Below are 121,896 nucleotides of genomic sequence, written 5' to 3' on the forward strand. Positions count from 1 at the left end.
TTGCAGTTAAACAGACACAGTCATGTATTTCTGTTGATGCTGAAACTGATCCTTGAGAAGGATGACACGTTTGTGACCCGGATGTCCCTAGGTCATATCAAGTGAAGGGGGTCTGGAGTCAATGTAGTCACAAAATATACCACCGATGAGCAGTAAACGCTGATTTCAAGACAAGGTTGTGTAGTGAAAAGAGCATTCAAGTCCAGCAAATCTGGGTACTGCTAGTTTTATCACTTTCCAGATGTGTGGCCTTACTTCCTCCATCCTTAAAATGGGATATATATGTATATGTCACACACACCATTCAGAGATACCTATTAGAGTCATTGTGGATATGAGAAATCATGAATGTAACATGTCTGGAACACAGCAGGCTGTCAATAAATAGCGGTTATTATTTCTCCAGCTCAGTCCCCCGCCTTCTATTAAGGTGAGCTTTTCCTAGAGGCCAATCCGGCCATCAGGTGTCGACACCTGGAGGAAGCACGCCCTCTGGGCCTCCAGGCATGTCAGAGACGTAGGATGAACAAAATTAAGGCCTGTCCCCTGCACCTCTTCTCTACATACCAAGAGCCAAAAAATAAATCATTCTTATTAATTCCATTCCTGGGAATGTACCCAAGGGAACTTACTGGGGGAAAAAATGGAAAGACCATGTGCATAGTTGCTTCTCATAATATTATTTAAAATACACAACAGAAATGTTTCCTACAAGACCAGGGAAATGACTTGTTGGTGCCATGCAATACTGCACATTTAAAATGACCAAGGTGATATCTATGTAGAAAGCCGAAAATGTATAAATGAAACAATATCAAGTTTTAAGAACTTGGTCCCAAATTGCATATACACCAGGATAATAACTCTTCAGCTCACAGCCGAAGAGTGGAAGGGGCAGTGGAGAAAAGCAAATGGGTTACGCGATGGAGGGACGGCATTATGGGTGTGATTTTTTTTTTTATGTCATTAGGCTACTTAATAACAAATATTCTTTTTAATGATCTTTTTTAATGATGCAGTTGAGTAGATGATTTCTAAGACTTCTTTCCTCTCTAGCATTCTATGGTCCCATGATTGGGTAAGTTTCACATCTTTACTCCAACTTACATATCCTTGTCTGTAAAACCACATAGTAGTTTTCTAGTCGCAAGCCCTTAGACTTCTCTGCATTAGTTATCTATTGCTGCATAACAAATACTCCCAAATTTAGCAGCTCAAAACAGTAAGTATTTATTGCCTCACTCAGTTTCTGAGGGTCAGAATCCAGAAGAGGCTTAGCTGGGTGGTTCTGGCCCAGGTTCTGCCATGAGGTTGCAGTCAAGCTGTTAGTCAGGACTTTGGTCATTTGAAGGCTCAGCTGGGGCTGGAGAGTCCATCTCCAGGGTCACTCGCATGTTGCTGGCAAAAGGCTTCACTGTGGGGCCGGCCCCATGGCATAGTGGTTAAGTTCACGCACTCTGCTTCGTCAGTCCAAGGTTCGTCAGTTGAGATCCCGGGCATGGATCTACATACCACTCAACAGGCCATGCTGTGGCAGCATCCCACATGGACAAACTAGAAGGACAATAACTAAGATACACAACTATGTACTGGGGCTTTGGGGAGGAAAAAAAAGGGGAAGATTGGCAACAGATGTTAGCTCAGGGCCAATCTTCCTCAAAATAAAATAAAATAAAATGGTTTAAAAAAAGGTCTCAGTGCCTCCCCTTACAAGCCTCTCCACCAGACTGCTCACAACATGGCAGCTGGCTTCCCTCAGAAAGAATGATTCAAGACAGAGCGCCCCAGACTGAAGCTGCAAGGTCTTCTCTAGCCTAATCTCGGAAGTGACGTACCATCACTTCCGCCACGTGCTATTGGTCACTCAGAACAGCTCTGAGACAGTGTGGGAGGGAACTACACAAAGGTGGGACATCAGGAGATGGGGTTCGTTGGGGCCACGTTGAGGGCTGGGTACCCCGTCATACAATGAAGTTGAACTCTGTCCTGCACACTCTGCTGGTTTGTCCCTCCACGCCTCCCATATATGGGTGGCCTGTTGGACATCGTGTTACCCAGCACATGGTACTAGTAGGTGCCCAAGAAATCCTTGATGACTAAGTGAGCAAATGCTTTTCTGCATTCACTAAAGGTGTGTGAGGATTAGAGACAGTGCATACAAAGTGTCTGGCCCTCCAAATGCATGCCTTGACGAGGCAGCTCCCATTGCCATCCCCACTTCATACAAATGAAGTTGGAGCTCAAGGTTACAAGCTGGTAGGTAGCAGAGCTTGGGTCCAAACCCAGGCAGACCTATCTGACTCTTAAACCCATGCTGTTTCCACAATTTGGTGCTGAATCTACAAACCACAAGGATCTTTCTTGCAGGCCTGGGTTACAATTCATTTTCACTTGGCTCAGAACTTTCAAAACCCCCTGCACACATTGGAAGCTACCTGTGAGGTCTTTCTCTGTGCCTTCCCGCCACCCTCACCGACTGCCCGCTAGCAATGAGCTGATAAATACTCAACCACCAGCTCTGTGGGAAGAAAGATGTCCTGGTTTGTAGCAACTGCTGATGGCCATGGTGAAACTATTTCCATCACGGCCGCTTTCAAGCTCCCAACCCAATGTCACTGACTGCAGAGTTGGGAAGAGAGGCATACAATCCACGTTGTAAGCCTGAACAAGCCACCTCGAGCACGCCGTGCCGCCCTCCCCAAGTATACGAAGGTTCCAGAAAGAACATGGGATGGTCCCCAACCTCATTTTGAATCTGTTAAAATGTTTCTGCCTTTCTGGTCGTTCCTGCTCTGCCTCCTCCTGTGTGAGCCGCCCGGTCTATGGATGTGCGTGCGGAATTTGGAGCCTATTGTTGACCTGGCTCTGGATGTGCCTCCCTCTGAGCCTGGTCCATCCCACAGCACTGACCCAGGGCTTTCGTATGTGCAGGCTGGAGGCACAGACCTATTCCTCAGCCCCTTTCATAGCAGGTTTTGCACAAGACCTCTGATGTCCCTGCTACCCCCCAACCTCTCATATTGCCAGCTGCCTCAGGCTCACAGGAGAGGCTGGGGTCCTCCCAAGAACGCCAGCACCAGAACTTCCTTTGTGGGAGATTGAGGGGGCATTCACTGTTAAACATCCTAGTGTCAGGGCAGTCAGGAGCACACACAAACACACACACACACACGGTCCAGAAGAATGTACGAAGCTCACAGAGCTTCACACTGGCTTTGAGTCATATCTTCTAACCCATAATATCCATGACAGCAGGAGTGGAGGGTCAGGAGTAGCTCTTTCACCCTTTCCAGCTGGCCTGACCCCAGCTCCTAATGCACACAAGTCTCTCCATGTCACTGTGAGGACAACTCCACCAGGCCACCCCATGGCAGACGCTAGAGAACTAAGAACCGTCTCTCTTCTCTTTATCCCTTCTGCCCACTCCCCTGGGTCCTGTCTGTTTGAATCACAGGTCAGTCTCAGCGCCATCTGGTTCCAGTTTCAAGGGAGAGAAACCTCCAGGAGCTGCTGGTGGAGCATCTGAATGAAACGCAAACTTTGGGTGATCCCAGCGTGTGTCTGTGAGTGCCATGTGTTCTTTGACTGATGGAGTCCCTGTCAGTCCTCCCTGAGGTCACATTACCAAGTGTCCCAGCTCAGGCACACAGCAGGTCTCAGGAAGAGGGTGTCGGGGGTGGGAATCCAGCCTGGCACACATCCCACGCTGCTCACAACGCGGACCCAGCCTTCCGGTTTCCCGGCACCTCCCAAGAATATTTGTCTCCTTCTGAGACTCAACAAAGGGATTATGAAGCTCAGCTGGAGGACGTGGTCTAGTTTCCACTTAAGGAAAAACCCTGAGTCATTTTGCGCCTTGAGTTCCTATTTTCACACATGATCACACGAAACGATACTTATGCTTTGTTATTGAGTGCGAAGGGCAGGTTCAGGGTCTAAAATTTCACACAATCCCATTTAAATTTATACACACACATATACACACCCCGCCCCAATATCTGGGTCCTGCCACTTGTTTTTCCTCTGGGCTTCACACGAAGGATTTGTCTTGGAGAAATTCTTAAAAGGAAGCAGAAGATTTTGATTTCAAGACAAAGCCTCATGGGGCCCTTCAACATTTTAATTTAGGGAATCCTGCACAGTCTGCTGTTCCAGACATCTGACAACTCGGTTGTGGGGACGACTTCTGTGGGACCTTGGAGGAAGTCAGCTTCCTGAAGGGCAAATGTTTCCTCTGCAATTGAAATCGGCTTTTTTGCTCCTTCCAGATAATGTAGTCCACTCACGCCCTTATTGCCTTGAAGAGGATTGCAATTGTTCTCCTTATCTGAGGTTTCCGATAAACTCTCAGAGGTGGGAAGTGAGTACTAACACGGTAAGCATCCCAGGGCCCCCAGAAGCAGTGTTTTGGAAACAGAACAAATTTAGCTCAAAGCATCATAGCCTAGACTTTGCAGCCTTAGGGGAATTGACTGGCCCGAACTGCGACTAGACAGACCAGCAGAGGAAGACGGATGTCCTGGGATGGGTGGAACAGGCAGAGGGCCGAGGAGGAAAAAGGAGATGGGCGGACCACACACCCCAGCCAGAGTCCAGCGGTCTCCTCATTACTTTAAAATGTATGCAGGATTTTATTTAATCAGGTATGGTAAGATGCCTCTCTGGGAAGAAGGGCTTATTGCTTACACTTCCGGGGAGCAAGGGGCGTGCCGCGCCATGTGGGGCCACAGGGGAAGCACCCGGGCAGGCGGGAGGCAGACGGAGGGAGGGAAAGCGTGAGCCAGAGCCTTCACTGTGGTTTTCACGGGACAGAGTGGGTGAGGCACGCCAGGTATGCTTAGTAAGCTAGGATGGGATAGTTCGGATAATTTGGGCAGGCTTTGGGCTGTAGGTGTGGTCCCTGGTGTCCAGCGCCTGGCCCTGGGGTGATTGAGGGCAGGGCAAATTTGGGCTTGGCGCGTGAGAGTTCGATAAGGGAGGTGATTGGGGTGTGGGCCCTGGACTCACAGGCAAGTTGTTTGCCAGCTGGAGGAATGAGCCAGCCCTGAGGGGCCATCCCTCTCCGGGTCCACAGGGCCCCAAGATATCAAAGCATCATAAAATATGGAAAACAAAAAACATGATTGATACACTCATCCTGGCAGATTCCTCCATCCGAGGCCTCTGGGGTTGAAAGTCAGGCAGACTGGGGCTCAGACACACTGGTTGGTGTGGCCACAGGAAGCTGCTCAAAGGCTCTGAGGGTCAGCTTTTGGACTGTGGCATGGAGGTGATAACATCGTCCTGCGGTGGGTGAGCCCCTGGCAGAGCTCTGACGCACAGGGGCCACTATGGTGGGGCGTGGGAGTGGCCTGATATGGAAGGTTTGTACTTAACTCTGTTCCATCTCCCCTTGTTAACAATCCCAGCAGTGATTGTAAGGGCAAAACACTGGAAACAAACTCAGCGCCCATCAATAGGGATCAATTAGTAAATGATGCAACCATTCACACAATGGAAGGTTATAGGGTAAAATTAAATGAGGAAATGTGATCGCATGGAGCAATTCTTATGCTTTGTTACGGAGCACAAAGGGCAGGCTACAGATCTAAAATTTCACACAATCCCACCTAAATTTACACACACACACACCTCTGAAAGAATGTATAACAAATTCTCTGAGAAGTGATGAATGACCGAGGGGAAGAAAAAAACATCTTTTTTTAATATCTTTCTGTTTGAATTTTTACAAACAAAATACAATCTTCATATAAAATAATCAAGTTATCTCCATTTGGGAGAATAAAAGTCACTTTCTTAGAAAGAGCCCCCATAGCTGGGTTCCTGGTTGAAGAGGGAGATTTCTGCCACCTGATGTCACCAGGGGTTCCGGCTGCCACTGGCCTCCGGGGCTGACGGGACCCACTGGTAGAGCAGTGGCTGGGGGCAGGCTGGGGAGCCCTCACTCCTCCCGGCCTCCAGCCTCCCTGCCAGGCTAGGTCGCATCACCTCTGATGTTGGGAGAGGAGGAGATTCTGGCTCAGGGGTGGTCCTCACAGAGTGGAGAAAATGATGGCTTCTCCCATCCCTCCTGGGAAATTTGATGCATCTGAAGGCTCAGCCCCTGGGGATGGAGGTCAGGGGGCTCTGGAGCCTGTGAGCAGTGATGTGGCCCTCAGTGGTGAGGGACAGAGTTCACAGGGACGTAGGTGGAATAATCCCAAACTAGAAGTAGAGGAGGTCAGAGGAGGGCGAGTTCACCCACTCCCGCAGGCTGGGGGGATGGTGGGGTGGGGGAGGAAGGATGTGAGTTTGCATTAAAAATTCACTTGTTTTCAGCTAAAAACAAATAAGGGACCCCAAGAAGCCACAGGCTTCATTTTCACATCCCTCCCACACTGTCCATTCTTTACTCCTCACTGTCTGCAGCAGCTCGGGCAAGCTTCTTTGCCTGGATGAGCCTCCATCTCTTCATCTGTAGAATGGGGGTGATAATGTCTATTTCCAAGATTATCAAGGAATTAAACAAGATCAAAGAAATTATATAAACAAATGATATATATAACCAGTCCTGAGCACGGTCCAAGTATAACTTTCCAAAAGTTTAATACATGATTCTCGTAAAAATATAGAATGAAAAAAGTATATAGAATGGACACACGTGAAATATTTATTCAACTCATTAATGTGGGAACTAGTCAAGTAATAGAGCTGGTGCAAGGAGCATTTGAGGAACTGGATATTTAAAAATGTATATTTTTTAAAGTTAGGAGAATCAGACTGCTGGTCTAGATAATATGTGGTCAATGTCCATAAAGGCATAATCTTCGGGGTTATCTTTTCTACTGAACCAAAAAACATGGACTTTTTGCCAGACAAAAATCTACAAACCAGCGTGTGACTTCACACGCGGTGCACGGTAGCAGCATCTATCACAGGGACAGTCTTCTTGGGCGAGGCTATTATATAAGGTCCCAGGAAACTGTTGCAAAGATAGGCCGAGCCCCCACAACTTGCCTTACTTTCAAGTTTGGGGTGACTTTTCTCAAGAGCACGGAGTAGGTTCCTACAACTGCAGAGTCTCTCTCCCGCACGAACCCTGTCTCCCGCCTGCTCTTGGACTCTGTCTGGGGGAGAACTGCTTCCCTGAGGCTGTATCACGCTTGGTGCTTCCAAAGCGCTAAAATAGTCTTCGTCTCATTTCATCCCACAACAACCACGTGAAGCTGGTGTGGCAGATCTTATTTTCAAGTGGGGAAACTGAGGCACAGGGACTTGATGGCTTCTGCTCCCGCCAGAAGCAGAATTTTCTTGCCTTCCATGAAAAATGGTCCAGGAAGGCATGGTCACTGGGGCAGAGCTCTAATGTCCAACCAGAAGATGCTGCAGCACTGTAGGGGCCACCTCGTCCCCAGCACAGCTTCAGGTACTGCTGGATCCAGGTCACAACAGGGCACTGCTGTGGCTGGCATTGGAAGAGGTCCAGGGGTCTTCTCCTTGTTTTTCTAGGAGAGTCTAGAGCAGTGGTCTTCAAACTGGGCTACATGTGCCCCTCATGGCACAAAAAGACTCCCAAGAGGATATTCAGGCATGCCTGGTTTAAGGGAATAAATTTCCAGATTCTCAACTTCCAGTTGACTTTTTCCTAAAGCCGATCTACCCCAAAACCTGGCCTGTAGCCCAAGGGGCAGGTGGCTTCTGTGCTCTCTTCTGCCGCCTCCCACCTCACAAAGGGAAGGCAGTGCCGTCACCCTCTGATGGTGGTGACTTGCCTCAGGGTGTAAACACCTCAGAGTGCCCAACAAAGGGACAGTTAGAAGTACCCATGGCTAATTGCCCTTTTCTTAGTCAAATGGTTTCTAATTCTTCCAACTAAATTGAAGAAGGACCTAATTGTGCTGATAGAGTATTAAAAATCACTTTTGACAAAAGGTAACTGTGCGACTTTTGGCACATAGCTTAGAAGATGGCCAAAGAATTGAGTGACTTCTGAAGCCGAACTTCTTCCATTCCTGTTGACTTATTTATGTGAGAACGGCTCCTCAGGACTTCCATCTATAAAAATGGAAAACAGAATGGAACCGATGCTGGCCCCCGACCCATTCTTGCAATAATGAATATGCATCCACAGACACATGGACAAAGGGAGGGAGAAAGCCCTATCCACCCAGTAGGAGATGCATTTCCAATAACATTTCACTTCTTTTGTTTAATAATTAACATAATTTGTAATATAGTCTGTTGCTTAATCAACTGTGAACTAGGAATAATCGTAATGGTAACTCAATTCAGAAGACTTTTTTTAACACTTAGAGCCTATGTTCAGAGAGAATTATGGTTGTCTGCATTTCTATTTACATCCACAATTTCATGGCAGGCAAAGACATATTTATTACATTGAGAAAGATCTGGGGGAGGGAAGTGGAGTGGAAATATGAGTTCAAAGAGAAAAGGGAACAATATAGAATTATAACTTTTAAAAATGAATTGTTTATGTATTTATATAAATGTTGGATGGGTATTAAAGGAAACCAGACTATGTCACCCCAAAATATGCCTCTGTTACATAAGCGTTATTTTGAGCTGAAGACAATATAGAAGCAGCAAAAGTAGGAAAAGTTCTCAACTCTCTCTCTTCCCACCTAAAAGCAGGGTATAAATTTCCTTTACGGGAGACAAGTCCAGACTCTTATCAGCCCAGAGAAGGTTCCAGAGGAATCCGCAAACAAACTTCACTGCATTAGGTTCCCACCGTGTAATTTTTCTTCCCAGAGTCCGCCACCCTTGGAAGCTTAAAACCTCTTCCCTTTGTCCTGTCCTTTCCCTACAAACATATTGTTCTTCGTTGAAGATGCGAGATAAGCCCAAATTTTAGTCACCCCTTTGAATTACTCATCCCTGAGTTTCTGCCACGCATAAATGAGATATACGTGTACCTAAATTTCTGTCTGTTTTTCTCTTGTTAATCTTTCTTTTGTTACAGAGCCCCAGGCAGAACCTAGAAGGTAGAAGGAAAAAAGATTTTTTCCTTCCCTACGTTGTATCGAAGTGCTATGGCATTTAGATTCCACAGGATACTTTTAGGAGAGAGATGTAACCGTTTTATTTTTTAAATATCAATATTTACATTATTTTGGAAACTAGAGGCTTTGTAACTATCTCAACTTAAGATGAGTTTTAGCTGTCAACCTAAGTATGTATAAAGGGATAATTTTCAAAGTACTTTAAAGAGCCACCAGCAGAAAAAAAAAGAAAAAATGTGAAGATCTCTGCCTGGGGAGTGGTTCTCAATGATGGCTAGACATCAGAATCACTTGGGGAGCTTTGGGAAGACCCCAGTGCCCAGGTTGGGACCTGGAGGTGTGTGACAGCTGACTTTTAGTGCCATGTGAAAGCCGATTACAAAATTTTCACAAGTTTTGCTGGATATTAGCAAACAATAAATTGTATAAACTTATAGTTAAGTAAAGTATATCTAAATCAATGGCGGAAAACACTCAAAAGTCATCGTTTCTTAATTATTTGACTGCATTTTACTATTGTCTATGTCTTTGAGGTCATTCAGGTCTATTGCATGGGTATGGTGCTAATTCTGTACAACGAGGAGCTACGGCACCCCTGCTCCACAGGCTACATTCGTTGATGTCACATCAGTAGCTTGACATCGGCCCCAAGGGAATTTACACCACAGGAACAGGCAAATGCCCACCGGGGCTTGATTTGTTATTTTGTGGACTATCGACACTTGAGAAGTTGATGGAGAAAATGTTAGTAATGCAGATCAAACTTCAAAGAGTGCCATGTTTGTAGCTGTTATGTAGTGAACTGTGCCAAAAAAAAAAAGAAAGAGAGAGAAAATATTCTTCCAGTATTCAAAAACCGTTATCCAATCCAGCAACGAAGTCACTCGTGTCATGGATAGATGAGTGAAGCTCTGATTCTTCGTTGTTTCACTTGCATCTTACTTATCAACATAAATGAAAATATCAACCATTATTCGTGGCAGAACTGTATTCCTTTGTCATTCACAACCATAGGTTGACTATGGTTCAGCAAAAGCTTTCTATAAGAATCAATTGCTGTTATGGAATTGACAAGAAAGAGTATTGCTTATTTTTAACTATTTGTGAGTTGTGTCCTGCACATCCCTTATACCAGTAAAACGTATAATAAACATATGTGCATGTATAAAGATGCATACTCTTTTTGAGAGCTGATTGTTAAATATTTGCCAGCACACCACTGCTCAAGCCCCACTCCTGGTTATACTGGTCAGCCTGGGTGCTGGTATTTTGAGAGTCGACCAGCTGAGACAAAGATGCAGAGGGGTTGAGAACCACTACACAAGAAGGAGGTGGAGACGGAGGGAGGCTGCCAGCACCTGGCCCGATGGGCACTTCCCTCCTCCAACAGCTGCAGCGCAGGGTCTGAGCACTTGGGGTGAGAGGGCATAGCAGGCTTTACGGACCGCCCCCGCCCATCAGAGAAATCTGGCCTGGCCCTGACCCGTGTCCTTTGCATCTGTGGACAGAATTCTTCTTGCTCTAGCACAATCGATCACAACATCTCCCCCCCTAGACTGGGAGCTTCTTAAGGGCAGGACCGAGTCTTATTTATCCCTAGGAGGCCTGGCATGCGATCAATGCTTACTGGACATTTGACAAATGACTTAGTAAATGGTATTAAGATATGGTTATTCCAAACATCCAACAATAATATTTTGGATAAATAAATTAGGAGACAATTATTCAGTGACACACTCTGCAACCGTTAAAAATGATTGCAGAGGGGCTGGCCCCGTGGCTGGAGTGGTTAAGTTCGCGCGCTCCGCTGCAGGCGGCCCAGTGTTTCGTTGGTTCGAATCCTGGGCGCGGACATAGCACTGCTCATCAAACCACGCTGAGGCAGCGTCCCACATGCCACAACTAGAAGGACCCACAACGAAGAATATACAACTATGTACCAGAGGGGCTTTGGGGAGAAAAAGGAAAAGAAATAAAATCTTTAAAAAAAAAAAAAATGATTGCAGAGAGAACTACTGAATGATGTAAGAAAATGCTTGTGATATGTTGTAATTGTAAGGAGAAAGCTCCAAAATAACATATAACTAATGGACAATTTTGTTTAGAAAAACATACAAAATAGATTCCATAGCTTGACAGGGGATCAATCAAATCCAGATGGAAGCAAGAACGTCGTGCCTCTGGATTTTTGCTGAAGGCTCAAGGAAAGAATTTGGCTCAGGATTATTTTCATAGCCCTGGCGCAGACTAGGAAGCAGGTTTATTATGCGGGGATTAGGAGCAATGCTTTGTCACAGGGGAGTAGAAAACACCAGCCCCCCCACACGTTGATGCCTGCCCTGCCACACATCCAGGTGAGACCTCTGCCAATTTAGACATTTAGACACGACATCCCCATGGAGATGGGGAACATCCCCATGGCGGATCAGAACATGAAGAACGATGATTCTCATACAGAATAGATTAGGAGTCACCCGTGATTAGCCTTAAAATTTTAATCTATGGAGTTTTCCAATTTAATTTTGAAAATTTCCATAACATTGATCAATCACCCACAGCCATAAGGTTGAGAGGCACAGTGATAATCACCCAAGGGCCAGGAATACTGAGGGGAAAGATTAAACAGCACCTTGAAAAACCATGTGAACGAGGTGAAATTCTTCCTGGGCGTTTCCAGAAACCACTGGTTGGGACTGAAAAGAGAGGACAGCTATTTAATATGCTTAGCAACCCTTGGAAACTCAAATACACGTTACCAAATAAATCATTCACTATTGTTTGAGGCCTGCAGCTCCCCCGGACACTGCAGAACAAACACTTCTGTGTGCATGTGCCAGGAGTGAGAAAACACACGCCAGCCAGTTCCCTCTGGGGCAATGCATTCATGGGCGGTATGTGAGATCCGCCTTGGCCCATCCCTCAGCCCCTTCCCAGCCCAGTCACTCAGTGTGTGAGGGGGGAAGTGCTTAATACACAGGGCAGAGCCAGCTTCCAAAACAGGGATAAAAACTGCTGGGCCCCTCCACCCCGCATCCTGTAGTGTACAACCACAGGAACTCAACAAAGGCAGAATGCCAACAAGCAGTCAGAGATGCAAGGAAGGGGTAAGTCTGACCTCACATTTCCCCTGGCATGCAGCGGCACGAACAAACACATTAGACATATCTGAACAAACAGATTCTGATAGAGTGCTTGCCCTTCTGGTTGACTCCAGCATTGGGGGGCCCTTTATAATGTTGAGATAGAAGTGAGTGTCCATGTTTCAGTTTCAGGGTCTGGTTCATCTCATTTTGCATTTTAAAGGACGTTGACTGAGGGCTTACCGTGGTCCAGGTGCATGATAGATGTGTGGGACACAGAAACCAGACACAGTTTCCTTCTTCCAGGAGGTTATAGTGCAGAAGGCGAGACAGGTAAAAATTAATCAAGTAATCACGGTCATGGTCAGCCCATCATCATCACAGCTGCCGGCATCAATCTAGCGTCTATTCCATGCCAGTGCTACAGTACCTTGCATGTATCAACTCGTTTAATTCCCATGACAACTTACGAGGAAGTTCCCATTATTAACTCCACTTCACAGATGAGAAAACAGGCACTTGGAAAGGTTAAGTAACTGGCCCAATATCTTAAATCTAACATGTGGCAAACTCAGGATACACACTCGAGTCTGTCTCCAGAGCCTCTCTTTACTTCCATCATGTTATACTGAAATAGGATGTGAGCAAACGCTCATGGGGCAGTGGTGGGTGGGGGTGGGGGGAAGCGACTCTGAGAAGGAAATCAAGGAAGGCTTTATGGAGGAGGAGGCATTGAAGTAGGGTTTTGAATGACGAGCTCAGTTCCAAAAGGTGAAGGACAGGAGAGATGGCATCCTACACCGAAGGAGCTGCCTGAGCAAGCGCCCCAGGGCTGGAGCCTGGAGGCCCTACAAGAGAAACTGAAAAGTTTGGCAATGCCAGAGTAAATCAACTTTACTTAACTGTCGACGGCCACTTAATTATTGGTCTTCAAAGAGGCCTCTCCTGTATCCACTCACGTATTCTGTAACTCCTGTCGCTTATCCAAACATCATCTCAAATTCCTCTTCAGAAACTGGAAAGAAGCCTGTGTGCGACGTGATATCACGGTGTTACATTGCTTCCCTTCACTGCCTATGTCAATTTGAGAAATAGCCAGAAACCAAAGACTGACACTTTAGGAGCTGAAGATTGCCAGACAATAAGTGACACTCTTAAGTCGCTGTCCCACATGGGGCACTTTCAAAGTGTTAACACAGTTGAAGTTCTGGAGATCACTGGAGTGTGGCTTGTCATGCTTGAGGAAGGGCTGGGAGAATGAACCCCCTTCCCTGACGTCCCCATCCTCCACCACGTGTGCACTCATCAGCAGTGAGGTCCTCCGTGGACGCCTTGGTCACACTCTTGACAGGTGAGGCTGGATTAGCAGGCACGGCTGGATCCTGGAGGCCTGGAAAGCCATGCTGTGGAGTTTGGCTTTGCCCTGCATGTGCTGGGTCTCCCTGCCAGTTTTTGAAGAGAAGGGTAGCGTGATTTAAAACGTGTTTTGGGAAGGGAACTCTGGCTATATTCTAAAGAAGGCTTAATATCCCTCCCTTAACAACTGATAAAATAACTGGACACAAAGTTTGGTAGGACTTAGACAACCCGAACAACACTATTAACAATTGCACAATCCATCTTTACTTCAACTGCGCATGGTATGTTTACCGAAACGGACCTGCTGCTGGGTCATAAACTAAGTCTCAATAAATTTACAATGAATCAAATCATGAAAAGTGGAAGTAAATGGAATTAAATTAGAAATCAATGATAAAAATATATCTAGAGAATCAGCAAACATTTGGACATTAAACCACGAACTTCTAACTAATCCATGGGTCAAAGAAGAAATCACAAAGGAAATTAGAAAGTATTTAAAACAGGAAGAAAATTTGTGCAATGCAGCTAAGACAGCACTTAGGAGAAAGTTTATAGCTTTAAGTGCTTATATCAGAAAAGAAAAATGGCCTAAAATCAATATTCTAAGCTTCTGCAATAAGAAAATAGAAAAAAGAGCAAAGGAAAACAAAAATAAACAGGAGGAAGATGGCAATAAAGATAAAAGCAGAAACTAGTAAAATAGAAGCAGATATACAATAGAGAAAATGAACAAATCCAAAAATTGGTCCTTAGAAAAGATAAAAGAAAAAACGATAAACACCTAGTTAGGCTGGTCAAGAAAAAAAAGACTAAATATAAACTATTAATATTAAGAAGGAAAGAAGGATTATTTTGCGGACATAACCAGCCAGTATAACCCTAAAACCAAAACAGTACGTAAAAAGAAATTACAGATAAATATCTCTCATGAATATAAAAACAAAAATCTTAACAAAATATTATCATACCAAATCCAGTGCTATATAAAAAGGATACTACCTCATGACTAACTGGGTTTTATGGCAGGAATGCAAGATTGGCTTAACCTTTGAAAATCAAACAATGTAAATTGTCATGTTAACAAGACAAAATAGGGAAGACACAAGGCAATTTTAATAGATTAAAAAAAAGGCATTTGACAAAATTCAATCCCATTCATAGGAAAAAGAAAAGTAGGACTAGAGGGAAAAGAGCACTTATGAAAAACTACAGCAGTATTATATTTAATAGTGAAATATCTAATGCTTTTGCCTTAAGACAAGGAGCAAGGCAAGGACACACGCTCTTATCCCTTCTATTCAATATTGTACTGGAGGTTCTACCATGTAATCGGCAAGTAAAGAAAATCAAAGGCATGAAGGTAGCAAAGAAAGAAATAAAACTCTTGCAGACAACATGATTGTACAGAAAATGCTAAGAAAGCTACACAACAACTCTTAGAATTAATGAGTGAATTTTGTGAGGTCCCAAAATACATGGTTAACATACAAAAATCCATCATAATTTTATATATCAGAGCAAACAATTTGAAATTTAAAACTAAAAAGCAATAGCATTTACAATATCAAAAAACAGTTAAATACTTAGACATAAATGTAAAAAGACGTTTTTTAAGATGTGCAAGTTCTATATACTGAAAACTAAAAAGCATTGCTGAGAGGGATGAAAAAAGATCTAAATAAACAGAGCTATACTATGTTCATGGACTTGAAGACTCAGTGTGTTATAGATGTCAATTCTCTCTAAATTGTATATGGATTTAATGCAATTCCAATCAAATTAGTTCCTAGCAAGATTTTTTCTCTCCTCAAAACTGACAATGCACTTCTGAACAAGAACCTACCATATTCAAAGCAATTTTGAAAAGAAAGGACAAAGTTGGAGGACTTACCCTCTCTGACTTCAGACATCAAGACTTACCATAAAGCTACATTCACCAAGAGAGTGTGGTACAGACATAAACACCAAGACATAGATCGATGGAATAGAACATAGAGCCCAGAAACAAACCCACATTTATGTAGGTTATTTGATTTTTATAACGTACCAAAGCAATCCAACGGAGAAAGAAAAGCCTTCTCATCAATTACTTGTGGAACAACTGGATAACGACATTGGAAAAAAATGAACCTAGATCCCCACTTCACATCATTAAGCAAAATTAATTTAAGGTGAATTTAATGCCTAAACAAAAAGGTTAAAATTAAAATTCTAAAAGTAAACTTAGGAAACGATCTTCATGACTTAAGGTAGGTACAAGTTTCCTACACAGGAGAGAAAAACAATAAGCATAAAAGAAAAAAATTATAAAATTAGACTTGACCTAAAGTAAAGACTTCTGGTCATCAAAAGTCATTGTTTTTTAAAAAATGAATCCACAAGCCAAAGACTGGGAGAAAATATTTACAAAACATACATCTGAGGAAGGGCTGGTATCCAGGATGTATTGTAAAACTCTTACAACTTAGTAATGAAACGACAAACAATAGAATAAAAATTGGGCAAAAGATTTAAAGAGACATTTCACAAAAGAAGATACACAGCTGGCCAATAAGCACATGAGAAAGTCTTCAATATTATTAGACATTAGGGAAATGGAAATTAAACCACAATGAGATACAACTTCATATCACTTGAAGAGCTAAAAGTTTAAAAATCTAATAACACCAGATGTTGGTGAACATGTGAAGCAACCAGAACTCTCACACACTCATACAGTATACACTTATACTTCTTTATACACTCACACAGCATAAACTACTACTGTATACACTCATACGCCTTCCTATAAAGTTTAACATATCCTTACCGTATGACCAGACACTCTGCTCCTAGATATTTACCCAGGCAAAAAATGAAAGTATATGTCCATAAAAACTCCCACACAGATTGTTTACAGTGTGTTTACTTAAAATATCCCCAGACTGGAAACAACCTTAATGTCTGTCAACAGGTGAGTGGATAAAAAAGCTGTAGTCTGCCCTTACAGCGGAATGCAGTTCAGCAACAGAAGACATCACCAATATACACAACAATGTGTAGAATTCAGGTAGACATTATACCGAAAAAATAAGCCACACATACAAGACTGCACGTGATTCCTTTTCTATGACGTTGGAGAACAGGGCAAACCATCGTGTTCTATGGCGACATCAATAAGAACGGTGGTCGCCTTTGGGAGGTGGAGGTTGACTAGGCGGGAAGAGAACTTCTTGTGGAAAGGGACATATTTACTTCCTTTATTGGGAGTTAATTCCATGGATATACATATTTGTTAAAACCCATCAGATCCAACGTTTAAGATCTGTGTTCTTCACTGTATGTAAATTTTACCTCAGTTGGAAAGGAATTGCATCAATAGTGTGCCTAAACAATATAAAAATGAGAAAGAAATTTGTATATAGAATAAAAGAATTAAATGGTTAAAAAAAAAAGAGAGAGAGAGAGAGAAAGGACAGAGCTTCTTCCAGGCAGATGGGCCCATGCAGAGGACATCACTTGGGGAAGAGAAAGCAAGCTGGATCTTAGCTCCGCCCACCCCTTGACTAGACAGTCTCTGGCCGGGTACCACCTGGTCGATTCCTATACAGGAGCTGTAGCCAGTAAGAGGAAGGACAGGGATGCAAAACCAGAATAGTAAAGCCCGTTTCCTAAGCTGGTTAGAGTAATGATCGGAATGTGGGGACCGGGGCTTTCACGACTGTGCCGTAATCCAATTGTGACCCTATCACCTCTAAATAAGCTACCTCCTGCATGCAGGGGGGCTGTAGCTAGAGGAGGAACAGGGGCTGCCGTTCTAGGTCGTTGACTCTTAGCGTGTCCTTGGGGAGCAGCATTGAAGCCCAAGAGTCCTCCTTTTGGATGAGCATCCCAGCCCCTAACGCAGGTGCTACAGGAATTACACTTGCAGAGCCCCAGGTTGCCTTCCTCTGTCCCATACTCTGATTTCATCCTCTGCTAAACGTAAAGGAACATCTTTGCGAGCGGTCCACGTGTTGATGAGAATGCAGCCCTGGCGGCGGGCCTAATGTGCATTTAGAGATCCCCAAAGACCAACCCCTGTCGGGGCTAATGGTAGCAGAGACATAATTACATTAGCACGGGGAAGGCAGCTGCAAAACCCAAACTGTTGTGTGCCTGATCACTTAGGGGACCTGTGCTTCCTGGATCGTAGCTGGCAGTGGCCCAGGATGTGGGGTCAGATAGCTGAGAGCGATGTCAAGGTTCATTAGCCGGAAAACCTCCCTACTAGGAACGCTCAACTGTGCAAGGCATGGAACCCGGAAACCGGGGAAGCCGGCCCCCCGCAGCACACCACAACCAGGTTCCCGGTGGACACTAGCTGGTACGGGAAGAAACAGCCCGATTACGGGTTGTATTAGCACATCGAGTAGCAGCCTCGGGGAAATCAGGAGTCTGATGGGAAAAGACAGCCTCTTCGCCTGTCCATTGAAACGTCTGATGTTCTGTAAACCACTGGCGCTGTCTTGATCACCAGTCTCCTGGGGTCGTATGGAGGCTTGGGAAAAAATTACGCGTTGAAACATGGAATTGTTGAGAAATAATTTGAAGTCCCAAACCAAAGAGTGAAATGAATGGTGATGCTGAGAACGAGCAGGCTGTCTGGTCCGTGGAAGGAGGGTTATAGGTGACAGGTGCAAAGGCCAATTACAGGGTTTGGAGAAAACTGGCTTCTGCTGGGATTTGATATGGGACTCGACTCAAGAAGAGCTGAATTTGTGTCTCTGCAAATCCAAAGCCCAGCCAGGAATGAGGATGAGCAGAGTCGAGAGAGCTCAAGGAAGGGGTCTATGGTGAACCCGAGGTTGACTCCCCACGATCCATTCCAGTGCTATGATTAATTTAACCAATCAGTGCATCGCATTGCCCTGGCGACTATTATCTGACAAAGAGTAGGCATATATCCTACGTTGGCCTGCTCACACTGAAGGAACAGATTCATAAGGTTGGGAAACAGTTTCTCCTGGGGGTTGTGAATAAGGAAGCATATTGCCCCAATCGTCACTGGCCGCCATCTTGCAATCATGAGAGGGACCAACTTCAAGGTGACATTAGCGCTGAGTAGAGAGACTGGAAAGATTCACCTGGGTCCCATTGATTGAACTGTGCCTGAAGCCCACCCTCCCTCTGGACTATGAGTTATATGAGACATAAATTCCTTACTTGCTTAAGTCTTTTTGCATCAAATGTCTTTTGCTTGCTGCCCAAAGCCCACTGACGGGCACAGCATCCTATAGAAGAGGTTTCATACAGAAATGTGAGCAGGAGCCTAGTGGAGAACTGCAATGAGTGAAGCAGGTCAGGGCAGAGGAACCTACAATGCTTGTGTCAAACTTGCACAAAATGTCTATTTTAGTGGCATTCTTTCCACAAAGAGAGACTTGATTTGCCTTTTAAGTGTTAGGAATATTCTTCAATTACACCAAGAAAAATATTCTCTGTTTTATGAAACTCAAAAGCCCTCTCAGTCTGTCCTTCATCTCTCACTTTTGAAAGAAGTATAAGAAATATCTCACCCTTCTCATTAAGAAAAACGATCAGCATAGGTGCAATGGCAAATGGCTACTGCCACATGGCCTCCATGTGAAGGAGACAATAGAGAGCAGTGGAGACTGGGGTAAAAGGGGGAGATCCTACCCCAGTCAAAGGGCTTCAGCAGATGGTGACATGCAGGAATATGGGCCTAGGGTCACGTAATCTTCTGACTCTTCAAAAGAAGCTATAAAATAGAATTTGTTTGTGAATTCTCTATTAAAATAAAAAAGCAGATCAGCACTGTGTGAGCCAAACAAAACACATCTGTGGCTGTATACTCGTAGCCGAGGCTCAGCCTGGCAGAGCCCAAGCTGTGTAGTGGGCCCTGCCTCTCCAAGTAAACAACCAACGACATATGAAGCTGTGTCATCAGTGTTATTTATCGCACTGAAAATGTGAAAACAACCTTAACTTCTGATAAACGAGATCAGTTCAGTAAACCACGGGAAATCTACCCGGTAGAAGATTATGCAACTGTTTAAAAGAGATATTTACAAAAGTAACTCCAGACAAATGCTTATGATATAATGTAAATTGGGGTAAAAAGAGGCTTCAGAATTGTTTGCATAACTGATTACAAATCTGGCAAAGAATACAAACAGAGCAGTGCATTAGTAATTAACTCTAAAAGCGAACAAATCAAAGATTAACAGGAACTGTCTCTGGGTGGAGAGAGTACAGCAATTCCCCCTTAACTGCAGGGGATACGTTCCAAGACCCCCCGTGGATGCCTGAAACCATGGATAGTACCAAACCCTGTATATGCACATGACTGTACAGTCACGCACCAGTTAATGACAGGGACACACTCCGAGAAATGTGTCTTTAGGTGATTTCACCATTGTGTGAACATCATTGGGTGTACTCACATGAATCCAGACGGTGCAGTCTACTGCACACCTGGGCTGTATGGTACTGCACCGTCGTATACACAGTCTGTCATTGACCTCAACGTCATCGTGCGGCGCATGTCATACATACCTATGACAAAGGTTAATTCATAAATTAGGCACAGTGTGAGATTAACAACAATAACTCATAATAAAGTAGAATTATAACAATCTACTGTAATCAAAGTCATGTGAATGTGGTCTCTCTCTTTCTCAAAATATCCTATTGGACTGTACTCATCCTTCTTGTGACGATGGGGAAAATACCATGCCTACGCGATGGGACGGAGTAGGTGAACGATGGAGGCAATGCTATCGCCCTCCTGACAATCAGTCAGAAGGAGAAGCGTGGGGCCATGACGGTGGTGACGGCTGGATGTCAGAAGCAGACCACGTCTGCAGTTGACCACAGGTGACTAAAACCACGGAAAGCAAAATGTGGATAAAGGAGACTACTATATGGCTTATTCTTCTTCTCCTGATACTGTTCTGAACTTTACAAATTGTCTATAGTTTTATAATCATGAAAAAATAAACTTTGTTGGCAGGTATCTAAGTCACCAGGGCAATGACTTCCCTGAGCTTCACTTCACCGTCCTCTGCTCCGTCCACCTCAGCAGACCCAGTTCAGTTGGGGTCATGTCTACCAACAGTCCCAGAGCCACTCCAGGCCAGACATGGACGATGGCGCTGAATTAGTCCTGCGGTGGAGGAGCCCACAGACCAATCGGTGCCAACCAGACAATGTTAAAACAACGCAATGAGAAGATGACCAGCGCAGGGCGCCACAGGAGTCCAGAGGATGAACGCCGGCCCAGCCTGCACACAAGGGAAGTGTTTCCGGAGGAGACAATGTCTTAGCCGACCTGTAGGGCTTGGAAGAGCTCTCTGGCTGAATAAAGGCGGCAACGGGCTCCAGCAGAGGATCCGAACAGTGCAAAGCCACAGAGGCAGAGAACAACACGGCAGATGTGGGGGAGCCAGGTCATTTGGGCCATGATGAAGGTCATGCCTCCTGCACTGGCTCACACTGCTCAGATCCGTCTGTCCTGGCCATTGATGGGGTGGGTCAGGTAGCATGAGTCTCTCTCACTAGGATTCGGGTCAGTGGTCCACTTGAGAGCTGAGTCACCTTTGGGACACCCAGGCTCAAGGACAGAGGCTCTGGGCTGGTCAGTTCAGTGGCTTCCTTACATCTAAGGTGTGGGCCTAAGCACAAAATTGGAAGCTTTTGTTCCCAATGCTCCTGAGTGTCCCCTGAGATGGACGCCGCACGGGCTGTTTTGGGGGAGCCTTGTTCTGGAGAGCATCAGACCACTAGGGTAGTTGTCCCAGCCATTGCCCCAGCCATGATCACTGCCAGATGGGAAGGAGGCAAGGAAAGAAATAAACATTTTTGAGCACTACCATGGGCCTGGCACTACCCTAATTGCTTTCAGATATAGTACCTGGCTTAATCCTAACCACACAGTGAGGCAGCTATGATTGTCTTTGCTTCAAAGCTGGAAAGCCAAGACTCAGAGAGGTCAGGTAACTTGCCTGAAGTCACACAGCTACTGAGTGGTGGAACCAGGCTGCCTGCCTCCCCAGTCCACACTTTGCCCACTACTTCACATTGCCTCAAGGACAGTGACCATGTTTATAGGCCTTTGAGGCTGTCATAGCACATAACAGTAGTTTTCTTTGCACACAGTAGGTGCTCCATAATTGCTCACCTAGGATCCTTTGGCAGGCATTTTGGTACCAGAACTGCTACGAACGTTGCTTCTCTTTCTGGACTTTCAAGTCATTTCTACTTTTAATTGCTCCTCCCAGGCCCTGTCTTCTGCGGAGGGAAAGAATGTGTCAACATGATGAGAATTTCCCCAGAGCCAACGCCAGTCCTGCAACCCCTGGGATGCCATCTCTCAGACACCAAGATTCCAGAACTCTCCATCTCTAGAAATCCTCTCTGTTCTTTCCTATGGTTTAGAGGCAACCTTCACTTGTTAGCAAAGCAACATCCAGCCCTTCTAAAGGACAAATGATGGGAACAAGCACTGTGGGAGGCAGCCAGGTGCAACGAACGGGTAAACCTCGGGGCCACGTGGTGGGAGGCCTTTAAATGGCCTGTGATGCTGGGCAAATCGTGGCCTCTCTGGGCCTTAAGGCCTAGGGCTGAATTGGGGCAGAACCTTTCAGACCTAAGGGGCAAGAAGTCATCTGTGGCTCTTGTTAAACACGCAGAGTCCCCGGCTCTCTCCAGAATGCGCGGCTTAAACACTACACAGGTGATTCTCATAAAGGATGGCTCACAAAGAATCCCGGTGTCTAGCTCTCAGCATCCCCCGGGCTCCTGACCTGCACCTCCGTCTGCCTGCCGGAGCCCTCTGCTCTTCTTTTCCTTCGGCATCTCCAGTTAGACATGGTCCACCCTCCACTCCCATCCAGCCTCTGTCCCACGGGCTTCCCCGGGTCTCTCTTGGTTCCTCTCTTTCCTGCATAAACCATATCCAGTCCATCAGCAAACTTCACTGCTTTTCTCTGCAGAGTATCGAGACTCCACCACTTCACCCACCTTCCCTGCCCCCTACCCTGGTTTCAGTCACCAGGACAATAACCTCTAACTCGGTTTCCCAGATTCCATTTTGTCCCCTAAAAATCCACCCTTCACACAGCAGCCCTGCTCATCCTTTCAGAGGCTCCACCAGACCAAATCGCCGCCCTGCTTAAGTCCTGCGCCCTCACACCCTGGTGCTTTCTCAGGGGTGCCGGTATGAGTTCAGTGGCTAGGTGACTCTGGGCCCTTTGTTACTATGATGATGTTAGTCTTTTTCTCATGGTCACAAAAAGCCTGCTTCATCCAGGCAGGAAGTGCTTGGGATCTGTGCTTTCCAGCTTCCACTGGTCTCTGTGCCCTGAGTCATGCCCCAGAGGCACCTCTGTGATTTGCCTGAGCCCAGAGAGTGGCAGGACCACCCTTCCAGCTCCCTAATGAGGCTGAGCACCAACGGTGGGCAGCAACTCTGCCAGGCACTTGACACTAGCAGTGGCCTCAGAGTCTCAGCCCCTGGTTGTTTGGTCAAACCATGCCAGCTACTGCTGTGAAGGGTCTTTGCAGAGGCTATCCCTGGGGGGGTGGGGGGGGGGGGCCTGGCCTGATCAGGTGAGCCCTTTAAACGCATAGAGTTTTCTCCAGTTAGAGGCAAAAGAAGAAGTCAGAGATGTCAGAAGCACAAGAAGGATTCCAGGCACCATGGCTATCTTTGGAGATGGAGGGGGGGCACATGCCAAGGGATATGGTGGCCTCTAGAAGCTGAGAGTGGCCCCCGGCTCACAGCCAACAAGAAAATAGGGACCTTGGTCCCACAGCTGCAAGGAACCGGGTTCACCCAAAAATGAGGATGATTTTTGGATCAAATTATTCCCCAGAGTCTGTAGATAAGAACCCAGCCAGGCCAACACCTCGGTTCCGGTCTTACGAGAACTGAAGCGGAGTGCCCAGCTGGCCTGCCTGGACTTCTGAGCTAAGGGACTGGGAGATAACAAATAGGTTTTATTTTAAGTAGCTAAGTTTGGGGGGATTTCTTATGCAGCAATAGAAAGCTACTGCACTCATTTAATTCTTAGTCCTTATTCTACCAACCCTGGCAGGTGGACATACTCCTCTCCTGTTACAGGCAAGGCTCCCAGCCTCACCCGCAGCATCTTTGGAGCATTCCTTGAGGGCTGGCCCAAGGCTGGGCGCTCCAGACCCAGCAGTCTTTGGCCCTGAGGTGCTCACGGATTGGTGGAGGAGAATTACCAATGAGATGGAAACAAGGAAGGAATTAGCTGAAGGGAACCCCTGAAGTCAGCCACAGCTCTCGCAGTGTGGTCTGTGAGCCAATATCCTCGGTTTCAGGCCAGAAAGAGGAGTTGGCAAAAAAGCTGGGCTAGAGCCCAGCTCTCCGGACCCCTGTGTTCCTCCTTCTGTTTAGGGGACAACGGTGGGCTCTTTTGTCCCTTGGGAAATAAGGAAGGAATGAAATGAGGACCAGTTGCCACATGGCTGATTCCAGCTCTTCCAATCTCCACCCCATCCTTGGGGAAACATGGAGGGGACACTCATGTGCATCCTCGAGGCCAGGAGGGACAGAGGAAATGGAGGCCAGAGGCAACATCCACCTGCCTCCTCTCCTCTCCCTCTTGGCACCTTCTCCCTACCCCTGGCCCCAGATGCCAGGACAATTGGGAGCAGGCAGGGGTGTGTGCTGAGTGACAAGGATGAGGACCAATTAATTCATTTCTCTGCCTGCGAGGACCCAAGGGCAGACTCCCAGGGTTTCCATGCTCCCTCCCCGACCCTGCTTATGACCCATTGCCAGTCCTGAGGAAGCTAGAAGGAGAAGAAAGCCCAAACCACAGGCCTTCTAGAGAATGCTCTCTGACCGCACAGTTCCTTTAACACCACATCGTGCCACAATAAAATTGCTCTAAACCCCTGACCACAGAGGCGGCCAGACAGATCTCTTTGCACCCTGGATTGCCTGCTGGGGGCAGGAAGAATCCACAAGCTTAAACTTGGGACGAACACCCTCGTGGTCAATGACGGGAAGTGAATGGCACAAAGAAATGCTGGCCCATCACTTCCCTTCAAGGCTGAGACAGAGCGAGGACACAAAGTTGGCCCAGCCCTCTGCCCAGGAAAGGAGGCGACACACTGGTTCTACGCAGCCTGAGTGACAGAACAAGGATGGAGGGGAGCCTGGTTGGCGCTCACGATAGGAACAGAGGAATCCCAGAGCAGGAGAACAGCTATGCGCAAGTGTCTCGCTTCTGTAGGGGAAAGAGCGTGCTCTGGGAAACGTCCTGTTGTCCTGCTAAGCCCGAGTGGGTTTGGGCGGGTAAATGCAGGCTGCGGGGAGGGGGGTTGCGCTGTGGAACAGACGGATAGAACACGGAATTTGGGGACCAGCAGGGAGGTGGGGTGAAGAGAGTGAGTGGAGGGACCAAGAGAGAGTCACACACATGTAGGACGGCTGCAAGCTGGGTCTCGGGGAAGCAGCCAGGGACAGTCGTCCCGGTGAGGGTGGCCAATGGGCTTACAGGAGGACGTCAGTGATGCGCGCCCCGCCCCTTCTCCCAGACCCTCACTGGAGGCTTCTATGCATGCTCATGCTCCTGCACACCCTTTGTGTGAGCTTTGTCTCATTTGTTCCACTTGCAGAAACAGAGAGAGAGTCGGGGTCCATGTTGGGTTCAACACACACAGGTGGGATGGGGGGTGGGGAGATAAGCCGTGAATTGTATTCAGTAGAATTTGGTGGAACCAGGGGCTTGCGGCCAGAGGCATCTGTGGGAGCTTAAATCCCCCAGAAATATTGGAAAGTCTTTGGATTTCCTTAGGATGAGAAGCGGGGGCTCCAGAAGATCTTACCTCGATGGTACGAGTCAAGGAAGTCTCTGCTGACCTCAGGCCCACAGAGCGAAGGCCTTTCAGTCACTCATTCCCACCTGCCCGGCAGGCGAGAGCCCACAGTGCCTGGTGGGAGCCCCTTCCATGAGCGTCTGCTCAACTGTCTCACCTGCACGACCCCACTGTGGCACCATCACACTGTATCATCATCACCTGCCCATGGCCTTCCTCCTTCTCTAGACTCTGGGATCCTCAAGGCAGGGACTGCATTTGCTTGTCTTAGACCCCCCAGACTTCGCTCAAGGCTCAGCAAAGGCTGGTGGGGGGTGGAAGAGAACGGGATGGACATTTCTGGAGTCTTCCAGGCTCTGAGGATGCAAATCGAATAAAACCGGCGAGCTGTTCCCAGCATCCTCTCAGTCTTAGGGTGGTGGGCATCCTGGGGGAGGCAAGGTCCCCGTCTCTGGAGGTGTTGAGGTAGAGCCTGAGCAACAGCTTGGCAGAGAACAACAAGGGCGCTCAAACTCTGATGGGCGGTGGCCTCGATAGCTTCCGATGCCTCTTGTGGCCCTCGTATCCCCTGACCCCCGGAGAGGATGTCCCACAGGACATTGGTGCCCAGATTTCTGCTGCCCACAGTCTTTCAGTTTCCAGCAAGCGGTCTGTGAGTGGAGGGGGCTCAACGAGAGCTGAGTCACCTTTTGGAACGCCTGTGGAAAAGTCACCTCCCTTCTTAATAACCATTATAAACACATTAGCGGTCAGCTCTGTTGGCTGGCTGCGTGGAGTTTATGTTGCTGCACGAAATGCAATATCAGGGATGAGCCCACAAACAACCGACCACCCGTATTTAGTCATCTTTGTGTCTGGTCTACGCGTCATTCCACATTCAGCGTGCCTATGCTGGACAGGAAGAGGAGGTGTGTGGGCAGCAGCCTCCCACCCCACGGCCAGCTCACCCCTCAGGAGCCTCGCTGGCCCCACCACTGGCTCAGGGGCGTCCTCATCCCATGGGAAGCTGAGGGGCCCTTTGGGCTGGGATCTGGGCTACAGCTCTCAGCGCCCTTCTTGTGCCGGCTTCTCTAACCTCTGCTTTAAATCCCCAGCAAGGCTGGCCGCCTCTATCCTATCACTCCAGAAACAAACCTGTAAGTTATTGGGAACCCAAAGCTTGTATCGGATACCTTATAAAATGGCCACGCTGTTTCCAGTCTTGAGAAATTTGGCTTTAAAATCCCATTTCACAGATGGGGATCCAGAGGGTGAGCAGGATAAGAGATTTTTCCCAGGGCCCACTCGGCCACAGGCTGGCCTGGCTCTGGGTGGCAGGCTCTTTTCCTGCCATGCTGACCCTTTCAAACCTGTTCCCAATCATAGCTCATGGCATCAATCTCCACCTGGGTCTTCAAGTTTCCAAACTCACTTCCAACATTGCCTTCATCAAACTGTGTCTCTTAAGATTGTCTTGAGCTGTATGTGTCAAACCCGACTACAGTGGCTTAACCAAAGAGGCATCTGTTTGTGTTGTGTAACATGAAATCTGGAGGCAGGAAGTCTGAGGCTGGTGCATCTGCTTGAGGAAATCATCAAGAACCCAGACTCTTCATAGCCTCCTGTTCCACCATCCCTACCTTGAAGTTCCCATCCTCATGGTCACAAGAAGGCTGCTCTACCTCCAAGCATTGCAGGTACATTTCAAGCAGGAAGAAAGGGGAAGATGCAGGGCAAAGGGGCATGTCACGTGAGTTTGTTCCTTTTTATGTGGGAATCAACAGCTTTGTCTGGTAGATTTCTGTTTACGTTCCGTTGGCACAGCTGGGTTACACAACGAGGTGCCTTGTACCTTTCACCACAAGACACCTGGGGAGGTGAGCAGTCACTAGGCACATTGCTGCCCTGAGTTTCTGCCAACAAGAAGGAGGAGCATAGATCTTGGCTAAGCAATCAGTGGCCTCCCACACGGCTCCCACATTCAACCAGCCCCTGAGTCCCTTATGGTCTAGCTTCTCAGTTTCCTCAAACCCACCTCTCTGCCCCTTGCCAGGATTTCTACCCCATTTTAGGCCCATGGCAGCTTCACTCGCACTGCTGTCCACTCTGCATGCTGCCACAAGTCTTTCTAAAGCACAGAACACATTGCTTCTCTGTCCTCAAACCTCCAATTCCTCTCCACTGCTGAAAAAAGGAAGTCCAGCTTCCTCACGCGGACACTACAGGCCTTTTACAATCCTGCCCCGATCGACTTCTTCCCTTAGCTCCCAAAACTCCTGATGCTCCAGCCACGCACCATCTCCTGACCCCCAAGCAGCCCGTCCACTGCCACGCCTCTGTACCTGTACCTCATGCCATCCCTGTCTAGGATGACTTTCTTTCCTGCCTGTCCAACTTGCTGGAAATGCTCCTTTAAGACTCAGTCCCAAGCCCACCTTTCTGGGAACTGCTTGCTGAACTGGAGGCAATCTTTCCCTCCCTGACACACCTCTTGGATAGCGTTTTGTACAGTTTGGCCTGAGTCCAGCTGGTTGTCACAGACTCTCTTTGATGACCGTGGAAGCCCAGTGCTCCCTTCTCCCCTTCCAGTAATAGCCTCTTGGGGATCCACCCTTCCCCATCCTGGTCCCGGAGGTCCTGAGGTTCTGGTGACATTCTGTGAGCCTCAGTAAAGCAGCTCCCGAACTCCCTGGACTCTTCAGTTACGTTAGACTTTAAAATTCCTTCTCACTTGAATCTGTTACTTGCGCTCAAATGAGTCTGCCCCTCGAAAGAGTTGGGCACCCCTCCCTGGCTGGGCTAAACACTTCGATGAGCAAAGTCTGCAGTTGATCCCACTTTGTTCCTCTTGCCTAGCACACAGCTCCATCCCTGTAGCAGGGAGCAGTGACCTAAGATGCTGGTGACATGTAGGGTGCCTACCCCGCTTCATCCTGGAGCCTCGCGTCACTGCCTGGTTCCTGACACCTCTGTTCTGCTGAACCGCATGAGCCCCGTGTGTCGTTGGCCATTCTCTGACCCCTGGATCTGCTTAGTAAAGTTACTCTCAATAACATGTATGAAATGAGGTCTCCCTGCCAGCAGCTCTGGTTCCGAGCCTTGTTCTAGTCAAGCCGGCAGTGCCTGCCTCATAGGAGACATTTAATAACTGTTAGTTGTCTCTATTGCCAGATTCTTCGGGCAAGCTGGTGCGTAAAGCCATGATCAGTGCCCGGTAGACAGCTACCTCCTCAGCTGTGCTACGATGTTGGCAGGTAATATTGGCTGACCCGACCCTTGATTATAGCAGTCAATCCGCGTGGCTCTGGTGAGCTTCCACCTCAAGCCACCACCATCTTCCCCATGAATTGTTGCAAAACGCTCCTCACAGTTCTCTGCCATTCGCCCTGGCCTCCCCCGTCTATTACGAACACAGCAGGCAGAGTGATCGGTTGAGAGGCTAAGTCAGGTCTGTTTCTTGGCTCAGAACCCTGCAGGGGTCCCCTCCCATCCCACCTAGAATAAGAGACAAAGAGAATCACTTCACAAGCTACAGTGCCCTCCATGACCTCTCCATCTCCATAAGATCGCTCAGCTCTGTGAGGAAAGCGAGGGTGGGAGACCCGTCAGGTGCTCCGCAGGGGCCAGAGGCGAGCTGATGGTGACAGGTCCCGATGGTGCAATGAGGTGCTGAGAGGTGGAGGTGGAGCCACCAGGAGTAACCAGTGGTTTGGAAGTGAGGCCTGAGGAAGAGAGGAATCAAGGGTAACCTCTGGGTTTCTGGCTGAGCCCCAAGGCAAGCAGTGACGCCATTTCCTGTCTTGGGGCAGACTGGAGAAGGAGCGGACTTAGAGGTGGTGGTGAGAGCCAACAGTTCTACTTTGTCCCGTTAGGTCTGAGGTGTCTGTTCTTCACGTAGGTGGAGATGGCCAGTTGGCAGGGAGAGAGGACGAGTCTGGAGCTCAGAGGAGAAGTCTGGGTTGGAGAAGGAAACATTAGAGTCAACACGTGATGGTACTTGAAGGCAGGGGCTGCAGGAGCTCACCTGGAGAGTGTGAGCAGAGCGGGGAGGAAGGCTGTAGGCTGGCCCGGGAGCACTCCAACACAGAGAGGGCCAGGGGAGGAGGAGGACCCAGCAGAGGCAGCAGCCTGTGAGGTGGGAAGCCTACAGAGAGGAGAGTTGCAGAAGGATGACATGGCCAGTCAAATCAAATGACACCAGCAAGTCAAGGGAGATGAGGACAGGGCTGAACATTAGCTTTGGCACAATGGAAGGCATTGGTTGCCTACAAGCAGCTCCTGGAGAATCGTAGGGACAAGAGCCCAGTTGGAAAGGCCAGGGGAGAAGGAAGAAAGTGAAGCTCACAAGTCAAGACAACTCTCTGCGGTGCTGGTAAGGAAGCAGAAAAGTGGGGTGGTGGAGGGGGGAGGATGTGGGGTCATGGGAGGGTCAAAGGGTGCCATTTGGGCACATTTGGGCAGTCCAGCAGAAAGGGTATAACTGGTGATGGGAGAAAGAGAGGGGAGAATTACAGAGGCAAAGTCCTTGAGAGGGTGAGAGGGAACGAAATCCTGAGCCAAGTAGGTTGAAACAGAGACATGTCTTCCATTGAGGAACATGTGGTGACCAGCTGGGAGGCTGGGACTCAGCGATGGGACGTTCTCATCTAAATACATCAACTGACTCTATAAAATGGGAGAGAGAGAAGACCATCAGCCAAGAGGAAGGGAAGAAAGCAACGTGGAAGATGTAGAGAAGGAAGAAGTGGTAAACGAGGAAAGCGGATGTGTATGTCTCTAGGAAGTGTAGCTGGATTCATGGAAGGTTCTCCTTGCCCCTCTAGAGACCCGTCCTCCCAAATCTGAAATGAGAACAGCCAGCTCAGTTGTATGATTTTTTTTCTGGCTATAATCAGCCTACAGATGCAGGCAGAGGGTGAGCAGATGGTGAGAGCAGAGAAGTTTTGGAAGGAAGTGAGCTCGAAGAATAAGAGATGGTGGTCAGAAAGTGGGTAGCTTGAAATCAAGATTGTGAATGGGTGGCTAAGACAAGTGGCAGAAAAGATGGCTGGCTGTCCTTTGAGATCAGACAACTAGGAGGTTACTTGGGGTGGGACGGTAGAGTGGCTGCTGCCCAGTTTCCAGGAGGCCAGGCTTCCTGCACTCTGCAGACCTCAGTCAATGGCAGACCCATGGCAGGTACAAAGGCTGCCTCCTGGAGATGGAACTAATTCTTTGGTGCAGCTAATGCTCCAGAACTCCCCATGGGATCGGGCAGAAGCCGGTCTCCAGCAGAGACCACTTTACTACTTAGCTTTTTCCACCTGCCCTGTCTTTCTCCCCTCTCTCCCCTTTTCCTGGGAGTATTCTCCAATAAATCATTTACACAGGAATCCAGTCTCAGGTTCTGCTTCTAAGACAGATGGATATTCATGTACCAAGAATGATGAAGAGCACACTGGTGGAGAAAGAGTCAGTGAATCAGTACTAATGTGACTGGTGACTAAGGGGGGTGATGAGGAGTCAGGAAATGGCAGCCACAAGAAGGAGTGAGGGTCACGAAGTCAGACAATGAACTTCAAAGGAATTAGGGGCTTTGAAGAGGAAGGAGAGAGTTTGCAAGTGGAGTGAAGAGCAACGAGTTGAGTCTACTGCTCCCAGATCCTGAGATTGTGGAGCGTGACAGCAAAAACCAACCTCTTGAGAAGACTGTGAGGGAAGCAGTGTTTTCAGCAGATGGCCAGGTCTGGGTTAGTACAAGATGAAATGATCAGAACTCAGGATAAACCCTGAATTCTGCAGGACGCAGAGGAAGGGGTGGGTGGGAGAGGAGGGTAGGGCATGGGGTCAGATCAGGAATGTTCAGAGCATCTGTAGGAAGTGGGTCGTCCTGGGTGATCCAGCAGGCCTGGATTCTGCCAGAGGCTAAGGGGATCAGGCATTTAAGGCTTGGCAGGACTGCTTCCAGAACTCAGAGCTTGAATGGACAGGAGCCCCAGGGCACTGGGTGCAGCCAAGGGAGCTACACCAGTGTGGATGGGAAGGGGAAAATTCTCAGGCTGTTGGGCCAGGTTCATAAAAACCTCAACTCATGTATACAAACAAAACCTAAGGGTCAGCTGGGCCTCCTGGTGCCTCAGGGATTTGGAGAAATTTCACCCAAACTCCCAGTGTATGGGCTCCGAGTCCCCAGAGGGTCCTTCCCCTCTGAACCCCAAGCTCCCACCCCCAAAGTGATTTTCATGACTTCTCGACAGCCTGCTTCCTCTCCAGCTCTGCGCTTCTGTATCCTGGAGAGCTGGCTTGATACTGGCCTCTTATTCTACACGTGAAGCCCAAGATTGTTTCAGCTACATTTTGTGAGTTTAGCAATTTAAGGCATGGGGCCAGAGGAAAGGGTCGCATTTTGGGTCCGCCAACTTCTGCCCAGGTTCGGGCTCTTCCCTTCTTCTCTCTGCCTCTCCTCCTCCTCTCAGCACATACACACATCACACCAACCAGCATCCTTCCCCTGGTCTCGAGCAGGATGTTTCTGCCCTCACGCGGGTCCCTGGGGCTCAGCTTCTCTCCCAAGTGGGCTAGTCCTGGAGTTTCTTTCCAAGACATAGAATGCTCTCCTTGAAAGGAATTTGAGGCACACAGTTTTCCTCCCTCTGCACAAAGAGTGTGTGCAGTGGTTAGAGACACGGGCTCTAGGTTCATATCCAGCAGGAAGCCGGGCCTGTCTGAACCTCAGTTTTCTTATCCTGACACGGGGGCAATAACGGTGTAGCTAAGATATTTCCAGCACTTTCCTTGTGCCTGGGCACTAGGCTAAGCACTTGACAACCATCATCTTATTTAATCCCAACATTAGCCTCATGGACTAGGAACGACCCCACTGTTCAAAGGACGAAACTAAGGTTCCATGATTTTAAATACTGTCCACTGTCTTGGGACTTTTAGTTGGCCGAGCTGGGATTCCACGGAGGGTCTTTGTTACTGGGAAGACCTTGTTCTTACACTAGCTACGCTGACATGAAGTCAGGAGTCCTGGGTTGCCCCCCCAGTTCTGCCACTAGCCTGACCCTCCTCCCCCCTGGGCCTCAGTTTCCCCATCTGCAAAATGGAAGGTCCGTTCTGCCTCTGCCATAGCTGAATCTTTGAAAATGACAGCGACAGGCTTCAAAGAGTTAACGCAGTTGCCTATAAATTCAAATGTCCTTTCTTACCAGGATCTGTCTCAAGTTTCCAAAATAGCTTTGAAGATAAAAAGCACACCATGGCTTAAACTTGCTTTCAGGGAGGGCTTGGGAGGCGGCAACAAGAGCCTGAGCAGTTCTTCTGGGAGGTCCCTAAATTATCCCAAAATATTGTTTTTCTCAAGTGTTATATTTTATCCATCCTAGACTTCCCCCGTGGGATCCTGGCACTAGAAATCAACTCAGAGACCATCCGGCCTTCACGGGGGCGGGGGGGAGGCGGCGGAGCAGACATCCTTCTGTGCCGGACATCTTCATGTACGTGAGCATCCTGTTTTTACCGATGTGAAACTGAGGCTCTGAGAGAGCCATGCAGAGCCGGGACCTGGGCAGATCTTTGAGTCCAGGGCATCCTCCCTTCCATGGCACCCCCGAGAGTCTCAGGGTGCAGCTGTGCCTGGACACTGGAGCCTGGCTCTCCTGGCCCCTGAGCGGAGCTTGACCCTCCTCAACTTTGTTTTTCCAGGATTTCTCAGACAACCCTGGGGGCTGAGGCGGGCTGCCCAGTGACCAAGACCTGGGCCCCACCTGGCTTCTACCTGAGCAACTTTGCTTCCACAAATGTAAGGTTTTGTTTGAAAAAAGTCTCCGCTGGGGGCTGGCACGGTGGCACAGCGGTTAAGTGCGCACGTTCTGCTTCGGCAGCCCGGGGTTTGGCAGTTCAGATCCCAGGTACGGACATGGCACTGATTGGCACGCCATGCTGTGGCAGGAGTCCCACATATAAAGTACAGGAAGATGGGCAGGGATGTTAGCTCAGGGCCAGTCTTCCTCAGCAAAAAGAAGATTGGTAGTGGATGTTAGCTCAGGGCTAATCTTCCTCAAAAAAAAAAAACAAAAACAAAAAGAAAAGAAAAGAAAACCATACACATGAAAAAAGTCTCCATTGTTCACAAAATTAAAAAAAATTTGGAAATGCAGCTATTGTTTCCACACACAATTTTTTTTCTTGCTCCAAAATTGGTTTCAGCAAAAATGTAATGCTCTCCAACATCAAGAATGCAGAAAAGAGAATAATAAAGGCAGCTCCACATTTGGGGCAGGGGTTCGACTATACTGTGAAGAAATGAGTGTGTGTGTGTGGGTGTGTGTGACGGGTGTGTGCACTTGTGTGTGTGCGTGTGCACCACACCCACTCACAGAAAGTCTGGGCGGACAGGTCTGGCAGCGACCCCCTAACTCACCGCTAAGAGGTAACCACAGCTGGCAAACATGGCCTTGTTTATGCTCCCTGGGTTCTAAGATGCACAAATGACAAACCCAAACAACATACTTGCCTGCAGAGTTTCTGGCCTGCTCCAAAGTCACATCTGGAGGGACCCACGGGCTCTAGGGCCAACTGCGCAGGCAGAGCCCTTGGGAGCGCTTGACAACGGCGTGGCACGAACAAACCAGCCGCCAAGCCATCTGGCGGCTAAGAAATGAGCTTCTAAAAAGAGCCCTGGGTTGGGCACAGGTCTGGTCTCAGATCAGATCTTTGTCTCCAGGCTCCTGGCATGCCCTGGGCTTCAGCAGCTTTCTCCCGGGTCTCCCCGAGCCCCCACCTCAGCGTTCATCCAGCTCCAACCAGCATTCACAGCCATGGGCTTCAGAAACCAAGGCTGACAGCCCAAGGTCCCTGCTTCAGGGCTCCCCAGTGCCAACAGGAAACCGACTGTGGCATGGTACGCAAGGCCCTTTATGATCTGGGGTCCACCTGGCAGAAACTCACTAAATCCATTCATGGCTTTATTCCTGAATTCTTTGATGCACGAATGGGTGATCAACCCAAGGAGTCCTGGGTCTCTGTCCTGTCTGTCGCCTCCAGGGCCCCCCAGCAGGACCTGGTGGAAGGAGGGGGAAACAGAGCTTACTGAGTGAATAAATGAAAAGGAAATGAAATATGCAAGAGGACTTTGAAATATAAATAACCGGAATCATATATGTGAGAACTTACTTCTACTAGGAAGAATGCGGTTGTCAAGTGCCCCACTGGGCAACTTTTTTGTTCTTGTGATGTTTTTATGGAAATAAATCAGTTAAGAAAAATGAATAATTTTAAAAAGCAGTGTCAATTGTTTTCTCATTGTAGAAAATATTGAAAATATAAGGAAAAGATTAAATATGTGCAGTCCAAGCAACCAGATATAACCCAGGGACACTTGGGTGTAAGTTCTTCCAGTCTCTTTTCTATGGGAAGAGGTGAGAGCGTGTGTGTGTGTGTGTGTGTGTAAGTAAGTAGCGTAAGTGGGATCAACCTACACACTGCTTTATAGTCTGCTGTTTTCAGTTAACATTTTCTCATGAGTACTTTGCTGTGTTTTGACATCTGAGCTCAGGTTCCAGAACTCCGACTTCCAAGTGCAGTGATGGTGGGCGATTTGTTCCACCTCACTCGAACCCCTGTTTGCTCATCTCTGAAATAATCTACCTGGGACCGATGCAGCTGGTATCCACCAATATCAACATTCACCTCTTAGCAGACATGTTGTCAAACTCTATTTCCCAGCCTCTTTGCAGCTAGATGAGGCCACGTGACCATATTCTCGCCAATGGGATGTGGGAGGAAGTGGTGGCTGCCATGTGCATGCCTGGCCCCTGTCTTCTCTTTCTTCTGACCCCCCAGCCTGAGGCTCACCAGGCTGACTGGATGAAGCAAGTGATCATGAAACAACAAGAAAGCAGAGTCGCAGACGGAACACACCTGGGTCCCCAAGTCTGAGCTTGGAGAAGGATAATTGGCCTTGGAGAAAGATCCAATTGGTAATGTGGACAAGAAATAAATCTTCATTGCTTAAGCCACTGATGCATCAGGATTTACTTGTTTCTGCAGCCTAGCCGAATCTGACAGCTACCTACCTCATAAGGCATTCTGTGCCTTTAAATAAAACACTGAAATAAACTGCTCGTAAAAGCCACTCAACAAATATGAGCCTTTAAAAATTAAAGAATAATAAATAAATGAACAAGCTGTTTGCTAAGGTTTGTGGGACTAAAAATCACTGTGGACACGGGTAAGCAGTAAGAGGAGGTGTTGATGGGGAATCTGCTAGAATGTGTGTGACTTGGATCCTGGAGAGGCACCAGAAGGGTCTTCTGGGCAGAAGATGACTCATTCAATCAAGGTGGGTTTGTTGACCACCCCGAGGCCGGAAGAGCAGTGAGGGAGATTCTATATAATTACTGGGCAGGTGGGAAAGACCAGGGCAGGAAGCCATGCTCGGCTGCCAGGACCAGCCTCCAGCAGACTGCAAAGGCCTTCTCTGCAGGGCCTCCTCCCACCCTGATCCCATTCTACTCTGGACCCCCAAGATTGTCCTGGAAGGAACGCCACCTGTCAGCAGTGGTGGAGGTGGCCTGGTTTGCCGAAGTCCCCAAGAAGCCACAGAGTCAAAGCATCCGAAGGACCTAGCTCAGGTAGGGATGCAGAGGAGAGGGGTATTAAAAATAATCTGAATTCTGTTTTCCTAAAGGCCCAGGAGGGTATGCGGCTTATGTCTGGACACATAATACAGCACTTTAGTGTCGGAGGCAGAGCAAGAATGTAAACCAAGTGATGTCACTTTCCTTTTAACTTTCCATTAGCCTCCCATCCCACCCGGAATAAAACCCAGACTCCTGTGATCCACAAGGCCCTACATGGGCTGCTCCCTCCAGTTACCCTTTCTGGTGCTGAGAAAGAACCCGGCTAGTTTTCACCAAACCTCTTTCCCAGCTTCACCCCCTTACATCTAGGAGAGACCAGGGACCCGAGTTCCAACCAATGAAATGTGGGCATGAGTCAAGCATGCCCCTTCCAAGCGCGTCCCTAAAACTACTGCACATCCCAGGATCTCTCTCTTCCCTGCCACCGGCTGGATGCAGAGATCCAACGGGGGGCTCCCAGGGGGAAGGCAGGGCAACATGACATCAGGAGCCTGGGTTCCTCAAAGACTGAGGGAGCAGGGCATCCCCTCCACCCACACGGAGCTAGCAAGTGAGCTAGAAACAGACCTTATTGTGTCAAGCCGGAGCTCTGGGAGTTATTTGTTACTGCAGCCAGGGTTAACTCCCCTGGCTAATGCAAACCTCCTCTCCTCCCACATTCAGCTGGCTGCACGCACCTCCTTTCACACCCACCCTCCACACCATTCTCCCACCGCAGGAGCTTTCTGGATGCTTCTCATCACGGGCCAGGCTCGCTCTGCCTCAGGCCTTTGCCCTCGCTCTTGCCCCCGCCTGCAGGGCTCTCATCCCTGGCCTCACGGTTGGTTCCTTCTCATCATTCTGTTCTCAGCTTCAATGTCGTCTTCTCAGAGAGATTTTCCTGATCGTTCTATCCCAAAGGAGCTCCCTCTCATCACACCCTCTTCCTCACTCTTCCATCATGCTCCTGGCATTTATTTCTATCTGGAACTATCTCGCCTATCTATCTGTTTGCTTGTTTAGTTTAGTCTCCTCCCTCTAGAATATAAGCTTCATGCGGCCAGGAACGTGGCCTGTTCTGCTCACTGAAACATCCCAGCCCAGAGAGCATCGTCAGTGCTCAAAGCACATTTGTTAAATGAGTGAGTCATGAATAAGGGTATGAGCAAACTCGAGTCCCGTGACATCCCGGCTAAAACCCGCTCATCACACTGCATGCTCCTCCCAGTCCCCAAACATTTCAGAGCAGAGGGTTCTTTCCATCAATTCATCTGAGAGGGTGGGCCTGATCTAAGGGTCAAGATAGATTTGTCTATTTAGCCAATTAAAGGTCTCAGCTATCTTAGTAGCCTCCTCTGAGCAAAGAGAGGTTTGCAGGCCGTGATCCTGAAGGGCCCATGGCTGCTGGCTGCTGCCGGGTCTGGTCCATGGGTCTATAATAAGTCAGAAGTATTTTCCCATTTTACTGGGAAAAGCCGGTAAATCTGCCCCTCACTGTGGGAGGCTGGGGAGGCAAGAGAAAAGCCCAGAGCAGCAGTTTGGGTTATTTACAGCCAACCCTGCACAGCCTGGCCAGGACTTGGGGAGACTGGGCCCCCACATTTTCTCCAGCCAGGTCTGCCTTCCTTCAGGGAGATGAACAGCTCAGGGCGAGTGGCTCTGCTCATGGCCTCCCAGGGGGCCAGCCTGGTCCTGCCCACCCTGCAGAGGCCGGGAGGGCCTCACCAGCTCCACCTCTAACTTGCAGAGAAGGCGTGCAACCTCTCACTTGTTTGATCCCAGCTTTCCATTAGTCAAATGGAGAGCTGATACATTTCACCCTTCACCCCAACCCACGGGATAGACACTAACAGAGTCACCCCCTTCCTTCCAGATAAGGAAACTGAGGCACAAGAGTTTAGAGAAACACCCACGTAGGGGACAGAACTTGGATTCAGACCTGGCAGTCTGTGCCCTCGACCCGTCTTGCTACTCACAGGTTGATCATGGTCTCCCTGGAGCCGGCCTCATGGGGACCTCGGGGATCAAACAGGGTGACGGATGGGGTAGGGGCTGTAAGCCACAGGGTGCCATGCAAACATGAAGCCACCTTAGAAGAGGAGGAGGCAGTCCTGGTGGGGAAGGAGAGATCTGGATTCATTAGGGTTTTCCAGAGACACAGACGAATAGGATACATAAAGGGAAAGATTTATTTCAAGGAATTGGCTCACGCCGTTCTGGAGGCTGGCAATCCAACATCTGCAGGTCTCTCCTGGGTCCCCGGCCTGCTGGCCCACCCTGCAGGTTTGGGACTTGCCGGCCTCCATAATCCCACAAACCAGTTCCTTAAAATAAATCTGTTTCTCTACGGATGCACATCTTATTGGTACACACACACACACACTCTCTCACACACATTAAACCTTCTAGTGGCTTCCCTTGACCCCTAGGATGAAGTTCAAACCCCCTTCCATGGCTTATGAGGCCCTTCTCCATCTCTCCGTTTCCTCCACCCCCAGACTCAGCTCTTTCACCCCCTCAGCTCCCCCCAGCACACACCAGGCTCCAGTCGGGCTCAACTTCTTTCAGTTTCTCACAAAAAGCCTTCTTCAGTCCTACCAATGAGCCCCACTCTCCAAGCCTCAGGGTCTTTGCACATGCTGTTCCCACCACCTGGGACCTTATCCTGCCCGCTCTGCCTGCGAACCCTGCCTTCTTCTGGCAGCAGCTTAAATGTCACTTCCACAGGTTCTGGTTCCCTGTCACTTAGCACAATCATTTGTAAAATTGCATGTTTAATATCTGTCTTCCCTAAAAGTCTGGGTCCACTAACAAGGAACAGTCGGAAGCTGCTTTGTTCTCACGGAGTCTCCAAAGCCTGGGACTGGCACATCACAGGTCAGCATACAATTTAAAAGGCTGACATAGGAATATCTATTATGATGCACATACGTATTTCCAATTGGGTTTTTTTTCTCATCCCTGATCACATATCGTTTGCCTGGATGACAAAGGCTCACACTCAGATATTTTCCATCGTTGCACAATCCATGATCACACACTGATTAATTAAAGCATGCTGCTTACTGCGGCAGCCGCACCCGAGACCCCTCACCCACATTGGACCATCCCCGCTGCAGCCGCTCCCAGCTTTTCCCTTTCCCCCCCAGATCATCGGCTGAACGTTCCTCACCTCAGTTGCTGAAACCCCCAGGTCTCACCCCAGCTTCCACCTTTCCTTTCTAATGGGACAACCTAATGGCAAATTCAGATTCGAGATCCAGCTCAGCTAGTAATTCTCTGTGTAACCTGGGGAAGTAACTCAACCTCTCTGGCCAGGTCCTTCCTCTGTAAAGCCAGAAGCTGCATTGGAGGATTGCTGCGGGCCCCTCAGCCCTGACTCTGTGCCATCCACTGTTGTCTAGTTCCTTCTGTATCTCAGCCCGACTGTTCCTCTCGCTGCCGGGACTTCTTTCCCCGGGAGCAACATCCACTCCTCACCTTTCCATCCTAAATTACTCTTAAGCCAACAGGCCGCACCACACCAGCCACGCCAGCCTGGAGGTAAAATCGGGACCCATAGAACGTGGGATTTTCCCCCTCTTTCCATACCTCTAACTGTGGAAGCCAAGTCAGCTCTCCTCAATGGGTCTTACACACTCACACATGCACAACTCTCACACAGTCACATACACACATACATATACACTCACACACTGGCTGTGACACACATGCAGAGTCACACACACACATACTCACACTCACATCACGTTTCCTTTGTTCTAGGTGGGATTTTTTGGTTATAATCCGCAGAAACCGATTCTGGCATATGTAAGAAGGAGAGAGGGAGAATGAAGATGAGGCAAAGAAATTGCAAAGTCTCCCAGAATTACCAAAGTTGGACAGGCGGGTCTTGGGAAGGACACGATGCATCCAGGACAGACATCCAGAGCCAGGAACGAGCACGGGGTCTCTTCAGTATCCCGCAAGCAGCAGATCAGCCCACCACCACTTCCTGATTTGCATTACCTGAATTACCTCTGCACAAAAGATCACATTCATTCACAATATATGTGAATCAAACCATCATGCTGTGTGCCTTAACTCGTACAGTGATGGATGTCAATTATTTCTCAATAAAACTGGAAAAAACATTACACTCATAACATATCAGTATAGCGTCAAGAATATAATAACAAACTGGTCCCCACGTACCCACCAGCCAGGTTAAGAAACAGAACGTCCACAAGTTAGAAGGCCCCACGTGTCCTTCTGGACCTCCACGCCCTGATCCTGGTCCGTCCTCACATCCATCCGCTCAAAGGTCAGGGTCCTAGAGGAGCCTCTGTTGGGCCCCACTCAGTCACATGTCCACCACCTGGCAAAGTCTCCATGAAACTGCATGCAATGGGGACCAAGCGGGCATCCAAAGGCCATCAGAGGGGCTCTCAGAAGCCGTGAGCTTGAGTGCTGGCCACACAGCAAGACTGCCCCGTGGAGGACTCACCCCAAAGGATGCTTCCCTCTCCTGCACTTGAGGAGGATTCTTTTGGTTTTGACTCTTTTCTTTGCACCTCCTCTCTGACTTAGGCGTCTGTCCGCAGGGCTGAGCCAGAACGATGGCTTTATGACAGACAGCTGGCTGTGCTCGGAATCGCTCCTCCCCATATCTTGGCCATTTTTGCGTTGACTGAGTGAGAACAGATTCTTCCCTTAGGGTGAATTATTTCCCACAAAGATCCTGCGCCCTTCATACAAAGAGACAACTGGTGGCACTGGCCCACAGCTAGAACCCCGAGCTCCCCATCTCAATAAAGAAGGCAGGGGTGGGGTTGGGGCCAGAGCAATAGCTTCTCCTGTTGTCCCGTGTGACTAAGATTGCTAGTGTGGACCTGGATCTATTCGCATTATTTCTCAGTAATGGATGTGTAGCTAGGCACAAGATGCCTGCTTAGACTCCATTCCCCCGCTGTCACAGACGTGATATACGCTATTTTGAGGTCTAGAATTTAAGCCACAAGGAGTGCTTCCATCACATTCTCTTTCCTTTTCCCGTAAGATGGAGCCCAAACATGGCGGTAACCCAGCTCCAACCACACAAATGAGAAATACGACCTGATAATGGAGTGACAAATGGTAGGAACCCAGGTGCCTGAATGACCACGAGGAGTCCAGCCACCCTGGATGGCTCACTTCCAGACTGTTACATGAGAGCACAGGAGACAGACTGCATTTATCCACTCTCAGTGAGCGACGGAGCTCGCGGCTGCAGCAGCTCAGTTCTCACTCTAACTAACCCACCTACCAATAGAAAGGTCTTCGTCTCAGTGCCCAGCAGAGAAACATCCCTGATGGGCATGATGCAGGACTAGGAAAAGCTCACTGGTCAACGGGTCTCAACCCAACCCACCTGCCATGTGCTGTAGGCTCTTGGGCCTTAGGTAAAAACGATGTCACCCCAGGAGAATTACCTATAAAGTACACATGAATCCTGAATGGAGGAGCACGTGTCTCTAGTATTTTCTAGCCAAGATTAGGAGATCTGAGGGAATGATACCCTTAACTGGGGGGAGGAGAGTAAAGACAGATCTCTGAGACTAAATTATAGTCTGATGATGAGGATGAGCGTTGGTGCTACTGCAGGGGACACCAGAGATTAACTCCTAAGAACTTCAAGGGGAAAAGAGAAGGATACAGAAGGAGACAGCGAGATGCATAAACGAAACACCAGATGTGAAATCAGCTTGAAAGGGAGATCTCAGATTCACAGGCAGAGGAAGAGGGACTGAGAGGCTGGGGGCAGGGATCATGATTCACCACCTCAAAGCGTTGGGTCTCCATCTGCTCCCTGGCGTCCTGAGTCCCATCACCAATAGGATGAAAACCATCTGGCCGTCCACACGCTACCCTCCGACCCCGGTGTTTTTCCAGCTGCCCTGCCATGTGGGGAATTTCATGCATGAGTCAGAGGTGAGATGTCAGTGGGGGCCTCGATCATCTCTCCCACTGGCTTCTTTCTCAGACAGGACAGCTGGGCTCAGAGACTGTGACCTGCCAGGGCCTCTTTCCAGAGGGTAACCCTAGACACTTGTGCAGCATTCGAATTTGACAAAATGCTTCCACAACACAGTCTATTTGGTCTTCACAAGCTGGTGATGTGGCCTGGGTGAAAAGGGACAATGGCTCAAAGCAGGGACGCACCATACCTAAAGTGATATGGCCAAGAGAAGACAGACTTCAGGTGCCCCTCCAGGGCCCTGCCACCAGCAAGACACCAGCTCTAACATGGCATCCCACTCACCCAGCTGCGCAGATGGTGGTGGGCATGAGACCTCATCACTGACTGCTGCTGACCTGGGGGCAAAGAGGTCTTGCCTGGCCAGGTTAGTGGGCAGGGCAGGAGGAGCCAGATGGGCAGACAGCTCTGGTGCCTTCAAACCCTATCCCGCTGGGACCAGCCAGCAGCAAGCCTTGCCAAGCCCTGGGGCAAAGCTTGGCTCACCTCAGCCCCATCAAAGAAGTCAGGAGGGTGACCTGTTACCCTCCTCATCTCTGGCTCCAGCTCCCTGGGTCACCATATTAGTTCCCTTGCCTTTTCCAGCTTCTAGAGGCTGCCTGCATCCCTTGGCTTATGGCCCCTTCCTCCATCTTCAAAGCCAGCAGTGGCTGGTTCTCACATTGCATCCTTCTGACACTGACTCTTCCGTGTCCCTCTTCCATAGACAAAGAGCTTTAGGATTACATTGGGCCCAGATAATCCAGAATAATTATTTTATGATCAGCTAACGAGCAAACTTAATTCTATGTGCAAGTCGATTTCCCTTGCCATATAACATGACATAGGACATGGACAGCTTTCTGGAGCCATTATTCTGCCTACCACAGTCACCCTCTGAGGGTGATGGGCCCAGTTGTGGGAGCACCTGCAGGTTTGGCTCACCTCAAGCCTCACAGCAGACAACAAGAGACGCCCCTCTCTCTTTCTCTTCTAGGATCAGAGAAGGGTGGGAGAGCGGACTGAGCAGACAGCTTCCTAACATGAGTGGGTACTGATCACCTGTGCCCACAGGACACATTTTCTGAGCCCGTCACTCGTCTGGTTTCTTATAGCACCAGCTGCCCAGAGCTGCTGTCGGAGACCAGGGCATCCTTCCAGGCTAAGGGCAGGCCAGGGGCACGAGGAGCCCGTGTGGGCACTCAGATACCAGACCAGGGGTCAAATTCTGGCCCCTCCACCTCTTAGTTGTGTGACCTGAGGCAAGTTACTGCTCCTCTTTGAGCCTCAGTTTCCCCACATGTAAAATGGGACTAATCGTAGCTACTTCACAGGTGTGTTTTGAGTACTAAATAAAATAACAATTATAGAAAGCCTTAAGTGTGCATCAGTCGAATAGGAGATGCTGAATAATAGCTTGTAATCACGTGTTATTATTGGGGGTGAGGGCGAGTAAAAGCTTCCCAGCCGCTCACTTGATGGTTCTTCAAGGCACATCCCCAGGCTGCACCTTCAGGTGGGTCCTGGTCCCCGTGGAGGTCCCCCAGAGGAGGTGCTCAAAGCCCCAAGCTGTGCATGAGCTCCCACGACCTCGTACCTCAGAGAAGGAAAGGTCTTGAGCTGTCCTGATGCGGGAAATGAGAATGTAATTAAATAAGCATAATATTGGAGAAACGTGACGGGGTCCCAGCGCGACCTCGGGAAGCAGGGCAGGGAAGAAAGCACACGCCACTCCCACCCCCCCCACCCCCCCTCGCCCCCCCCGCAGCGACTGGGCCTGGCCTCTGCACAGGTATGTCGCTGCCTCCACTCGTGCCTTTACCGCACTGACTCATGTCTGTTGCTTTACCCCCCATGGATGGTTGCAAGAAGGCAGTTCCAGAAGCTTCCCGCTGCTCTTCGATCAGGGAGCGTTTAACCCTGGACCCAGGATAACAGGGGTTGAGAGAAACGTGCGGGGCACCGTGCATGCGCTGCCCGTGAAATCCTTAGACCAGCCCATCAGCCCGGTGCTGTTTCTATCTGCATCTGCGGACGAGGAAGCAGCGACCCGCAAGCTGAGGGCCTGGCTGCAGACACACAGCAGAGCCAGGGTGCGGAGCAGGCACCCTCCCTCCCGGGCTGCACGCCCGCCACGCGGGGTCCACGGCCTCTTTTCGAGGTCTGCAGAGGGGCCGAGCGCCAGCGCCCCGAGTCCGGAGATGGACCCCCAGGTAGAGAGCCCACTACCAGTTCAGTCGACTCCTGCTGGGGGTCACGCTGGCTTCTGGGCTGGAGGGGGCGGGGGCGCTCTGGCGCCTCTGCGGCTCCATTCAAACCCTGATCTTAGCACCTCTGCGGCTGAGGGTGGAGACGAGAAATCCATGCGCCCTGAGGGGCAGCCGCCCAACCTCTGCGAGCCTCCGTTTGCAATTTGAGACTTATTTCTGTGCTGGGAATGGACCACTCTGTCTTTTGTAAGAGAATGTGGGGCAGCGGGGAGCAGAGTGGTGAAGTGTGGTGGGGAGGGGGCCGCCCAGAGACCCCATCCAAGGAGACAGAAAGGCAGCAGGAGGCAGCCCACAGCCCCTCGGCAACGATCTGCTGAGCACCCACCACGTGCCCATTCTGAGGGCTGCGGTCTGCTGGTGAGCAAGACAGGCTAGGCCCTGATGTCCAGGAGCCTAGGTTCTAGAAGGAGCAGGCTTACAGTAAGCGAGGAACCAACGGATGCGCAATAGAATGAGAGAGTGAGAGAGCTAAAAGAAGCTAAGGGGAAAGGGGGGCTGTGTGTGTGCACACGTGTGTTTGTGTATGTGTGTTGCATGTGTGTGCGTATGTGTTTGCATATTTGTGTGGCATTTGTGTGTGTTGTGTGTGCATGTGTGTTTGTGGTGTGTGCATGTGTGTGGCGTGTGTGTTTATGTGTGTGTACATGTGCATGTGTGTTTGTGTATCTGTGTGTGTGGTGTGTGTTGGAGTATGTGTTTGACAGGTATTTGTGTATGTGTGTCTGTGTCTGTGTGTGGTGTGTGTGCATGTGTTTGTGTGGTGTGTTTATGTGTGGTATGTGTTTGTGAGTGCGTGTCGGTGTATGTGTGTTGGTGTGACGTGTACGCCGTGTGCACTGGGGTAGGTGTGTGTGCGTGCTGGGGCTACTTTAGATGGGGGGCCAGGCAGGCCTCTTGGAGAGGTGACATTTGAGCCTGAATGACCAGAAGAGCTGGCCACAGAAGACGAGACACTCCAGGGGACCATCTGAACGGGCCGCCCGCAGGCTCGGGAGGCCCACAGCTCTGGTGTGTGGTGCCCTGTTGCTGGGGTCACCACTGAGGAAGGACGTGAGGGGTGTTGTCCCCTTCAAAGGTCCACAGAGGAGGGTGGGGGGCACCCCTGAACCTCGTAGAACTAGTACTACTGGCTGAGCTTCCACAGAGCCGGGAGACCCCGGCCCCAGGGCCCTTTCCTTAAACCAGTCACTGTCCTAGACCGCCTCCTGCAGGGACCGGTCCCAGCTGTCCTCCCCTTTCTCAGAGCCCTGTGCCCTGAGGGACCTTCCCTTTGGGTTCTGCCCGAGGATCGCCCACACGGCCCTGGAGACCAGACTCTATTTTGCACCATAAAACTGCCCCACAAAAATGTAAGTCCCACACCTGCTGGGCTATGAGCTCCCTTTCATCTATCAGAGCGTAAAACAAAGCGAGCTTGTTGATATGGCCTGATGTAGGTCAACTGGGTAAAAATCCACTCATGGAAGGATGGGTGCCTTCATCCGCCATTTCTCAAGCACCCACCACACTGGATGCTGATCTGTAAAAGATGAGTCCGTTGCCTCCAGGACCCGCTGGGAGGGGAACAAAGACACATATGCAAATAACCACTGAGCCCCTGTGCACCTCCAGGTGCCACAGGAAGGGAAGACGCTCTCTCCTGGCAGACGCAGTCTAAGACAGGGAGGCACAGGGGCTGGAGATGCTCCAGGCGGGGCACACGGCCCTGCGGTCTGGGCTTACAGGGAAGGCTCTCGGGGGGGCTGGACGGCTAAGCTGAGGCCTGCAGGGTGAGCGACGTCACTAGGTGGTGGGAGGGTTCCAGGGCTGGCAGAGTGAATATTCCGCCAGTACGCACTGGTTATTAAAATACAGACATACTTCCAGAAGCCTTCATAAATAGGTTCTTTCCCACATGCCCACCCCCTGCACTCTGGTCATCCCAGGCCCTGCTTCTAGAACCCTCCAATCTCCCTCTTGTGGATTAACTTGTGTCCCCAAAAAAGATTTGTTAATCCCAGTGGCTGTTAATGGGAATTAGGAAGTAGGGTCTTTGCAGATAATCAACTTAAGATGAAGTCACTGGGGGGCCAGTCCAGTGGTGTAGTGGTTAAGTTAGCGTGCTTGGCTTCAGTGGCCTGGGGTTCGCCAGTTCGGCTCCTGGGCACAGCCCTACACACGGCTTATCAAGCCATGCTGTGGTGGCATCCCACAAAGAAGAACTAGAATGACTTACAACTAGGATATACAGCTGTGTACTGGGGCTTTGGGGAGAAGAAAAAAAGGAAGGTCGGCATTAGATATTAGCTCAGAGCCAACCTTCCTCACCAAAAAAAAAAAAAAAAAAAAAAAAAGATGAGGTCATTAAGGTCATTAGCTCCCATCCAATATGACTGTGTCCTTATCAAAGGGGGAAATGTGGACAAGGACATGCACACCGAGAGAAGGACCTGTGAGGATGGGAGTTAAGCTGTCATAGCCAAGAAGCCGGGAGAGAGGCCTGGGACGGATCCTCCAGCACCACATCTCAGCCTTCCAGCCCCCAGCACTGTGAGGTGGTGACTTCTGCTGTTTTGGTCCTCCAGCTTGTGGCATTTCGTTACGGCAGCCCAAGGAGCTAATCAGTTCCCAGCGGCGCAAACATTAAAGAGATAACTCCTGGGAGAGCAGGAGGCCTCTGCTGTCTCACAGTGCCCTCGGTAATATTTTAATATCCCCTGGAGAAAAGCAAACATAAAATGCTCCTTCTGGGACTGACAGAGAACTCGAGTGGAGAGCAGAGCGGGGGGAGTTGGGCAGGATGACGTCAGAGGGGATGGCAGCGGGCCAAGGACCACAGGGTTTGGTCTTTATTCTAGGAAGGGTGTGAAGTGGTAGATGCTGATTCGTGTTTTTGGAGGGGCGCTTGGACTGCTGGGAGAGACGGGATGGAAGAGGAGAACTGGAGACAGCATCCAGGCGGGGAAGACGGTGGTGAGCCTGGGGTGGTGGGCCGGGGAGCCCTCATCCTCTGACTTTGGTTTTCCCTGTGAGGTGGCAGGAGGGCCATTTGCTTGGGCTGAGAGGGAAGAGGGGGCTTTGGCAGTCTGAGGGAAAGCAGAGGGACCAGCGGAAGGGAGCCATGGGAAGCTCTGGGCAGGGTTTGGGGCCCCACGGGGGCCGCGATTCTGAGTTGACAGCGGTGTCAGGGTGTTGGACATTGTCAGCCTCATAGGCTTGGTAGAGAGGGCACAGAAGGCAGTGAGGGGCAGGGGTACAGGGAGGGGCGATGGGCAACGTCCCAGTGAGAATGAGAAACACTCAGAGAGAGAAGTCGAATAAGTCATACGGAAAGAAGGGAGGTGATTGGCAGAAAGCAAAAGACCGATATTGTTTAAAAGTGGCAGTTCACCCTCCATGGGTCTCCTCCTTTTCCCTAAAATCCCTTTAAAATGCTAGTTCATACAAAAAAAGGTATTAGTTTACAAAAACATGGAGGCAGGAGAGGCTGCAATAGCAGCTGAGAGTTGAGGAATTTTCAGTTGACCGAAAGCAACAGAAGGACCTGGCAGAGTGGAGATGGTTTCTGCCTAAGGGGATGGAGAGGGGACCTCATAAAAACATGCCACCTAAGCACAGAACTCACGGGGGCCCCAGGATTTGGGGGCACCAGGTCCCGTGAAAGGAGGGTGTTGGATTCAGGATGAAAAGGGGGAGAGATTGGATGAGAGTTTCTCTGCAAAATGATTGGGTCCCCAGCCCCCTGTCTGACGCCAGCATTATCTTCTGCTTTCTTCCCATGTCACCTCCAGCCCCAACACATGAGGTTTATTCTTCAAAAAAATCAAATAAGAGAGGGAAGAAGTGAGGCATGAAGCTGAACAGCAAAAGATTCATTGAAATCTGCACATTGAGCTCTGGCATACCCATACTTTCCCCATCCTGTCCCCAGAAGGCCAGTGGCCAGGCTCTGGCCTCCCCAGGCAGGGGACCGGAGAGTTTTTCTCTGGGAAATAGAGTGGCTCTAGAGGAAACACTGACGCATTGACATTTGGAGGTTCCCCAACAGCATTCCCGGCTTGCTGCTGGATTGTTCCTCCATGAGACACACTTGTCACCAAGGCCAGCCCAGGTATCAGAACCTAGGGCCAGCTCATGCTTCAATATAAACAGACAGCCAAGGGCACTGGCCTTTTAAGGAAACCGCAAACCTAAAAGGAAAAAGGAAATGAGGCCAAGGATAAGCAGTGCAGAAAATAGAAGAAATTTTAAAAATTATAATTAATAGCCTTACAGGGATAAAATGATGCATTCATTACACAAGAACAAGATGCTGTAAAAACAAATGGGGATAAGCAGAGATCTTGTACATTAAAAATGTCATAACTAAGACTAGAAGAAAAATCTCTGCAAAGTATATGTCTATCTGATAAAGGACTTGTATCCAGAACGTATAAAGAGCTCTCAAAACCCAGCAATAAGGACACCAACAACCCAATTAAAAAGTGGACAAAAGATACACAAAAATTAACTCAAGATGGATCACAGACTTGAAGGTAAGACCTGAAACCATAAAACTTCTGGAAGAAAATATAGGCAGTACACTCTTTGGCATCAATCTTAAAAGGATCTTTTCAAATTCCGTGTCTATTCGGACAAGGGAAACAAAAGAAAAGATAAATAAGTGGGAGTTCATCAGACTACAGAGTTTCTGCAACACAAAGGAAAGCAGGGACAAAACAAAAAGACAACACAGCAATTGGGAGAAAATATTTGTAAATCATATATCTGAGAAGAGGTTAATCCCCATAATATATAAAGAACTCACACAACTGAACCATAAAAAAACAAACAGCCCGATCAAAAACTGGGCAGAGGATATGAATGGACATTTCTCCAAAGAAGATATACAAATGGCCAAGAAACACATGAAAAGATGTTTAACACCACTGATCATCAGGTAAATGCAAATCAAAACTACACTAAGATACCACCTTATACCAGCTAGAATGGCTATAATCACCAAGACTAAAAATAACAAATGTTGAGAGGGTGTGGAGAGATGGGAACCCTCATACACTGCTGGTGGGAATGCACACTGGTGCAGCCACTAAGGCAAACAGTACGGAGATTTCTCGAAAAATTAAAAATACAAATACCATATGATCCAGCCATCCCACTACTGGGTATCTATCCAAAGAACTTGAAATCAACAATTCAAAGAGACTTATGCACCCCTATGTTCATTGCAGCATTATTCACAATAGCCAGGTTAGGGAAGCAACCCAAGTGCCCAGTGACTGATGATTGGATAAAGAAGATGTGGCATATATATATACTGGAATACTACTCAGCCACAAAAAAGACAAAATCATCCCATTTGCAACAACATGGATGGACCTTGAGGGTATTATGTTATGTGATATAAGCCAGCCAGAGAAAGACAAACACCATATGATTTCACTCATATGTGGAGGATAAACAAACACATGGACAAAAGAGAACAGTTCAGCGGTTACCAGAGGTATGGGGGTTGGGGGTAGACACAAATGGTGAAAGGGTGCACTTATATGGTGACTGACAAATAATAAAGGTATAACTGAAATTTCACAATGTTGTAAACTATTATGACCTCAACAACAACAACAAAAAGCGGACAAAAGATTTGAACAGACACTTCACCAAAAAAGATATATGATGGCAAATAAGGAGATGGAAAGACACTCAACGTCATTAGTCATCAGTGAGATGCAAATTAAACTACAGTGAGATGCCGCTACACCTATTAAAAATGGCTAAAATTAAAAAGACCAATCTTACCAAGTGCTGGTAAAACCATGGGCCAACCAGGACTGTTGTGGTTGCTCGTGGGAATGTAAAATGATAAGGGCCGTTTGGAAAACAGTTTGGTAGTTTCTTAAAAAGTTAAACACATACTTACCAAATGATGCAGCCATTCGGCTCCTAGGTATTTGCCCAAGAGAAAAGGAAATACATGTCCACACAGACTTCTCCATGACGGTTCACAGTGGCTTTGGTTGTAATAACCCAAAACCAGAAACAACCCAGCTGTCCATCAACAGACGAATGGATAGGCAAATTGTGGTGTATCCATCTACACAAGAATAAAACAGTAATGAACTGATCTACCCAACAACATGGGTGAATTTTGAAATAATTATGTTGAGTAGAAGAAGCCAGACATGCTACACGTTTCCATTTTTATAAAACTCTGAATAATATAAACTAATCTATAGTGATAGAAAGCGAAGAGAGTGGAGGTAAAGGGCTTTGAGGGAGGGACTCCTAAGGGAAAGGGTCCCCTGGGGTGACGGATGTGTTTGTTATTTTGACTGTGGTAATCGTTTCAAAAGTGCATCCGTACGTAAAAACTTATCAAACTGTGCACTCTGAACATGCACAGTTTATTACATGTCAATTATACTGCAAGAGAGCTGTTTAAAAATAAGATAACTGAAATATAAATGTTCAAAAGAAGTTCCCCAAACATGAAGAACAACAACAAAAAAATAATAACAGGGGTTAAAAAATTCTATGAGTTAGAGACTCAATCCAGGTGGTTCAAGACCTGAGAAATAGAAGTTCCAGAAAAAAAAAAAAAAAACAGAAGCAAACCAAAGGCAGGAACTTGTCAAAGAAATGATCAATGAGACTTTATTTGGAAAAATATTTATTTGCAGACGCGATTAAGATGAAGAGATTATTCTGGGTTGTCCAAGTGGGCCCTAAATACCATCGCAAGTGTCCCTATGAGAGGGAGGGACACTCAGAGAGGAGAAGGCCACGCGAGAGGCAGAGAAGGGAGTGATGTGGCCATAAGCCAAGGGTTGCTGGCGGCCACCAGAAGCTGGAGGAGGGAGCACAGCCCCGCTGACACCTTGAGTTCAGACTTCTGGCCTCCAGAACCGTGACAGCACACGTTCTGTTGGTTTAAGCCACCAAGGTTAGGGTAATTTGTTTCAGCAGCCACAGGAAACCAATAAAACCTAACCACACCACAGCTCTTGGCTCCCCAGCAGCAAGAGAACCACATCACATTCCGCATCACACAGGCATAACGACATGAAAACTGATGATTGATACAACCAAATTTTTTATATAATCATATTGGGAGGATGGGGAGGGGAAGCAAGAGCAAAAAAATGTATGTATATATTAAGAGAAGGAAATCCTTCCCCATATGGGAAGTCGATCGAAAGTCTGAAGTTAATAAATCAATACATAGCAGCAGAAGTATTCTGTGCAGAACACTGAGGGAGGGGCCGGAACAAACAGTTTCAAGTTGCCGGCAGTTGCCGGTGGGAAGCAGGTGAACGGAACGAGGAGTGGGGTGCCAGCACTCTGCGAAGCCTGCAGCACGCGCGTTTTGTTTTCATTTTAAATCTGTGATCGTCATTTGACTTTTTAAATATATGACTCTATGCATGATTTTGATAAACATGGAAATTCATTTAGAGGAAGGAAACTAGGCTGTCTGAATCACTGTCTTGTGGCGAGTCTGGGTCTAGTGGAGACAGCCATGTGCCCCTGGGAAGGGACAGTTGAAGCGAGGTGGCGGGGCGGGTCGCAGGAGTGAGGGGCGCCAAGTCCCGTCCCTGGGGAGAGCTGTGTTTCAGGAAGAGCAGAGGAGGGCCTGGAAGAGCGTTTGCCAGACCTTGAGTCGGGGTCTGAAGGGCACAATGGAAAGGCAAGTGAGGAAAGGGAGAGTGGGTCTAGACTGGGACAGGCCACCCAGAACAGTGGCCCCGCCACAGGGACAGGAGGCCTGCCGGGTCTTGCCAGAGAGTCATGGGGCCTCACTGAACCGAGCTTTGGCCCAGCAGGGTGAGGTGAAACTTCCTCTCTTCCTGTCTTCCTGGCAGTGGTGTGGACAAGCGGCTTGGAGGGCCAGCTCTGGGGAGGTCACTGCAGCGGGCAGTGGCCGGAGAGTGAGCAAAGGTTTGCCGAACTGGCGCCTGGGGGTGGGCAGAGACCCTACACCTGTCAGCTCTGAGACTGTGCCCCAAGGGTGACATAGAGCTGGGAGAATTTGGAGGACAGAAAGATTCCTTCCAGCTGTGGAACTCCAAGAAGGCTGCCTGGAGGAGGTAGCATCGGCACTGAGACTTTCTAGGAGGTGGCATTGGTAATTCACAAGGATGGGGAGAGGTGCAGAGTAGAATGTCATGCCAAGCACAGAGAACAGCACAGCAAAGGCTCAGAGGCATGGCAACTCAAGCTACAGTTTGGCCTAAGAATGGGATGTCCGCAGGGGAGTCTCACAAACATGTTATTCTTGTTGGTCTCCCTGCATCTCTGAACACCCTTGCTGAGTGTGGGGGGCTCCCCACCCAATGAGTCTTGGAGGATGGCAAACGCTTTCCCCGCCTCTCTTGCAACTAGGGTGCAGGCATGTGACCAGGATTCCCAGTCGGATGTTCCCACACGGGCCTTTGACTGAGAAGCCAGCGAGCATCTAGGAAGCCATCCCAGGAGGGTGGTGGCAGCTGCACCCAGCTCCCCGATGCACCAGGGGCAGCGTGGCCTCCAGTGCCAGGCCTGGGAGCATCAGCAGTGGCAGCGGCCGGGTCTTTGCCCAGTGAGGCAGCAGCAGTGTCTGCACAGAAGCAGCCCCAAGGTGGCTTTTGGGCACCATTCCTGTCTGCATGGTCCCCACCCTCACACCCAGAGCCTGGAGCCACTCCATCCCTGCCTTTGGCACACACACCTGCCTCTGTTCCTATTGTCTGTCTCCAAGTGCTCTGGGCACACAGGGGCCCGGGAGGGAATGCATTTGTTTATTCAATCAGCAACTGTTTATTACACATTTCCCTGGGCCGAGCATCATGTCAAACTCCATAGTTTGACGTAATCCACTTTGGCTTCCATCAGATTGCTAAAATACCCTCAAATGAACCCTGGCATCAAACATGTGACCCTCAGAGAAGGAAAAAGTCATCTCTCTTTCTGAATCACTCCTGGCTGGAAGGGAGCACAGCTCGGAGGCGGAAGGGCGGCCAGCCCCCACCCACGCGGTGTCTGCCTATTTCTGGCAGCAGGGAACTCCGCATCCTGCTCCAACCTCGCTGTCTTCAGGTTCGTGACAAGGTGGTACTTAAGAAGGTGGCGCCCACTCGTGGGGTCGGAACTACAGGAGATGCTTGCTCACTGTCACCCTGATGTCAGCCCCAGAGCAGCCCTCCCCCACATCTCAGGATGCTTTTGTGACCTACCAAGAAAACACAGGGCCCCGCTCCTCCCTGATGGGGGTGGGAAGGCAAAAGTCAGCCACAAGGACCCTGGTTTTCCCACAGGGCACCGAGGGGACCTCCAGCTCTGAGGTGCTCCTCCCCTGCCCCGTGGTCTCTCATGAATCCCCCAGGCTCCAGGCTCCCACTGCCCACCCTAGGGCTCAATGCAAGGGACCGTCCTCTTGCCCCATCTCCTGCCTCCCCCGAACGGCCTTTCTCAGAGAGTGCTATGGGCTCTATGAGGACAGGGGCGCCCTGTCCTGTCTTCAGCTCCTCCTCCCCCTGGGCAAGTCATTTTCCCTTCCATTGCTAATTCTAGTGTCACTCACCTCACAGGGATGCAGGGAGGCAGCCACGTGAGGAAATGGGTGGGAGAGTTCCCTCCCATCTCTGAAGCATGTGGGGCGGGGATGAGAAACAGGGAGCAGCCTTTCCCAGCTTCTGTGAGCCCTGGGCTGGCACACGGGGACAAAGCTGGCCTCAGTGGGCGTTTGATGGATGGACAGATGGACTGATGAGTGAGAATTCTGGGGAGGCCACAAGGCATCGTGGAAAAGGTGCAGACTGGGAGTCAGAAACTGGGTTCGCAGCCATCTGCCACCCTCCTTCATCTCTCCAGTGAGCGCGTCCTGAGCCCTGGGGTGTGCCTGCCTGTGGGCTGGTGGATAGTGTGGACATGGCCCCTACGGGTCACGGAGGACACAGGCCACGCACAACCAAACCAACACACACACCGTTGCGCACTGTGGGCGCCCCTGGAAGAGCCCGCAGGTGACACAGGGTAACAGGCAGGTGGCATCTAAGGGATGGCATCTAAGCCAGGATGCGCAGAAGGCCCCCTGAGGAGGAGGGACCACTGAGGCTGCCACGTGGGAAGGAGAGGAGTTGGCCTTGGGAGCAAAGGGACAACATTCCTGGGGGAGGGAGCCAGAGTCCTGGGCAGGGAAGCCTGGGCGGTGAGGAGGCCTGGAGCGGAGCTTTATTTCAGAGGCAGTAGAAGCCAGAGGCAGGGGCTTACCTTCTTAAAAATCCCTCTGGACAGCAATCAGATCGGCAGCTGCTGGAGAGTAGGGATGGGGGTGGGAGGGTGGGGAGGTGGTCTGACCCCCAAGGGGCCGCACGAGGCCCTGTGGGGGCGCCTGAAGTGTTCTGTGAGGCAGGGGGGTGGTGGATACATGATTCTGCATTTGTCCGAACCCGCAGCACCGGACACCACGACCAGCAAACTCCACTGTGTGCAAATTTTCTTTTAAGTTTTTAAATTCAGATAAGACCCCTCCAGCAGCTGCGAGGAAGAAGGGTGGGAGGGGCCAGAGAGGAAGTGGGAAACGAGCTGGGGCCTCTGCAATGACCAGGGAGAGAGGCTGGGTCCAGGCGGGTAGTCCCGACGGGGATATGCATGTGAGCTCATGGGAGCTTCAGTTTCCTCACTGGGGACGTGCGCAATGACTCCCACCTGGGAGCTGTCCATGCCCATTGGAAGTGCCACCTGTAACCTGCCTGGCAGCGCCTGGCTAGAGCAAGGCGCTCAGCTCTTAGGAGCCTGGCTGATTGCGTTTTGCCAGAGGGTGGCTGTGACTGACTTTCACTGACCTTGGGGCGCCTTGAGGTGAGCTGTCCCCTGAAGGCTCTGGTGGGGGCTGGGAGCCGCGGGGGCTGCATTTGCAAAACCAACCTGAAGGTGAACCAGAGGGGAGTTACTCAACAGTGAAGCGCACTTGGCTTGAGGCCCCAGCCTGTGGATCAAGTGACGTCACCCTGGGCAGAGGAATGCAGCCCAGAATGTTGTGTTTCTCTCTCCCAGGGAGGCCCGAGCATTTGGGTTGGGGCTCAATCAGAACCTAACTGAAGCCTGGCCTGGGAAGAAATGGGTGGAGGGCAGACAGCTCCCAGGGGGAGCCTGACTTGCCTGCGATCCACTGGGAGAGGGAGACTCCGGCCGGAGCTTGCCATCACCCAGGCCGGAGCACCAGGCTCAGGAGGCCTGGATTCTCCCTCCAACTCGGCCATCTTTCGCTGGGGGCCCTCAGGCAGGTTCCTCAACCTCTCTGCCTCATGGAAACGTTCAAACAAGTAGCACATGGGAATGCATCTCAGCAAATGTAAAATACTCTAACCAATTTGGGGTGAAAAGGATGCTGAGGTGATGGTGATGAAGGACTGACCGCTGAGTGGGTCAAATGGCCCCCGGGTCAATGTCCTTCCCTCCCAACAGAGTCAGCGGGCTGAGTGTTTGAACCTGTGAGCGGGGAGGAAGCCAGACGGGGGATGCTGCTGGTGCAGCTGCTGGGAAAACGGTCTGGCTGTTCCTCAAAAAGGGTAACACAGTCACCACAGGACCCAGCAATTCCGCTTCTGGGTATTTACCCAAAAGAACTGGAAACAGGGACTAAACAAATACTTGTACCTGAATGTTCATGGCAGCCTTATTCATGCCAGCCCAAATGCCCATCAGCTGATGACTGCGTAAACCAATGTGCTCTGTCCACAGAAGTGATGGCTGCATAAAACTGCGAATGCACCAAGTGACACCGGACAGCAAGCTTTAAAATGGCTAATTTTATGTTATGTGAATTTCACCTCAATTTTTTAAAAAGGATGGAAGGGAGCGTGCTTATGGTCCACACGCCGAGAAGAGAGGAACAATTTGGTGAGGGCTGAGCGTGACCCAAATTCCCCCTCGGCCACCTATGGTGGATTTGTTGAAACCCCCATTTTACCACGAGGAACCTGGGGTTTGTGCCCAAGTTTGTGCCACTTGTGATGGCAGCACCGGCCTTGAAGTCAAGGTTGGTGCCTCTGCGTCCACCCCTGCCTTGTGCCTGTCGCTCTGCTGTCCCTGCCTCAATCATCTTTTCTGAGTTTCACAATCTGCAAGGCAGGAGTTATTGTCTCCGTGTTAGGAAAGGGAACTGATGGACAAGGCAGTTAGAGTCACATGTGCGGAGCCACCGCACTGAGAAATGACTCGGGTACAAGAGGACCTGGCCCCATAGCCCTAAAGGAAGACGAGTCATGGGGCTGTTGCAGAACACAGACAGAAAGTGAGCGACTGTACCCGTGAGCTCAGAGAGGAGGGGGGCTTCTGGAGCAGAGGCACCGTGCTGCGCTAGAGAGCAGCGGGAGTGGGCGTGCAGAGCTGAGGGGAAAGGAATCCAGGTGAGGGAACAGCGTAGCAGAGCGCAGTGTGAGCCCAGATCAGAGGTGCAGTGGGCCACAGACTTAGGTGGCCAAGGGGCCAACTGGTAGACAGACAGGACAGGTGGACACAGCCAGGTCATGCAGGGGGCTGTTCCAGGTGCCAAGCCCTCCCTGCTGTGTCTCGCCCGAGCGCCAGGCCCACCGCACCACCACTGGTGGCCAAGGGATGGAGCCCCGATCTGGGATGGGAGGAGGAGGGCAATTTGATGTCCTTCCTGCTCCCCTTCCCTTCACAGCTCCAAACATTCCAGCCAATCACTGCAGCTTCCTCCCGGCCTCTGCAAGTCCTTTGAGGAGAAGCTACAGCAGACCCCATCAAATCCCAACTCCACCGCCCCCTGCAGGGACTTCCCTCCCCAGCCTGGGTTTTCTGATGGAGATGACAAGGAGGGAGTGGGAAGGGGAGAGGAGAGGCCCGGGCACTGTGCCTGCCTGGGGGGCTCCAAGCTGGTTAACCAGACAGCTGGGTGCCAAGGCTGGGACAGGAATAGGGGATCCCAGGTTCGGTGGGGGGTTCAAGGACCCTGCGGGTGGAGCCGGCTCCCGGGGGATCCTGTCTCAGCAGTCAGTCCCGGGAGAGGACCAAGGGATGCCAGGAACCAGCCTCGGTTCCTCTCCTGAGGACTTCCCAGCCTTGGAAGCCCCCCAACCCCCACCCCCCGCAGCAGGAAGTGAGTCACCACCTCTCAAGGCCTACCGGCGACAGCCGGCGGCCAAGGACAGCGTTAGGAAGCGTGACCAGGCTGACTGGCAGACCAAGGGCTGGTTCCCGCCAAACCTGGGGTGATCGATGATCTGCCAGCCCCACAGGACCACGCCCACCATCCATCTCCCAGGGCAGCAGGGAGATGGACAGAGGGACGGAGGCAGGACTGGCCTCCCCCCAAGGCCCTGTCCCAGCCCCTCCGGCCGTCTTTGCCCCAGAAGCAGTGAGGGGTTCACTCCCTCCTGGAATCGGAGGGGGGGGTTGTGGGGGAAAGCCAAGTCGGACAGAAACTGTGGGGGAAATGCTCCTATCGAGAGGTTAAATACAAATTTTTCCAGACGAGTTTGTCTTCTGCCGTGTTTCCACTGTTCTGGTAAGAACAAATTACACAGGCACATATCAAGCTGTGACACGTGAATTGTGTCATTTTGGTGATTTCGCATAGGGGTTAAATGCGCTGGTATTGGTGTTGAGCAATATAAAGATGAACGGTAAGATGAGTGCTGATTTAATTAAAAATTAAATTTTTTATTTTCCTTTACTTGGAGCGACACAGGGCTGCGCAGGAGGCCTGCGGGGTGGGACAGAGGCAGGACGGAGAGGGTTGCACAGCAGTGGGGATGTGCTCTGCAGGGTCCACAAGTGTGGGTGTTGGCGCCAACCAGTCAAACTACAGGCTTTGCACATGTTTTGCTATAATCAAAGTCAGACTTACCTTCTGGTCCCGCCTTCCAGTTTTCCAGGACCCGTCCGTCTGGGGCGTGTGGAACAGAGAAGAGGGGGTGGCTTTCCGGTCAGGATGTGGAGCTCTGGACAAAAGCTCAGCCCACGCCTGGAGACCGATGGACAATGGCCTTGCCGGGGGGTTGAGGACCTAAGCCTCACACACAGACATTTGGAGAGAATGTTCTGAAACGCTGGGGTGGAGGGGCAGACATGCATAAACAAACGTGAGCATACACATCTATAGTCTGCTTTTGTGCTATTCTGTCTTGTTTGGTCTTTTCTTCACCCCAAGGAGTTGGATTTTTCTCATAGGCTGGGTTTTGTCTTCATTCCATCAGCAGGTGTTCACAGGGTGCCTACTATGTGCTGGGAAATAAATAGCAATAAGTCAGACAGCAGTCCCTGCCTCCTGGAGTTCACATCCAGTGGGGCTGCAGTGGGAGGCAGTCAGGCTGCTGAGTGCTGACAAGACACAGAGCCCTACCAGACGCATCAGGAAGGGCTCCTGAGCAGCCTCCTAAGAGAAGGGCAGGAGTCACCAAGTGGACACAAAGGAAGGGAGCTCCAGGCAGAGATCACAGCACATGCAAAGGTCCAGAGTCAAGAGCCATCCTGCCACGTTCAGGAGCCTTGGGTGGTTCCATGTGGCTGAAGCTTAGGGACTGGACGTGAAGCTGGAGAGGCCAGAGGGCGGGAGGGCAGGTTCTTAGCACGCCACAGAAAGACGCCCTGGCTTGGTGGGAAGCCGTCAGGGTTATACAGGAATAACGTGATCCCACTGAATGCAGCTGAGCTGGCTGAGGCCCGGAGTCCTGGCAGGGCTGAATGGGGACGGGTATTAGTCAGTGGCTAAGGAGATTTTGCAGGAAGGGTTTAGCCAAATTTTCTCATAGCAAAAATGAAGTACGAAAGACATGCTAATGGAGATATTAATTAGTGTGGGTTGTTACTGAGTCCATAAGGAGCTTCCTTTTGAAATGGTTCCCCACCCTGGCTCTGCCCCTAGTGACAGGCTCCTCCTAGGCATGAGTGGGTCTGACTCATTCACTTTTGCCTAACCATGCACAGCCAGCTATGTGGATGCCTGATAAATGAGTGGATGGGTGGGTGGGTCAATGCATGCATGCCTGGATGGATGGATGGATGAATGGATGGGTGGATGCATGCATGCATGCATGCATGCATGGATGGATGGATGAATGAGTGAATACACAGGTGAGTGGGTGAGTGGGTAGATGAATGAATGGGTAGATAGAAGGGTAGGTAATGGAAGAGTGGGTAATTGTTTTATAAGATTTGATTTGAAGATTCTTTTGATAGCAGGACACAATACAGTGGCACTTGGATAGATGAAAGGCAAAACTTTTTGTTACTTTAGTTCCAAAAGAGAGAAGGCTTCCAGGCAGGGCCATACAGGGGTTGCACTTGGGGAGAGGTGAACAGCAAGCTGGTGCTGTAGGCAGCCGCTTAAGTATGGGAAACTGGTTTCTCAGACTCCCTGTGGATTGGCTAATTTGAATAATTTTTCAAGTTCCAGGTCTAGGGGCTGTCCATAGTGATGAGGTACCCAGCCTTGGGGTGATTAGGGCGGTTGCAGATTCGGGCCCAGAGTGTGAGAGTCTGATAAGGGAAGTGATTGGACTGCAAACAGCTGCTCGAGAGCTGACCAGCCTCCAGCCAGGACTCCAACACTGGGTCAAGACATCTTTTTTTAAAAAAGCTATATTACAGTCGTGGATGGAGAAGTGTGTAGATGGATGGATGGATGGACGCATTTTGAAGCTCTGTCAGTCAACGGTATTTACAGAATCGTCGACCTTGGATTCAGATTTTTGAGGATCCTCCTCTCATAGATGTGGAACCCCAGAACGTCTGGGCTGGAAGGGACTCCATGAGGTCTCTGTCTGTCCTGATGGGTCTCCACAAGCTTCGGATCATAGGAGACCCCTTCAATAATTCGATGAAAGCCACAGATCCTCTCCGCTGGAGGAAGCACAGACACACAGTCCCATATACCATTAGAGGGCTCGTGGACTCTGGGAAGCCTGTCCACGGAGGCCCGTCCCCACCTGGGAAGTCAGAACCTGCAGGTTAAAGAGCCTCAATGGCGTGTGCAGAGGAGTCAGCAGAGATACCCCAGTCGGGGAAGGTACTTTACTGAAGTCTATGCAACCAGTTCACAGCCAAGCCAGGCCCAGATCTTGGGCCTCCCCACAAACCTTTCTGAGACTCAGTTTCCCCATCTCTATGTTGATGGAATTAGACCCCATCAACTTGGGTCAGAGAAGATACAGGGGAACAGGAGACAGCAGGTGGGGTTCCAGCCTCCCTGCCCATTCCCCAATCCACCAGGCCCACTTCATCTGCTCTCTTTTGAAGGAAAGGCTTAAGACTTTTTTAAAAAGTGTTTGAAGCCCCTGCGCTTTCCAGCCTCTAAGCTTCTGAGAGAGTTGAGTGCTGCGGATTGTCAGTAAGTCTCCAGAGCGAAGGCAAGAAAGCTGATCAGGGTTGAAGGGGCAGGAGACCACAGCCAAACACCCCCAGAGAAATGGTTGTGTCTCCGTGGGACACGCACGCTTAACCGTCGCCAGAAAACAGGACCGGGAAGGATACTCATTCTCTGAAGGTGTCTCTGAGTGTCTGCCACCATCACCCCACGGGAGGCATACACGGCGTAAAAAAAAAAAAAAAATCAGAGCTCCTCCTGCCCACCTGCCCACCGTCTGTGTACATCTTCCATGTAAATACCCATTGTTTGCATCTACACTCAGACACAAAACAATCACGTAGGGAAAATAAAGGTGGCAATACACGTTATATTGGACAACTTTATTCACATATGGAGTGGGCCAGCCACCTACCTCATTGCCAGAAGGAAGAAAACTAGTATTTAGGAGCCACCTGCTACTCATCCACTAGCCACAGCCACTATTTCATCTAATTGAGAAAGGGGATAGCGTAGTGGTTAAGAACACGGACCTTGGAGCCAGACCGCCTGGTTCCTGTGAGGATTAGCCCAGTTGATGGATTTATGTGCTTAGGAAAGTGCCTGACACAGAGGAAGAGTTATATCCGTGGCAGGCGGTTGTCAATCCTTACCACACCCCCTCAGAGATTTGTCACCATCAGCTCCATTTCACAGCTCAGAGAGGTTAAGCAACTTGCCAAGGTCCTTAGCCAGGAAAGTGACAGCTGTGGGACTGAAATCCAGGACTGGCCGACCGGCAGCAGAGGACATGACACAATAGCCACTCCGAGGCTCTAGTGGGCAGCGGCTGGTCTACACAATAGAACATTGCTTGGGCTAATCTGGAAACCTTCCGTGTGGCTCACCAAACTCTCCAGGCAGAGCCCTGAGCGGCTGCAGCCACTCCACCTGGACTTTGCAGCCCTGGGTCCTAGACACTGCAGCCTGCTGGCTCGGCACTGGGCAGGACCGCGGGGCCAGGCTGGAGGTGGAGGGAGGAAGTGCCCAGGAGGGCTATGACATCACCGCCCAGCCCTTGAAAGATGAGCTGTTCCTGCTGCCACTCCAACTCCGCTCGTCTCTGGCGGCTTCTCAGAGGGGCAGGGACGTCGGGCGGCCCCGCTGGACCAAGGGAAGGACCGAGACCGGCGCGCGGCTTGCTTCAGACAAGGTAGGTGCTGGGCAGGGGCTGGTCCAGCCACCGCCTCACTTTTGCCAGAGGACAGCAGGTCCCAGCGCCGAGGGAGGGCCGGCAGGTGGGTGTCACAGGGGCTGATTCCTGGGCTGGGGGAGAAGTTTTCCTCGGGTCCCGGGGAGTTTGTGGAAAGTTCCCTTCCTTCCCTCATCCTGACAAGTGACTGGAAAGACCTGAGCAGGAGGAGTTGTCCTGTTTGTTCTATGTTTGTCTTCTTCCTGAATCAAGGTGACAGACAGCATGTGTGTACTTGTGTGAGCGACTTAGTGATTTGATTTTTATAGATTCGGGGTGGACGCCTCGGACTAAAGCAGCAAGGAGCACGTGTGGTACAGCCAGGGTGGGCGTGGGGTTTAGAGGCTGGAATCTAGGTTTTCACTCATGGCTCTGCCACTCACGGGCCCTGTGTGAGGCAGGACAAGTTACTTAACGTCTCTGAGCCTCAGTTTGTCTGCAAAGTACTCTGCTCGCCTGCTCCCTGGGGTGGCGGGGGTTAGATCAGACTGCAGCCGGGAGGAGGTTTGTAAATGTCAACTCAGGCTTCTCGTCCCTCCTGTCTCAGACCTGGCTGTCCGGGACGGAAGGATAAAAGGTGTGCTGGTTCAGAGCACAGGCTTTGCATCTGGCCCTGGGTCGGAATCCCAGCTCTGCTCTCGTCCCCTGGGTAACATTTTTGAGCAAATTATTTTCTCCCTGTTTCCTGAGCCATAAAGATGACCTGGCAGGGTGGTTGCAAAGATAGAAACGGGTTCATGCCTGTGAAGCGCCACATATGCAGTCGGTGCTCGATAAATGGTAACGATTATTAGAGCAGCTGAGGGCAGGGAGTGTCATGAGCCTGGGCTGGGTGGGCGGTGGGTGTTGCTCTCCTGGGCAGGTTAGAATGTGCCTCCCTGAGTCACAGGTTGCCTGTGGTTCCCGCGGGTGCAGGATGTGGGAGCTCTGGCCCAGGTGTGGACAACGGGGGCCCCTGGGCCAACCCACCTCTTAGTCCTTCTCTGAGCGAGAGACGATGGTGATGCTGGGTGATGACAACATTCCGAAACTGGGAGCCCCACAAGCTGGAAAGAAGGATTTGCTGTTTTTCCCTGCCTGGGGCCGGAGTCGGGGGGCGGCTAGGGAATAGCCGGGAGAAGGAGTTTTGGCAAACATTGAAAATAAGCATGTGCTGGCTCCCCAGGCAGGACCCCCGGGTATCATTCCAGCTTGGCCCTGAATTCACAAAACCCTTGCAACTGTGTGCTCCAAGCCCCTCGCGGTACAGATGAGGAAACCGAGTCTCAGGGCAGGGACGGAACCTCAGCAAAACCGTTTGCTCAGCCTCCAGGAAAATGCCTCAGCCTCAATGGGACTCGGGCCCCGTCACCAGTCAACATGGGAGGTTCGATTGATTGAGCCTGGATGGTGAGACTGAGGACTGGGGATTAGGCGGAATTCAGGAGACGCTGGCCAAGGGCACCAAGCAGGGGAAATAGCTGGGCCACGTGGTCTCAGCTAATATGGTGACTGCATTCAGATTAAAAGTTCAGAGGGGTGCGAGGGGAAAGCTGAGGGCTCCCTTCTCACCAGGTGGTCAGGGAGAGGCCACCCCAGGCAGGGGAGATGCCCTGCGGGCCCACCAGGGCACTCTGGTTTTCAGAATGAAAATAGGGTTCTCGTCTGTGCCTTCGTGGCTGCCTCCTCTGCACTGAGAATGGCAGCCAGCACAAAGAGGACACTGGTCAGTGTTTGCTGAATGTCTGAATGGTTGGGTGGATGGATGGATGGATGGATGGGTGGATGGATGGATGAATAAATGAATATTGGTCACGTAGCAGATACTAAAAGCACACAGAGCATACTACTAAGTGGAAGAAACCAATCTGAGAAGGCTACATACTGTGATTCCAATTATGTGACATTCTGGAAAAGGCAAAACTATGGAGACAGTAAAAGACCAGTGGTTGCCAGGGGTTAGGGGACAGAAGGATGAACAGGTGGAGCACGGAGGATTTTCAGGGCAATGAAATGATTCTGGATGATACTGTCATGGTGGATACGTGTCATTACACATTTGTGCAAACCCACAGAACACGCAACACGAAGAGTGAACTCTGGTGCACCCTGTGGACCTGGATGATAATGACGTGTCCCTGTAGGTTCGTTGGTTGTAATAAATATACCCCTCTGATGCGGGATGTTGATAGCGGGGGAGATTATGCATGTGTGAAGGCAGGAGGTATAGGGGAAATCTCTGTACTTTTCACTCAATTTTTCTGTGAATCTAAAACTGCCCTAAAAAACAAAGTCTATTTAAAAAAAAGAAAAGCCACACAGAGCAGATCAGAAGGCACGTGAGCATCTCAGGGCCATGAGTCAAATGGTCAGAACTTACTAAGACTTGATACCCTGAATGCGTCACTTCCAACACCCACCCGGTCCAGGGACGCCCTGACCCCTGAGTGTCTCAGTGCACATGCTTCCGGAGATGGAGAGCTCACTACCTTACAAGGCCAGTTGCTCTATTTCGGGAGAGTTCTACCGTTAAAAAGTCCCTCCTTAGGGGGCCGGCCCGGTGGCGCAGCGGTTAAGTTCGCACGTTCCGCTTCTCAGCGGCCCGGGGTTCGCTGGTTCGGATCCCGGGTGCGGACATGGCACTGCTTGGCAGCCATGCTGTGGTAGGCGTCCCACGTATAAACTAGAGGAAGATGGGCACGGATGTTAGCTCAGAGCCAGGCTTCCTCAGCAAAAAGAGGAGGACTGGCAGTAGTTAGCTGAGGGCTAATCTTCCTCCAAAAAAAAACAAAAAAGTCCCTCCTTAGACTGAAGCTAAACTCCCCTCCCCCTGAGCGACGGTCGCTTTCTATTTCTCGGAGTTGCCCTGAGTAAGTCTGGTCCTTATTGGTCCTCCCTGAGCTAAACATCCACAGCTCCTTAATCAAAACACGCTTTCCACAACAAACCCACGAAGTCAGCTGTTTCTTTGACTCTGTCATCAAAGTGGGATCTGTGGGGTTCTGGAGGCTAGAATAATGTGAACCTCCCCAAAAATCATCAGAATACAAAGCAGGGTGGAACAAACATGAGCTCCGGGTTCAAATCCTGATGCTTTCCTGGCTAGGGCTGCTCTCTGAGCCTCGGTTTTCTCAGCTGTACAATGGGAATAGTCATTCCTGTTTCTAGGACCCTGGCGAGGTTTAACTCAGACGGTGCTGATGGGGGGCAAGCAGGTGCTAGGTTCCCACAGGTGCCCACCCAGCGGAGGGATGGCCTACGGGACAGGAACAAGAGCCTGGGTCTACCAGAAGGGTTGTCTGTGTCCTGCAGTGGGGCCGCTGTGGTTTTGGGGTTCCTGGGAAAAGAAAGGGCACCCCCATGATGCTCATGTTCCCAGGCCGTGCATTTCTGGGCGGCGACAGCAGGAGCCCTGTCATACCTCCCTTAGGGGCTCAGATTTTAGGTTTCTGCCCCACCCACCCCCAACACCTCGGGGCCTCTCTGATCCCTGTGGCCCGTGGAGCGCTGTGAGGTGGGGCGCAGAGAGCTGACTTCCAGACCCAGACCCAAACTCTCTAGCTAGCTGAGCAAACTAAGGCAAGTCACTTTGCTTCTCTGAGCCTCATGGGTCCGAACCTGAAAATCAGCAGTGCCTGCGCCGGATGTCTCATGAGGGGTTGTAAACTGTAGAGTGCCGGGCCCTGGAGCAGCTGCAGCGCTCCTGTGGTTGTTATTGCGGTCATTTGCACCCGTGATGCCATGTCTCCTCCTCTTTCCTGCGGGTTCCCCAAGTGGCCTACTCCAGGGCGGATGTGGCCTCAAGGGGGAAGACCAGCCATTTTCAAACTCTGTTGTACATCCGAGTCACCCGGGTGTAGGTCCCCCATGTTGACGCTGGGGCCTCCCTTGGGACTCCCGCTGAGATGACTGGGTGCCCCAGGACTTGCCAATATCTCCAGGGACTTAGAAGCAGGGGACCTCCGTCCAAACTTTGAGACAAACTGCCTTAGCAAGGGGCTCTCTGAGGGGAGCAAACTTGTCCCTGCCCACCCTCCCAGACCTCCGTCCTCACAGCCCCCAAACCCCTCCCGGGGTTCCATCACTGCCCCCTCCCACCTCGTCTCGGGCACAGACAGAGGCCCCCTCCCTGAGAACTTGGGGCCTCAGGCGGCTCCCAGCCCAGCTCTCCTGGAGGCAGGTTTGGACCTCAAAGTTCTGGGAAGCGCCATCTACTGTGCACGTGGAATACGCCTGCAGGGTGACACCTGACTGCGGAGGGGAGGTCCCTGCGGTCCTTCCAGAACCCCTGCAATTGCACCTTCTCAGCACGGGCGCTGCCTCCCAGGAAGCCCGGGGGTGGGAGGGACGTCACCTCTCGGCTGCACCTGGCGCAAGTGTCCCCCTCTCTGGAGCCCACTTTGCCTGTTAGTAAATCGAGGGGTGAGAGAAGGGGCTTCTAGGGTCCCTTCTGCCCAGAAATGTCCAGAAATGAATGGCTAGAATGCAAGAGCATGACAGGGGAGGTGAAAAGTCAGACCAGGTGGGAAAAGGGTGTGGACACCTGGTCCAGGTATGCTTACACCGGGGAAAGGTCCTGCAGACAAGGGGGTCCGCACACAGCCTTTGTGGCAGCCACAGCAATGGAAAATAGGGGACTTGTGAAATGTATTGGGGCTCCTGGAGAGATGGACTCTCGGGTCCATGGTGCCTCGGCCCCGTCCCCACTCTTCCCCCTCCTTCTCCCTTTTCTGCTTCTTCTCTTACTCCTCCTCCTGCTGCTTCTTCAGAAGCCAACCGCAGGGATGCTGGTGGGAGCCTGAACCCTGAGCGGGGGCGCTTCCCCTGCTGGGACAGAGTCCCAAAGCCCCAGCTGGGTGCTAACTCGTCTGGCTGGGACGCCTTGCACGCCCCGGGCAGTGGACATGTGTGTTTACCGTGAGGATAAATATCAGCCGCAGGGACTTTCCTCACATGTGGCCTGGGAATGTCTCCTGAGAGTCTGTTTGGACTGTGGTGACTGTGGCCAAGGGGGTGGAGGTAGGGGCACCGGGGGCAGTCACCTCACAGGACAATCCCTGGATCTGGGGGGAAGAGGAGGTGACAATTACTTCTGAGGCAAGAAAGGGAGCCAATGGCTAATGAGATCCTGGATGCCAGGGTGATCCCACTGGGTCCTCACCGCACCTCTGCCCCCTGGAGATAATGCTCCTAGTCCTTCGAGGGGGAGTGCCCAGGCTCAGAGTGGGGGCCACTCGCTTAAAGCCACGCTGCTAATAAATGGCAGAGCTGGGATCTGAATGGCACCCGTGCGACTCCTCGTCCAGGCTCTTCCCTTACACAGCAGGTTGGCCTCACAGGCCAGAGCTGGCTGGACTTAGCTTGGCCTAAGAGGGTGGCAAGGTGAAGCAGCCAGATAAACCAGAAGTGGGGGGACCAAGGAAACATATAAAGAAAGAAAAGTCAGGCTGGCTGCAGGTTTTCCACAGCAGCAAATGCATCAAACCCAACAGAGGAGCGTCTGCAGACTTAGGAGAGAAACAGGTTGCGACTCAGAGTGGCCCTTCACGAGTGAGACACACTCCATGTGAAAGTTCCTCATCCATCAGGAAAAAAGTCACTCAACAGCATAACCCAGGGGACAGAGGCGTGAATGGAAATCAAGATCAGAGGCTGGGGAAGGATTTTCTCTGTCCTTTTCCTTTGTTTCACTGGGACACCAAATTCAGAAAATCAGTCTGAACCTTGTGACAACAAGTGGCTTTTGCAGCCCGGCAGGAAATCCCGTCTTCCCAGAGTTTCCCTCGACAGCAACTCCTCTGGGCGCTGTCCCCACGGCCCCACTGTCCCCACTGGATCCACCTGCTCAGCATGGGTGGTTGAGGAAAACAGGAAATCATTGAAGAAACAGTTCGAATATTCTAAACATTTCGTTTTCAATGAAAACATGATTATGCATTTATTTACCAGTTTTCACATAAGCAGGTCCTTTCTTTGAGCATGAGTTGGCTGATTATTTTTCTTACGTAAGCTAACCCATAATTCATCCCCGATTCTTAAACAAACAGGAGAAAACACTTGGCTTACTTAAATATTTTCATTACCAAAGTAATACATGTTCTTCAGAGAAAAACTGGAGGCTACCACAAAGAATTAAAAAACACAAAAGCAACCCAGGATCCCAGGCTCAAAGGCAGCCACTACCAGTGATAATCTGGTATCTTGCCTTCCAGATTTTTTCTTATCATGTTGTATATACAGTTCAGCGCCCAGCTTTTACTCCCACTTGACATGATGTCAGAAGTATTCTCTTTTTTGATGAACTCTTTGGAGCATCATTTTCACATATTTAACAAGTACCCTGTCCTAAAAGTCTCAGCTTTTCTTATTTTCCTCTTCTAAATGATGATGAGCATCTCCATGCACAAGGCTTTTCTCTTCCTTTTGACTATTTTCAGAAATCCAAAGCAAAAAGGAAAGGTCATTTTCTACATTCTTGATTTGCTTTGCCGAATTATCCAAAAATGGAATTTTCTGGAGACAAGTTGGGGAGCTACTCAGCCCTCTCCTGCTTGAGCCTAATCAGAGAAGACATCCAAGCTACTATCCGCCTGCCCCTCTGTCTGTGGCTGGCCCAGGAAACACCTGCAGACCAGATCGTTCTCACGTTGTCTTGGCTCCAGAGCTGCCTACAGGAATCGAGCCAGGCAGCCCGAGGCTGGAGACGGGGTGCTAGCATCGCATCAGATGCAAACTCCTACTCATAGTGCCCCTGATATTGAGCGAGCACCTACAATAACCCATCCCGTTTCGTGGAGAAGGAAACAGAGGCTCGGAGAGGTTAAGGGACCTGGCAGGAAGCAGAGACACAGAACCATGGCCCCACTTACCCCACAGCAGGCTTGGAGCAGGGCCTCTGCCTGGCACAGAGGCACAGTGGGCCAGGTGGGGCATCTCAGAGGCTTTTGTTTCTGGTCCCCAAACTGTGAAATACAAGGGGGCTAGGCAAGCTCCTGCATGTCAGAAATTCTTCTTGAAGCCCTGCTTGGGAAACAGGAATTTTCCACTTCCTTTAGCGCCAGAAATGATAAACCCCTTTATCTGCGCTCCCAGGCACGATCTGCAAAGGCCTCTGAGCCCTGGACCAGGTCACAAGACCCCTTGCCAGCTGGGCTGAAACCACGGACCCTCTGCAGGGTGGCACAGTAGAGATAACCATGCTTCCCCCTTCTTTCCTCACCCCTCCCGGGCCCCCCGCCCCAAGAAGCAAGTCAGATGGGATAGAATAAGTGCACGCTTTGGGTGGTCTGAGGCTGAACTCTGCACTTCACAGCTGGGTGGCCTTCTGGGGGGTGGTGGTGACCTCTCTGAAGTTCATTTTTCACCCTGAAATTGAATGAGGTCACACCCAGTGTACTCCTCTTACAGTGTTGCTTGGAGAATTAAGGGAGAGCAGATCTGTGAATCTCCTGACATACACTCCAGTACCTTTGAATCATACAAATTTAATATATGTGTCTTGAACCCGAAAGGCCGAGGGATGAAGGGGGCTCTGGTGTTGGATGGGGCAGCCATATATAGTCCTAGTGCTTAAATTCATAGAATTTAAAGAATCTTGGTCCAAATACACCAAAAACATTGCCAGACTTTACTTGAATACCTCCAGTGACAGGGAACTCACCACTGCAAAGAGCAATGCAATTCCGCAAACATTCAATGAGCAGCTCTGTTGCGCCAGGACAGGGGATTCAGAGAAGCAAGATTCTGCCCTACGCTCAAAGGACTGACCATGCGGAAGTCAGGATGGGCGTAAAGAAAAAGAAGTGCACACCTGTGTGTGTCTGCATGTGCGTGTGTGTGTATGCACGCACGTGCAAACAGCAATGACTAGAATACGTATTAATAGAAAGTTGCTACAATGTGAGACCCATCCTGGCATCAGAATGGACAGATTTAGAAAGGTGCCAATCACAGACCGTCCAGGCTGGAAGGACCTTGCAAAATAACCTGTGTCATCACCTACTCCTTGCCCTACAGATGGAAACTGAGGCTGGCAGAGGGAAAGCCACCTGCCCAAAGGCACATGCTGAGTCAGTGGCCCAGGGTAGTCTAATAATAACCATAATAGTAACAGCAACAATAACAACTCTGATGGCAGCTGCCAGGGGTGGACGCCGGCTGGGTGCCAGCCCCTGGGCTAGGTGTCTGACCCCCTCGCTCATTTCATCTCACGACGCCCGACAGGGGGCACTATGACTATCCCCAACTTGCCACTGAGGAAGTGGAGCTTCAGAGAGAAGTGAGGAGCTGGGGTCGAGCCAGGTCTGTCTGTCACCCCAGCCCTCCCGGCAGCCCTGGCCCCAGGCTGGCATTTGGCCACCAGGGCACCTTTGTGGGAACCCCAAAGAGGGACAGATCATGTTAGTAAGAAGCCCCTGGGCTCTGAGAGAGCAGCCCCATAGGTGCCGGCAGACGGGGGTCGGGGGGGAGGTTCATGAGCCCTTCCTGAGCCCCAACCTCCAGGCCCCTCCAGGGAAATCTGCCTTATACACTTGACCAAGAACAACTCGGCTCTTTCTTGGTTCTTTTCCTCCCTCTGATGGCTTTGTGAGTGGTTACCCGGGTCCCCGCTTTGAGTCTATGACCTTGGAAGAATCGCTTCTCTGAGCCTCAGGTCCCTCGTGTGAAAATAGGCATAACAGGCCCTTCTCAGGACAATTGTGAGGATCAGGGAGAGCACCGATGTGCAGACCGCCCTCGCATAAACTGTAAAGTGCAGTGCCCATTGCTGCTAAGTAATCGGCATGGTGGGGTGGTGGCAAGTGCAGAGGTGGGGCCAGGACATTTGTGCAGGATTTAGGACAGGTCATCTCCCTCTCAGAACTTTAGTTTCCTTACCTGTTAAGTGAGGGTTGGACTAAAAAAATCTCTAAATGGCACAATTCTTCCAGCTCGAAAATTCTATGGCTCTGACATGTCTGTGGTACTTGGCAGTTTACAAAGCACTTCTGCTTTTGAGAAACATGAGTTCGAATCCTACCCCATCTGCTCACTTAATAGCCGATGACCTTGTCCCAGGCCCTTTACCTGAACTGTGACAAGCCTCTCGCTGGAATCTGAGCCCGTTTTGCTGTTTATTGAAATGAGGACGATGCTGTGAGCTCCCCCTTCTTACAGGACGGAGGAAGGCCCAAGGACCTGCGAGCAGTTAGCACAGCGTCCCAGGCCTGGCTCTGCTGCTGAGTTTTGCTGAGGCTCAGTTTCCTTGTCTGTAAAATGGGGATGTCAGTGCCTACCTGCAGTTGTTGTGAGCATTAAATGAGTTAATATTTATGTGCTCAGAACAGAGCTGGCATATGGCAGATGATATGTGCATTTGCTGTCAACGTCATCCTCATCATTATATTATTCATCCTTTCAGCAAATATTCCCTGAGCACCTGCCATGGGCCAGGCCCAGTGCTAGGAGGAGAGGACACAGTGGAGGGGAGGACAGAGCCATTTGGGGCGGTCACAGAGCTCTCAGCCTGGCAGGGAGAAAGACTGTTAAGTGAGCTGTTTACATAAAGTGTGCTGAGAACCATTCATAACGGGAGCACAGGGGCTGGGGGCCTTTCTGCAGAAAGGACTCCATGGGGCCTGGGAAGGCCTCCTGGAGGAAGTGACATTAAGCTGGATCTGAAGGATGAACAGGAGTTAGAAGGGCTCCTGTCCTGTGTAGAGGAGGGAGTGGGCAGGGAGGTAGTCCCATGGCTATGGTGTGCTGGGGCCCAGGGTCCTAGAGACAATTATTACATTGTCAGGAAATTTGTGAGCTCACTGACATGTCACACTGGACTTGAAATCAGCCATGGTGGGAATACTTACACCACGGAAATCTGCAAAGGCTACAAATCAGAGCTTTTTTCCCCAGAGAGCCAGTTGTTAACATTTGCCAGCTCACCACTGCCTCTGTCTCCTGTCAGTCTGCCCACGAAGCCCACCCTTGTCCAGAGACCCCCAGGGCAAAGGGCAGGACAGAGGGAGCAAAAGACTCCAGTTCCGCTCTTCTTCCTGCGAGCAGTCAAGGGGACCCCGGGAGTATTAACTGACAAAATCTTTGCTGGGAAGCTACCCATAGGCCAGGGGCTTATCGGTGAGTCCCATGAATTTGTCCCTTGAGCACAAGTTTCCACACCAGGACAGATAGACCCCGGAGTGCTGTGAATCGGCAAAAAAGAAAAGAATTTAAAAAAGGCAGACGTGGAAGGAAGCTGACATCTTGGCTTCAGGAGCAGCAGAGGTTGGGAACAAGAGGAACTACTGAGGTTTCCTGTCTGCCTTCTGAGGACCTAGGGACCACCTGAGATCCTGCAGGTGGAGGTTCCAACACGGGACCCAGCGTGCCACCCTCCCCTGCTCCACGCCCCCTGCCTACCCCATCAAGGCCACTGATCAACCCTGCTCAGCCCTCACTTCACCCTCTCTGGAATCCCCTCCCTGCATCTCCCCCTCCCTCCATCTCCCTCTCCCCCCATCCCCCCTCCCCCATCTCTCCCTCCCCCCACCACCCCCTCCTTGCAGCTCCCCCTCCCTCCATCTCCCTCTCCCCCCACCCGCCCCCGTCTCTCCCTCCCCCCACCACCCCCTCCCTTCATCTCCCCCTCCCTTCATCTCCCTCTCCCCCATCCCCCCTCCGTCTCCCCCTTTCCCATCACCCCCTCCTTGCATCTCCCCCTCCCTCCATCACTCCCTCCCTGCACCCCCCCCCATCTCTGGCGCCATCATCTCTCCCGCCTGGCTCCCCACTGGCTCCCTGCCTCCAGATTTAGTTTTGCCAACTCCCTCAACCCAGCCAGAGGGATGGCACCAGTCATAGCCCAACAACATCCTGCTTCAGCTGTCAGGCATCCTAGTGGAGAAGCCAAGAAGATGAGGTCTCTACATAAAAGCTGTACAGTTGAGATGGCCTGGTGTGTGTGGACGGGATAGAGGCTCCCCCAGGAAACCTCCCATGCCCCACACCCTTGGGCATAACTCCCCACCGCCTGGGAGACAACTGAGGGCAGGTGCCAGCTCTCACTGCCACTATAGTCACACTATAAAGAGAGACAATGCAGTGAGGTTCCAGGGCTCAAAACCCGGCTCCACCAGTTATCAGCGGTGTGTCTCTAGACAAGTCACTTCACCTCCCAATGCCTCTGCTTTCCCATCTGCAGAATGGGGATAGTAACATCTCCATCTGCGATGGATGTGGATTACATGCATTAATTCATGGAAAGCATTTGGAATGCTGCTTGGCAATCATCATAAGCCCTCAAAAACTGAAGCTATTATCGTGTCTTGGTGGCTGGAACATAGTAGGGACTCATAATCTGGTTGAATGGGTGAAGTATAAGCACTGATTATTGATTACGTGTTGAAATTATATTTTAGATATACTGGGTGAAAAATATATTATTAAAATTAGTTTAGCCTGATTTCTTTTTCCTTTTTTTAATGTGGCTACTAGAAAATGTGCAATTGTTCCGTGGCTCACAGTATATTGCTATTGGACAGCACAGCTCCAGGCTGTGGGGGGCACAGAACAACCCACCAGGATTCATTAACGAGTAAATTGGAAGGGAGAAAAGACAGAGTGAGAGATGCCAGGAAAAGCCCTAGAGGAAAAGAGACTTAAGAGACATACCAACCAACTTAGTATGTAAATAAGTCAGGTTCTGATTCACGAAAATAACAGTAAAAAAAAATAGCATGAAATGTACGAGACCATTGGAAACTGGCAGCCCGCCTGGACAGTCCGTGCTCATCAGGAGTGATTGTTAGGTTCTTTTCGGTGTGATAATGGGTGTGTGGCTATACTTTTTGAAAAGAGTCCTTATCCTTTAGAGATGCACCCTGGAACATTTATAGATTGAACGACAGGCGTGTGAGATCTGTGTCAAACCTTCCATGAGGGGTGGGGCGGGTTTTGGCATGGAAGAAACAAGGTTGACCGTGAGCTGGCGACTATCGGAGCTGGGCGATAAGCTCATGGAATTTCATGTACTTATCACCTGTCTGCTTGTTTATACAATCAAAACTCTCCCTAAGAATAACTAAAAAATACCTGGCTTTTTTCTGCCTGGTTCAAATCCTAACTCCACTGCTGGCTGTGCCTCAGTTTGCTCATCTGGACAACAGGGACGATACCACTACTCCCTACACTGCAGAGGATTATCTGTAATGCGCTTAGAAAGGTGCAAACAAAGTACATTTATTCTGCAGGCACTTTTCACATTGTCACCAGTCTTCACAATACCCTCTGCAGGGGAGTGATTCCCGTTTTACCAAGACGCCTGCCCCAGCTCATCCTGCCAGACAAAGCCAAGACATGGCCCAGGTTTGCCTGGCTCCCGAGTCCGGGCACGATGCAAATGCCTGTGCTTTTCCCCACCTCCCTGCTTCTCCAGTCCTGGGAGATTCGAGGTCCATTCTTCTGCAGATCAACTTTAAGAAACGTGCTGCCCGCCCCCTACTCCTTTCTAGAAAAGACCTGACATTGGCAGAACCCCACGCTCTGGAATTCTGAAGGTTGACTCCCTGCATTCCAAGGGGCTCCACCTCCTCTACCTCCTGCCTTGGAACTGGGCAGAGGGCGGTGGTCACGTGGCTGGGGCAGGGCTTTGACTTGACTGTGGCTTTGACTCGGGCAGGCCTGACAGAACGGGGCCGGGACCTGGGATCCTTGGAAGCTTCAGGGAGCTGGGCAGGGAGCCAGGGAGATACCTCTGCTGCGCCACACCCGGTGAAGGGGAAATGGCTGAGACTGACTCATTCCACCCTGCTCCATAAGAGCCTTTGGATGCCAAGGAGTGAGGAGATGAACCCCTGGAAATGCAGTGTGTTGATCCCATTGCCTTCTTCTCAGACTCAGAAGCTTGCATGCTTCTCAGACTGGGGAGCTCACCACTCCTCATGACACCTCATTTCCTCTTTAGGGACATGGTTGTGCAAAGGTCTCCAGAATCGTGTCTTACAACCCCTCTCTCTCTCAAGGAGGAATGAAGGCCCAGAGATGTCGAGGCATTCATCCAAGGTCACACCAGTACTCAGTGCCAAGGCAGAACTAGAACCCAGGGCTCTGACCCCCAGACAAGGCTCCGTCCACTCTTTGCTATAGAGTCTCAGACAAGGGAGGGATCTCTGCTGGCTGAGAGGTCAGGGAAGGCTTCTCAGAGGAGATGACACTTGAGACGATCCCTGAAGGATGGTGCTAGGATGTGGTTTGAGGTCCAAGTTCTCTTTGTCCTGCCCACCATGTCTGTGCTCTTCCCCCCAATTCCACACTGAGCATGGCAAACAAACAGGGAATAGAAGTTTGTTGAATGAATGAATGAAGAAATGGGCAGGAAGGCCATTCACAGGAGGTGAAAGGGCAATGGTATAGGTCCCTTCAGAGCCAAGGGCATGTTGTGGGGTCCTTTAGACCCCAGAGGTCACCGTGTGCAGGAAGGGACAAGCTCCCCCTGCCCCAGATTCGGTGTTCCTCGCTGCTCCTCTGCACATGCCTTGGGTAGGACCCAAACCACTTCGTGCCGCGAAGCGTTGTTTGTCCTCTGGGGCTGGCTGGAGGCTCCGTCTCCGTTTACTCTGTCTTCCTCCTCCGTGTTTAGTAAACTGAGCTGGTTGGGAAGACAGGTCACGGCACACGCCTGCATGTGGCGGAGGCCCCTGGCCAGCTGCCCTCTCCTCCCACCCCAGCGGGGCCAGCACGACCGCCGGGCCACCATGGACCTTCAGGGAGCTGGAGAGTCTGTGGTAGAAAGACCAAACCCGAGCTGTTCCCAAGGAATTGCTTTTCTGGAAAACACACTCCCTCTGGACCCGCAGACTTCCTTTCTTCCGTGGTCTTTGGTTTTGCTCTCTGCCAAGGATTTCTATTGCCTCTCGTTATAAATGATTTACATGCTCATGACAGAAACCCTGGAACATCCAGGAAAGAGGGAGGAGGACATCTTTATAGTCACGCAAAGGCAGCTGCTCTTCAGGTTTTGGTGTGCGCCACCCCCCACACACATTTGCACGGGCTGGAGGTATGAGGTTTGGGTTTTTAAACATGTTCACAATCGGACAATGTTAGCACACAGCTCGGTCTTCCACACGGGATGGGGGCAGCTGTAGGATAATAAAAAGGAGCGGGTGGCCTGGGTATCAGGATTCCAGGACATGAGTTCCAGGTTGACCTCTGCCACTAACTGGCTGTGTGTCCTAGGAGAATGTCCACCATCTCTGGGCCTCCACGTCCATTTCTGTAATATGAGGGGGTCTGATGAAATAGTATCTAAGAGCCCTTCCCACCCTGTCATCCCAGGATCCTGTCAGGCTCGCCCAGGAAGAGTTTCCAGGGATGGAGGAAGAAGGAAAGGGGGATATGCCTGCTACAAGAATCCCAGGCTTCAATTAAGACAGCCCCTCGAGCAGTGTTCCCCAAGGACCCCGGACCCCTGAGTGCCTCCAGACCCCCGGTCACCTCTGGCCGGGACCAGACCCCTAAAATTCCCCTCTAGCAGGAATCAGGCAAGGCCTTGCTCTTCTTGTAGGCTGGCATGTACTGTGTGGCTTTAGACATCTAATCATCTCTCTGAGCCTCAGTTTCCCTCTCTGTAAGAGAGGTTGGGGCTAGGTTGATCACTTTCTTTTTAAGCAGCACAACTCTTTCCTCCAATAAAACTGTGTGCAGAAACCCCATATAGAGCAGAGAGAGAGGGAACCCTGACGTTTACAGAGCAGCAAAAGTGTGTCAAGCATTGTTGAAAGGGCGCCCCATTCTTTGACCCCACAGAGTGGGTGCTCCTAGCATCCCCATTTGACAGATGAAGACACCGAGGCCCTGAGGGCTTCCGCTGCCTGTCCAAGGTTCTACACAGCTAGCAAGGGTTAGAGCTGGGATTCTGACCTGGTTGAATCTCAGTCATGAAACCCCAGGTCCCTTGTCATTCCAACCCCTTGGGGACGTCCCCAGACACCCAGCCCATGCTCTTCCACGTTCACACATGCGTGTGCACGCACACACACACACACTGTGGCTGCTCCTCAACAGCCCGCCTTCCAAGCTCTGCTCAAGCCCAAACCAAAGGTAGCTGGTGGGACTGAGAGACTCGGAAGTTTCCTGCCCCAGAAAACCCACGTCACCAAAGCATCCCAGTGACCGAGGCTGGGGTCGGGGGGTGGCGATTCTCAGCCCGGCATTGACCCCGCAGCCGCCCCCAGGCAGCCGGCCAAGCCCTGGTCTGAGCGGCAGCCACCTGCACGGAGCTTCTTCCCTTGAGCCATGAAGCCGCAGCACCCCCTCCGGGCTGGGGACAGCCAGGCCTGCAAGCTCAGTCAAGCCCTCAACTGCCCCGTGGGGGTGTCCTGCACCAGGAGCTTCGCCAGGTGGGAGAGGATCTGGTGCAAGAGAAAAGACTTGGGAGCTGGACTCGGGCAGACCCGGGTTTGAACCCCAGCCTTGCCCCTGGCTAGCTGTGTGAGCCTGAACCATCTCGGGCTGCTTTGCCAAGCCTCTGCCTTCTTATCTGGAACATGGGAATAAGGATGCATCCCCCACAGTGTGTTGTTAAGGATGTAGCGGGTGGGGCACACAGTGAGTCCTTTCATTTCCCATTGCTCTGCCCTGCAAATGTGTCTGCTGGGGAGAAAAAGAGAACTAACGATCGTCTTGCCCTCTATTAGTCAATCAACGATCATTTTGGGGGCACGTACTAGGGGTTAGGCACGCAACAGAAAAAGGAAGAAGTAACACATGCGCCTCTGATAGACGTGCTCTAACTAAACATCACGGAGAAGGGGGGCGGGCAGAGGAGGAAGAGAACGCCACTGCTCGAGGGTGTTCAATCGGAGAAGGAGACATGTATTAAGAGGTTTATTGGGAGGAACTGGCTTACGTGATTATAAGGGGCTGGCTAGGCAAGTACAAAATCCATCCAGAAGGCTGTCAGGAAGGGCAGGCTGGAACTCTCAGGCATGGACTCAAGCTGCTGTTTACAAGTGGAATTGCTTCTTCTTCTTCTGGGAAACCCTCTGCTCTTAAGGCCTGTCATCTGATTGAATCAGGCCCACCCAGATAGTCCAGGATAATCTCCCTCGCTTAAATTCAACAGATTATCAACTTGAATCTCATCTGCAGTAACACCTAGAGCAGCGCTGGATTGAATAACTGGGGGCTGTAGCTTCGCCAAGATACACATAAAACTGACCGTCACAGGGCCCTCTGGAGGCTCCACAGAAGGGTCATAACTGAGCCGGTCTCGACTTCAACAGGCAGAAGGGCGGGAGGGCGCTCAGGTAGAGGGGCAGCCCCAGCAAAGGCGGAGGTGATGGGAACATAAGAAACATCCTTGGGGGACGGGAGTGGTCACCGTGGCTCGGACACCGTGAAAATACATTCCATGCAAAGGGATTGGAATAAAGGAATGGTTAATGATACAACAATAAACAAATACGATGCATTTTTTAAAGGTGTTATGAAAACCACGGAACAAGAGGGAAAAATTCCCTTGATGTGATATTCCATTTAAAACCAGAGACGAAAGGATGGTTGAATGTGGTTATGAAAAGAGCTGTGTTTAGGGATGGAACTTGGAGATTTAGTATTTTTTTTTTTTAAGATTTTATTATTTCCTTTTTCTCCCCAAAGCCCCCCGGTACATAGTTGTATATTCTTCGTTGTGGGTTCTTCTAGTTGTGGCATGTGGGACGCTGCCTCAGCGTGGTCCAATGAGCAGTGCCATGTCCGCGTCCAGGATTCGAACCGACGAAACACTGGGCTGCCTGCAGTGGAGCGCGCGAACTTAACCACTTGGCCACGGGGCCAGCCCCCGGAGATTTAGTATTTTTAAATGCTCTTTGCTGTGGTTATATAACTGAATTCAGTGGGTCGTCTCCTGGTGAGTGTGGAGCCGAGAGGCACAAGGAAAGAATAAGTAGGCGGAGAAAGGTTTATCACCTGCACAGGCAATGGAGAACACTGGGGCTCTCTCCCAAAGCGGCGTCTCCCTGGGCAGGGGTGTGGGGCCCTTCTATCATTAGATCAGAAGGAAGTCCATGAATACGTAGTCAAGAAAAAGGCGGGAGATTGGGTCTTACTGTGTAACCACGTATGTCCCGTGGCACATGTGTGGCACGTATGCATACTACTACATACATCACATGATCGGAAAATGGCAGCTTGGTCCGTCCCAGAGGAGGAGAATTTAAGATCGCAACGAGATTATAACGGGGACGGAAGGTCAGGTCTTCCTCAAAATTTCTGCCTGCAAAACACTCAACAGAGGATGTTAGTTTTTATCAGATCCTCGGTACCACTTTCTTTGCCTGGCTCCCTGGCTACAGTTACATTATCTTTTAAAACAAAAAGGGAGATGTTATTTTTTTAAGGGGAAGGAGTGGTGTTAAGACATCAGATGAAATCACTCATTCATTAAAACCACAAAACCCAAGGTGGGGAAAAGAAACAAAACACGCAGGACAGAATCCCCTGCCCATAATAAACAAGAAAGAGATAAAGACTAAGACAAGCGCTCAGGGTGTCTGAGGGTGGCAGAGTCAGGCAGGCGTGCCTTGTCCCCTGCAGAGAGCAGCACGGGGGAGGCACTAGGCTTCTCAGGCTCCCCGAGTCCCCCCATAAATATTTCCAAAACATCCCAGGCCCAGAAAGTGTCCAGATGCCAGAAGGGCCCCATGCACGTGTCTGGGCTGAACGGGAGCTTCCGACCCAGCTCTCTCCAGGAGTTCCTGGAATGGAGGTTGGCTTCCAAGAACCCCATCCTTCCCCTGAGACAGCTTTGGCCTTGTACACGGCTCCTTGGGAACTCTGGGCTCAGGCCACACTTCTCCCTGCCATTGAGGCTGGTAGGCATGAGGCCCCATTGCCCGTCCCGATCCCCAGTATTTACTGTGACCTGAAGTTTACCTTCGTGACTGTCTAGAAACAGCATCCTTACTTGGTAATCATGTCAATCAGATTTTAAAGGGAACATTTATTCTGGAGAGGGGTCCGGGAAAGGGTTCTGGGCTGGGGTCCAGGAGACCTCGGTCTTTCCAGCTCTGGCCTTGACTCCATCTTGCTGGTGGTCTGAGAGATTGTACTTACCTATGGGGCAAAAGTTTTTCAAGAGACTAGATGCTAAGATGCGCACGATATAGTCGCAGGCACAGAGGAGGGTGGAAAGAGCCAACGAGGCAGGTCCTCCCGTGAGGAGACGGAATATAACGGGACAGATGTGCCCACACACACACACACACACAAGCAGCTATTACTGAGGGAGGGGATACAAAGGAGAGTACCCACCCTCCGGCAGAGGACAGAACTGCACAGTCTCAGGGGTTCCCCTGGATTGGCAGGCAGGTGATGTCCCAGTGACAGCTGGTCTCTCCATCCAGCTGTGGAATCAGCATCTGGAACCCTGAGCTGGGTCTGCGAGCGGGACAGCAGGCCACGTGGAAGGGACTCCTCCTAACGCCACACGCCGTGGTGTGGCTGAAGCAGGCGGGCCTCTCGGGGAGTGCAGGAAAAGCTGCGAGCATCCGGGAACACATCCACCATGTGCTTCCTGCATTTGACACGCTGTGACTCATGGCCTCCTCCCATCGGCCCGAGGAGCTGGGGGCTATTTTTATACTAACCGTCATTTTACAGTCAAGAAAAACGAGGTTAAATAACAAGGTTGACGGAGAGGCACCAGTTCCAGGTCTGCTGCGGAGCCCACGAGCCCACCCACCAGGCCGGGCCTCCCGGTTTGTGACTCAAGTTTCCAGCTAGCTGTGTTAGCGTGTTTCCACATTCAGTCATTCCAAGGCACAGTTTCTGCCTTCTCTCTGTTACCTGTACAACTATTTCTTCAATACGGACTTACTTTTGAACCATAACTTCACATGGCCAACTTACATCGAAAATTAGTACCATTTGTCATTAAAAAAAAAAAAAAACTAAAAATAAATACAATGGACTATAAACCACGCTATTGCAGTCTGGTTAGACTCGAGGGGCCAGCCCAGGCCCTGGGCCCGCTTCCTTTGTTGAAAGGGGGTTACAAATACCAGAGAGGTGTTGAAGACACACAGCACCCCCGGAGGCTTTCTCCACGGCCTGATCAGGAGTGATCATCCAGCGTCCCATCCACAACCTTTGCTTTGGGACACACCTCCTGGCTGTAACACACAGCCACAAGATACTGGACTAGAGTTGGCTACGAGGTGGGGGGTTCCGCACTAGGCAAAACTTGGCCCTTGAGAAAGTGATGCTGTGCATTCTGCAGCGGCCACAGCCTCTGAGCCCCTCAGACATGGCTCCTGGGGACACCAAAATAGCCTCCCTCTGAGACTAAAGTGGAATTTGCTCCCGACAGCACCAAGGTCCAGTGTTTATGTGATTCAGCGAGGGGAAATATTTTTAAAGTAAGTCTTCTTGGACAGAATTCTGAAGGAGACAGAATCCGAGTGAATCAGAATGTTGGATGTTCCCTCCAAAGCATCAGTTTGAAAAATGAGGGAAAAGCCCAGAAGCAGAGTCCTCTCCTTTCCCATCCAGACTCGAGCCACGAGGATCAGAGTCTAGGGGGCATGGGTCCACCCACCTGCCTCCGTGGATGAGGAAATCGAGGCCCAGGGGGGATTCAGGGATTCCCCGAAGATCCCACACAGAGGCCCGCCCTGCTGCCCACCGCCACCCAGCCACCAATGCGCCCCCTCATCCAACTCCCCCCACGTTCCCGGCAATAGTTCTCTGACATCCGAGTTTAGACTCCCAGGATACATTAGTCAGGGTCGCAGTAGGAAAGAGAGGGCCCACTCAAACTGGGTAATATGAAGAGAATTTTAACAGACACTCTGTTTACAGAGGTGTAGACAGCATGCAGGGCGTCACAAGGGGCTCAGAGCTAGCCCACAAGGGCCTGAGCCAGCCAGAGGAGGTGGCCATTACCAGGATCACCAGCACAGCAGGTGGAAAGGACGCCTGGATAGGAGCATAGGAGCAGGGACACCAGCCCAGGCCCAGCCTGCCTGGGGGCGCCTGAGGGAGGGAGCCTGGAGCCAGCGCCGCATCCTCAGTCTCCTCCCCTCTCAGCCTCCCGCCATGGCATCCCCAGTGGGAAGCTGGATGGCAGAGAGTCCATGGTGCGGTTCCCATGGTGGCGGGGCTGCTGGGAGCGTGACCTGGCACAGCCCTGGCATCCCACACTCGGGGGTCCTACCCCTGGGCACGCCTCCAAAGCACATGCAGAGAAACAGCCAGAATCAGCCAGAATTGCCTCAGACTCCCAGTTTCTCCCAGGTCCTGAAACCCTTGCTCTCTGGATACCACAGAGAGAAAAGCTCTCACCTTTGTTTTGAAAATGAGAGCAATGTTTACAGCCGTTAGCAAGCAATTAGGATCGGACAGGGCTCATTCAGCCAGACCCAGGGACGCCCAACCAGGTGGACTCATCACTGAGGCCGTGAGGAAATGCTGTCACCTCCCCAGGTGATGGAGCTGAGAGGCCCTCAGTCACTTGTCTGGCTGTCGCTGTCCCGGTGGAAATAGGGGGCCCCGCGGGCAGGCTGAGGTCCCTGAACTGGACAATTTAGCTACAGAGGGAGCCCCTTGGGGACAGGGGCAGCTCGTCTTCACTCTTCCCTACTCATCCTCCAGCACTCGAAAAACTTACTCAATGATTGTTGTCGAGGAATGAGTGATTCAAGCACATGGCCCCTGACCCCCAGTTGAATTTTCTTTCCAGGCCCAGGCAAGGCCCCTCAGCAAGGCAATCCACTAGGTCTTTCTTCCCCTCCCCCGCCTCCCTCCTTGAAGGATCAGAAGGACTTTGCTGCTCATTGCATCTCTCACAAGTTCCAAATGCTGACCTCAGCTCCGCTTAGGGGTTTGGGCAAAGCTTTTCCGGGTGTTCATTGAGTATCTTGCGTTTCATTTCCTGCTTTCCACTCATCCTTTTTTTCCAATTGTGTTCAAATTTCCTGAACTGCCCGCTGCCTTATCTCCGCCTCCTACAACTGAAGTAGGAAAACTGGGCTTCTAGAAGCCAGAGTGTCCTGTATCTGCACAGACTCCTCCAGCCGAGGAGTGGCTGAAAGCTGGGATGGGCAGATCCGTGGCTGCACCCAGGAACACACACACATGCCCGCCTGCACCCAGGTTTCACCCTCTTCCTAGACAGGAGCAAGAGGTCACATGGTCCTTCTGGAGAGAGATGGAGGTCTGGCACCAGAAGCGGGGGTTTAAGCCCCACCTCCAAGTCTTGCCAGCAAGGGCACTTGGACAAGTCACCCCACTTTGTTTCCCCCTTTGCAAGGCAAGCATGCAGCCGATGCCTACCTCCCTGGGGGGGAGGGCAGGTAAATGTGAAGCGGGATAGAGAAAGGCTTTGTCAGCGCGAGCCCACCAGACAGAAGGCTTCCACTTTTCACCCGGGGCTCCGGCGAGGGCCCGGCTCAGAGCATGAGAGCACCTTGCAGCACTAACCAGCACAGTGGATGGCAAATACTCCTCGGTACCCGTCTCCCTCATTAGGCTCGAAGCCCCAGGAGATCCTGCATCTAATTTGCCTCCATTTCACCAGGGTGAGCCTGTCCTCCAGGCCAGACTGCTCCCCGGAGCTCTGGGCCCAAAGGCCACTTACACCCCAACCTGCAGGTCTCAAGAGCACCTCAGACTAACAGGTTCAAGGCTAAACACGGGGTCCTCTCTCTTTGTCAGCCCTACCCTTCTTCCTTGATAGGAAACTGCAGCAGCTGATGAGGGAGCATCCTTGACACCTTCCTCACCCCCTTCCCCATCCCCTCCATGTCCAATCTCGCACCAGGCATGTCTCCAAATACCTCTGGACTTCACCCTCTCCGGTCTGCATCATCCCATGCCTAGACTGATGGGCAGCACCTACCAACAGGTCTCCCTGCTTCCAATCTGCTCTGCCACAGTCCCACCTCCCCCAGCAGCCACCAGGGCCTAACACACACCAAGCATCTTCCCGCCTCAGGGCCTTTGCACCTGCTGCTCCTTCCTCCCAGACACCCTCCTCGCCACCTCCATCCTTTCACCCACTTTACTCCCCCTTACCCTCAGGTCTCATAATAAATAGCCACTCACTTCCTGCCCCGGGCTGGTTTAGGACCCGGTGTTACGTGCGGTCATGGGACCTTTCACTTCATTGCTCTTGTATCGGTTTGCAATTGTTGGTGACTATTTGAGTGATGGCTGATCCTCCATTGACTGTAAGCTCCTCAGGACAGATGCTGTGCCCGTTCTCACCTTCATGTCCCGAGTACCCAGTGATCAGTAGGTGCTTAACAAATCTTTGTTAGGTGAAGGCCTCCACTCCCTTCCCTAGTGGAGCATGTGCGTGTTTATGGTCTCCGGCCCCCCCCGTCTAATCATCTTTTCTCCTCTGGTCAGCCCAGCCGGGGCCTCACTCACGTCCCTCTCTGAGGCCAAATGTTCTCAGCCTGGAGGAGACCAATGTTCCTGTCTGTTCATGAGGACTCTGTGCCCGTCATGGCCTCTTCCAGGTAAGTCGAAGCGATTCCTCGATTCACTATTTACGGTGTGCGGGCGGGGAAGAGACAACCTGACAACACCCAGGAGAGGGCGACGCTCATCTCCTGGGTGACAGTTGTGGCAACAGGCAACATTACATGCTCCCAAGGGCTGGTGAGGCTGGTGTTCGAATCCCCGTAGGCCTGTTGGGAGCAGAGGGAGTGGACTGCTCCGTGGGGCTTTGGGGGTGGGAGCAGGAAGAGAAGGACACATTACTGTGGTCATCTGTGAGCTATTCCGGATGAACTTGGAAATCAAGAGAGTGAAACTCTGAAGTCAACACCAAAGGAATCAGACAGAGATGGGCCAGGTCATTGTGCCACCGGGCCACCTTCTGATGATCCCGTGGCTTCTTGAGCCAGCTATGGGCCAGATGCCAACCCGTTGGCTAGAGGTTGTCTTGCTGGGAAATAAACAAGTAGCATCTGGTGCTCCTTCAGTCTCTAGAGAAACACACCACGAGAGACAGCTCCCCAAGCCCGGGCACTGAAGAAATAGCACTTCTGTCGCTGCAGAAATGGGGCCAATGGCTGGACCAAGGGGTGCCCAGGGGAATCTGACCTTCCGAGGCTCTGCAGAGAAGTCTGCCAGTCTCCACGGGTCGGGAATCGAGGGCCCAAGGAGGACGGCCGGTCTCCGTTCCATGATGTTTGGGGCCTCGGCTGGAAGACTCAAAGGCTGGGGAACCAGAATCAACTGAAGGCTTGGCTGGGGCCGGAGGACACTCTTCTGAGGTGGCAAGCTGGTTCCTCTCCACGGAGCCTCTCCACGCGGCTGCTTGAGGGTCCTCCACGCAGGGGCTGGACTCCCCCAGAGCGAGCAACCCAAGAGGCGAAGGAGGAAGCTGCAGGGCCTTTAATGACCTAGTCACGGAAGCCACACACTGTCACTGCCGCCATGGGTGGGAAGCGAGTCACTAAGTCCAGCCACATTCACTGGAAGAGGAATTATCTCCACCTTTGGAAGGGAAGAACATCAAAGAATATTAAAACCACCGCTCCACCAGAAGGGTCTCTCCGGGGCACGTTTTCCACTCCATCCCTCCCTCCTTCAAGCCATCGGGTGCAAGACCTCACTTTCTTAGCATCCAGTGATGACTCTCCTCCTCCCCTTATGCAAACTTGCCACTTCCACCTCCCCGTCCAACCTCTAGTCCGCCTTCCAGAACATGCCAGAGGCTTCCCCACTTGTGTGCCTCTGCTCGAGTTGCTCCCTCTGCCTGGTCTGCCCTCCCTCCTTCTTGTCCCCTGTTGACATGCTCCTCATCCTTCGAGACAGCTCCAGAGTCACCTTCAACCTTCTCTACCTCCTCCCCCGAGTTCTGTGTCCTTGCCCCTCCTCCCACCCCTCAGCACTCATCACACACTGGCGGCAGTGGCCAGGAGCTCCAGCAGAACAGGGACCAGGGCTATCCCCCGCTGGTCCCCCAGCCAGGGTGGAGCTCAGCACAGAGAAGATGCTCAAGACGCCTTTCGAGGGTAATTGCATTGATGAATGAGTCCATCGCAGGGTCCCAGTCTGGCCCCTCGCAGCCTGCCAGCTGCTCCAGGAAGCAGAGGGACTTCCCTGGGAAATCCCAGAGGCCATCAGCAGATTCTGCCCCGTAATTCATGCTCAGCTCCTCCACCAGGAGCTTGCCCAACAATCAACCATTGTTGACTGAGGAAGAGCCCTCTACCTCCCCTGGCCTACCCCGTGGGACACTAGGAAAATGCCCCACAGTCCTGCCCCGGGGGTTGTGCTGTTGGCTTTTCAGTGTGTCTTCATCCCCACTCTTTCATCTGCACCTTGCAACAGCCATGCAAGGCAAGTCAGGAAGAGAGTAATAGCCTACTCCAAAGAAAACAAAATGGAAGCTCAGAGAGGTCAAGCAATTTGCCCAAGACCACACAGCTAGGACAGGAACCGAAGTCTGTCTGAGCCCCATGTCACTTTGCTGAAGGTAGAGATGAATTAGCCTTAAAAGCAACACTCCTAAAACAGCCCTGTGGTCTGAGCCTCACCCAAGAGTGAAAGAGGAGCCAGTGGGTTCATGATGAAGTCACCGATACAGGAGCAACAAACTGCAAACAGGGCTGCTGGAGTTTGACACTGGTTGTTTTAATAAGTTCACAAAAACAGATACTTATTCATGTTTATTGAACAAGGCAAGTGCTTGGGGCTTTTTTGCACATTGTCTCCAATCCCCATCAGACTCCAGAGAAGTAGATTTTGTTATTCCCATTTTATAAGGTAGGTCTTGAGGTCAGAGAGGTTAATTAACTTACCCAAAGTCACACAGCTAATGGATGAGCTGAGATTCGAACCCAGCAGACTGTCTGGCTCCAAAGCCTCTGCTCTCCCTTTCTGTCACGGAACCTCTGATCATCAACACTTTGCTGATGGAGGCTACGAAGCATGATGCTGCCCTCTGCCGGGAGGAGACAGGGAGGGGGCAGATGGGCTGTGGTCTCGGAGCCAGAGAACCTTCCTGTCTGGAATAATATCATCTTTCTCTTCTAATAAGTTACTCACCCATAGCCAGACCATGAGAGGCTGAAAGATGACCAGCTCCCCTGGGAGGGGCCCGAGGCGATAAGAAACGGATGTGCTGTGCATCTTCTCATCAAGGACGTTTCAGGGAGGTCCAGAGTCCACGACTTGCGATGCTTAGGGCTGGTGATGGACGCTGGCCAGAGGAACGTCCCAGCGGAGCCACGAGGTGAACAGGAGCTCTCAGTTCAGGCCCAAGGAGAAGAGGCCCCTCTCTCAGACCCGGCGAGCCAGAGAGGCTCCGAGAACGGCACAAAGCCTGCGTCCCCCCGACTCCACCTTCCGGACGCTGTTTGCTGGGCGGACGAGCCGTCTTACTCCCCCCCTCCTCCTGCCCCAGTTGTTTCTCCTTCTTCCCGTGACCTTGAGGTGTAACAGCCTCTCTTCCACTTTCTTTCAGCGCCGAGATGCTCAACCTCACCTCGCAAGTGCTTGTGCCCGCTCTCAACGGGACCCTCTCGCAGAGCAGCCCGTGCTCGCCCTCCGAGTGGGTGAGCTGGCTCAACGCCATCCAGGCGCCCTTCCTCTGGGTCCTGTTCGTGCTGGCGGCACTGGAGAACCTCTTCGTCCTCAGTGTCTTCTGCCTGCACAAGAGCAGCTGCACGGTGGCGGAGATCTACCTGGGCAACCTGGCCGCGGCGGACCTGATCCTGGCCTGCGGGCTGCCCTTCTGGGCCGTCACCATCGCCAACAACTTCGACTGGCTCTTTGGGGAGGTGCTCTGCCGCGTGGTGAATGCCGTGGTCTACACAAATCTCTACAGCAGCATCTGCTTCCTGATGCTGGTGAGCATCGACCGGTACCTGGCCCTGGTGAAAACCATGTCCATGGGCCGCATGCGTGGGGTGCGCTGGGCCAAACTCTACAGCCTGGTGATCTGGGGCTGCACGCTGCTCCTGAGCGCGCCCATGCTGGCCTTCCGGACCATGAGGGAGTATGCAGACGAGGGCTACAACATCACCGCCTGCATCATCGTTTACCCATCCCGCACCTGGGAGGTGTTCACCAACATCCTCCTGAACTTCGTGGGCTTCCTGCTGCCCCTGTGCGTCATCACCTTCTGCACAGTGCAGATCATGCGGGTGCTGCGCAACAACGAGATGCAGAAGTTCAAGGAGATCCAGACAGAGAGGAAGGCCACGGTGCTAGTCCTGGCCGTACTGCTGCTGTTTGTCATCTGCTGGCTGCCCTTCCAGATCAGCACCTTCCTGGACACGCTGCTGCGCCTCAAAATCCTCTCCAGCTGCTGGGATGAGCACGTCGTCGACATCCTCACGCAGATCGCCTCCTTCGTGGCCTACAGCAACAGCTGCCTCAACCCGCTGGTGTACGTGATTGTGGGCAAACGCTTCCGCAAGAAGTCGAGGGAGGTGTACCAGAGGCTGTGCCAGAAAGCGGGCTGCCTGTCGGAGCCCAGCCAGACGGAGAGCTCCATGGGCACGCTGCGGACCTCCATCTCGGTGGAACGCCAGATTCACAAGTTGCCGGAGTGGGTGGGGAGCGGCCCACCCTCGGGGAGCAGCAGTGGGAGCGGACGTCCCCAGGGCTACACTGATTCGCGTGAGGACTGACGGACACGTGCTCTTCAGGATGCGCCTAAGAAGGAATGGAAGGCACCCCACGTGTGACCTCGGGCGATGAGGAAGTGTCTCCATTAAAATACAGGAGCAGAGTTTGTGCCCTGCCCAAGATGCGGTGAGCAAGGCTGTGAGGATGGGTGACCCTGTGCACCGCAAGGGCTCCATGAAAACAACGGCATTAACGTCTTATCTGCTGCCACCCCTGGGCGAGTGTGCTCCCTCCTAGGACTGGAGGTGGGGAGAGGTGTGACTGAGCCTTCCTCCCACGTGGCGTCCCCCCTGCCCCAGCACGACAGCTCAGATCTCCAGGAGAACTGCCACCCCGGCTTTGGTGTGGTGGCTGAGCCCACGCACGGGGCCTGGCTGAATTTTCGCCTGAGGTCTCTTCAGTCCTCTCAGCTAGCACTTCAGAGGATGATTTCTCGGATTGATGAAGGTTAAACCCTGGGGGTCCCTTCCCTGGGAGGAACCCAGAGACCAAGATTCTGTTTCTCCCCTCGCCCATGGACAAGGTGCAGCCTGAGCCAAAGAAAACCCAATAAGCACTGATCCAGCACTTGCTGTATATGCAGCATTGAGCACTGTGGGCAGGAGGGAAAACAGAGACGTTGCATCTTCATCTTGAAGGAACTTGCAGACTCCTGTGGGGACAACAGCGCATGTGCCACCCCCAGCAGGCTGTTCTAGGACTGGTCCAGCGCGGCCCTGTGGGCAGCGCAGGGGCAGAGGGAGAGAGGCCGGAGCCGGCTCAGCTATCAACTAGTTGCACATTGCCTTGTCTCTGCCTCAGTTTCCTCCTCTGTAACATGAGGTCATTGGAGCACTTGGAAAAGCGAAAGATGCTGTGTAAATGTCAGGCTTTATTATGCGCACAGAACAGAGATAAATTTCTTTTCAGGAAAAAGACACTCGTGTGGCATAACTCTGCAGAGGAGAATGCCAATTGTAGCTAATGGTTGTGTAAAGCACCTATCAATGTCTGTCACATAATAGGCACTCAATGGTATTAGTTCCCTGCCATCTTTCTTTCCCGTCACTCTGCACCCCCCTGCCAACAGGTGCACATGCAGGCATCGTGGGGGAAGGCCACTCTCTCACCCTTTGATCTGTGATGAGGCAGAGAGATTTCTGATCCAACAGGCCCAGGGGATCCCAGGGCTCAGAGCCTCAGCAACGGAGGGGGCCAACCCAAGGTTTCTCTGAGGGTGGACCGGTGGGGGCCACCCCGGGGCAGCAGACCAGTGATCCAGGCACGAAGGTCACTTACCTCAAAGCATTGCTCCCAGGACCAACCTCCCTTACACAGCGGGCTGAGCGCCTCATGGGTGTCACCCGCATCCCTGGGCCAGCGAGGCCTGTGTCCCGGCTGGGATGCCTGAGTCCAGGTGCGCATGACCATGAGGAAGCCCTGGGGACAAGGCCCCACACGATGAACAGGTCCACGCTGAACAGAGATGGATGGACGCCCTCCTCAGGTGGCCTCCCCGCTGACAGCTTGCTGGTAGAACCAGCTGCCCGAGGGGCCGCAGCTCCGCCTCCGGGGGCGGGGGGGGGGGGGGGGGGGGGGCGGGGCAGGACGGGGCGGCCAGTGATGGGCGGGGCGGAGGGCGGGTCCAGGTGTCAGGCAGGAGGAAGCTGCACCAGCATCCTCCGTGAGAGACTTAAGAGACAGCCCTGCCCCCAAGCCCCAGGTCCTTTAGGGGGAATTCGTTTCATCTTCTACACGTCTTACAATCCACCTCCTGTGGCCGGCACCGTGCCGAGCCCCTCGGGGAGATGTGGAGGACGCACCACCCAGGCTCCAACATCAGGCCGCTTTGAACCAAAGCAGGGAGGGGCCCTCAGCAGCAACAGAGTTGGGAACGACGCAGGACAGTAAGACAGGCAGTGCCCGGGCAGCACTCACTCGCTCAATAAAATAAATGAGTATTTATTAGCGGGCTCTCCCTGGAGAGGACAGCAGCTGGAGGACCAGGGGTTTGGGATGGCAAAGATCCCGTAAGTCCTGACCAATCCAGCTCTGGATTTTAAAACAGAGTCAAAAAAAGATTTCCTCCCACCCTCCAGCCTTTTTCCCCCCTCCCCCCACACCCCTCTGCTCCAATAAACTACACACTTGTAGCTGCAGAAAGAAAACGGGTGAAATAAGAGGCAGGAATGTTTAGTGTTAGAATGAAGCTAACCATGCACTATCGTGAATGAAAAAAAGGAGGCTGCGCTTTGTAATGTGAAGCACTCATTCATCAGCGGGTGTGTGCTGGTCTGAGGGTCTCCTATGAGCAGAGCCACGTTGCAGCCCTAGGCTCCTAGGGATCATTTAGGGGCGTCCATGTGTGGTCTGAGGAGCAGTCAGTCTGTGGGAGGGGAGCCCCCTGGGGGTTGTGTTGATACTGTGGCAAAGATCATCTGTCCTGTGAAAGACACAAAGATGCTGTTACATTGTAAAGAGGGAGCATTTCACATACAGTGAGAAAATGGATGTAATGTGTCTCTTCTGTACAGCATAATAAACGGATGAGGAGGTTTTGCATAGCTCTTTCATTTGTGACAACTCCCAAAACCCTGAGTTTTGTCGGGGACACTGCCATGGGCAGTCGGAGGCTGTGGGGGTTCCACTGCTTCCCACTCAACCTACGTTAGGGCTTCTGTCCTGTAGATCACTGGTGTCCTAGCTTTTATGATTGTGCATCCCTGTAAGTAAAAGAATTTCAATTATGCATACCCAATATGTATACTTATTAACATGTATTAAAATGTACACTCTAAAATACATGTACTGAAGTAGAAATTTAAGAAAATGTAATGGGGTTTGAGTATTTTCCCCCATCCTACATTCCTACATTGGTAACTCATTACCAAGCTCCCATCAGGTGCCTGTGAGGCCCCATGAGGCCCTAGAATCATAGAGATGACAGCAATCCGATCACTCATGCTGGCAATATATATTTATTGAGGGCCTTCCATTTGGCCTCCCTTTCAAATCAGAGTGCCTTCTACATTGTCTAAATTAAACAGCTGTCTAGCCACTGCTTGCATACTCCCAGAGATGGGGAACTCATTACCCACTCTATTTTGAGACCCCTTCATTATTCATGTATTCATTCATTCACTCATTCATTAAACCAAACTTGCATCCTATGTCTGCAGAAATGGCACTGCTCCTTCTCCACATCCATCCATCCATCCGGAAACCTGGGGCTTATCATTGAATGCACCCTCTCCTTCATCCCTTCCACCTAGTGGATCAGCACCTCATTTAGATTCCACCAAAGTGTTTCCTGGATCCATCTGCTTCTTTCTGTGTCCAAGCATCATCTCTCATTGGTGTCCCCATCACTGATGTTAATCACCATCATCTCCCAATTCTTATTCTCCAGTCTGCAGCCAATGATGTCTTTTAAGAATGCAAATGCAATCGTAGGAGGCTAAATGTAAAGAACAGTGTTTAGGAGCCAAGGCTTTGGGAGCAGGCAGACCTGGATTCCAGTTCCAGTTCTGGCTTGGGCTCTTATTTGCTGTGTGGTCTTGGGTGTCTCAAATATCCTTTCTGAGTCTACACTCACATCTGTAAAATGGGGACAATAATGGCATATACCTCATAGAACTGTTAACAGGATTAATGTATGAAAGTGTTTAGCACAGTGCCTGGTACATCGTCGGTACTCAACATGTGTGAGCTGCCATGATGGTGATGACGATGGTGGTGATGATGATGGTAATGACAATGGTGATGACAATGGCTGTGATGAAGATGACGGTGAGGGTGATGATGGCACTTTCTAACAGGAAACTTCAATAGTGTCCCATCACTCTTGGGATAAAGTTCCACCTCCGTAAACATGGCTGGCAAGACCCTCCATGAGCTTGCCCCTGCCTTGTCTCCTTCTCTCTCGCTAGTCCCTGGCTCATTCTCTACCCTCCCACCATATTGGACACAAGTGCCTGGACAGAGTCCCACAGACATTCCATTCTCCCTTCAATGCCCACACTTTCCGACCAGGCTGCACCCCTCACCAAGGCCCTGAGCTTGGAGAAAGTTTCCCACGAGTGCCAGACGAAGCTCACTCATCTGAGGGACTTTGTTCACAGAGGTGAGCATGACGCAAGGAAGTCTGCAATCCAGATGGAAGCCACTTGGCTGGAAATTTGAGTAGGGCTCTCGGCAGACAGAGATAGGCTGGGAGAGCCTCCCTTCCACCTCCTCCCACCACAGCCAGGTGACAGGAGAGGCCCATGTTGCTGCTGACCCTCCTTGGCCCCAGCAGGCTGGTGCGATGGGAAGAAGCCCAGGGGGTGCCTCTGGTGGCCTCAGAACCAAGCCATGGGCCTGGGTCCTGAGTCTGCCCTGGCCAGAGCAGGTGAGGGCCTGGTCTTCGGAGGTGCAGACTGAATGCCATGTGAGCAACCAGGCTGCAGGAGGATGGGGGTCAGGGGTGAGTAAGGAGGTCATGGTTTGGCAATAGCAATGGCTGAAAGCTTAATGGTTTGTCTGTGGTTTTGTCACTGAGGTCAAAGGGGCCCCATGAACATGTCTTACACGGTACTGAGCTCTTGGTAGAGTAGATCTCACGAGGACTCAGGCAGGCAGGTGCTCAGAGCACCACCAGTTCCACCAGACGAGGAAACTGAGGCCCCGAGAGGGAAGTAACTTGCTAAGACCACACAGTTCTTCAGGAGGGTGCTCTGGAAGCCCAGCTGCCCCTGGTGTGTTCCTGCCTTAACACACGACGCAAGTTCTGTCACCAAGATAGCCCTCAAGGTGCCTTCTCACATGAAGAGCTTCCGAGCCTGGGCTCGGGCTGTTTCCGCCCCCATAAACAGACTCTGCATCTTCTAGGCCTGGTGAATACTCGCTTCCTGCAAAATCGGCTCCCGGAGGCTACTGGCTGCCACCTTTCACTGAGGTTTTGTAACAGCAGCCTTGTCGAGATGTAATTCACATGCCATATGGTTCACCCATTCCGGTGGCCTTTAGTCTATTCCCAGCATTGTGCAACCACTATGTCTCTCTAATTCCGGAACACATCCATCACCCCCAAATGAAACCCCACACCCGTTATCAGTCCCTCCCATTCCTCCCTCCCCGCAGCCTCTGGTAGCCACTAATCTTTCTGTCTCTGGATTGGTCTGTTCTGGACATTTCACCGAGATAGAATCACACAATATGCGGCTGTTGTGTCTGACTTCTTTCACCTAGCTGACGCTGAGGTACAAAATTTGATCGTAGACGAAGAACTTTGGAGGCCCGGACTTGAGTCCCTACCATGCCACCCACTCACCATGTGATCTGGACAAACCGCTTTACTCATTCCCAGCTACCCCTGGCCTTTGGCCTCAGTTTCCTCACCTGTAAAATAGGCAGATAACACAATAAATATGCGTATCTCCCCCAGAGCTAATGACGCCGGGAAAGGGGCTTTGTAGACAATAAAGGGCAGCAGTAACGTCACAGGGGATGCCCCGCGCTTGGAGCCAGGTTCCCCGGTCACATCCCAGCTCTGCCACTTCCTGGCTGTGGGAATTCAGACAAGATCAGTTAACTTCTCTCAGTTCCTGGTTTTTCACCTATAAAATAAAGATCCAGGTGTTGTGAAGATTAAGTGAGATAAAGGTGTTCCAATGAGTTGAACAGTGTCCCCAAAATTCGCATCCACCTGGAACCTCAGAATGTGACCTTATTTAGCAACAGAGTCTTTGCAGAAGTAATTAGGTTAAGACGAGGTCATACTGGGTTAAGGTGAGCCCTAAATCTGATGACAGGGGTCCTTATAGGAAGAGGAGAGGACACACAGAGGCACAGGAGGCAGAGATTGGAGCAATGCTTCTGCAGGCCAAGGGCCACCAAGCTTTGCCTAGAACCACCGGCAGCCAGGACACAGACAGAGAACAGAGTCGCCCTCAGAACCTCCAGTTTAAATGTTGGAGTTCCTCTGGCTTCAGTTCTAAGCAGCCTTCTTGTATCTCTACAAAGTTCCCTAACTCGTCCCAGCCAGGATCGTCACTGTCAATACCATCTCCAGGGGGAACCAGCCCCGCCGACACCTTGACTTTGGACTTCTGGCCTCCTGGGCTGGGAAAGAACAAATTTCCGTTGCTGTGAGCCACGCAGTCTGCAGTCCTCTGACGTGGCAGCCCGAACAGACCAAGACAGGGGTTTTCCTAATTCCGAGCACGTGCTCCCCACTGAGCTTGCCATCGCAGTCCACACAGACCCCTTTCCCAGCAATGGGTGAGGGAACCACATCTCCTGAGGGCTGGAGACCCTGGTTGGTATAGAAGGTTTCCTAGGGAAGAATAGGGTCTACATCTTACTGAATTTTAAAGTTTTCAAAAGCAGGCTCCTGAGGCCTCTTCCAAGGTCACGAGGATGTTAGGGGCCAGAGTGTGTGCACCAGGGCCTGCTGGTCCTGGTTTTAACCACTTTGCCTCTGCTGATCCAGGCTCAGGCCACCCTGTTTCTCTCTTCCTTCCAAACCCCGAAAGGGTGGCTGATTCAGAGTCTCAGACTAGGTTAAGAAGAAGCCACCAGGCCTGGCTCCCGGCTTCCAGACAGCCCAGCCATCTTGGCGGGAGGCTGTTTACAGACAACCCTGAAAGATGGCCCAAGACGGGGCTCCAAGGCTCCTCTGGAGCGTCCTTCCATGCTGAGTCACCCTCTGCGGCCCACTCCATGAGTGCCTGTCTCCGGTCTCCAGTCCTGGCCGAGCCGGAGGACGGCTATGTAACCCCTCCTGTGTGACACCACCGCTGTCTTGTGCAACAGCAAAATGATAAAATCAGAACAGCTATGCTGGCTGCTGACCAAGGGCCAGCTACGTCACCACATCATCTCCCATGATCCCCCAGCTCTGAGAAGAGGCCAGCTTCACAGACTAAGGAACCACGGCCCCAGGACGCGGTGTGGAGAATGGTCCAAGTTCACCCTGCTCAGCGGTGATGGAGTAGGGCTTAAACCCTGGCGAGGTGGCTCTGCGGCCCAGACCTGCCCACCTCAGCTTCCAGCTCAGACCTTAAGGACCTGGGTCTTGCTTTGGAATCAGATTTTTTCACCAAGTACCTGTCCACCTGCTGGAAGATGAGGCAGTGAGATCCCAACCTCCTGACCTCTGAACGGCCTCTGGGGGCAGTCTGACCCTCATCCTCGCGCTCCATGGTGAAAGAACAGATGCTCTTGTTCTGAGAACGGGTTCTCTCCCATCAGCAGCCCCACCCCATTAGTTGCCTGAATTCTCTCTTCAACTCAGTCCTGACATCATTTTCTTCCAGAGTTTCAGGGCTCACCTTCCATCTTTTAAGCTATTTTGGTGCCATTATTTACTTCTGCAGAGTTTCCCAAAGTTTCTCAAAAAAAACCTGGCTCCTGATTGGTCAAATGAGTCTGAGAAATGCAACTACCACATCTTCCTCGAGGGGCTTCACAATGCACACATGCATATTAAAGGCCCTGAGAAGTCCTGCAGGAAAGAGGCCTGCTCCACTCTGCTTGTCTAACCCAGGGTCTCCTGGACTTGATCGGCACAGAACCTGTTTGTCGCTGGCTGCTGCTTCATACTCTCCTTGCCCAGCGCCTGCTTCTCTCCCTGAAGTTTAAATGTTGGAGTTCCTCTGGCTTCAGTTCTAAGCACCCTTCTTGTATCTCTACAAAGTTCCCTAACTCGTCCCAGCCAGGATCATCACTCTCAATACCATCTGTGATGGTCAGTTTATGTGTCAACTTGGCTGGGCTCCAGTAACCAGTTATTTAACCAAACACAAATCTAGGTGCTGCTGTGAAGGTATTTTGTAGAGGTGGTGAAAATCCACAACCGGCTGACGTTAAGTCAAGGAGATTGCTCTCGCTAATGTGGGTGGGCCTCATGCAATCATTCGGAAGGCCTGAAGAGCAAAAACAGAGGTTTACTGAAGAAGGAGAAATCCTGCCTTGAGACTGCAGCACCAACCCCTGCCTGCTGGCCTGCCCTACAGACTTTGGACTTGCCAGTCCCCACGTCACATGAGCCAATTCCTTGCAATAAATATCTTGATTGATAGATATAGATAGATATAAATAGATATAGATAAAGGATAGATAGAAAGATAGATAGATGATAGGTAGATAGATGGATGGATGGTTAGATAGATATGAATAGATTAGATAGTAGACTGATAGAGAGATGATAGGTAGGTAGATACATAAATGGATGGATGGACAGATAGATGGATAGACAGATATCCTATTGGCCCAGTTTCTCTGGAGAGTCCTGACTGATACACATCTATGCCAACAACTCTCAAACGTTCTCTCTCTTCTGTGGAACCGTCCCTGACCCGATTACCTACTGGGCAGCCCCATGTAGGCGCTTCACACACGTCTCCAACTCAAATCCAAACCAACCCGTTTCATTCTCTCCTTCTGAAACTTAATCTTCTCTTCATCTTCTCCACCCAGTTGCTCAGCCAGAAGCCTAGATACGTCTTTGTTTTTACCCCCTTCCCCTCCTCCCACATGCCTGCGCCACCCAGCGCCCCTGCTTCCACCTCCAGGCCGCAGCTCAAATCCACCCACGTCTCAATCTCCTCTCCAGTCTTGAACCTTTCAATCCATTTGCCACACAAGAGCTGAGGCGATCTTCTCAAACACTTGAAAACCTTTCGTGGATTCCCGTTTCTGCTGGTTGAGGTGAGCGCCGCCCAGACGCTCCTTCAGGAATGAAGGACTTATCACCCCAGCTGCCAGGAATGCTGCCGCCAGACGAGGGCGTGGCTTCGCCCAAAGTCAAGCCCCTTTCCAAGGCATCCTGCCTCTGATGACTGAGACAAGGGGAAGCCCAGGCCTCCTGCCCCAGCTCAGACAGCTTTGAAGAGTCATCGCATTTGAGAATCTTCCCAGGTCAACTGAGGCCTCTCTTACGACTGCCCTGCAGCTCAGTGTCTCCCTTGGCCCGATCCTTCTCCCTTCCCTTCGCTTTCACAGGTGCTGACCCCTTAGAACTCCTGCAACCCACAGTGCCTCTGGACCTAGAAAACTCCAGACCCCAGGAGCTGCTCTCCCAGGCTCTGTCTGAGCTGGCCCCTGCCCACTCTCCACCTCCTCTCCTGCTGTGCAGCCCAAGGCACTCCTTCTGACCTTGCCTCTTCAGTTCCTCGAGCATATCAAGCTGAGTGATGGGGGCCTGCAGCTTGAACCTGGGCTTTCTGCCTCCAAGTTCCAAGTGAGCCTTCCAGAAACACGTTCGTGCATATGTGTGTTTATAATACATATGCTGGTCCTTCCACCTACGATGTTTTTCTCAGCTTGCCTGCCTTGCAAACTCCTATTCAACTCTCAAAACCCAGTTCAGGGGCTGGCCCCGTGGCCGAGTGGTTAAGTTCGCGCGCTCTGCTGCAGGCAGCCCAGTGTTTCGTCGGTTCGAATCCTGGGCGCGGACATGGCACTGCTTGTCAGACCACGCTGAGGCAGCGTCCCACATGCCACAACTAGAGGAACCCACAACGAAGAATACACAACTATGTACCGGGGGGCTTTGGGGAGAAAAAGGAAAAAATAAAAAATCTTTAAAAAAAAAAAAAAAAACCCAGTTCAAATATCCCTCCACCATGAATTCTTCTCAGCCTCTGTCTCGAGCAGAATTAAATTCTTTCCGTCGTCACACTCAGAGCCTTGCCTCCTCCTTGCCACTTCACATTCCACAACATACAGTCATGGAATGTCTGCCTGCCTGTGTCCTCAGACGGACTGAGAGCATCTCAGGGGAGGACAGAGACAGGGCTTTCTTTATCCCTGTCCCCCAGTGCCCACAGCTGGCACCCACAAGGGGTTTGGGACGTGTGTGTTGACATAGAGACAAACTACTGATATTCATATATAGAAATAAATAGTTATTAATTCATTCAGCAAATATGTATTGAGCGTGTCAGCCCTGTTGTAGGAGTTGGTAATATGACTCTGATCCAGAGATAAACCCCTCGCCTGGTGAAGCCCACCTTCTGGCAGGGGAGTCAGGAAGTACAAAATAAACGAATAAGGTTTCCAGGTGTTTGTGCTTTGTTAAAACTACCTTTAGGATTTTCTCTTTATCTCCCTACATCTTGACACCTGAGTCTCGCCCCATCCTTCCCCCTCTCAGTCTGCACGCTGCATGCTCTTCTACGGCGGGGTCTGTCACACTCCGCTGCACGTGTTTGCTTGCTCACCTGCCTCATCTGTCAGAGCGTGAGAGCCCCAGGGCAGACACGGAGCCTTCTTCTCTCTGCCCCTGGCACCCAGCACCCGCCTGGCACCACACAGGCTCCCCGCGTGTTGCAGAGTAGAAGGATGAACAGAGAGGAGCGGAGGGTTACAGCAGGACTTGAATGATGGGTGGGTATTAAGCACGGAGAGAAGAGGGGAGGGCATTTCTGCAAAAGCTCACTGGAGGCGAGTCCAGAGCCCTGGGAGTCTGCGGGTCACCCCTCGCAGCCGGGACAGAACAGCCAGGGTGGAGGGCAGCTCTGGGTGTCACAGCAGGACCATGGAGGCATCTGTGAATTCCAAGGGCTGGGCTGTTGTCATGTGAAGGGACAACATCTAGTGCTCCTGGGATATTAATCTAGCCAAGGATAGACTGAAGGAAAAAAGTCAGAAAGCCGAGATATGGTTTGGCGTTCTTTGTCATAGACGTGTTTGTTGCCCGAGTGTCTAAACCTAGGATAGGAAGGAAGTCTTGAGCAGAGGTTAAAGGGCACCAGCCAGACTGGAACTAGGAAGCTGCCTTTAATCCTGGTGAGAAATTGGCCCGCGTTGGTCTTCTTTCCTTCATCTACGAGTGGAGGCGGTAATATAGACTCCAGATGCTGTCAGGACTAAGAACCCTGAAGATGCTTGGCCTATAAACACTGTTTGTAGAGATGTGCTGAATGAAATACACCGGGGTCTTTCCCCTCGAAGAACCTGCTAGATACGACTAGAAAGGGGAGGGGACAAAGTAACTCCAGGGTTCAGTGTGACCCTGCATGCCACGGTGGGGACTGTGACCCATATGTCCCCAGGTTCTTCAAACTCCAGCCCACCTTCCCGTGAGTATGCATCGGGCACAGTCCGAGCCTGCTGGTACCTGGGGATCCAGCCAGCCCAGAGTCCCCTGCGTTAGCAATCAGGACCATCCCAGCGATGGGTGGCCTGTCCCACCCGGCTGGCCAGGCTGTCCTCTATGTCTAGATGGCAGCCCTGGGTCCTCCCCTGGTGGCCTCTCTATGCCTTCTAACTGTGTCTATGCTGTCTGTTCTCCCTACGTGCTCCCCGCGAGGCACCCAGCACCCAGGGCACTTTCACCAAGTGCAGCTCACAGCGGACTATTCCTGTCTCACCCTCAGCCTCCTCCCATCTTCTCCACGTTCACAGGGGCCTGTTGACCCTTAATAGACTCGGGGTCCCCTCACCTGGCCCTCAGCCCCCAGATTTAGCTCCCCCACCCCACAGCGTCAGAGGCAGCGGGAAACCCTCTCCTCCCCTGGACCGAGGTCTGCTTTCCATTTCCCATCCCAGTAAGCAACAGTGAGAACATCCATTCTCTTAAGATAACTTTCCTTTCCACCCCTGGTATGGGGCCCCCACAGCCTTGACAAGGCTGCCACAGAGTCATTTCCCGAAGTCCAGCTTACTCAGCCCTCACTAGAGGCATGCAGGTCACTGACAGTCCCAGCCACGTGGCCCTGCCACGCACTGGCCACTTCTCACCATCTGTCTTCCCCGAGAGGAGAAGCCAAGCTCATGATCTCCTGCAAGTAAATACACACTTGGGCAGGAAGCCATCTCCCAGAACAGGTACTTCTCGGAAACAGGCCTGTCTCAACCCACATGGAAGGGAAAAAAGCCAACTGCTTTCTGCAAAGGCAGGGTTTGGCAGCCGAGATCCCAGCCTACATTCCTCATTAGGAAGATGGGGACTGGGAGCTTTCCTCTGATTAAATAAGGGCAAGCACTTGTCTGATATCTAAAAACGTTCGGTATCTCCTGACATGAAGGGACTTTCCCCAAAGATAAATTTTTTTTTTTTTGAGGAAGATTAGCTCTGAGCTAACATCTGCTGCCAATCCTCTTCTTTTTTGCTGAGGAAGACTGGCCCTGAGCTAACATTCGTGCCCATCTTCTTCCACTTTATACGTTGGATGCTGACCACAGCATAGCTTGATGAGCAGTGCCACGTCTGCACCCAGGATCTGAACCGGCAAACCCTGGGCCGCCAAAGCAGAATGTGCGCACTTAACCGCTGCACCACCGGGCCGGCCCCTGGAGTGTTCTTTTTTATTTTCCCCTGACTCCACAATTGTAAGATGTCCAGCAACAGGAGAAAACTGCTAGAAAATTTGAAAGGGCAGTTTGTCCCCATTGAGATATCAGTGACAGAAAAGGGAAATGCGACGAGAAGGACAGATTCTGAAAACAAAGGGGACATTTTGTGCTCCAGACACATTGGGTCCAAGGTTACTCCCAAAGGTGCAAATGGAGCATCAAGACGCAGGACTAGGGTGCAGGGAGAGCCGAGGCCTGCGATTTGGGGCGTCACCTTTCCGGAAGCCGGAATTCCAGCCCTGGTGGGGACACATTCTCCTGCAGTCAGGCAGGGAGCTTGAAACGGCCTAGTTTTTAGGAGCAAAGATAAACGGTAAGTGGCATTTGCTTAGAGGATCTTGAGGCAGGACTCTCAAAGAAAGCAGGAAATTTCTCACTGTCTGAACAACCAGGGAAGATTAAGAAGTGCATCTGATCTTACTCAACTCTAGACATTGCATGAGTCAAATTTTTCCTAGCTCGCTGTTTGTTCATCCAGCCTGATGGGTTCCTGGCAATGTATCCTTCGTGACCAAAATTCAAAAGGGGACATTCAAGTCAGCTCCCAGGAAAGCTGCTGTGGAGCCCCAGGCATCCAGAAGCCCAGCGAATGGGACAAAGTCATGGCTCAATGTCCCACTGATACACGAGAGGCTTGTGGGGACGCAACGATGCCAAGGTGTGTTTCAAGGGCACGTTGGCCAATGTACCATTCTTGGGTGGGATCACGGGCCTCCCCAGATGTTATCACAGTAACAAAGGAGGTGGTAGCAGAAATAATCTCCTGCCAGCCCCAAAATACAAAGCAGTTTTCCTTTCAAAACCCTGGCTCACTTCCTCCCTCTGAAAGACTCACTTTTTGTAATCCCTCTGATGACCTCATTGGAGCGAGCCGAGGTTATGCAATTTAAAGCCGCCTCATTTCTACAGTGCTTCTCACAACAGAAAACACCTCCGAAGGCAGCTCTCGCCATCAGGAATCCCAGCCTGAGTCGGGAGCGCTTTCATCTTCTGAGTAAGTAAATGGCCGTCCTTTTTTATCTCTTTCGAGAGAGTAAACTATAAGAGACTCCAAGTCTCTTACAGAAAAACAATAAAAAAAGCTTCCTTTCACAGCTAACTATTGGCAAATTTTCAGCTTTCTGTAAATGTATTTTTTTTTAAAACGTAATTCTCAATCAATGTCAGAGACTTGTATCCCATGCCTACTTGGGGTTTTGTTTTTCCAGAAGAGAAGGAGGAAGGAGAGTGTGAGGTACAGGGAGCGAAGTTTCCAGCAGCTCTTCATGTCAAGGTCCTAAGAAGCATGCAGAGGCTGAACACAGCAGTCAGAGCTCTGTGTGGACCCTGACCAGTTACAATCCACAAATTCCATTTATAAAAATCAAATTGGTTTCCCCAGGATCGCTCTCGACATTTCATAAGGCCGAGAACTGGTTGGGTTATTTGTGGCTTGAAAATAGTATCGTATTATGGGACTGGGTTGACATTCTTTAATATGTGTCTATATTTCAAATGCCTTTACCATCACGTCACTGTTAAAATTGGAATTAATTTGAAGAAGGCTAGTTTGTTGAAGAAAGTCACGCTGAGTCCCAAGGAGCAGGTGCCAATGTGAAAATGGGCAGAATTCAAAAAATATCACGTAGAAATTACAGAATCATCGTCTCTAGTAGACTTACCCAATGTCCCCTCTGAGTTTTACAAATGGGATCAAATATTCCTAATAACGTAAATAGCTGCTATTTATTGAGCACCTACTCTGTGCCAGGCAAATATCATAGCCAAAACTAAAAACCAACGAAGGAAGATTTGTCCTCTCTGGCCAACTTTGTATAAACACAGCCAGCAGCTGATGAAAACAACCCCTTTAAAAACAAGCCCAGCTTGAGCAGATACATCGTGTGTCTGCAGTGGCCATGGCCACAGCCGGGTCAACGGGAAGGAGGGCAGTGTCTGCTGGCCTGACCAGATTCGAGCCACATCAGAGGTCTCTGCTGGTGGCACAGGTGGCAGTTCCTGATCTCCTGGGCAGGATGAAGTCTCACCCCCTGTTATTAGTTTCCTGTTGCTTTTGTAACAAATTAGTACAAACTTAGTGGCTGAAAATAACACAAAGTTATTATCTTACAGTTCTGGAGGTCAGAAGTTCAAAATCAGTCTCATGGGCTAAAGTGAAGGTGTCCGCAGGCTGTGTTCCTTCTGGAAGCCCCAGGGGAGAATCTGTTTCTTGCCTTTTCTGCCTTCTCAAGGTTGCCTGTGTTCCTTGACTGGTGGCCCCTTCCTCCATCTTCAAAGCCAGCAATCTCTCTCTCATCTCCACCCACCTGCGTCCCTCTTCCACTTATGTAAGGACCCTTGTGATGACACAGTGCCCACGTCCATAACCCAGGATCACCTCCCCATCTCAAGATCCTTAACTAAACCACATCTGCAAAGGCCCTTTTGCCTTGTAAGGTACCATGTTTGCAGGTCCCAGGGACGAGGATGTAGACGTCTTTGGAGGCCATTATTCTGCCGGCCCCACTCCCCTTCAGCCCCTCGGCCCCGGGGTGCAGCCCATCCTTTAGCCTGGTGCTGCCTGGGCAGCTCCTGCCTCTTGCTGACCCTTGTGGTCTCTCACGAGGACACAAGAGTGGGCCCCCTTCACAGCACCCCAAGAGCCATCCTTTCCTGCCCGGGCACCCACATTTCAGAAAGGACACGGACACCCCTTGCATGGTCAAGGACACCTGGAGAAGGACGGGGGGGAGGCAAAGCAGAGCACATTCGTGGTCTCTCTCAGCCTCCACGATGAACCCCCTCCCCTCTCTTCCAGTTCCTTCTTAAACCTCCTGGGGGTAAAATCTCCGAGGCTGGAGACAAATGAGAATCCCATCGCCAAGAATCAAGCCCTCTTGGAACTCAGCCTTCTGGAGTTTAGCACCTTAGTTTCCTAGCGTGCTGGGTCCCAGGTCCCCTGAACTGTTCTGTAGCTCAGGAACTGGAGAAAAGGGGCTCCCTGGTCCTTTCCAACCTCACGTTACAACACCAGGGTGGTCCGCGTGAAGGCAAGGCTGCCTACACTCAGAGGGACCAAGACGCTTTAGCATCACCCTCATCATGATTTCCATATAGTTATTGTCATTATGATTGTGGGGGTCCTCATTAAAGCCTCGTATGGATGCTTTAAACCTAGGACGGGATTTTACATGCATGGTCTCATTCAAGCCTCACAATGACTCTGCAGCAGCCACCACTGTCCCCATTTTACAGATGAGGAAACTGAGGCTCACAGAAGTTACGTGACCTGCCTAGAATTATAGAGTTTGGTGACCCCAGGACGCAAACCCAAGTTCCAGGCCCATTCTCTTTGTAGTCACGGCATACTTTGTGAAAGAGAATGGACTCCGGGCTGTGCCTAGAAGAAGAGCTGTGTACAAACGGACCGCCTCATCTCGCCAGGGGAACCTGGGCGGGTCACGTCACTCTTCTTCCCCTCAGTTTGCTCATCTGTACAATGGGCATAAAGGTACCCACCCTTCCTCCCAGGCATGTGTCAGGATCAAGTTACCTAAAGCCCAGCGCAGGCGTGGACCCAGCGGAGCCCAGGTGTGGCTGACATTGGAGCGTCCGAGCTGAGCATCAGGTCTCACTCCGCAGCCCCAGCGCGTGGGATGACTGGGGCCGAGACAAAGGTGCTGTGCGGGTTTTCCTTGGCACAGAGAACTTCCTCAGCATGTGCAGAGTTGTGCACAGGAAACAACGGCATGAGGCCCGGTGGGAATTTCAGGAAGCAGCTCCCACGAGAGCGTGTCGTATGAGGGGCCTTCCTGCATGGTCCACCGGGCATCTGAGAAATCAGGCTGGCTGGGTGTATCGGTTTCCTGTGGGCTGTAACAAATTACCACAAACTGGGTGGTTTAATGCAAGTGGGTTGTATTACACTGATGGAGTTAATAAAGCAGTTCTAGTCAAAAACTATTTTCAGAAAAATTATGTATCTAACTATATATGTATATACACACACACACATCAACAAACTGGTTGTATTATATAGATGGAGTTATAAAGTAGTTCTAGTCAAAATATATTTTTAAGAAAACGTGTCTTCGGGGGCCGGCCCGGTGGCGCAGCGGTTAAGTTCTCATGTTCCGCTTCTCGGCGGCCCGGGGTTTGCCGGTTTAGATCCCGGCTGTGGACGTGGCACCACTTGGCACGCCATGCTGTGGTAGGCGTCCCACATATAAAGTAGAGGAAGATGGGCACAGATGTTAGCTCAGGGCCAGTCTTCCTCAGCAAAAAGAGGAGGACTGGAAGTAGTTAGCTCAGGGCTAATCTTCCTCGGAAAAAAAAGAAAAGGAAAAAAAGAAAACATGTCTTTAAATATATCTATACACCTACATATATTAAAACACTTTCTTTATGTTAATTAACTGAACTTTGAAAAATAACATAAGGAAAAATAATTTTATAACGTAAGCAAATAATTTGTACCAAGCCCCTCCATGTGCTACAGTCAGTGTCTTAGGCTTGTACTTGACTCGGATATGTCACTGGCATTTTCCTGAAGAATGTATTTTTCTTTCGTTGTGGTCTTATTATTATTAACTGTTCCCAATGATTGTCTGAAATCTTTTCCTTCAGACTTTACGGTTAATAAATTTAAATTAAGGCCTTCAGTTGACTCTTCTCTTGGACCAGAATCTATTTAATTAAGAAAACGTTTCCTGTGCAGGTGCTGAGGTACCTGTTAGCCTCTGAGCAATTCCGCCAAGCAGAGTCTACCCTCAAATCCTATTCTTTGCATGTGGAATTATGTAAACATTTCAGCCCAGATATTTTCACAGGTACTGTTTTTATGCCTTAGTTCTAGTTCCTTTCTTTCTTTTTTTCTTTTGAGGAAGATTAGCCCCGAGCTAACATCTGCCACCAATCCTCCTCTTTTTGCTGAGGAAGACTGGCCCTGAGCTAACTACTGCCAGTCCACCTCTTTTTTGCTGAGGAAGACTGGCCCTGAGCTAACATCCGTGCCCATCTTCCTCTAATTTATATGTGAGACGCCTACCACAGCGTGGTGTGCCAAGCAGTGCCATGTCTGCCCCCAGGATCTGAACCGGTGAACTCCAGGCCGCTGAAGCAGAACGTGTGCACTTAACTGCTGTGCCACTGGGCTGGCCCCTAGTTCCTTTCTGAAATGAATATTTTTACAGATTAAACTCTTCAAATAAGTTGTAGCTATTTATAATTTTTGGATGCTTTGTCAAATTTAGGTGCTGCAAATCAGAGGCTTTCTCAATTTCATCTCATTTCTGCACAGAACAAGAATTTATCCAATTGAAAAGATTCTTCCTATGAGTTGAGATATTCCAAAGCTCACGATAGAATTTTAAAATTAAATGGTGTGCCATTTAAGGCCTCATCTCTTTATTTGATCGTTTCCTCCCTTGCTCTTTAGAAATAAATTTCCATTATTTTCTGCATAAAAGCTTTGTTTTCAATAATTAGCATCTGCTAAAAGCTTTAAAAGCTCACATTTTGGTACTTCGTTTGTTGAAGACCTTGATTAAAGATTTCCGATGGATTTGGAACGCAATCAACAAAACTCTGGAACTCCGCTTTAACAGTTTAATCACATGTTTGGGCAATTAGACTCAACATCTTCTAAAATTGATTGACAATGGGCAGCCAGAAAGAAAACACATCTAAAGTTGTCTTTTTTTAAAATTTTTCATCAATCTCATCACAAACTCTTGGTAATTCAGTAACTATGTTTCAAAATTTTGTAAATTTTGTCAGCTATAACTTCCATTTCAATTGGTAGACTATTGAAACTTACTTATATGCAATTACAAATTACGTTTGCACCGTGACCTGTTCAAAGTAGATTTCTGTTTCAACAGCCTCTTAATTTAATAAGAAAATTGTTGTTACCATGACACTCTCTGCCCACCAAAATGTGCATGTGTGTTCTCTTCACAAAAATATAACGAATTTATTCCCAACGTGAACAGTTTAAACTGAATTTGGAGCAGCATTCACAAAACGCCCGTCATTTCGCTTCACCAGAACGAACTTCCAAAAGCTTCACTTTGATTCTGTTGAACTGGAGTCAAAGAGCTGATGTCACGACTAGAATTGACTGATTTTTCTATTTCAAGAATCTGAGGATACTGATATCTAGCTGGCACCATTTCACTGTCTGTGGAGTTCTGAGGGCGGTGACACTGAATCAGCCATCACTTCCATTGCTGTACATGCAACCGAAAGTTCGGTCTCTGAACCCGACGCCAATCCAAATAACGAGAACAGAGTCTTAAGTGGAAGAGGAAAGGTTTTTACTATGCCAGGCACAGGGAGCAAAGCAAGGGCTCATGCCTCAAAAGTTGCTAGCTCCCCGATGAGGAATGGGTAGGGATTTTTATTTGGGGTTTCGGGTAGGGGAGGGGGGGACATGTAGCTTGTGCAGTTTGGCATTTTCCCACCAGCCTGCGTTTGGCCTTGAGAGGCTGCTTGCAGCAAGGCTGGGGGAGGGTGAGATAGGAGGATGGCAGGTGGGCATCCTTCGCCGTTGTCTCATCTTCTTGTTTGAGGCGGGTTCGAGCGGCGGGAGTGAGGAGTTGAGGTCTGGGAAGCCTCTGCTCCTTAATATTCTTGAGACAGCGGCTTTCCTGGCGAACTTCAAGGACACATGATTAGCTAAACTTTAGTGTGCCTCCAACTCCAGGCCACCTGGGCTTTTGACAATTTGTAACTCCCATTTAGTTGTAAAGCTCAAGGAGTCCAAGTTTACAGAAATAGGTATTTACACGTGAGTGGAGCTAGAGAAGCAGGAAAGGGGGTGGTGAGTTTTAGTTTTCACCCCATATACGCTGGGTTCAATGTGGGGAAACTGATATCAGGGCTGATGTTAAGAGCCTGTAACATGCACGCACAAGATATGTTGGAACTAAAAATGAGCTGGATTAACTCAACAAAGAGTTGCTCGATCTAAGCGAAAAATCATGCCTCCCAGAGTGATCTCTGACAGCATCTTCTGCAGCTATGTGGGTGAAACTGATGTCTTAGGGCGTCATCTTTTAAAATTACTAACTTCTGAAGCGGCCACTTTGTGTCTCAGGTTTTCCTGTGGTCGGTGACATCGCTGCGGCCCCCACAGGGATCTAAACATCCACAAACATTTTGCGCAACTTACACATTCCTCATCAACTTCCTTGAGAAACAGAAGGTCAGTACTTAAATTTTCATTAAACATTCGCTTTTTAGCTCATTGATGCCAGAAGTGCTTATTGCAAAATTTAAAAGTATTGCCAAATAACAAAATAAATAGTTAGTTGTGGGTTTACACCCTGCAATAGTGACAAGAGTGTCCTAACTCCTCGGCACACTCTGGGTCAGAACTCCATATGCCACAAATATTTCACAGCCTCCCAACCCTTAATCTCCCATGTTTCCCACTGACTTGTCAACTAGAAGCCCAGCAGCTTATTCTCTTCCCCGTCTACACTCTCCCTTGGTGATTTCATCCGGTCTTGTGGCTTTAAATACCATCTATGTGATTACAACTCTCAATGGTGTATCATTATCTCACACTCGGTCTCTGAATCCCAGACGTGAATATTTAATTGCCCACTGGACACCCCCACTTGATGTCCAATAGACATCTCAACCTCAACGGGTCCAAAAGCGAATCCTGATCTCCTTCCCTGCAAAAAAGCCCTGCTGCATCTTCACTCTGGAATCTCCATTCAGTTGATGGCCACTTCATATTTCCAGGTGCTCAGGCCAAAAATCTCAGCATCTTCCAACTCCTCCTTTCTCACGACCTGTACCCGATTGAAAATCATGGTGGTACTACCTTCAGAATAAACCTAGGACCCGATCCCATCCCGCCATCTCCTCTGCTACCCTCCCCTGCTAACGTATTTATCCAGGGTGTTCCCTGTTGTTGACTCTCTCCTCTCTAGGCCAGAAGCACCCTGAGGGCAGGGGCTTTTGCTTGTTGGATTCACTGCTGTGCCCCAAACACCAGAACACCTGTGCCTGGCACAGAGCAGGTGCTCAGTAAATACTTGTTCTGTGGATAAAGGACTGGAGAAACCGGTGAATTAGACCTGGTGGGAATGGCACAGTGAGTGAGTTACAGACAGCATCACATCAAGAAGGTCCTCACGTCTCCCCCGGATGAGGAAAGTCAGACTTGGAGACACGAAGTGACTGCCCAAGGTCGCTTACCCAAATACACTCTTCCAAGACTGGCTCTTTCTTACACAGTATCTTGTGTTGGATGCAATGAGGCTTTGCCCAGTTGATAGAATCTCGAACATCACCAAGCGATAACAACACTGATCACCGTAGTTGACATTGAGCAAGTGCTTATGAAGAGCCAGGACCCATTCTAAGCACTTTGCACATATTAACTCATCCAGGTTCGGGGAGGAGTTTTAGGGGTGGAGTCCCCAGAAATCCCACAGGGCAGGCAGCTGCTCACTGTGTGTCTGGGACTGTGTGTGTCCGGGACTGTGTGTGTCCCCTGAGCTGGCTGTGGCTGGCATTGCTGGCAGGCACCCACAAATCCACAAGTTCAGGACGTGCTCTCATCTCTCCACGGTATTAGACGGCTGGGAGACGTGGTCCGCTTCTTTCCCACCATATCCCTCTCCCACTGAAATGCAGTGCGGGCACCTGGGAGGCTATGAGCATGGACTTTGGGGTCAGTGCAGACTGGCCCTGTCGCTCACCAGCTATGTCTCCTCAGACAAGTCATTAACTTCTGAGCCTGGTTTACCCATCTACCAATAGTGGGGACCAAACGTGCAGCAGAATAGAACAGAACAGAAGGACTGCCTGGGTCTGAATCCAGGCTCTGCTACCAATCTGCTGTGTGACCGTGGACAAATAACTCAGCCTCTCAGTGCCCCATTTTCCCATCAATCAAATGGTGATTGCAATGGCCCTACCTCACAGGGCTGTTGAGAAGATTAAATGAAAAAATATGCAAATGTAAAACTCTTAGAATGGTGCCTAGAACATAGAGACCATTTAATAAATGTTAGTTATTCTTTCATTACTTGTATTTTTCAAGCCCAGCTCAAGAACCTTTTCGTTCTCTAAACCATCCACCATTGCCCGCCCCATCCACCCTACTGGTCCTAGCCCCAGTAGATCAGCTCCCTGCTGGCCAGGCCTCTTCCTAGCCCCTGGTTGATTTCATCTTGGGTCATCAGCCACTGCCTCCATGTCTGCATCCCTCTAGACAGTGAGCGCCTGCAGGCTGGGGGTGCTCTGTCCTGTTCTCTGTATCTCTAGCACCTGGCAATGTGCTGGCACAAGTAGGTGCTCATTAAATGTTTGTTAAACCGTTGTTGATAATAATAAGGCTGTTAATAAGATTAATTGCACCTTCCATTGAGTGCTTCCTCTGTGCCAGGCAACCATGCCAAGCTCTCCAGAGACACCATCACCAGTCCCTGCCATAATCACACAAGAGGGATGCGGTTAGCTCTGATTGTCAGAGAGGAAAATAAAAGTCAGTGGGTCTAGGTGGCCCACACCATCTGGTTGTGTCAGGATTTGAACTCAGGTTCCAAAGCCTTGGTCTTTTTCTTTATACCAGGGGTCAGCAAACTTTTCCTCTAAGGGAAGAGATGGCAAATATTTTCATCTCTGCAGGCCACGCAGTCTCTGTTGCAACTACTCAACTCTGCTCTTATAACACGCAAGCAGCCGTGGACACTACGTAAATGAATGGGGGTGGCCGTGTGCCAATAAAATTTATTTTCCAAAACTGGCTGCGGGCTGGATTTGGCCCTCCGGCTGTAGGGGGCAGCCTCTCGTGTTATGCTACGTGCTGTTCATTGCAGGTCACTGTGGATGGCATCCCGGACCCTCCTGGAGTTCCAGTCCTCCAACCAGAGTCAGCTCTTGCCTCCAAATGCCACATCGTGTGACAACCTTCAGGAAGCCTGGGACCTGCTGCACAGAGTGTTACCAGCCTTTATCATCGCCATCTGCTTCTGCGGCCTCGGGGGGAACCTCTTTGTGCTGTCGGTCTTCCTCTTGCCCCGGCGGCGCCTGAACGTGGCAGAAATCTACCTGGCGAACCTGGCGGCCTCCGATCTGGTGTTTGTCTTGGGCTTGCCCTTCTGGGCAGAGAACATCTGGAACCAGTTCCACTGGCCTTTCGGAGCCCTCCTCTGCCGCGTCGTCAATGGAGTCATCAAGGCCAATTTGTTCATCAGCATCTTCCTGGTGGTGGCCATCAGCCAGGACCGCTACTGCGTGCTGGTGCACCCCATGGCCAGCAGGAGGCGGCGGCGGCGGAGGCAGGCCCAGGCCATCTGCGTGCTCATCTGGGTCATGGGGGGCCTCCTGAGTGTCCCCACGTTCCTACTCCGCTCCATCAAAACTGTCCCGGAGCTGAACATCTCTGCCTGTGTGCTGGGGCTCCCCCACGAGGCCTGGAACTTCGCGAGGATCGTGGAGTTGAACGTGCTGGCCTTCCTCCTGCCGCTGGCTGCCATCATCTTCTTCAACTACCACATCCTGGCCTCTCTGAGAGTGCAGACAGAGGTCAGCAGGACGAGGCACGGGGGCCCCACGGATGGCAAGACCACGGTGCTCATCCTCGTGCTCGTGGCTACCTTCCTGGTCTGCTGGACCCCTTACCACCTCTTTGCCTTCCTAGAATTCCTGTTCCAGGTGCGGGCTGTCCGAAGCTGCTTCTGGGAGAACTTCATCGACCTGGGCCTGCAGTGCGCCAACTTCTTTGCTTTCATCAACAGCTGCCTGAATCCAGTGATTTATGTCTTTGTGGGCCAGCTTTTCAGGACCAAGGTGTGGGAACTTTATAAACAATGTACCCCTAGAAGTCTTACTCCAATGTCCTCATCCCGCAGGAAAGAAATCCTCCAACTTTTCTGGCGGAATTAAACAGCAGTGAGCCAAGATGCTTGGCTTCCTTATCAATTATTTCTGATGCAATAAATACTATGGTGGTAGGCTGAATAAGGGCCCCCCCAGATAAGCAGGACGTAGTCCCTGGAAACTGTGAATTTATTTTTGGTAATGGAGACTTTGCAGGTGCAATTAAACTAAGGATCTTGCAATGGGGAGATTATCCTGGATTAGCTGGGTGGGCCCAATGTAATCGCAAAGACCTTTATAAAAGGGAAGCAGAAATGGCAGAGTCAGAGAAGGCCATGTGACAACAGAAGCATGAGGTTGGAGCGATGCAAGGAAGGCACCCCCTAGAGGCTGGAAAAGGCAAGGAAATGGATTCTCCTCCGGAGCCTGCGGAAGCAACCAGCCCTGCTCGCATCTTGGCTTTAGTGCAGCGAGATTGATTTGGGATGTCTGTCCTCCAGAGCCACACATAATAAATTTGTGTTGTCTTAAGTCATAAAGTCTGTAGTCATTTGTTACAGCAGCAACAGGAAACTAATACACATTTCCAGTAAGGGTCTCTTCTCACATTTCCACTTGCCTGTCCAAAATTTTCTAGGTTAACTGCTGGGAATACAGAGATGATAAAGCTCGAGATCCTATCCAGAAGGAATTTACATAGATCTAAATAATTATAGTGTCAAAAAAGAAAGTGATAAATCGCATGAGCACGCCACAGATCCTGTACCCTGAGTATTCAGAGGGAAAGAGGATGGGGTCCTGCTGGGGTATCAGGACAGCCGTTGTGAAGGGAGTAAACTGTGAGCTGAGTTTTACACGGTAGAATCTGGATACGTGGAGAGGGAGGAAGCGCTGGTGGAGACATCATCGAGACACACAGGTAGAAAAGTGTGGTCCCCACCGAAGAATATCTACCGAACACCGAATGCATCGGCTCTCTTCTTGCTACCAGGAGCCCAATGGTGAACCTGGAAAGTCTGCCTTCAAGGAGCTCGTGGCAACAGGGACAATAATTAGGAGAGTGTCATAGGGCGGTTTGGGGAGAACGGAGATGTTCGGAGGATCTACGATGGTCCAGGGCAGGGAGGTAAGCCCAGAGGTGTCCAGTGGGCTTTGAGGGCCCGCTGAAGCTAGAAAGCATGGATTTCTTGTGTGAACGGCTCTAGCGATGCTCAGCAGGCCCCCAAAAGGCAGGAATGACCCTTTGGTCAGTGCTCCAGCCCTGTAGGTTTCCTGGAGAGCAGACTGTGGTTTGGACGGCCTGGATTTAGGTCAACAAGCAGGATCCAGTCTGCACACGTGGTTCATTTGGTCCACAGAGTGTTTAAATGTTTTTAAGTTGGTTACCAATATTTAAATCCCGTGAACATTTGGAAGCTCTAGCAACACTGAGTCTGCGTTCGTTCCTTCAGCTGACATTTATCAACCATCTGCTTTGTGCCAGGCACTGTTGCAGGCAGGAGAACACAGCCAGCAGTAACACAGAGGAACATCCTCTTGGAGTTGACCTGCTGCCCGCCCCCAGGGCACCAGGACAGCCCATCCCCAGGTCAGAGGCTGGAGTCACCCGGCTTGCTCGCCTCCAACGCCAGTGCAATTCCTGAGCTCCCGGCAGGCGGGAGACAGTGAGCAGAGGCCCTGCAGTGAAGCCGCGAGTACAGGCAGGAATTTCAGGCAGGAACACAGAGTCGGAAAGAGAAAATAATGCCCAGTCCTCCTCTGCTGAGAGTGAACTGACCCGAATGGGCCCTCTCTCCTCCTTTCTCAGCCCCTGCACTAAACCTGCAGCTCAGAAAAAGTCCTTTCTACGGGTTCCTACATTCCAGAAGAGCGTGCTGCCTGAGAAATCAGAGCACTGCTCATGGCCTGCAGTTCAATGGTAGAGTAAGACCATCACTGGGACCTCTGAGAAGCCAGACGCCTGACGGATGGAATGCACGTAACACTCACCGAGGCCCAGCGCACAGCCCGGCCACGGGACGGAAACCGCAGATCCCACAGTCAGGACTCTGGTGCCCTTCTCTTGGGAAGGTCAATTATTCATCTGCAGAGGGAGGAACTCCTGCCTTGGTTAACAGGATCAGTGCTGTGGGATAAGTTACTATTTGTGAGTCCCCCTGGATCTGGCTGGACCCGGAGTATTTCACGCCTGGGTCCAGGCCCGAGCCTCACCTTGTGGGGCTAACGCCTGGAGTGGAAGGATGAGTTAGCAAATGATCTTCCAGCATCCCTGGCTCCAGCGCCCACATGGGCTCCCGCTTTCTCTCTGAGAAGGGCCAAGAAGCTTCTTCTCCAATCCTCCTCCAGCTTGGGGCCTTTTGTGCAAGGCCACGACTGCCCACTGCCTTCCCCTGCAGCATCAGTGGCCCGTCCATCATGGGCCCTGAGTGACGCCAAGTGCCCCCACAGCCCAGCCTGGGGGATGCCTGGGTGTTGCAATGGACACAGGCAGTTTCTTGTTCTCCGGAGATGAATCACGAGCTTGATGAGGAGCAGGTGGGAAGTTTTCTCCCATGAGCTACAAGAGGCTTTAAACATCATCGAAATGAGTGTGTGCCAAACTGGTACAATCCGAATAAACTCTGGAAAGTTCTATCTATGTCAATTTCCCAGCTGTGATATTGTACCATATTTATGCAAGATGTTACCGTTGGAGGAAACTGCGTATAGAGTACAAGGGATCTTTCTGTAAATCAAAGAAAAAGTCTAAAAAAGAAAATAGCAAGTCCAACCCCTCATTTTACAGGTAAGGAAAATGAGGCCCAGAGAAGGGCAGACACGTGCCCTAGGTCACCCAGTGAGCTGGACTCCTGGTGCAGGGCTCTGTCCAGACCCAGGGATGCCCATGAGGCTGTGAGGTCAGAGAAGAGGCCCGAGTGCCAGGGATCCCACCATGTGAGTCACTTTGATGGTGGCAGATGGTGGCCGGGGTTGGTTCAGGCAGGGAGCAGGGAGCCAGGCCTACTTACCCGGAGCTTCAGGGGACAGAAATGTATCAGAAGGGTCAATAGGGGCTCAGCGAGTAGGAGGGGAAGACGCTTCAGGGTTTTAGTTGACAGGGAGCTCAGTGTGCTGTGGCTGTCAAAATAGCTGCTAGGCTCTGGGGCTATATTAATAGGAGTATTGCATCTAAAATGAGGGAGGAGATATCCTGTTTAGCTGAATAATCAACAGAGTACATGAGGAGTATTGTGTCCAGCTCTTGGGTGATTCAGAAGAAGGGATCAGACTGATGAAGGGACTCAATATCATACCCTCTGTGACACTGTGAGGGCCTGACAGGGCTTCCCTGAAGAAGATAAGGCTTGTGGGGAGAGGAGAACAAATGTATTTAGTGTGACCCCAGTAAGACCAAAGGCAAAAACTTCTGGCCCAATCTGAGGAAGAGCTTTCTGATATGCAGAACTGTCCATGATAGCTGTCCCCTGATAGACCTGGAATAACAGTGGGTCTCCTGTCACCAGAGGTGTCCCAGCAAAGTGGCAGGGGACAGGACGTTGCAACGAGGACCCCAGACGCATCTGTAGCACCCCCAGCCTCGAGGAGCTTGCTGCGTGCAGGGGAGGCAGATGAGAAGAGGTCACTCCTCAGGACGAGATGCGTAATCACGGGGTCACATGCACCTGGGAGGGGTCCGAGCAGGAAGGAGGTACAGGGGAGGGAACCCCGACCTGGTCTTGGAGGTAAGTAGGACAATGAGGGTGTTGGCCACCTGCAGCCTTTGCCTCACTCAGGTTCTCAGCTGATGACACCAAGGGCTGGGAGAATTATAGCAAGGCTGAGAGGTCAAAGTCCCCTCTAGGCCACGAGTGTCAATGGAGACTCTAAACGGGAGTGAAGTTTGAGAGCGATCGCTCCACTGGAGTAGGAGGATGGCTAGCAGGGTGTATAAGTCACCTGCTGCTGCATAACAAAACGCGCAAAAAATGAACGATTTAAAGCAACCTCCTTAGCTCAGGGTTCTGCAGCCTTGGGCTGGGTTGGCTGAGCCCTTCTCCCGCTGGTCTTGGCTGCGTTGACTCGTGTCTCTGTGATCAGCAGCCAGTCATCCTTGGCTCTGCTTCTGGGGGTTGAGCGGGAGGGTGCAGAGGTGCAGAGCCAACCTCAGATGGAGTTAGAAACCATCGATGGGTTAGGTGTAATGGTGGGAGGCTGGGAGCACCCCAACCCCGACCTCCCAAACTGAGAGCGAATCAGAGCGGCTGATTCATCCCCTGCTCTGACTACGCTTATCCAGCGTCCAGTACGTTGGCAGGCACGGTGCGAGGCACGGGGGTGCAGAGTAAAAGGAGACAGTTTCCTCGCTTCTGAGACTTCACAGGACGTGGAAAAGACCCTCTGGGGCAGCCTGCTCATTTTATAGATGGAAAACCTGAGGCCCAGAATGATCCACGCTGTTGCACAAGGACACCATCAGCATGAGATCTGGACCAGGCGCTGGCTCTTCTGCTCTGTCGAGTCCTCCAGCCTGTACACAGGCTCCCGGAAAACGCTTGCTGAGAACGTCTTGTCTTTTGACGGGGGCAGGAGACGCCTCCTCACCCTCAAGAGAAACAGTATTGCTGCTCAGCGATCGTCCCAATTCCCCCGTCCTTCTGGGAAATGGGGGGATTGAATTTCCTCACACCATGCAGGCCAAGGGTGGCCTTCTCATTCCTTTGGCCAATGCGAGGGGACTTGTCTGCCACTTCCAGGCAGAAGCATCTAAGAACACAGTCTCCCATGCTCTCTTTTCCTCTGCTGTGTCAAACCCTGAAGCCTTGTGTTAAGACGGTGGTGTCATTAAAATGTAGAGACCCCATCAGCCTGGAACCCGAGTGACTAGACGAGCAGAGTCCCCCAAAGACCTGCATTAAACACGCAGTGTGTGTGAGAAATCAGCCTTTGTTGGTTTAAGCCACAGAGAGTAAGGTGATGTTTGTTATGGCAGCAGAACCTAGCCTATCCTGACTGATGCACCTGGTTTCAGTGAGGAGGGGCTGCTCCCTAAACGCTGGACCTCTTGCTCACCCCTGACTTGTCTCTATGGAAGAAAAGCGACTTATCTGATTGACCAGTTTCAAAAAGAGAATTGAGCCTGAGGAGCTCAGTTCCTTCCTCCATCCTCGCTCCTGAAGGAGGGCCTGTCTCCAGACTCGGGTCTTCTCTCGGCCATGAGGTAAGCTTAGTGTTCGAGGCTCTGCCCCAGAGTGGGAACTGTCACCATTGCCTGGGCCTGGGTGGGTAAGTTGGCCTGATTCCGGGATTCAGAATTAAGAGGCCCATTGTTGCCACATGCCTCAGTGACGTTGTCCACCTGAGCCCTTCTCAGTAATAAGGATTATGCTGTGGCCCCCAACTGCTGACTCCTGTCTGCCTCATTTAGCTGAGAACTGAGGCAGGAAAACAGGAGTGTCCTCAAACCCCAGCTCCTATCATCTTGCCCATCCCTACTCCAAGGGACTCAAATTCCAAACATCTCGGGCAAAAATATGAGAGCCCAATGGTGGAATGCAAATTTGATTCCCGAGAGAGCTTCACCAAATCCTCAGTAATGTCTTAGCAAGTTTTGACTCCAGGTTTCTTGACCCCTTGGATATTTGAGGCCAGACAGTTCTTGGCTGTGGGGGCTGTCCTAGGCATTGTGGGAGGTTGGGCAGCATCCTTGGTCTCTCCTCTAGATGCTAGGAGCAACTGCCCTCCCTCAGATGTGACAGTGAAAAAGGTCTCCAGATATTAGCAACTGTCCCCAGGAGCAAAATTACCCCCACCCCCACCCCCAGCAGAGAACCACAGTTTAGCTGATCTGATCCAGCTGGTCAACAATGGCCTCAAGGAAAGCCTGGTGGTCTGGGCAAACTTCTTGGAGGTGGTGAGACTTGAGCCCCTGAAGGATTGAATAAACAAAGACGAGGGGAGAAGCCATGGTCCTAGGAAAGCATGAGTGAGGTGAGGTTTGGTGGCAGGTGCCCTGGGAGATGGCCACAGCAGGGGAGGACCACACAAACCACAGTTGGACGATTAAGTAGCCAACATGAAAATCACCGAGAACCATCTCCAGCACGCATGGCGCATGCAATAAATGTTTGCTAATATCATTACAGCAGAATCTCTCAAGTCCAAACAGTGACATGAGTTTATAGCAACTCGCCATTATTGATTTTGGCGTCATTCCTGGTGTTTAACAATGATTCTCTCTAACCAACGCCTGAAGCTTCTCCCAGTGTTATTTTCCCTTCCTCATCCTGTGGCCAACCTTGTGAAGGGGCAGGGGAGGGGTGGACTGCGAAAGAGTCAGCAAAGGAAGGGAAGAATGAGATTCATGCACAGTGAACAAAATGTCAACATTTTAAGTAAAGATGGGACCCAACGGGCCCTGACTGAGAGCCAGGCAACCAAGATGGGCTCCAGGTGCAGGGTCGGCTGCTGTCTTTATTAGAAATGGTGATGTTTTGTTCATCATGGATGTTTTCACATTACTTTTGGTTTTCTAAAAACATTGCAGTAAATTACTGTTTCTCTTGGTTATTGATGTGCCTATGTCCACCCCTCCTTAAACTTTGTGCACAAAGCAGGTGCCGCACTCGCCTCACGCGAGTCCCAGCCCTGAGTGGTAGGCTTAGGGGGCTGGGGGCTGCATTTCCAGTAGAGGAATGAATCTTGCAGGAAAGCTTAAACAGACTCACCAGAACACAACAAAAGATCTTTATCTGAATATAAAGCACACTTCTCTTATATCATACCCCAAATATGCCTTATCAACCTCTTGCAAAAACTCCAGCAGGGGCAACTTTCCCAGAACAGCCCCGTGTGCGTTACCACCCAGCTCAGTATTTGTTTACGGGGAGAAATTAATCGTGAAATAACATGACATTTTTATTTCTAATTCAAGCATTGTCCTCGGCTAAGACGAAGCTGCCACAGAGAAGCCTCGTGAAAGAGTTGGGAGACTGAGGATTTTTCCAAAGCGTTCCCACGAGCACAGGGTCAGATTTTGCGCAGGCTGGGATGCGCCCCGGGGCTTTGCAGGGCTGACGGCTGAACCAACATTGCTCAGGAAGAGAGCGGGCGACCCCTGCTGGTGTCGAAGAGGGTTGCTCTTTCCCCAGAAGATTCTGCACAAATTTTCAAAGCAAGCCCTTTAAATGGATTACAACAGACCTGATCCAAAGCGTTAACAGAACGTGGAAATGTGAAAAGGCAGCGATTTCTCTTGAACAGGGTTTTTCAAAGATCTTTTCCTTTTTTAAGTATGAAACTTGCTGGGGGGTACAACTTCTACAAGAGGGCAATTGGCAATAGCCACCCAAACTTTAAATGTGTGCCACATACCATTGACTCGCTGTTTCCCCTTGTGGTGCCCTAACGGATAAACCACTGTGAAGCCGAGGGGCAGAGAAGCTCCATGACTCGCCCCGGGGGAGTCTTTGGGGTGGACAGTCAGCTAAAATTCCAGTTCAGCAAATAGGACACACAAAGGCAAGAAGACGGCTTTCAACATGAAATCTGGTATAAAGACTTCTTAAAAAGGGTTTTGACGAAAATAGTATGTTCTGAAGGGGGGAAAAAACAAAGTAAAAGTTTAGTTCAAACTGAAATGGAGACGAGAGGGAGATATTTATTTGACCTTAGAAGCGTTTATTATAAATGAAAGGAGGATTTCTGAGTACGGGGCCATGACACTGATGCTGACTTTAAAATAGCCTAGTTTGGGGGTTGGGGTGCACTGAACTTGAACAAACGTTCAACGTATTTTGGAGTCACAGCCTTTAGGGCTCCACCACTACAAACAACTGGGCCACATCTGGGGTCACAAAATGCCCACATTAGGGTTTCGGCGGCAGAGTTTGCACTTTGCACTGAGCGGTCATGCTTTCCTTTATCTCTCCATGGAAGCTGAACGTACACGAATGTTTTGCCCTCTTCTGAAAGCCTTAGAAATTCTCACTGTAAGGATGTGCTGGTGTTCGTTTTTCTCAACATCCCCAAAACCCAGAAGACTTGGCCTCCAGCACCCTCCTTGACTTCTATTTCCAAATGCTACCCAAGCTGTACCCTTCAAGCCACGTTTCCCCGTAACAGGCCGTCCGAACGTCAGGCTGTAAAGGGAGCCGGCGCCCCCAGCTGTCCCAGTGCTGCCCCATCTGTGCTGACTGCTGGGGAAGCAGGTGTCCGGACGGTGGGGGAGGAGCCAGGCGGGGTCCTCAAAAGCAGGAATTCCGCCTCTAAAACCGCTGGGAGGGGTTTCTCCCCTTTCCTCAGCTTGTGAGCCATGACAGGATTCCTCGGAAGCAAAACAAATTGATTTACAACTATAAAGAACAAAGGCAGGCGTGCTGTACTTACTCTGTCTTATTTAGAGTTTGATGTCTGCCCACCGGGTTCTGAGCTCCCCGAGAACAAGGACCATCTCTTTCATCTCTAGCCCAGGGCCTTGCACACAGTAGGCATTCAGAAAACAGTGACAATAATATTTCTTACATGGTACTTACTATGTGTCGGACGCTGTTCGAAGCACTTTCCATATATTAACTCACGTAATCCCCATAACAACCCTATTATTATCTCTGTTTTATAGAGGAAACTGAAGCACAGACAGGTTAAGCAACTTCCCCAAGGCGACACAGATAACAAGCAGTGGAGCCTGGGTTCACACCCAGGCAGCCTGCCTCTAAAAATCTATTTTCTTAGCTACTATTCCAGTGATTCCCAAACTTTTCTATAAATTAGAGTCACCTGGGCAGCTTCAGCAATACACCTGAGGGGTCATGATTTAATTGGTCTTGGGTGGGGCCTGGGTTTTGAATTTTTAAAAGATCCTTGGGTGACTCCAATATGCAGACGAGCTTTGAGACCCACCACATTATACTTTCCTGCCTCGTTACCCAGCAAAGGTCCCAGAATTTAATTCATTTGCTCCATGTGGAACTGCTTTCAGGAATATAAACAAACAAGCCGAGGAGAAAAAAAAACCTACCTCTGGTAGTAGCAGAGTATCTCAGAGTGCAACAAATTGTAATTCCAATAGAGCATGTGCTAAGAGTGTGGGTCTGGAGTCAGACACTCCTGGATTCAAATTCTAAATTGTGAGCTGCACGTAGCGAGTCTGGCTACTTTGCTCACCAACCCCAATTTCCTTCCTTCCTAGGCACACAGCAAGACTACATTACCCAGGAGCCCTTGAAGGATCACGTGACAGAATTCTGACCAATAGAAGGGGGGGCAAAAGTGAGAGCTCCTAGGCCTGGCCATAAAAGTGGTCCTCCTCTCTCCCCAGTGCAGTGATCCCCGTGGAGGATTCTGAGGCTCCGGGACAGGAAGAGACACAAGATGGAAGGAGCCTGGGTTCCCCCATCACCACTTGCACGAGCGCTGCCAGATATTCAGGAGCACTGCCTGGACTTTACATGAATGAGAAACAAACTTCTTTTTGTTAAGCTGCTGGGATTTGGGGGCTTATCTGTCATTAGTGACTAGTGTTCCTTAACTAGTACATTGTGTGGCTTTGGATAGATCACTTAACCTAAGCCTGGGTTTTGTCATCTGCAAAATGAAGAGAACAGTACAACTAAGAGAATGCTTGAGTGCCGGAGCGTTTCCATTTGCCCTCAGGATCCACTCTGCACCGCGCTGAGCCTCCGATGCTGTATGTAAGTTGAGGTCCACCCATGGGAGGCTCCAGCACGAGAGGGGAGGGTAGAAGACCGAGGACGGGGGTTTCTCTGGCCCTCTCTGGCCACTTTGCTCTACCTAAGGCCACAGCTGCTGTCCGCAGCCCTCTCCTCAGCTCCAGGGGCTGTGAGTCACTCTCCCTCTGTCCCTGCAGACCTGCAATGGGCTTAGCACTCCTTCAGCCTCACGGTAGATGGGATGGAGAAGGAGGCGCCCTGTGTTCCCGTCGCCAAGGAGAGCAAAGGGGAGAAATCACCACAACTCACATGGCTGAGGCCCAGAGCTGAAGGTGGAAGAGGCACCAAGTCTTTCCGTGGCCCAGAGTCAGCCCCAAGGTACATGTGGGTGTCCCTTGACCCTGACCAGCCGTGTTAAGTCGTCCCTGCCTGACACCCTCCGCAGTGGCCCGAGTGGCCATGTGCATCCTCCCAGGGCCCTGGCTGACACTGAGTGTGAATGCCACATTGCTGAGTGCGGAACAGAGGAAGAGTCACATAGTGAATACTTGGCAAATGCGGAATTTTCATTTCATTATATATTTATGTATTTTATTACTTATTGCTAAAACCAAAAAAACGTGAAATTGCATTGAATAAAGGACATCTTCAAGCACTAATCATGTGATCTTGGGCAAATAACATCCCCTCTCTGGGCTTCATTTTCCTCAGCTGCTAAATGACTAGGTAGGACTAGATGACCACTGGGTTCATTCATTTGTTCGTTCATTCATTCACTCACTCCCCAGTCCCTGATTCTTAATTCTGGGCGAGGCCCTGTGCTAGATACCAGGTGTGCATGTACCCTGCCGGACAATAAATAGGGAAACAAA

The 121,896-nt window shown here is 50.8% G+C and overlaps 2 protein-coding genes across 12 annotated transcripts; both read left to right on the plus strand.

Annotated features, from left to right (window-relative positions):
* Positions 1-61,326: 61,326 nt before the first annotated feature.
* Positions 61,327-121,682, plus strand: BDKRB1 (bradykinin receptor B1). 10 transcript variants are annotated; one of them, XM_014843461.3, is made up of 3 exons: positions 101,250-101,547; positions 107,632-107,739; positions 110,375-114,111. In XM_014843461.3, the coding sequence occupies exon 3, from the start codon at positions 110,385-110,387 to the stop codon at positions 111,441-111,443; it is 1,059 nt and encodes a 352-aa protein (XP_014698947.2). In that variant the 5' UTR covers positions 101,250-101,547; positions 107,632-107,739; positions 110,375-110,384; the 3' UTR covers positions 111,444-114,111. The 10 variants fall into 10 exon arrangements, 3 of the variants coding, with proteins under 3 accessions (XP_070370375.1, XP_014698947.2, XP_014698948.2); XR_006530377.2 differs by lacking the exons at positions 101,250-101,547; positions 107,632-107,739; positions 110,375-114,111 and adding exons at positions 118,288-118,904; positions 120,544-121,045; positions 121,222-121,682; XM_070514274.1 differs by lacking the exons at positions 101,250-101,547; positions 107,632-107,739 and adding an exon at positions 61,327-61,586 and having other exon boundaries at positions 110,375-111,907.
* BDKRB2 (bradykinin receptor B2) lies at positions 61,447-89,136 on the plus strand. 2 transcript variants are annotated; one of them, XM_014843463.3, is made up of 3 exons: positions 61,447-61,586; positions 83,991-84,103; positions 87,064-89,136. In XM_014843463.3, the coding sequence occupies exons 2-3, from the start codon at positions 84,030-84,032 to the stop codon at positions 88,232-88,234; spliced, it is 1,245 nt and encodes a 414-aa protein (XP_014698949.2). In that variant the 5' UTR covers positions 61,447-61,586; positions 83,991-84,029; the 3' UTR covers positions 88,235-89,136. The 2 variants fall into 2 exon arrangements, with proteins under 2 accessions (XP_014698949.2, XP_044630217.1); XM_044774282.2 differs by having other exon boundaries at positions 61,454-61,586; positions 83,996-84,103.
* Positions 121,683-121,896: the final 214 nt, after the last annotated feature.

This window comes from Equus asinus, chromosome 7 (genome assembly GCF_041296235.1).
Source record: "Equus asinus isolate D_3611 breed Donkey chromosome 7, EquAss-T2T_v2, whole genome shotgun sequence".
In the NCBI taxonomy this organism is placed as follows: domain Eukaryota; kingdom Metazoa; phylum Chordata; class Mammalia; order Perissodactyla; family Equidae; genus Equus; species Equus asinus.

What these genes read in the sequence shown, in the direction of transcription:
- BDKRB2 (XM_014843463.3), top strand. Translation starts at nt 84,030, where the DNA reads ATGTTCTCAGCCTGGAGGAGACCAATGTTCCTGTCTGTTCATGAGGAC. An exon ending in CCCGTCATGGCCTCTTCCAG is followed by an intron (nt 84,104 to 87,063) that starts GTAAGTCGAAGC and finishes ACTTTCTTTCAG; the next exon opens with CGCCGAGATGCTCAACCTCA.
- BDKRB1 (XM_070514274.1), top strand. Translation starts at nt 61,459, where the DNA reads ATGAGCTGTTCCTGCTGCCACTCCAACTCCGCTCGTCTCTGGCGGCTT. An exon ending in CGCGGCTTGCTTCAGACAAG is followed by an intron (nt 61,587 to 110,374) that starts GTAGGTGCTGGG and finishes TGTTCATTGCAG; the next exon opens with GTCACTGTGGATGGCATCCC.